This window comes from Uranotaenia lowii, chromosome 2 (genome assembly GCF_029784155.1).
Source record: "Uranotaenia lowii strain MFRU-FL chromosome 2, ASM2978415v1, whole genome shotgun sequence".
Lineage (NCBI taxonomy): Eukaryota > Metazoa > Arthropoda > Insecta > Diptera > Culicidae > Uranotaenia > Uranotaenia lowii.
Window position 1 is genome coordinate 168,778,512 of NC_073692.1, and position 144,179 is coordinate 168,922,690.

The following is a 144,179-nucleotide window of genomic DNA, read 5'->3' on the forward strand; positions in this document are numbered from 1 at the left end:
ACAGACAGACAGACAGACAGACAGACAGACAGACAGACAGACAGACAGACAGACAGACAGACAGACAGACAGACAGACAGACAGACAGACAGACAGACAGACAGACAGACAGACAGACAGACAGACAGACAGACAGACAGACAGACAGACAGACAGACAGACAGACAGACAGACAGACAGACAGACAGACAGACAGACAGACAGACAGACAGACAGACAGACAGACAGACAGACAGACAGACAGACAGACAGACAGACAGACAGACAGACAGACAGACAGACAGACAGACAGACAGACAGACAGACAGACAGACAGACAGACAGACAGACAGACAGACAGACAGACAGACAGACAGACAGACAGACAGACAGACAGACAGACAGACAGACAGACAGACAGACAGACAGACAGACAGACAGACAGACAGACAGACAGACAGACAGACAGACAGACAGACAGACAGACAGACAGACAGACAGACAGACAGACAGACAGACAGACAGACAGACAGACAGACAGACAGACAGACAGACAGACAGACAGACAGACAGACAGACAGACAGACAGACAGACAGACAGACAGACAGACAGACAGACAGACAGACAGACAGACAGACAGACAGACAGACAGACAGACAGACAGACAGACAGACAGACAGACAGACAGACAGACAGACAGACAGACAGACAGACAGACAGACAGACAGACAGACAGACAGACAGACAGACAGACAGACAGACAGACAGACAGACAGACAGACAGACAGACAGACAGACAGACAGACAGACAGACAGACAGACAGACAGACAGACAGACAGACAGACAGACAGACAGACAGACAGACAGACAGACAGACAGACAGACAGACAGACAGACAGACAGACAGACAGACAGACAGACAGACAGACAGACAGACAGACAGACAGACAGACAGACAGACAGACAGACAGACAGACAGACAGACAGACAGACAGACAGACAGACAGACAGACAGACAGACAGACAGACAGACAGACAGACAGACAGACAGACAGACAGACAGACAGACAGACAGACAGACAGACAGACAGACAGACAGACAGACAGACAGACAGACAGACAGACAGACAGACAGACAGACAGACAGACAGACAGACAGACAGACAGACAGACAGACAGACAGACAGACAGACAGACAGACAGACAGACAGACAGACAGACAGACAGACAGACAGACAGACAGACAGACAGACAGACAGACAGACAGACAGACAGACAGACAGACAGACAGACAGACAGACAGACAGACAGACAGACAGACAGACAGACAGACAGACAGACAGACAGACAGACAGACAGACAGACAGACAGACAGACAGACAGACAGACAGACAGACAGACAGACAGACAGACAGACAGACAGACAGACAGACAGACAGACAGACAGACAGACAGACAGACAGACAGACAGACAGACAGACAGACAGACAGACAGACAGACAGACAGACAGACAGACAGACAGACAGACAGACAGACAGACAGACAGACAGACAGACAGACAGACAGACAGACAGACAGACAGACAGACAGACAGACAGACAGACAGACAGACAGACAGACAGACAGACAGACAGACAGACAGACAGACAGACAGACAGACAGACAGACAGACAGACAGACAGACAGACAGACAGACAGACAGACAGACAGACAGACAGACAGACAGACAGACAGACAGACAGACAGACAGACAGACAGACAGACAGACAGACAGACAGACAGACAGACAGACAGACAGACAGACAGACAGACAGACAGACAGACAGACAGACAGACAGACAGACAGACAGACAGACAGACAGACAGACAGACAGACAGACAGACAGACAGACAGACAGACAGACAGACAGACAGACAGACAGACAGACAGACAGACAGACAGACAGACAGACAGACAGACAGACAGACAGACAGACAGACAGACAGACAGACAGACAGACAGACAGACAGACAGACAGACAGACAGACAGACAGACAGACAGACAGACAGACAGACAGACAGACAGACAGACAGACAGACAGACAGACAGACAGACAGACAGACAGACAGACAGACAGACAGACAGACAGACAGACAGACAGACAGACAGACAGACAGACAGACAGACAGACAGACAGACAGACAGACAGACAGACAGACAGACAGACAGACAGACAGACAGACAGACAGACAGACAGACAGACAGACAGACAGACAGACAGACAGACAGACAGACAGACAGACAGACAGACAGACAGACAGACAGACAGACAGACAGACAGACAGACAGACAGACAGACAGACAGACAGACAGACAGACAGACAGACAGACAGACAGACAGACAGACAGACAGACAGACAGACAGACAGACAGACAGACAGACAGACAGACAGACAGACAGACAGACAGACAGACAGACAGACAGACAGACAGACAGACAGACAGACAGACAGACAGACAGACAGACAGACAGACAGACAGACAGACAGACAGACAGACAGACAGACAGACAGACAGACAGACAGACAGACAGACAGACAGACAGACAGACAGACAGACAGACAGACAGACAGACAGACAGACAGACAGACAGACAGACAGACAGACAGACAGACAGACAGACAGACAGACAGACAGACAGACAGACAGACAGACAGACAGACAGACAGACAGACAGACAGACAGACAGACAGACAGACAGACAGACAGACAGACAGACAGACAGACAGACAGACAGACAGACAGACAGACAGACAGACAGACAGACAGACAGACAGACAGACAGACAGACAGACAGACAGACAGACAGACAGACAGACAGACAGACAGACAGACAGACAGACAGACAGACAGACAGACAGACAGACAGACAGACAGACAGACAGACAGACAGACAGACAGACAGACAGACAGACAGACAGACAGACAGACAGACAGACAGACAGACAGACAGACAGACAGACAGACAGACAGACAGACAGACAGACAGACAGACAGACAGACAGACAGACAGACAGACAGACAGACAGACAGACAGACAGACAGACAGACAGACTGTCAAGTAAATCGGTTTAGTACTTTTCGAGTCTATTGGGAACAGACAGACAGGCAGAACATTATTTTTATATACATAGATTTTGTTCAATTGTAGGCAAAGGCAATGCTTTATCAATCAGTTCTTCATACATCACTTACTTAATTTCAAAAGTAATTTTCAGTATTCAAAGTAACTGATTCGGGGATATAGTTATCATGCAGTTACCAGTACTTATAATTGGCTGTGCATTTCCAAATTCGCTCTGTTTCGTTTCTTAAATTCATAAATTCCATTGAAAAAATCTGCCTTTTGAACTTATTACCTGACTAACATTTCCTTACAAGATCAACCATAAATGATAGACAACAAACGATTCATTTCCCATTCCAGTATATGTGGAAAGGTTCTCAACATCACTTTCTCACCTGCCGCGCAAATGCTAAGCGTAAAGTACTCGAGTGCGTAACCACACTATCTATCAAAACCCCAATCGGGCATATTTAAGTCTCCCAGTCGTCAAACGCTCGTTGATCGATATAGTTGAACGTGCTTTGTCGTTCTCCTCAAGTTTGAAAAGAATAAGCTGAATCGCGCCGGCCGGCTGCTGCTGCTGGGAGAGCTGGTTCATTTTATCTTGCGCGCGCTTGAAAGAGCTTGTGCTCACTGTCACCTGATTTGTTTTCTACCCTTTGTGTGGTACTAGATTGTTCGCTGCTTCTGGGAGCATTCTCTCTCCCGTTGGAGTGGGTCGCTGTTAGATCCTCGTTATTGAGGGTTACTAAACGTCCTACTGAGCTTAGTTACCTACATTAGTTTGTTGAGGACTATCTCAGAGCACCAACATTTCGGGGTAAACTTGGCGGGTTGTTGTCATACTACTTAATTTCGTTTGTGTTGTTGTTGTCGTTCATCAACTGCGACCGGGTGTGCGGCAAATTGCCAGAACGTGTGGAGATTCGTTTGTCTGCTGGGCGGGCGATGAAAGGTATCGCGGACTAGGATAACTGAAACCCTCGACAGTTGATCGTGAGCTGCAGGTGCGTACGGTTCGGTTTATCAGCAGGCAGGGATTGACTCCATTCTGGATTTTTTGGATCGGATCGTTTGGACCGAGCTCCAGGAACTTATGTGTTTTGTTCTGTCCTACCTCACATGGTGTCCTGTTTAATGAAAGTGTCCTCAAGTGCAAAAAAAGTTTGAAAAAAAAGTCACATAACACAACCGGGTATCGTTACAACAGAGAATCTATTTCGAGTGCACCCCCCAAAGTGACGTGTTCCCTAAAAGTGTAAACACACCACCAGGAATGCAACTGATTTGTTAGTGATTGCGCCAGAAAAGAGCCAGCAGGAATAATATCGTCATCAAGAAAGGGTTGATGCTGATCGTTGCTGATGTGCTGCGAATCAGCTGTGCAAACGCGGATTAAATAACTAAAAAGGTCTCTTGTCCCCCCGAATTCCCGAAGTGGCGAGCAAGTGTCAATATCAACATAATACAAAAAACGGAAAAGTGATTCATAAAACACTTAACACTGTTTGGCCTCCTCTAAATAATCCATTTAATCTGAATTATTATTGTATGTGGTTAAGCTGTCAACTTGAGCACCTTTGCTATAATTAGAGGTGGTTAAGCAGTTGGAATAGAACTTTTGATATAAGGTAAGTATCTAGATCTATTTATCAATGACCATGAAAGCAAATTTAAACAGAGAAAATTTTATCTAAAGTTCTGTTTGAGTGAAAGCAATCGAATAAGAGTTATGAATGTGAGCTAAGACTTGTATTTTGATGAGCTTTAAACTACTTGTGTGATTCTTTGCCCCAGCGTCGATATGCCGGTATTTCATAAAATTGAGCATTAGAATAAGTTTATCCCGGCGATTAAAATAAGAGGATTTATCTATTTTTCTTTTATTTGAATTAATGGTATACAGTCGAAGCAGGATAAGCGGGAGTCTAAAAGCGAGAAAGTTTCCGTAAAAAAAGTTTCTCGCTTATCCAGATATCCCCTGTATATTGAAAGATATAAATAAAAAAGCCACAAAAGTGTTGTAAACTTTACAAAAGATATTTTTTATTTATTTTTTATTTTTCATCTTGAAATTCATGAAATTCATAGAGATTTGTTAAACCTTACGTTTATTGATTAGTTTTCAGTTTCCTTTCGTTCAATTTCTGTCATTTTAATATTTTAAATTAAAGCTTGAGCTTGGGAATGATAATTTCTTCGATTTCCTTAGCTAAGCAAGGAAAAAAATTCACTAATTGAGGTTATTAGTCTTAAATATCATGTGGTACATGGCGCTTTCTCTCATTTTTACAGGTTCCCACTTAACCAGTTGTCGCTTATCCAGGTTTGACTGTACCTGTAGCATTTTGTACACAAAAAAAAACTTTTTATATAAGGCTGCAAAAAATATGAATTTCTCCTTTTGTCAACCCCTCCGAAATTTCCAAAAAACCCGAAGGAGGAAATAAATTAAGTTTTAAATATTTTATGGCAACTTCGGAAAATTTATCAAATATCCGAATGAACAAGAGCAAAAACCAAACTGTAGAAGATGAGAGTTTTATCACCTTTTGTAAGCTTGATTTTAATAAGGTTTTCGATAAAAATGTACTTGATATATGGGTTTTGTGCATTTTTGCTTTCATGCATGCATGCAAGCTTTCATGCTATTTATTCCAATTTATTAGTTTTTTGCATTATTTTTTATTAACCCCTTACCCCTTCTGATAAAGATTTGAAATCTAAAATAATCTCATAAATTGATATCAGCCAGCAGTCTTAAATAAAATTTAGTATCGGAGAGCAGATACACATTTTATGTTTAAAAGAATGATTAAGTTTAATAATATGCGGCATAAGTACATAGATCACCTGGGCAAAATTAAAAAATAAATGTAGTTTTTTTTTATTCCTTGAATTCAACATTGGAATACATAACATAAGTTCAAAATAAGAATTCAAATCAGAATTCAGTTGAATGATAAAAATTAAATAAAAATAAAACAGATTTATATAGCTTATAAATACAAATAAAAATACAGTGCACAGAACTTAGTTCAATCGTCTTGATTGATAAGAGTTCACAATCAGTCTATTATCTAAATGATGGTCTTTCTGGTTATTTGTTTGTTAGTAACAGCATATTCCCTAAGCCAAATGTAAAAATATTGTTAGCTACTTTTCAAACCTAATCATCTATTATTTTACTAAGAAAAGCAGAACCATGCTTCAAAACTCGTAAATCAAATGTTGGCGAATAGTTATCTTACTGAACAATAAAAGAATGTCATCATCTTTTTGTAATCAGATTTGAAATCTCTCTAAATCAAGCTTCGTACTTGAATTTAAAAAAAATAATTAAGATGAGTGATTGAATGATTGGAATGCTTAGTAAAATGTTCCGATATTGATACATGGCAGTTACAAAACAGTGAAATTTAGAATTCATTTCATAAGGTGTAGAAATATATTCTTTTCATCAACAATTCAATCTTAAATTTATCATAATTAGTTTGCAGTAAAAAAAAATGAAAAAAGTATGCTAAGCGTATGAAATTGTTATTCCTGATGTATATTTTACCATTTATTATTTAACATCTTTGTAAAATTTGTGTACCTACGCTTCTATGAAATTATGAAAAACTCTGAGAAAAATTCATCGAAAATAAATGTTACATTTTCTAGAAGGCCCTCGGAGAAATTTTTATCATTGAAATGTGTATGAGGTGCTATTTGCTAAGGGGCCTTCCTTAAGATTTAATCAATTTTGACTTTTTATAAATTTTTTGAGCAAAACTTAATCCGGTTCTGCGTCTCCATAAAGCAATTGAATATTGTCTGTCCAAGTGAGCTCCATGAGGGACCATCGAGTGAGTTGAAACTATTCAAACAACATGCTTTTAGAAACAAATGAGCAAGGTTTTTTTTTTACGAAATCCCATCCAATTAGTTATTAAAATTTGAGTAACTTCATCAATATGTAGCTATAACAAAGTAACAGGTTCATTTATGTTCTAGGACAGGACATATTCGATCATGCTCTATGTAAATACATGAAGCCTTCAGAGCCACATTCATGTGTTTTTTTTTTTCTTTTTTTTATGGGATTTTAACTCTACCGAAGGCATTCGTCCCTATTATGCAAAAATGATCGATATAGAGCAGGGGTGAGCAACCTTTTGAACCAACGGGCCAATTTAAATTTGAAATCTTATCGGCGGGCCGCACTTGAAATAACATTTTTTCAATAGTTAGCAAAGCTTCACGTCATTTTTTATAACTTCAAATTTTTGGCAAAACAAATCTGAAAAAGGAAAGATAACACGAATTTACGTGATTAAAACAGAAATTCACCATAACTTTTTAAATACCCTATATTGACAAGGTACATCACTAAATCTTTGTCATGTATAATTCTCTCAATTTTTTAATAGTACTTCTTCTCGAACATTACAACAACCTTTTTGTTAAAACCGAAGGTACTATTCGTCATCACTTTTATTTAAAAATCTTCTGGAGCTTACCATAGTGATAACTTTAAGAGTGTGAAAAACAATGTGTGAAAATCACCGTCTTCTTAGCGTTGAACGTTGAATCGCTAATAGACTTTCTGATTTGTTTTCCACAATAACAATTTGTCCTCAAAGCTTAGATTAAAACTCCGATTTTTTAATTAAAGTTCAGTATTGGATCATTGCATTGAGATGTTGAGCAAGGTTAATTAGGCAATTATCTTCAAAAATACATTCTTGATTCTAGAATTTTTGTACAGATTTTTATGATTTTTAATATTGTTCTTATATCATTGGGATAGGATTTCTAAAGCTATATTATGACTTTGGTAATATGAAATGCAAATGATTAGTGAAATAACTCAATCAATCAATTTTTGTTATAAATGTTCTGAAAAATTTCTTAAAAAATCATCACAGATAATCTCTTGGGTCGAATCACAGAATATCAGATATTTAATATTTCTATCAAAAACTAATCAAAATCAAAATTTTGTCGGTTACTTTGATGCCAGCTGATTCATGTTTATAAAAAGTCTAAAATCGCTCACTCAAGCTTTTAATATTATCAAATTTTCGTAATTTTCGTCATTATTCAGAAATAAACAAATTTTCACATGGTTTTATTTAAATTTTTTTTGCCAGTATTTGAATGCTAACAGAACAAGCTTTTTTGCCGAATTGGATGGAATAATATAAAAAAAAATCTGTTGAGCATATTTTTTATCATACAAATTTAGTTTTGCTTGAAAGTAAAATAATGATTCCACTAACGAACATTGAAATTCCTTTGATAATGGTTTTTGAATGCTCTTTCGACACTTTGTAATGGGTTTAGCTTTCCAAAGTGATAGGAGTTAAAAAACTAAGAAAAAATCAATCCTGAATACAAAACTCTGACCAATCTCGTACATATTGATCACCTTAAATTCAAATAACTTTGAAAATTCTTAAAAACTTCTCGATATTTTACTATAATTTGATTGTATAGCGTTACCATTTTATCATAATTTGTAAATCAATATGAAGAATCATGGCATCAAAAACTGTAATGTTTAGCATGAATAAAATGAAATGTCTCTTTCTTTTTTGAACGTCGATACGGTAAGTCTCTTTCTACCATGCAAAATGGTCTGTCCAAACGAACTCTAATATTTCGTTATGCCTATAAACAATTTTGTATGCATGCCTTGAACAGAACATAAAAGTGCTTAAAATTCCAGAAAAAAACTTAACAATCCGAATGATTATGGAGTTAATGCAGACAAGTGCATTTTTGATCAAGTCGTATACATTTTCCTAACGATCCATTGTAGAAAAAGTTAAGGCATAAAAATTTGAAAAAACCTTCGCGGGCCGCACAAAAGGGTCTTGCGGGCCACATGCGGCCCGCGGGCAGCGGGTTGCTCATCCCTGATATAGAGTTAATAATGGCAATCAAATCTTCATTATTCATACAGTATTTGGTTATTTTCTCAACATTTTTAAATTTAATTTAACGTACTTTTACGTTTCAAAGAAAAATAAAAAAATTTAAAAATATATGGAAAACGGCCAAACACAAGATCCTTAATGTGCTTTTTTTCGGATCTATTGTTTATGTACTTATACCCGTTTGGCTCTGAAAAATTTACATTCATATATGTAGTAGTTTAAGAGTGATATGAAGTGACAGATTCTTTATTTTCAAAGCAATTCACAGTGGGAAGATTTGAACCCAAATTAATCGAAGCCACAGGTTTGAATGCTCAAAATAGTACCCATTGTATTTTTTTTGCAGGAATTCAGATCTGTTGAATTTGAGATTTGACCGGATTTGACATATGAGTACAGAACAGTAGTGGCCTATTTAAACCAGAAAAAATAATCATTTCTTCGTAAAATGAATTTGACCCAGAAAATTAACAGAAATGTTTTTTGAAAACATTTTTATGTGATGCGGAAGGTGTATAAAAATTTAAGGAATTTTAAAGGAGTTATAACTTTAAACAAAAACGCTTTCCTTATCAATAAACTTTTTGAAAAATTTGATCCATTCAAGAACACGAAATTAATGCGACACCGAAAATGTCATGCAAATTATCTTATAATGTTTAGAATCAAACCAAAATTTTAGGGTAGTTTTATACATACATTTACTTCAAAAATCAAAAGAAAAATTAGTCGATGAAGTCGCTCGATGTCCTCCATCAAAATAGTTACAGTGTCATCCGGTACCAGTTTTTCAGTGTTTTTTCCATTTTATGTCTTTTTGCTCTACCGAAGTTCCCGCTATATTATTGCCCAGTACTGCTCCTCCGGGCACAGTTCCGGACGGTTTGACAGGTTCATGTCCTTTGGAACAAAATGGACAGAATTGGCCTCATACCACTCCAGGACAATTTTAGTTTAGTGACATGATACTGGCCAAGATAGCGGAGCTTCGTCGTGCTGCAGTAAGAACGAAAAAAGGCACTTCTCGAGGCACTCAGATTTGTAGATCTCGCCATTTACTGTGCCCTTTGTCACGAAAGGCTCACTCCTCAGTCCGCAAGAGCTTATGGCCTGCCAAACGAGATATTTGGGGGCGAATTTCTTTCTTCTTAAATTTGTCGTCCACATCGAACTTGATCTTGCCGGTGAAAAACTCCAACCCCGGAATTTGCTTAGAATCGGCTTTTATATACGTTTCGTCATCCATCACACAGCATCCATATTTTGTCAGCATCTTCTCGTAGAGCTTTCATGCCTGAATTTTAGCCGTCGATTGTAGTTGCTCATCGCGGTTCGGGAAGTTCTGTGCCTTGTATGTATGTAGTCCAGCTTCTTTCTTTGCATTTTGGACGTAGCTCTGCGACATGTCGATTTTTTTTAGCCAAATCATGGCTTGAGACGTTGGGATTTACTTAAATCATCCGCTTCACCTTTTCCTCCGCCTTTTTGTTCTCCGGTCCCGGTTTTCTTCCAGCTCCTTTGCCGTGGTTCAACGTCAACTGCTCCTGGAACTGCTTCAACACTCTGGAGACGGTTGAATGGTGAATGTTCAATATTTTTCCCAACTGTCGGTGCAACAGGTCAGAAAATTCCAGGTGTTTGAAAATAATTTGTTCTCTCGACTCGCGTTGGTTCACCTCCATTTTCGTTGAATCGAAAAATACGACTTCGAGTTTGACAGCATGTAAACAATACACATCAATGAGAAAATGTGCAAAATTTGGTGGATTTTTTCCCCTATGGTTAAAGAGTTATGTCCTGTTGAATGTGTCGCAATAATTTCGTGTTCGCCCTTTAGACATATGTACATCTTTTGATCAAGCTCAAATTTAAAGCGTAGTTGAGTGAGTCCATATGCTTCTAATTGATGATCAATTTTTAAAAATCGATCAATGTTCGAGTCAAATCTAAAAACTTTTTCATAGAACTATGGTTCTTTATAAGTAATTAAGTTAAGAAATTAGTAAGTAAGTAATTAAGTAAGTAAAGCTTAGTTCTTTTAGAAATGCGACAGTTACTAATCTGCGTATCTCGAAAACTATTCGTTAATTTTATGAAGTATTAATCACCGTAATTTGTATTTGTAGTTTTAATTTATTGGCCTAGCGGTGAAAAGTGATGTCCTTTTCAGTAGGGACATCTAAAGATTATGAGAATTTTTGTGATATGATATGATGCTTCTAAATAAATTCTACCCTCTCATTTTCAACATCTTTCATTTTCATCTAACCTTCTATCCACCTATATACAAAAATTTTCATAATCTTTAGATGTCCCTACTAAAAAGGATATCACTTTTCACCGCTAGGCCGATAAATTAAATCTACACTATTCGTTAATTTCACATTAAAATTAGTATTGTTTCTGGCTTTAAACCTGCGACTTAAAATTTATTGTAGTTTTGGATTCAAATAATCCCATTGTGCAAGCAAATCTTAATAAAACTCTGTGTCATGAGAAGCAATAGGCCAAAAATATCGAATGAATTTTGTATAGCTAGCTTAATCCAACCATGCATCTTACATTAAGCAAATGAATATTGTTGGTCCAACTGTAACTCCCTGGGGGACCATCGAGTGTGTTGATACTATTCGCACGGCATGCTTGTAGAAACAGATGCGCGAAGTTTTTTTTTTTTTGAAGGAAATCCCATCCAGTTAGTTAGATCTAATTAATTTCATCATTCTGTAACTATTACAAAGTAACAGGTTGTTTAAGACATATTCGCTCATGTTCTACGTTAAAATCATTAAGCCCTCAGAGCCAAAGTGCAAAAGTTATCTTTTTTTTGTGTATGAGATTTTAACTCTACAGATGATCGGTTTTAAGTAAATAATGTCAATCGAGTCTACATTATTCAAACCTATATTTTCCAAGCTTTTAGAGTAGACGGAAGAGCTGCCGAAATCGGGTGATGGTTTTGCTTTAGTGCAAGTGGGATGCAACCAAAATTTCACCCAACTTTTGACAGAGCTTACGGGTAAAGAAATAATAACTTTTGGGTTCCATCGCCCATGCTTATCTGGAAAAGTTGGAACTTTAAGATTTAGTAATAAAATACTAAATTGTAGTGTATTCCTAAGGTTCATTTATCAAATCAAAACAAAAAATTATTTACTTTCCATGCCTCTCAAACAGGTGTTACTGAAACCCTCACAGGATAGAGCAAAGTTCATACGACAGACCCAAACAGAACAGACGCAGAGCATTCCCCACGCTTTCGGTGGATGGTAGGCAGTCTTGTCTCAAGTTCAAGATCGACAACGTCGAACTACATCCAACCTGCATGAGTGCAACCAAACGAAACATTGTTGGTAAAGGGTTCTAGACAGAAGGGGGTGGCAGTGGTTAGATAGAATATTAAACTGTTCCGCGCTGCGTGTAGAGCTCAGAGCAGATAAAAAATCTCGATGCTAAATACCTACAGCTTCCCATTGCTCTCTGAGTAAACGATGTGATTGTTGAGTAATTCGGTTTCACAGTAGAGGATTAGATGGAACGAATTTATCTCGTCGTCCGTATACATAAATACATATGACTATGAATATGCTGTTTGCTACATTAATGTACAGAACGATGCTTATCATGCTGATGGAAAAAACGTATGTCACGTGACTTTTGAGCTACGCTTGTTTTCAAAAGTAAAATGCGTATTTTAACACTTGGAAAGTGTTACCTTGAGAAAAAAATATTGATATTACACTTCTATCAGTATTCCATCAAATAAACACCTCAAGTGCTACTACTTGCCGGGGGCTATCGGTAAATAGCCAGCAAATTTCTCAACAAACTTTACAACCCACACTTGAGCGAAAGGAAAAAAAATACCCATAAACACCCCTGCCAACCAGATGCGATTTGTATTCTTCTTGTTTGAAATCTTGCCCAGTTGCAAACATTGAAAGAATTTTATCGCCTTATCGTCACAGCTGGGCCGAGAGAAAGATCGCCCCATGGCGTCACATAGCCACTTAACATTTCTTGGAGTAAATCAGTTGAACAAGCTTTAAGGTGTTTTTGTGTGTTACCTGGCTTGCACCATGGGAAACTCTGAAGTACCTACTCTTCGGTGACTGATCGATGACCTTCCACAGTACGGGCCAAATGAAGTCTTCAACGGGTTGCAACATATATGTACACCTCCTCGTGGTCACGACTTGTCAATGAATTTGCGGACAAGGATTCCTTTAATGATGTGTCAATCAGCGATTCCTTACTCTCATCTCGAAAGGATGTCGTTAAATTGATAGTTTCTTTCATTCGTAAGAATATGGTTGTTTTACATCTCAATTTTAAAAAGCTGCACAAGATCATTGCAGTTGAACAAAAAAAAAAACGAAACTCACGCTTCGTTCTGCTGGCAATTATCATTATGATTGTTTCTGACATGGTGCTATTTAAGCAAAAGATTATTTTTGACACACCATCACCGGATCTCCTTCACCCTGGGACCAAAACTGTCCGGATGAATTTATGAGCCTTTAATGGGAATTTTTACCAAATAGACCATCTTTGGTAGGGCTAGAAAAGAACACACGAAAACGATTGACGTCAATCGAAGTGACAAAAGGATTCGAAAATGTCGTAAAGCAGTCTTCTACGTTCCTACGATCGCTCAGATAGGCGAAAACTAATTTTGAATTCATGCGAACTGGTTTGATATATTTGTGTTTACATTTTTAAAACCGCATTAATATTCTTATGCTATTTTTAAACGAACCAATTTCAAACGACCAGATTATTTTAACTGGTTTTGGTGACAAACAAACGGATGTTTTGCCTACCTTCTTCTATGATGGTTTCAAATGATTTGTGGATTATGTTTTCATCCCGTAAGGAAAGATCTCTCTTTCTTCGAGGCAAATGGAAAAGAGAATGAAATTGAACAAGATATTTGTAAGTTGTTGAATTTAGAAGTTCTAATCGTTTTCAATACATTTTGTGTTTGTTATCACAAATTGAAGCCCCTTAGTAAAGAATCTTGTAGAATATAAAAAACACTATGGTTTAAATCGATTATTAAAAGTTTTTGTATAGAAGATAAAAATTTCTCATGGAAGCGGAAAGTTTTACAATTGTTCATAAGTCTCGCTCTCATAAACAAAGCACAACACCAATAATAAAAATCCGTTTTGATTTTTTTATTAAGTAAAACATAAAACAACAAATTTAAAAAAAAAATCGAAACAATCAGTACAACTGAAAAAAATAATTGTGGGAAGTCGAATTGTCAAAAGTCTGATGAAGGCAATTTGACGAAAGCTGCAAATCATTCCTTTTACATTTGCAAAATAGGTGAGTCTAGTGAGTCTAATAGAATTTTTCTTTTTGCTTAACTTTCTTAATGGTTCCATATGTGTGTTTTTATTTTTCTCAATGGGAGAAGCGATCAAAAATAAAACTTCTGTAACACCTTTTATAAAAGTCTTTTTTTTACGAAAACTTTTTAATATTCTTATATCTATTCTATACAGTTAAGTTATCGTTCAAGTTTGTTCCATGAAATGTGTATAAATAGTCTTTGGAAATATCTGATTACATGAAAGGATTCCTTGAATATTAAAGATTCAAAGATAATAAAATTTTTTGTTACTGACTTGTAAATTTTTCCCTTTTCGGTGATTTGAACCACTGTGCGCCTGTCTGTCTGTCTGTTCACTATAGACTCGAAAACTACTGAATCGATTTACGTTAAACTTGACATTATTATGGTTTGAGACTCCTCCCTCTCACAGGAAGTAGGACGGGAGCCTCCCAATCAAAAGAAATAAGTGTTTGCATGACTCAAGAACCGATCAGGCAAATGGTACCAAATTTGGCGTTGGAGATTATTTGGGTAAGCGAAATACTTCTATCATTATTTTGAACCCCTTCCCCTTTTCCAGTAGGTAGAGAGGAAGGTTTTCACAGTTTTCTACATACTTTGGTATGAGATGGTATTAGGGTACGAGAAACGGTTAAATGATTATTTAGCACCCCTCTGTCATTTTAGTAGTTAGGTATAAAGAGGAGAGGGGGGCTCCTTTACATTTTCTGCATAAATGGGAAACTAATCGAGCAAATGGAACCAATGTTGGCATGGAAGGATATTTGGCTACAATATTATTTTTTGATGGTTATGTGGAACTCCGCCCTCCTTCCAATGGGGAAATAGGAGAGTGGAAGGGAGGCTTCTATACAACATTTTGTATGGCTGAAGAACAAATTCACTAAAGTAAACAACATGGAGAAAAACTACGGCATGAGAAACGGTTCTAAATGTTATTATTTAAGACACCACCCTTCTTCCAATGGAACAAAGGAGAATACAATTTTGTTGGCGTAACCTCAGAATTCATCAAGCGAATGAAATCAAATTTGGCATGGTAATGTATTTAGGTACAAGATGTATTTCTTAGATTTTCTTAAACTCTTCCAACGTTGATATGAAACGGTTTTTGGATATCAGAAAATGCTTGCTCCCTAGCTTCTTGATTTTATCAGATGAAGTGAAACAGATAAATGGTATGGTTTTCTATAATTTTTTTTTGCATCATTCGGCAATAATAAATATATTGTCTTACATTTTTTTTCCGGTTCAGATTGTTTTGAAAAAAGAATTTTCTTAGGATTTGAAAAAATGGTGGAGAAATCTTGGCCACCAACCCCAAAATCACAAACTAAAAAACAATGTTTTGACAAAATTTCTTTTATAGGATTTATGTTCGTTTGATCTTTTTATTTGACAAAAAAATCTTGACAGATAGGAAAAATGTATTTTAAGTTATAATTGTTATAACATCAAAATATTTGTATGTAGATGACCATAAGGGTATGCAAATTGGTTGCGTTTAAGTGATATATTGCTGCTCCATGAAAATTCTTTTTCCATGAAACTTGCTCTTTTTCATGAAAAAAAGAAAAACTAATTCTTCATGGAAAAGGAATGGAACAAAACTGGTCATCATAAGCATATGAGCAAATTTTGTAATGAACTTTTGGTTTCCCACAGATGTAATTTGAGGGTGCCTGGTTATTTATGTAAGCACATGTTTTTTGCTTGTTAAATAAATAAAATATATTATGCGTGTGATAGTTAACTGTACAAATAAATAAAATATATGATGAACTTAACTCGCCGGACTCTACAAAAATCAAGCAAAAAAACTTGAAACATATTTGCAGCAAAGTGCCAAATGACGTGTTAGGTTAATTAGTCTAATTTAAAGCTCAATCATTTATATTTTAACCTACAAATACTTTATAAATTATCATAACTCCGATTTGAAAACTACTCATCAGTTGAACTGTCCAGCATTCTTTTAAAAACAATCTCATTTTTACCAGATATTTTTAACATCTGAGAATCCTTATCTTAAGAATGTGCGTTTTTTAGGTTTAGTCATTAATACTTTAAACATTCTTTGACATGCAGGTTTGCAATTTTTCCGGAAATTCAAAGGCTAAATTTTAAGATTTTTGGAGAAATTCTTCAGAAGAATTACTCTAATAGATTTCTCACTAGGTTTTCTCAAACACACAACTATAAAACTTATTATAAGGATTAAGATTTTTGAGATGAGGATAAAATAAGTCAACCATTATTTTTCAAATAAAAATCCATGCTACTCATTTTGAAAAATGTGTTTCTTATTTCAAAGATGTATATTTCAAATTGAGCGTTTTCATTTCTATTGTTTGTGACTGAGATAACTCTAATTGTTGAAAGATTGAGAAATGATTGAGAAATACGGGACAAAGCTTCAAAATAATCAAAAACTTATGATTTCAGTAAAACATTTAAGATGTCTCCGTGTATTTTTCACTGTAGATAGCTTTATGCTTTGATTTTCGTTTATTCCAAATTTTCTTGACATATCCAGGCATGCCCATAAACAAAATAAGTAATTCGAGAAAAGTAAAGTCTAACCCGGATGGTCACATATTTTTAAAATTTTCCCGATTTTACTCGGGTTTATTCAGATTTTTTGCTAAATCAAATAGAAAAAATTAAATGTCTTTTTTATATATTTTTTAATTTTGTGTAACAAAACCTATTTTTTAAAGTTGGTTCGATTTGAACACAGCTGCTGTAATTCGTTGAAAAATTTCAAATAATTTTATTTCTTTTTGCTCTTGTATGTTTGTGAATAAGGCCTAGTTGCTGTTCAAATTTTCTATTTTTTTAACAAGTTTTTGAAAAAAATCTTTTAGACCCGGCCGTGAGGATACATGTCGTGTTTTGTCCTAGATTCAACAGGAACCCAATTAGTTTTGTGATAAACGTCCTAGAAGCGACAAATCATCTGATGTCCTTTCAGCTAATGGTGAAATTTTGAAAATCAAAGAGAACTCTACTTAAAAAAGACCTGATACATCTGGTGGGGAGTAATCGACTCAAAAACATGAGGGCCATTAAGACGGCAGAAATAGAAGATTTCTATTAGAAATAGAAGTAGAAATAGAAGTATTTCTATTGAAATCTCAACAGGATATTCGACCGAATATTCGGCCGAATAGTTGAAAAGGTCAATATTCGGTATTCGGCCGTTCGCCGAACACCACTATTCGGTACATCTTTACTGAAAACTATTGGTTATATCTAGATATTGCTCCAATATAATCTTTTATGCATGTATTTACAGTCCAAAACTTTGAATAACGTTTTAGAACGGGTAAGGGAACCTGGTTCGATTTTTTAACTAATTGATTATTTTTCACACCTAAATGGTGCTTCTGAATCATCATTAAAAATTTTGTTTATAACGGTTTACAGAATATCAATTAGAAACTAAAGTTTTTTTTCGCTGCCATGCAACTAACAATTCAAGGGCTGATTCACGCCCCATATCAATCAACCAGCATCCAATATGTCTTACCTATAATGAAGCGTTTTCCGTTCTAGTTGATTGATACCTGTAACATTTTCATTTCATGGTACCGTTGAAAAATGACGAAACAATAGACCCCGAACGAGAAAACGAACTTATTTTTTTCGAATTACGCAGCTTACAGACAAGAATGAACTTAAAAATGTTGACACTGTTTCTTTCGTTATCTTTGACCGAAATTAGGCAATGGCCCGATTGATGCTGGAGATAAACTACTGAGAATGGGTTTTGTTGTGTTTTTTATTCATGTCTACAGACCGATTTGGATCGTAGAAAAAAGTCATAACGTACTACCTAGTTCTAGGCAGCGGGGAAGCGATTTGTTCAAGTGTTTTTGTTATAAAGAAATTTATCCGATTATAATGATAAGGTTTCGCTTCCGATGGGAACAAACCGCTGACGTCAGGTGGGAGTTAATTATTATTTGCTTAAAATAAAACAAGTATATTTGCATAGTGATGTTAACAAGTTGAACTGAGTAAATGCACTTGTGAAAAAAAAAAACAGTTTACTGTCTTGTAATATTAGCAATTTGTTGTTTGTGTGAAGTTTTTTCTCTCGATATGTTCCATTATGGAAGTCATTTTTAATTTCTAATCAAAGTTATAAGTGTATCGTACTGGGCAGTGATTGCTACATAGCAATTCATTATTGTTTGCTTCTATACTTTTTACAAATAACTTTTGTTCTACAAAGACTTCATAAATGAGAAAAAACTTGACATTTTTTTTTTCGAAAATCGCATAAGCACAGGGTCTAAGGAAATTTACTTTCTGTACTTTTTTGGTTGTAGATTTAACACATTTCAACCAATCTTTCCTGAATTTTGAAACAGAACTGTGGTTGCTCTTTGACCCAATTGCCAATCTTTGATTTTAGATCGAAAACACATTGACGAGGATTTATGAGGCCAGCAGAGTGATCATTTTTCGACAAATAGGTCCATTTACAGTTTTCTCATGTTTTAAAGTTTCTCTTAGCTGTTTCTTTTGACAATTGCTAGTCACACAGTTTTCAGTTACAAGGATTGATAGATTTACTTAATTTTAATCATTCTACGAAATTGTTCGATACGGTATTATGACTATTTTAATTTACCACGTCTGACGGCAGACTTGGGTACTGGAGGGTAAACAAAACCGATTGAGTTTAATAGCTCATTTGCTTTATGAGTTTTTTCTCTCCAATTTAAAAAAAAAACAGTTTGTAAGGTGGATCATAAACGAATTTTTACGAAAATTAAATAATTTTATTGTTGCATAGAATCAAAAACAGTTGTGCATTTGACAGAAATGACAATTCCATGTTCGGCTAAGACTACGCCATAGTTATTATTCTTACATTGAGTATTTCTCATTGCCATTACTGAACCTCATTAAACGGAATTCGGAAGTCATTAAATAGTTCTCATTGATTTTTAATTCCTAGGCAGATGAGTTTCCACACTGGAAATGAAATATGGAAAAACAAAATGATACAAAATCCAAATTGAGTACCTGCTTATAAATTTTTGAACTTAGTTAATAAGCTTTTAAAGATGTCTAGAAACGTTGATAGTGTTTTTGTTTCTAAAAATAGAGAATAATAAAATATGAGGTATCTTTGAACGAACACTCAATTCGATCCAAGCTTGCATCTCGTCTAAATATTAAATTATCAATGTATGAACACTATTGCGTGGTGCTTATAAAATTAGTTTTTCGTTTGCTAAAATTATACGTTTCAAACCAAGGTTACCTTCCCCCATTTCTTCATTTGTATACACATTTTTTAGCACTACTTAAACCACAAAACTTGAGATCCCGTGATTTGAATGACTATAATTATTGGCAAGAACTGGGATTTACTAGCAAATTTTTGCATAATGATTTCAAGCAAAAAGTATCTTGATGTCAGGGCTAACCAGTGTAACGACATTGAGCAAGCTAACGAACATGATAGGCGACACTCACATACAACTTAGATTATTTGAATTTTATTGAGGGACGCACAGAATAATTTTTATTTCTAATGAAATTTGACTTTCTCGATAAGCTTATCTAAAAAGATTAATTTATGGAATCTCTGAGAAAAATTAAGTTAGTCGATACTAAATTGTATTTCAGGCTCCCAATTAGCTTGGCCCAAAAATAGGAGTTAGTTACGGAATCGAAATCTTGGGGCCAAAATTGTTCCTTTGCCCGCTAGAAGGTCCCATGCCAAATTTTCAGCTCATTTTGTTCACTCTAAGAGATTGCTGAACGAGCTTCAAGTTTGTTCGTAAATTTGACACAGTTTTCTCTAAACCCTGGTTTACAGTTCGAGTGAAAATGAACGGATAAAAAACTTTATTTTATCAAAAACTCAAAATCGCGTCACAATTAGCATTTGTAACATGGTGGAATCGATGGAAAAAGTTTGAAAAATGAAATTCCAGCCGGACTTGTTCATATAAACCTTCTAGAACTGTTTTTATTTTGATTTCCCCGATTTTGACCGCGGAAATTTAATTTTGGCAGGGGAGTCGGAATAAAAACAGTTTTATCAGGTTTTAAGAAACGAGTCCGGCTGAATTTTCATCCTTCTATCATTGCTTATCGATTCCACTTTATTTCAAAACTTAGTTTTATCGTGTTGTTGAGTGATTGGCGAAATAAAATTTCTGAGGATTATTTTCAAGTGAAGTGTAAATGGGCCTGAAGTAGCCAAACTGCAAAATCCACTTTTTTGGCTTTAACTTTTATGCACATGTGTCGGTTGCTTTACAAATTTGGTTTCCATGATGTACCCTTAATAGCCTTTTTTGTCGTAGCTCATATCATCCGACGGTCTTCATAAAAAATGTATGACACAAAACGTGAGGAAAAACGCCTTGAATTTGCATTGCAACATGTCAGCAGTGTTGTAATCGTTTTTCAAACTTCCAAGAAAATCTATTTAGGTTACGATCCAGCCAAAGGCTGAGAGTCTCTATGACCAAGAGAAAACATAGGTAAATTTAGCTCAAAAGCGAGCACAATTTGAGGAAACTTTTTGAGCCAAACCGTAGTTTGCTTTATTTGTCCACTTTATTGCGAAAATCCGGACATACCGTCAACTGGGGCAACATGCAACAATTTTCAATTTCATTGGCTCCTAAAAACTTTATGTTCACAGTTAATCATACCTTTTATGCATTAAAAGTTTCAAGGTTGACGGGACATCAAATTGGCGTAGTCAGAAAAATTATTGGTTTCTTCAGTTATTTTTAATTTTCTAAAAACATGCGATTTTCATCCTCCTCAGAAAATGGGGTAACTTGCAACAAACTATATTTTTGATAAGAAATTTTATGAAAACGTATGATTGATAAGTTTTCGATGAATTCAAGATTATTACGCATGAAAACACCATTTGCAGTGATTTTTTGTTTTGTGGAAACTTATTTTCTCATTTTTTCTGAAAATTAGGGTGCTGCATACATTTAGGGGTAAAACAATAGTACTAAAAATTGAAAAAGCCGAAATCATTAAAAAAAATGTTTGGATGAAAGAAATTTCAGTGTTGACAAACGCGTGATGCAAAACAATCATATTCCAGCATTTGGATATGAAATTTACAAGGTGTTTCTTTGATTTGCATTTTGTTGCATTTTACCCCACACTGCTAATTGAATTATAAAAATATTTATTTAAAAAAATTGAGTGATTTTTCGAAAATTATTTTTACATCAATAGTGTTGGTATAGGATGAGGAAACCAGTATAAAGTTTGTAGGTGATATTATTAAGCCAATCCTTCATACTGGTAATAGTTTTTTACGGCATCGAAAAATGTTAAAAATTGTACATTTATTGTTCGATTTTTTTTAATTTTAGAGGAAAATCAAAAATTTTAAAAAACCATCTCAGGATGCTACAAATTATGTCATCGTCATGTTGTAATCATTAAAAGATATCTTTATCTCATTACATTAAATTAAAAATTGAATCAGTGTGGTGTTATCTAAATGTTGCATCCAACCCCGCTGTTGCATGATGCCCCGTTTGACGGTATCCGATAAAATCTAGCGAATCTGGAATCTCTACCCTACAATAAACAAAACGTTACATTTCCTTATTAATTGAAAAAGCGAATCAAGCCAAATAACGATTTGCATATGAAATATTTTCTCCGCATTTAAAAAAAATAAAGCTTACAGGCGACTAAAATAACTAAGTTAAAGCTTTTATGACGACCAACATAACCTTTGCATTTCAAACAAAACACAGTAATTATCAGTTTTTGAATTAAAATTCCCAGTACGGAATAGGTTGGATAATGAAAATCATCTCACATTTTTACTAGGTACAAACGTCTTGCACATAATTGCATTAATTTCAAACTATATTATTACCAGATTCATGTTTACTGAAACTAACTTTGAAATTAATTTTGATAAATAATCAAAAAAAAAACTTTGGTGTTTCAATTCGAACAACCGACAATTTTGAGTTCTTTATTCAAATTTTTTACGCATCACGATTTTTGTATTGGTGTTTTGAAAATATGAACTTAAAAAAAGATTCAACTTTGGCTCTGATTGTAGCTTTGATTCCCAAATATGTATTTGAATTTCATTTGTTAATATTTGTATCTCAAAATTTTGATTTGAGACTACGATTTTAATTTGAGACCCTGAATTGTGATTCCAAAAAAACCCGATTTTTGTTATTTTCAATTTTACTATTAAACTATCACTTTTTTAAATTTTTGATTCTGTGTCTGAAATGATAAAGCGACTTTTCAATTTTCATGAGGGAATTATTTGTTCTGCTTTTGATGAAGAATACTCCAAGCGATCAATGATGAAATTAAAAACGTTTTAATATCTATTGTTGATTTTTTTCTGAACTGAAATATACTAATCTCACTTCAAATTCCTTTGTATGTTTGATTTAATACGATTCCTCTGGGACCTCATATGAGAAAAAATGGATTCCTAGAGTCCCTCGAGAAAAATTGTCCCGACTCCTCCTGAGTGCTCAATCTGGCCCTGCCAAAAAGTGAACAAAAAGAGTTCCGCTAGAAAATTTTGTTTCAAATATTCCATACAAACTTGGTTTTCATTGAACGACCCGTTATAGTTAACCAAACGAGCTAAAATTTTACAAGAGGCCTTCTGGCAGACCAATAAACGATTTCTTTTCCGAAGGGTTTGATTGCTGATTTGTTTTTTTCAATCCTTTTGCAGAACAGCATGAAAAAAAGCTTGATTTAAAAAAATTGTTTTTTTTACAAAGTCATGTTTTTCTTTTAGTGTTGATGGTCAAACAATCAGCACATTTTTTTCAAAAACTTTATCTCTTATTAAAATGTCTAAAACTACCACTGTTTAAATAAACAGTCCTATAAATTTTTTTTAGAGTTAATCGAACTCACAAACGTTGGATCTCAATGGAACTTGTTGTTACCGTAAAACGGGGTAACTTTGATCAGCTTAGAATATTTCAACGTTACCCTTTATGTCACGTGCGGCGGCAGTTGTAGTTTTTTTTTATTATTGACCGGTTTTTTTTTATTTACCGATAATTGAAAACATTGATCCTTTGAACTTAATCGTTTCATCATCAATCGTCCATTTAAACAGAGATCATACGAGTAAAATGATATTTTCCATTATTGGTCAAACGTCAATGGTGTCTTGAAAAATGTTTGAGATTAATTTGTATATCAATAATTTTGACACTTAAGTTTTTTTCAATATTTTAAACCAATCAAAATTTTATTCTATCGCCTTGTCACAAATTATTAATGGGCCATCAAACTTACCTTGCAATCGGTTGCTTTTTATTATGCTCATGAGTTCCTCATTAACGGGGCCTTACAGGTTAAAGCTAATAATTATTACCGACGCATCGTTGACATTTGACGGTATCTCGTTGTCGCTAAGCAGTTTAATTCAATGTCGATTAGACACCTACTGATTAACTTCCACACACCGCAGCTCGATGTGGTTAACCTCATGAGAACGCGTGTCAAATTGCACTGAACCGGGGTGTCACGTGGTGGTTGCTCGGCCGGAGATCAATCGGAGATGATGTCCGACAGTTGGATTCGTGGTCAGAATAATAATTTCTTCCTCTGGTCGAGGTGTTTAATGCAATTGTACTTTTCCTTTCTGTCAACTCTTGAACCAGCTGCGCAAACCAGATGATGTCAGTCGATGGTTGCGCCAATTTGGGTGGCGCTAAATTGATATGTAAATATTGATCAGAAAACACTCGTGTGGAAGATTTTGACATGAAACAGAACAACAAATCTTCCCATTGACAGTGCAAAGTGTTGAACCAGCTGGAAATTCCTGGAGTCTAAGTTGAAGTACCCTCAAAATAAACTCCAGTGAAACCCGCGTTTGCTGTTGTCTCAAAGAGTTGCTTGCCGGTGTCTGGTTTTGTAGATCAACCGGTATGATGGCCTTTATGTTGTGGGAATTCCCGCACTTGGGCGGAATGTCGTATTTGTAAACAACGACGCCACCATACTTGCTACTTGTATGATGCTTTTATGTCAAATACTTAAATTACCGTACGCAGCTTTGCGCGTGTAATTAATCTACTTGATCGTAAATTATTCCGAACGACAAACTTTGAATGAATAAACTACAGAGCAGATTAACTGGCTCATACCTTTATTATCTGATATTTAATTTTATTTGGTCGCAATGATCTTATTTCTTAATAAACCTTTTTGAGCAAATTTTTTTTTTGATTGGGGTACCTAAATGGGGTGTTAAGCTAATTACACCGCTAATTTTTTGAATGCAAATATATTTTCTCAATAAATTTTTGATAAACTAGCCGGTAAGCAAACTCTAACAACCAGGTAGAAAATAGTAAATGTCAGCACTCTTGCTGGACTTATTTATCCTGGTGGAGCTTGTATATTCGCTAGTTTACCAAAAAATTAGGAGAGAAAACAAATTTGCTAACAAAAAAATAGTGATCTAAAAGTGTTTTCGAAAAAAATGCAACACTTTGTTTTGTGAAGAACTTTTAAATACATGGATGGAAATTGATGGAATGAAGCTACCTAGTAATGAAATGTGACAATCTGTCAAGTGGTTTTCGAGATAGCGTTCAATACAGAAGCTTTTCGACAATTTAACTGGAAATAGCTGGAAATCAATTAATCGACCAAACTTCATTTGGTAAAAGCCCTAGAGGTTCTAACAGTGAACTAAAATTTGAATAGAAGTGAAAATTATTGATTCCATGATGTTAGGGGAATGTCAAGTTATCCTGACTGGTTCATCTAGCTTACTAATAAACAGGCTTGACTTCATTTCTAGAAAGTAGAAAAGCTGCTCACCAGTAAAATAAACAAAATACGATGATCAAACCGTACACAAAATATTTGAACCGCTAGTTGGGAGATATTTAGAAAAAAAATCGTAATGAACAGCAAAACGAACTCTTTAGCGAACCCCTTGGAGGTTCCCAGCTAGAAATTTTTTGTTGACAAAACTTGCCTGTATTTTAAGGAATTAAACAGGGAAAAAATTGGAAAAATGTCAAGTACTTGAGGACGTTGACGATCTTTGGAAGCTGCAAATCAGTCAGTATATCATAACGGTGTCAATCGATGAATGGGTTAATATACAACGAAAACTGCCCCCAAATGCGACCGTTTTCCGCACTTCAATAAGCCCGGCAAAGTTTATACTCTGTTTTGGTTGAATCTGGAATCGTGCCATTACGCAGAAACTGTGGTGGAGTGATAGAACGTCAAATATATTGTTTTTGTGCCAAAGAAGGGCAGCCGATTAAATTTGTCATAACGTCGACCATATCCCAAATTTTGTCAAGTAACTGTTGTAATTCAGCTGGATTTGAACATATTTCTATGAAATTGAGTGATTCAGAATCTTATCATTATTTTGAAAGAATATCTTTACATTTTTTAAAGGTTCCTCATAAAATTATAATGTTTTTTTTTTATTGTGACGTGAATTCACTCATTTGTGACTGTTTTGTTCGCTTCTTAAAGCAAACCCATTGAATACAAACAAATTCTGTTTTTCTACACAATAGGACAGTATTTGTTGGCTTCAAAACGTACTATAGAAAATTGCAAAAAAAACAATCCATGTATCTGAAATAATTAGTACTGTAGTACTGTAGTATAGTAGTATTAGAAAAATTAGTACTGATTATAACGACAAAACCAAACTGGCCAATATTTAAATTAATCAATCGTGGTAAAAATATTGTCGCTCGAGATATATCTTGTTGAAATTTATTACAGAACTGTATTTTTGTGAAGCATCGCAACGCTTATATAATTACTTCACTAGAACCGGTATGAAATGTCCTTCCTGATCAATAAAATTTATTTTCGTTAATCGTACTTAAAATCCGGTGCAAAGTTGAATTCAAGCTTCATAAAATCTGAGAAATAGTAAATGATCTAAAATATTAAAAAAAAACAGCTACCTTTGAAAATTCGTCAAAAAATTCTGTGTTTCATATTTTAAAAATCTATTGATGCCAATAAACTTTTCGAAAGGTATCTATTGAAACAAAACTATTTCTACGGTTTGTTGAGTAAAAAGTACGGTTTTGTACACCACTTATGTACATTTTTTGTGGTCATGAATCAATCATGATTTTAAAAAATTTCAAAAAATAAACCGTTATGTGCAAAGCATAGCTGCTAACTTTAGCTTTCTTGGACACGAAGTTACATTTTTAGCATTTCGTAGCTGATCTACAGTCTGTTTTGCGAAACATGTTTTTCGGATTTTTCTTCTTAGATTTTGAAAAACAAAAAATTGTTGACAGTTGAAGTGATGAAGCTGAATATCGTCTGAAAAAATATTTGAGTTACATCACAAGGTTTCTAAAACGGTTAACTTGGTACAAATGAGTTGAGAAACAAGAGAGATGTAGCGATTTTAATCCAGGATTGTCAAATTGACACTCAAGGTCTGATTAGAAAGTTTTTTGTCTGAGATTTCAGGGTGCGTCCAGAACAAAAATAAATATGCAAAAATGAAGATTTCATAAATTCATCGATGGTCCTAGAAGATTTTTGATTATTTGGAAACGACTATTTAAAAAAAATACAAGCCGCCAAACATCCAATAGTGTCATATTGATACTCAAGAACGGATTAGGATTGAGATATTGTTGCCGCCATCAGCTGCTGTCTACATACCATCAAAAACTTAAGTCGAGTAACTTGGATAGTAAAAATTAAAGCCACATGCAATTCACTTGATGGCGAAAAACGTTTACAAAAGAGTCATACTTGAAAGCATAATTTTTCTTTTCAATTTACGAGATATTCTATTCAAATTTGGTTTTGAACACATAGCCAACATGAATAAAAAACAAAAAATAGCATGCACTGGTATCCTCTTATAAAATGATAAATAAATGTATTTCATAAATTTTTCTTATGAAGCATATGACTTTTAAAGGTAAAATGCCTTTTCAAAAGAATATATTGCGTTTCATAAGATAACCAATACCGTCAACTTGGGTAATATTCAACACTTTGAATAGTTAATAGCCTTCAAAAATTTACTATGCATCAAAGAAGTAAAGATGACGAGAATAGATAAATTTTAATTTCAACAATAATAATAAATGTTTTACACCTTACTCAGAGGTAACTTGTTACCAACTTTATTTGCAAAAAACAAAAATTAGAAGAAATCAATGACTTCAAAAAGCTAGCTAAAGGTGGAAGAAATTATTTTATCATCATTTTAATAACTATGTTAGAATAGGCCCGTTCGAAACACCCGGGAAATTCGAAATTTTGCTCAAAATGATAACAATACCAAAAATAAACTATAAAAATGGAAATGGATGTCAAACATCATTTCCTCACTCATGGTTATCAGACAAATTCAAAAAATAATAAATTTTACTGATAAAATAAATAAAAATTTCAAAAACAAATTACAATGATAGTTTCAAATCAATGATATTTTCGATAAGTCATTTATAATTTTTAAAATTATGTTTTTTGATATTAAATTCTAAATAATTTCTTAGAAGTCTAGTTCTAAAATTATAATAAGCGAACTTAAAAATATTTCGATAAATATTAATAGTTTGACTTTAAACTTCGGTAAATTTATTTAAAAATTGTTAAAAAAAAACTACCACCTTCTTTTCCCCATTTAAGAAGGATTTCTTTCAATTAATACGTCCAACCTTTATAAAAACTTATTCCTCACGTGAGCTTTCATTACGTCGTATGAAACATCTTAAGAATTCACAGAAAACTGCTGGAAAAGTTATCAAAACAACTTTAAATTTGTTTTCCACATATAGAATCTGTTGTTCAGGCTTGAAATATTCTAAATGGAAAGTAGTTGCGACTAGCTTATGTCAGTTTTTTGTATTTTTTTTCGTAATAAAACTGTTTGTTTACATTTTGTTTCAAACGACGTAATAAAAGTTCACACGAGATTTATAGAATTGAATTGATAACTCAAGAGAGAAGCATCTTGGTGCTTATGTTTTGATGATTGATTTGATAGATTTTAGCGTCGAATCTTTTGGCAAATTTGTAGTATCACGTCTAGTTTCGATGATATAGAGTTTAACAATGAATCAGTTTTGAATGGAATAAATCATTGCTCAGTGATTGACTATAATACTTACATTTTAAAAAAATTTGATTTATTTAAAAAAATGATTTTGTTTATTATATTTCATTAAATTAAAAAATGATGCATGGTTGAAGAAAGAAAAATTTTACAGCTTTTTAAAATTTGGAAAAATATCATAAGGTACAAGTATTTTTATCATAACTGCAGACAGTTGAAAAAAATTGATTTCATTTTACAAAACTACTAAAACCTGCAACGATAAGATTTCGAATTCGATTCGTAAATTGAAGAAAAGTAAACAAATCGAGAACTTTTTTCGCAGAAATCAAAATTTCTTGAAGACTTGAGGAAAATTTATAATTGATTTAAAACTTTCATTTTAAAATGTTATGTTTTATTTTAAAGTTTTATCAAAAAAGGGTCAAAACTTTAATAAATAATTTTAACCTATTTTCAAAAGTAATTTCAAAAACAAAGGAACCAAATTTAGTCAAAATTACGTTTTAAATTCATTGCACCTCTTAAAAATGTAAATTTTGTTTAATTTTTCTAAACTTTTTGGTTGTTTTACTGCCAGAAATAGGGATACAAATTTTGGAAGTGATCCATCCAGTTCTGAATAAGCGCAACGAGTTTTCATTTTGTATGGCAATTTTTTTGGGAAAACTAAATTTTTCATTCAAAAATCGCCTGAGATGTACTGAAAGCTTGAAAAAATATAACTTTGGATGAAAATTATTCCTTGACTCTTGCTATACAATTCATGTGAACAACGTACAAACCTAACTTGAACCACAGAAAAGATATTCAATGTTATACAAAAATTTTGTTATCAAAACTTTTTTTTTAATTTTAGTTTTTTTGGCTGCTTGTTTGAAAGCTGTGTAACCTAAGGATGAGAATAAAAAATCTCAAAAAAACACCTTTGAAAAGCAAGGGAATTAATAGATCTAACCCCAAGCAGTTCTCAAAAATTCAAGAAGTTTGGCTTTGAATCATTTTTCAAAATCTTATGAGCAGTATTTATTGAAAGTTGAAGATTTTACCTAGCCAATATTGGTGCAACTTTAGGAAATATATTATTTCGGTATTATAGGTAAGAAATGTAATTTTCAAGTACCAGCAAATAAAAATTAATCTTTTATCTACATCAACACAGTTTTCTGTGTAAACATCAATCTTTGTTCATTGAAATGTCAGACTATTGATCAATGGTTACCCCTGCCTGTTTTTAGAAGCTTTCTCGGTACATATATACCTACATTTACAACTGGTTCATCTGTCATCAGTCTAAGCTTCAAAACACGCTGCTCATTCGGAATCACACTTTATCTGTCGCCAATCATTTACGGCGATACGGAAACCGACAGGGGGTGTTTCCCCCCATATTGAATTGAACCAAAAAAAAACCGCCCCAAACAATGCAATGTCAAACGCGGTGTGGTTGGCTTAAATTATAATGTAGAAGCTACTTCATACCTTCCGCCCATCATCATCATCATATGGTGCTCTGAATGACAATGCATGACGTCAGAACTTATTGTGGTTTCATTAATAGATGCCAGCCTCTGGCAGAATTCATAGACAGAGACATTTCTGTGTATTGGCGCTTTTGTTCGACAAGCTTCCGATATCACCCATCAAACATTTATGAAGGTACTAGCAGGCCCGGTAAACTTCGTCTTACCATGTTCTTTTTTTATGGGATGGGAGTTTAACACTGAGTTCCCTAGTCCAATCTTATCATGTTCAACTTGGCGTTCATTTTCCATGTTTCCTAGTTTTTTTTTACATTTCTCTCCTTTCCCTTTACTCGAATCGTCCGGCTTAATTCTATCAAAATAAAAACCTAAGAATTTTAACTCAATTCTACGCGTCTTTTAAAATCCACTTTTTGTTACTTGTTCCATAAATAACTGTATGTTGATAATATGTATGTTTCATTTGTTGTATTCCATTCAGAAGATTTCTTCCGTTTTGTTCGAGTTCGCATTACGGTTTAAACCGAAATAAAAGTTTCTATTTAATTGGAATATATTGCGTATGACTCTTTTTTAAAATATAATTTTGAATATCGGGACAATTTTTGGAGTATTTGCCGAATATTTTGCCTAACGCAGCGCTTTCATCTCCCAGTTAGCTTTAGATTTAGAGCTGAAGAAACAAAAAACATAAGAAAAGATTTTTACTAAACATTTTCAAACAGCTTTTTATTCACCATCCTCATGCTTCGAAGCAGTTTGAATTAAAATCCATTTTTTCACCAAAATCATGTTCAAAAAAGTTTCGCCTGATACTAAACTTATAGACTTTACACATTTCATTTTTAAGTGTTCCCAAACAGCACTTGTCATGACATTAAATCTGTCTATTTTGTAAACACAAATTCCTTTTTTTTTTTATTTATTCAAGCAAAAAATGCAAATTAATTCCTTTGGACTTTAACCCAATGATCCAAAGAAACGATTGGTTTTGAAAAACGGAAAAAATATGTTTAAATATGTTTACCCATTATTTTAAAGATTCTAATTGAAGCATTGCGATGTTCTGATTTCAAAATTTCCTGAACATTGTTGGTGATGATTTGCGATTTCATTTAGGATTATGTAATATTTTTAAAACTTTATAAAATTTTATTGAAAAGCAGATTTTTTAAAATGAATTAGATCGAATAGAAATAATCTGTTCAGGCTTCGTTGGTTTCATCAGTTCATTTTGTTTCCTGGAAATTATCATATAAACAAAACCTTAATAAAAATTAGGTGTCTTTTTAACTGTAAATCTTAATTTTCAAAAATGAAACACCGGGGCAAATGCAAACGTATATCACCACAGTTCAACTTTCATATTGTCTAAAAAAAATATTAGTTGTGTTGACAAAAAGAAATATCGGAGCATACATTTGTCCCATTTATTGGGGCAAGTGAAAACACATAGGTCTTTTTCAGATGCGTCTGTGAAAAGACTTTAAAATGAATTTAATACTTGTTCTTGTTTGTCTATTTTATCAACTTTCATTGATATATCCTAAGTTTTTCTCCGCAATAAATTAACTTCACTGAATGCTGTTCAACCAAAAGACCTTGGTTTACAAAGACCTTTTTAATAATTTTGAATATCCGCTTCAGATTCAACACTCGGGATGTGTGTAAACAAACAGTTAACGTGCAAACAGTTTTTTGGTGAATGATTTTAAAAAAAAGTTGAGTTTTTTAAATCATATTGTTTTTTTGGGCCCAACAATTTTTAGACGAAGAAATAATGTATACATTTTTCGTAAAAGTTAAAAGTTTGCACTTGCTCTAGCCTACTTTCTTAATCGAAAATTCTTCCGGAAAATGCATATCCTAACTTTTTGTTATTAAAAAGTAAATTATTTTAATGATAACTTCAACTTACGTTTGCAGAAAATCAAAAAGTTCATTCGGCCTTTAAAAACTTCATTCCTATCTAATCTATTTCAAAGGACAGACTCTTGTTCAGTTAATGTGTCTAGCGTTCTAGGCGTATTGGATCATACGAAATTGAATGTAAAGCTTCCCAATTTCTTTCGCAAAGTGTCATAACATTTTTTTATATGTATCATTACCAAATTCATATTTTTCGGACATCAATTTACTACTTAAATTAACACGAATTAAAAATGGTTTTAATATTTGAAATCGTTTATATGTTTTTGATTCGATCGATAAAATATCAATCCGTGTCTCATTTAGGCGTCATTTATAACCATGTGCTGTGTACAATAAGCATGGGAAAAAACCCATCTAGGTTGCATATCGCCCCCACGTGCATAAGAAATATAGGTACTTGGTTGAGAATCAGGCGCCTAATTTTTAAATTTTTCCAGCGATCAATGAACAGTATGCTTTGGTTACTATTATCTTGCAACGACGTTTGCTCGCGACGCCTCGCCTATGGAGACGAATAACAAACCCCTCAAAGAAAAGAAAATATCTAAAATTGTATGCCTGATTTTTCAATTTCAAATTTTTGCAAAACATAATTAATATGTTTTATTCGATAGACAAAATGTCGATCTGAGTCACGTCTAGGCGTCATTCATACCCATGTGCTATATAAATGAGCTAGGAATCTAGAAGAAAAAAAAATCACATCAAGGCTTCATATCGCCACCACTTGCATTGAAAATATGCTTGGTTGAGAAATACGCGCCAAAATATTCCCACTGATCAGTATGCTATGCCATGGTTACTATCTTCTAACGACGTTTGCTCGCGACGCCTCGACCTTGGAGACGAAAAACAAACCGCCCAAAGGAAAAAAAATCTCAAAAAAAATGGAAGCCATGACTTTTATTTTATTCAAAGAACTACAAATTTAATTATTACGGACAACTGATACGACTTTGTGTTGTTTTTATTCGATATAAACCGATTCGCATGGCTACAGAATATTCTAAAAATAATTGTATTCGAATCGTTTGGGTTATTTCGGAGGAGTAGTACTACAAACACCGTTACAAGAGAATTTTATATAATAGATAACGCAGGAACAACAGAATTGTTCAAACAAATATACCAGATAAAAAGATTGTATTAAACTTACCAAAATAGCATATAGCTTCAAAAGTGGAGGCGATATATCTACAATGACAAGATTCCAACGATTCAATTTTCCAACAAAAAGCAAAATAAACGAAAAAAAAATTTCCTCGACCGAGATTTGAACCCCAGTCCTCCGAGTTCGCAGTCCGGTATCTTACCACGTTGCCAACTGGTCAGTTGATATGTTCTACGCTATAGCTCTATAGGTGAGATTTTCTTTTTACGAACCGGTCAAAGGAAGAAACCGGAGAGAGTGTCAATTGAAGGACCGCCCATTTATCGTAAATCAGTTTACTCAAATCGTAAGTGTCGAATGAGCATATTCTCAACTTTTTGGAAACATATTTACGAATGGATTAAACTGCTATCCGATTCAATTTTTTTGGGCAAAGCTTGTCGTAAATGAATGATAGAAAAACACTCAATACCAACGTGTTTACGATAGTTATTGAAAATGTCTTAATATTCGATTTGGGTTATCATTTCTATTACGATTTCATGTTAGCTGGGCAATATAAACAAACAATATATTTTTTTTTTCAAACCGGTATTTTGCAACCTTATGATGTTAACAGTTACTAAATGCCGCCATCACCCGCGCCGGCTGCACTCTATAGTAGGTGAAGTTGAAGGACGGCTCGAATGAAGCTGTTATACATAGTGCAGAATACTAATTGAGACGCCTACCCTATCCGGTTCGGATTTGACTGGTTAATCCGGATTGGGAACGCCTTTGGATTAGAAAAGTGAAAGTAATAGAATGAGTTATATAAGGTTTATAAATGCGAAATCTTATGCATAAAATATCTTATTTTCTCAATTTTTTTAAAAATATTTTTAATTTACTGATTTAACTTCTGGTAAAAAAAATAAAAATCAATTGAGCTTAAGATTGAACATTTTTATTTTATTTTTTTACAATTCGTTTATTTGTAATGTCTCAAACCATTTAGTTTTTCGGAGCCAGGAGACCATTATTTTTTTAAACATCTTTTTATTTTTGTTTCGTTTTAAAAATTTAGGAAAATAACGATAGACTTAATATGATAGATTTAAAAGCAAAAGTAAAGTAGAATTAGTTTGGTAGTTTTCCCTGACTCTAAGTATTATAATCGCCAGTTACTGGTTAGCTTACAGCATGTCCAAAGACAAAATAAAAACAACGGAAAGCAGTTCAAGGTATTCAACGCCTGTTTCGCAAATATGAACGTACCTAATATCCAAAACGAATCGCTAACTGAAAAGTTGAAACAAATCTGCGCCAACAGCTTCAATTTGTTTTGATTAACATAGTGCTAAAAGTGTGTTAACGTTCTACATATGTACATATATTCGCAGGGTTATGAATCATGGAAACTTTTAGCTATGAATCAACGGAAGACGATTGACAAAAGATTTAAATTTTTGAATCAGGCTTAGAAACTTTCCTATGATATTAGCTTATGACATTAACTTTATACCTTCTTAAATTAAAAATTTTTCCACTGATTACAGTAAACAGAAGTGAATTCAAACGATAGTAATGCACCGGGAAGACACACGCAACTCAGAAATCGCCAGACTCATTATCCAATTGAAGAAATTGCAGTCTTCCTGGAGCACTTGAACTCTACCAAAACATTGAACGAGTGAGTGGGTTTGGATTTGTACACCTATTTAGATATTTCGAACCATTTCTCAGCAGCAGTTAAATTGTTTTCATTTTTCAATCGAGCAGCTGTCTGATTTCTGATTTGCTGGTCCAGCATGAGGTCGTCAATGTTACATGAATGCCAAATCTGACAGCAGCAGCTGATTGATTTTTTCTTGAGTGTGCGCCAGTTGAACTAAATTCTAACAGATCCAACCTTGGTTCACTTATCTCTAGGGCAGCGTTTTAATGCTATGCTATAGGCTAAGTGGAATATCAGCTATCGAGTTGTCAAATTGGAGTCTGTTTGTTTTCGTACGCTGAAACAAGGTGAGACTCTTTTTCATGAATTTTGTTTATGTTAATACTATTTTTTTTTTATTTTCCTCTATATTCTAGCAACCAGACATCAAGTCAAGGGTGAGTTTTTATTGGAAAATGGATTTATTAGATTCATCAAAGGTATTAATCAAATCTCTATTTCAGGTGACGGATGATTATCACATTGGCACAAAGCTGCCACCCCGGAGGCGGTGTTGGTATATTGACAAAACATATATCTCTGCTAATTCATTTAATTCATAATAAAAAAAATGGAAGAAAACAAATGTTGTTTATTACTTATCATGTGCACAGCCAGTTTCCATATTTAAATTTGAATTGAAATATAAATTTGATACAAAATACAGCCGAATGCATTGATAGAAATAGCTGGTTTCCACACAGTAAATTTTTGCCTCGATTTCCAGCAAAAAAAATTGCTGGAAACGTTCAGCAATCCAAAATTTTGCTGGAAACCAGCAATCGGTTTTCCAATTGCTGGATTTTTCAGCATTCTGTTGTAGTCTTGTCATTTTTGCTGGAAAATCAGCTATCGATGTTCAAATTGCTGGACTTTCCAGCAATTGATCTAGTTTGCTGGAAAATCAGCAATCGAGTTGTCAAGTTGGAGTCTGTTTGTTTTCGTACGCTGGAGCAAGGTGAGACTCTATTTTACGAATTTTGGTCGGATTAATATAATTATTTTTATTTTCCTCTATATTCTAGCAACCAGGCATCAAGACAAGGGTAAGTTTTTATTGGACAGGTAGATATTCCATAAAAGATACTAATCAAAAAAAATTTTTACAGGTGGCGGATGATCAACACCTTGGCACAAAGGCCACCCCAGAGTCGATGATAGAAAATTGTAAAAAATTGTGTTTTTCGAGATAAATAAATCCCTTATTGAAAAATGGGAGAAAATAATTGTTTTATTGCTAATTATATGCACAGCCAATATTCTCAATTAAATTTTTAATTGAAATATAAATTTGATACTAAATACGAAAGAAATAGCTGGTTTCCAGCAATCTGGATTGCTGATTTTCCAGCAATTTGAATTGCTGGAAACCAGCATTAACGTTTGCTGTTTTTTCCAGCAATTTAAATTGCTGGAAATTTTGCTGGAAAGTCAGCGGGACAAAAACCAGCAAAATTTTGCTGGTTTCCAGCGAAAAAAAATTTGCTGTGCAGCAATCTGGATTGCTGATTTCAAGCAATCTGAATTGCTGGAAACCAGCATTGATGTTTGCTGATTTTTCCAGCAATCGATATTGCTGGAAATTTTGCTGGAAAGTCAGCGGGACAAAAACCAGCAAAATTTTGCTGGTTTCCAGCAAAAAAAAAATTGCTGTGTACACTGTTTTCAGTTCTCATTGTCGTTATTGTCTGGACAGCTAACGCAGATGTCGAAACTGTCGACTAGGGTCTTCCAACTTCTTGCGACTCTCTGTAAAAGGGTCTCCAATAGGCGATGGAAGCGCTGCCGAATTTGGGTGATGGTTTTGCAGTAGTGCAAGGGGCGTGCAGCCAAAATTTCACCCAACTTTTGACAGATCTTACGAGTTTTTCTTAAGGAGAGAAAGAATAACTTTTTGATTCCATCGTCAAAGACGATGGTCGGACCCATGCTGAATCTAGCATGGTGGTCTCACTTTGGCAAAAAGTAGACGAGGGTTGGATGCAGCGGTGTGGGGCGGAAATGCAGCCGAAATTTGACAGCTGGATGTTGACTGGCTGAGATGCCAGGTACTCTGATTTTTGTAAAACACGGAGTTTTTCCAATCATCAAGATATTGCTAGGACAAATATTTTGCTTTGATTTTTGCAAAAAATAAAACCATAGAAGCGAAAAAATTCTCCCGGCTGAGTTCCGGGCTGGTAAGCAAAGCTGGAAGACGTAAGGCCAATAGACGACGCACTATGGAGAAAGACGCACTATGGAGAAAGTGGTGGCCAAAAATCGATTCCCTTGATTCCCAAAATTTCAGCTGTCTGTGATGAAAACTCATTGCGCCACAGACATAAGACTTAGCAAAACTGTGAAAATTGTAGAAAAAATGCATTTCAAACAAATGCAATTTTCTCAGCGAATAAGGCTGGAACAAATATAAATTTCTTCTTTTGTCACCCCCCCCCCCCTTCGAAATTTCCAAAATCCTGAAGGGGGGAATAAATAAATTTTGAAATATTTTTGGTAAATTTCAAATAAAAATTCAAATATCCGAAAGATTACAAGACTAAGAACCAAATTTTGGAAGATGGAAATGAATTCACATTTTGTATTCTTGATTTAATTGAATTTTTCGATAAAAAAAACACATGATTTATAAGTTTTATGGAATAATATACTATGCAATTTGGTTGCATACAAGCTTTCGTGCAATTTATTCCAATTTATTTGTTTTCCGCATTATTTTTTATTGTCCCCCCCCTCGCGATGTTCCAACTCCGAGTGACAAAAGAAGGATTTGAAATTTGTTCCGGCCTAATTGTCCAATTTTTTAATTTAACACACCGTTGGAAAGGTAATTGTCTGAACTTAAAAATGGGTTTGATTTTAAGGTTATACGGTTAATTTAAATAAGCAACAAATGGGTAATTATTGGAAAAAAAAATGTATTTTTTGGCCTAAGTTGGACTTAATCTAACAAGCAGAGCCGAATTGTCTCAAGAGACCACCACCACAGTATGATATTGATCTTGCTAAAGAAGAACGAATATTAAAAAAGTTGAAGAAAGTAGCACAACATTTTTAAAATGCGTGGCAAAAGGCTCACCGCAAACCAGAATGTTTTGAGAAATACCATAAGGGTTGACTCGACGGTCATTTGGAACTTGCAGAGTACATCGTAGAAACACCTTCAACGTCAACTGGCTGCGGACGTCCACAAAAACAATTTGATGACCTTAGTGATAGAAGTAAGCGAAGGAAAACCGTTGAAATGTTTGGCGGTAATGTTGACACTATTGAAAAGGCTCTTTAAGCAACAAGCAAAAATGCATATAGCCATGACAATTCAAATATGGTGAATTTGATTGACCATATTCTCAAAAATCGTGGAAGTGCATCTAAAATGTTTACGACTATCAAAGATTCACATGGAATGATGTCACTTGAATAAGCATTCGAATATTTTTCAGACTGCGATTTTACTAAATATACTAAATACTAAATGATCCTTTCGATTAGTTTGAATGATTTAGGCCGGAACAAATTTCATATCCTTCTTATGTCACTCGGAGTTGGGACATCGCAAGGGGGGGACAATAAAAAATAATACGAAAAACAAATAAATTGGAATAAATTGCACGGAAGCTTGTATGGAACAAAATTTCATTTTATATTGTTGCACAAAACCTATAAATCAAGTAATTTTTATCGAATAATTCAATGGAATCGAGAAAACAAAAGGTGAAACAACTCCCATCTTCTTAAATTTAATTTTTAGTCTTGTAAACTTTCAGATATTGGAATTTTTTATTGGAATTTACATAAATTACTTCAAACTTTATTTATTTCCCCCTTCGGGTTTTTGGAAATTTCGAAGGGGGGGGGGGGGGGGGGGTGACAAAAGAAGAAATTGATATTTGTTCCAGCCTTATTGGTACGGAAAAAAAAATTTACAGGAGGGGGAGTTAGGTAAGTTTGTGTGGGGCAAGGGGAGGAGGTTTCGTAGACAAATAATTCTTAATCAAAATACCTGATTGGTAAAACAATACTCTTATACAACATATTTAAAAAAATTGTGGTGATGGGGGGGGGGAGGTTTAGATCTGGGCTAGGAGGGGGGGCATGAATACGCATACGTATCAAATGAATAGCCCCTAGTCTAATTGCACTGAATTATAGTGTTCGGCATTCTGAACAACCTGCCGAAGAAACAGACTCTATAGCACTTAAATTCATAACAATATACTACTATATGTGATGAGATCTAGAACTAACAGGCAATCCATATACCACGTGAACAATTTTTGAGCTATTTTAGACTTCTTTTTCCCTCCGTGGAAGATCATCCATACGAATTCCCAAAATGGCCATGGACCATTAAAATTTGTCAAGCATCTGAATCTGCACGTGGTATATGGATGGCCTCTTACCTGATGTTGTCAAATGATAGTATTCGACATTCTGAGCAACTTTGCCGAAGACCGTCTGTTGCCTCGCTGCTCCAGAAGATCCAATCGAGTAATCCGGATCTGATGGGTATCATTTGGGAAAACCAGATGGAGGTTTTGGCCCTTTTGAACGAGGGAACCGAAGAGCTGAAAGGTGGTGGAGGGTACGGCGTCAGCGGTGGCAGTGTCGTAGCGCATGATGTAGCCTCGACTGCCGCTTCGATGGTGAACACTCTGAGTCTGACCTTGATGCCATCGATCCGACAAGCAACATCCGGTTTAGGATTATGGTTGTTTGGTCCACCCTTAAAAGATGCGGAGTTTATTGTAATTTATGATACAGTAAATCGAATTCATTGAATTCTCAAATCATTTCTTAATTTCCGGAAGTCTAGTTTGAATAAAATAAAATAAACTAAACTCAATTTGATTTAAAATCTTTTGATCTTTGATCTACGTCATGCACAGACATACAAAGACTTTTTTTCCAAATTTCTGATTTTGTATCTCAAACACCTGGTATCTCTGGACCCCCTTTTTCGTAAACACTTCAGTCAGCTGTCAAAACTTTTTTCAATATGACTGAACGTACGATTTGGCATTTGAGACCACCATACTAGATTTATCATGGCCGGACCAAAACAGACCTGGACACCCTAGAGCTTATAATAACCTGTTCTGTTCTAGAAGCTGAGGCACCGACCAAGCTCCGACTAAAATAGCTAAATAAGAAATGATCTTCAGAGAAAAATTCAGCAAAAATATAAAATTAGCTTAGAAAGCCTTAAAAGTATCTGGGAACAATGAAGCAAATTTACAAAGCAATGTAATAATATTGTTTATTCATTTCTATCAAGTACAAAATGGATTTTTGAGTTTAGTGAAGGAATTTCGAGCATTTGTATCAAAATAAAACTTGTTATCATGAATGACTGAAGTTTTTTTTGTTTCTATGAAAATCACAACAAATTTAACTAACTTTTAAAAAGCCTTGCAACGTTAATGTTAAGGTAGCGTCGTGCGGGGTGACTCTGAGCGTGGTAAGTTACTATGGCTCAAAATGAAAAATGTTTGTTTTTGAAATATCTTCGAGTTATCGTTTTCAATTTTTAAAATTGTTGTCTCAAGAATAGTCTGTTTAAATTCTTAAAATTGCCTAAATTCAGTGTCATAATGATAAACAAACTACATTACAAAAATATGTCATGTGTAAACTAACACCAGCAAAATTCTCCTAATAATTAAGACCGGCAAAACCAGAATCAGTTCTTCTTCTACAAATTGATTGAATATGTTGAGAGTTATTCTTATTTTTGGGAGCAATGTCAAACATGTACACCCATAGATGAGGTTTCAAAAATCCAATGCAAACTTTTTGTCGATTTGCAATTTCTCAGATTTTCTTGCACTTAAAATAAACATTGCACTGGATTTTGAGTATATTCACGCAATATTTTCGCACTAAATGTATATTCGCCAGAAAGCCAATTTCATACCAATCTCTATTCTAGTGGTGTAATTACATAAGTGCTGTGATACTTTACATAAATATGAAAAATAAAAATATGAAATACTGTCTGAACATTCACCAGTCAGCGCATAAAAATTTGCAAATTGACAAAGAAACTCGAAAAACAGCTACTTTTGAAAACTCGTCAAAAATTCTGTGTTTCTTATTGTAAAAATCTATTATATATTTAAACTTTTCAATCCTCTGTTCAAAATTTATCTGGTGTGACTTAAACGGTTTAACATAAAGTACGGTTTTCATACCACTTTTTACATTTTTTTTATAGTCATGATTTAAAAAAATCAAAAAATATATCTTTGTGTGCAACGTTTAGTTTCTTTTCTAACTTCAGCTTTCTTGGACACTTATTGAGTTTTTTTAGCACTCCTTAGCTGATCTACAGTCTTTTTTTCCAAGCATGTTTTTTATGTTTTATTTTTTTATCTTAGACTTTGAATAACGGAAAACTTAAGTATTGTAGCTGAATATTGTCTGATAGGCATATTTGAGTTGCATTACAAGGTTCCAAAACTATAAAGATTTTAAAAATGGGTTGTGAATCAAGAGATTTATAGGGGTTTTAAGCGAGAGTGTCAAATTGACACTTAAGGCGTGATAAGGAAGTTATTTTTTCCTGGGCTTCAAGGGTGTGTCCATAAAATAGTTTAGGTGCAAAATTAAAGCTTCAAAAATTCATTGAGGGTCCCTCAAGTATTTTTTTTTATTTGGATACACCCGAATAAAGTTACAAGCCGCCGAACTTCCAATAGTGTCATATTGACACTCAACAACGGATTAGAACGATGACGTATTTCCCTTTTGTGGTGACAGTTCGCAGTTCCTGTTTACAAAATAGGAAGTGTGGCGAAACTTAAACTCAGTTCAAGAATACCACAAAACCAAATCTCATTTTGTGAACTAAACAAAGCGCATTTTTGGTTTCTTAAATGTTTTCTCAACTGGAATGAACAGAAGGTTGAAAATATTCTTGAAGAATTCGAAAAGATGGTTTGAGTATTGAAATGTTTCAAATTTTTTCCAATCATTTTTCTTCTGAACTGATCTACCCACTGTAAAGCAAATCTACTCACACTGTCGTCACACTTACACTGCAATGCTTGGTAGATAAGAATGAGTAGATTTATCGGAATATTCATTGAGAAATGAGTAATTCTCGGTTAGGGCGCGAGAATAGAATAGTGACATAATAGCTATCGCTCATGTAATGAGTACTATTCTAGTGACTAGACCAACAAATCTGAATAAATATAACTCTATTCCACCGCTGAAACTTGCGTTAAATACCTCATTTCAACAAGAAGATTTTAATCAAATGGAAACATTGATATTTCTCATAGTATGAGTCAAATCGTTCTACATCAAAACCGAAATTGTCAAATTGTTAAACAATCAAAGACTTTGTTGAATGATGTTAGAAATAGTTTCACCTAGTTAAAATCTTATCTATTGAAATTTATTGAAATAGAAGGGTTTATTTTTTAAGCGATGTATCCCTTTTTTACGCGCTGATAAAAAAAACAAATATTGACGTGAAAAGTTTAAATGATGATATCAACCATTCAATGGAATTAAAAAAAGTTCAAAGGTTAAGCTACTCATATATAAATTCTTTACATTATTGGTTCAATAATCTCACTTGCTTTATTCGAAATTGACAAGCACGATAATAAAAACTTTTTATATCCCCAGTTCTCAATCATTTTACGAGCCTTCCGATTTTAGACAAAACTTCGAAGCCAACGACCAATATGATGCTGTTGCATGCAGTATCCGAAAGATTGTCCCGCCCAATTTACTATTCCCAGATTCGCTAATACCCTACAATACGATACCACGGCGTCAGTCCAAATACGCTTTCGAAAATCTTTTGCGTCATTGCCTGAAAAAGAATTGCGAAAGCGGCTGGGCCATCAGAAGCAACAAAAAAAGCCCGCAAAATCAGAATTAAAGGGTAAATTATGGGCAGCGGATCGGAAAATAACACATCAGCGTCAAGAAACAAAGAAAAGCGCCCCGAAAACCCGAAAGTTCAACCTGATGATTGGTAATAATTTTTTTGACCACCCCATTCTCTGTTCTGCGGCGTCATCAAACTGGTTTGCATGTTCATAAATTGGGTTTTTTTCGGCGTTACTTGTTGTAGATAGGATGGGGAGATGAGAAAAATCTGGTTCGGTGGATTGCTTCTGGTTTCTCATGGAACTGGTGCGGCGCGTCTTCTTTCATTCCAGTAGTCCAGTGAGATGCAGCAGGAAGAAAATGGCACGGAATGGCAAGAACCCGGTAGTCGTCAGCCATTGAGTAGATGAAAACGACAACAGGATCACAATGGAATATCAGCGCCCGATCAGCGTAGTTTTTTTTTGCTGGACGGTTGCATGTTCTGAAGCTATACATTCGTCTGGAGGCTCGACTCATCAAGGGCAGCAATTGATGGAGACCCGAGCAAAGAAAATGTTACTTCAGAATATATAAGATTTCCCTTTAAAAGGTTCTACAATTACCCAATCCCAAGAAATAATTTCAGTTTTATTAGATTCTGCAAAAGTGCTTAAAATTTCTGCTAGGTATTACTTAGTTATAAGTTTCATAACTCACCCTCAATTCAAAATGAAACATATGGTAATTTGACGGATTATATATATTTTTTAAGGTGCATAAAAATATAAAAATTTCTTCAGAGACCTTTAATGATTTCTTGAGAATTATTATTAAGAGTAATTTTTTTTTGGAACGGCCTTTGAAAGCCTACACACATAATGAATTCTATTTAAAATGTTAATTTGACAATCCTGGCCGAAACCGCTATGGCGACATCCATAAATTACGTAACGCAAAAAGTGCACTTTTTTTGACCCCGTCCCCCCCGTATGTCACAAATCGTAACGTTTCGACGTACCCCCCTATGAAAATTACGTAACGGTGATAATTATCCACCCCCCCCCCCCTCCATCTTCTCATGTTTTTAAATACCGATTTTCGGATAATTTCTTCAAAATTATTTCATATTTTAATATTTGATTATTTTTGGTTCTATTATATGATGACACAAAACCTTTCCCAAGTGTTTGAAACATGAGATACATCAATTATTTGAAAACTAGACTTTTTAAACTTCTTGCATTCAAACTGCAATATCTCACGTACGACCAAACGCTTTGCTCTACAGAATGGTCACTGAGAGATCCTTGAAAACTAAAACTTAAACTTCTCCAGTTTTCAAAAATTCTCTAATTGGGGATCAACTCGAGAAAACAATTTCAATTCCTGGACCGAAAACTTCGATTTTTATTGAATCTTTACGATGTATGAAAAAACGATGCAAAAAATTCCCGTTGATGGTCAAAATAACAAGAGAATTTGGATGAATGGATCATTTAAACTTTGAAATAAGAGTTCATGAGTCTCTGGTTTGGATCTCAATACAAGTTTGGATAAAAAATCGATAGATAAGATTTTTTGTACATATAGTCGTTCAAAATTCAACAAAATCAAACCCGCTTATATTCTGATTTCTACCATATAAGTTTTAATACTTGACTCATGTTTGCTGCATTTTTATAAATTCTCAGTGAATTTTCAACAAAAGATGTTTTGTCGTTTTTGACATATTACAATTTGAATGAAAAAAGTCGAACAGTTTAATTTCAGTTGGATTACTCTACGTCATTTCCTAAAAATTTGAACCCAAACAACAAAATGTTAGAATAACGAAGCGTCAATTTCCGAAAAAAAAAACATTTTTGCAAAAACTTTTATCGCTCGCAAAAAAAAACTCGAATAGATGAGCTGAACCAGTCTAATGTGCATTACACGCATCGACGTGGCGTTGCTTTGTGTCGATATCCTTCGCCAGGGTTCCCACATGCATAAGAATACACATGTTGACAAAACGCAAGAGTGATTCTGCCTCTCTTCAAATGTCTTACTATTCAGTCTCATTGCGTAAAAAAACATATAGTACTACTAAAAAAGGTTGATGTTCTTTAAATATATGCAGTTACTGTGTAAATTTGTGCCATGTAATTTGTGAAAAATGTCTGTTTAAATGTTATAAAATCTTATTTTACAGACAAATCCTGGATCATGGCAGCCCAGTCCGTTGGAGAGTGTGTTGGTACAAAATACATTTGCAGGGTGGATTCAATTTTTAAGGTCTAATATTGTGCTGCCTGCAATTGCCTTAGCCAAACAATGGTACCTAGCTACAAAAACGCTACCTTGCGATTTCTTGGCAAGTCCATTTTATTGCGACTTAGATCTCTTTCGAAATTTGCAGTTATCCTGCACGGTTGATCCGTGCAAAGTAAATAATCGCATTTGTATGAACAAATTTCAAATCTATCCCTCATGAAGGAGGAATAGTTTGAGACAATTTCGGTAGAATTGAATAGAAGATATAATACTTCGCTGCCTGCATATGCATTAGCCAAGCAATGGTAGACCTGTTTACAATAAAGCTATCCTAGTTTCATGGCTTATTGCGACTGGTTACTTGAGAGAACTTCCGCTGTTATCCTGCGCGGTTGATCCGTTCGATGTAAGCTGATGCTAATTGCATGAACCGCAACCGCAAAATTTTAAATGTATTTCTGAAGAGGGTGGAATAAATTGAGACAATTCCGGTCTCCTTGTACGACGGAATTAGGGACCTGGTACGACAATGGAGGAACTTGAATGAGAAAAATAGATCATAAATTGACTCAAAAGTACGTAATGGATTGATCTATTTCCTACATAGTTTCATAAAACAGTATTCGAAATATAGTTCAATGAATAAATATCAGTTTAAAATCAACATGGAAGGCAATTCTATTGAATTAATGAAAACAGCTTCCTTAAGCCGTTGTCTTGGGTACATTTACCCTAAGTAATATCTATCCAAGTCGCTTCTTAGTACTGATTGATGATATGTACTCGCTGACAAAATAAAATGATTGTCTTATTACGAGTTGCTCTGTGCTTGTTAGCTGATGATCTACCTAGTTTAATTTATTTTGTTCAAGGAGCATAACTTGTTATGCAAAACATACTTCACTTAGTACTTACAAATTCGTCGGAATAACCAAAATTGCATTTTTAATATCAATAGAGAAAAAATTGTAAAATTTCCGTCTTATGGTTGCATTGAGTTCTTGGGGGAAAATGTACATAATATTCGGTTTCAGGCTGATTTTGGTTTGCTTATCATTCTGCAAAAATAGCATAACATCAAAATAGCTGCGATTAAACTGAAATTTTGGAGGAAAAAATCGTAACGTAACGATGAGCATACCTCCCCCCTCCCCTAGGTCACAATTTGTAACTCTCGAGCTTACTCCCTCCCCCCCTAGGAGCGTTACGTAATTAATGGATGCCCCCTATAGGTATCTCTCTTATTTCTCATTTAATTTGAACAAAATAAAAAGCATTAAAATTATAATTTATTCTGGCGAGACATAAAAAATGTTAAAACTTATTCAAAATGTAGATTTTAAGCTGAAGAACAATTTATTAGAAGACATACAGAAGTTTTGGACCAAGCATAAAAAGTTGTAGACCTTTTTGTTTATATTTTTAAATACATACCTTCACAATGGGGAAATATAAGAAGTCAAAAATTAAACAAAAGTTGCAAGTTTGTTTCCTAAGTTTTACTTATATTTTGACTTCAAACAACTTTGTCCTGAAATAAGAGAATCTTGAAAATTAAATATTCTTAAATGTATGAAGTGTATCAAAAAACAACTATATTTAACTAAAAATTCTAACTAAATTACCTACCGTAATCCGGGGTAATATTGATCACTTTTTTCAATATTTTTCGATTTTTTTTTCTGTTTAGGGAAATGTGGCATGTTTCATATTTTTAAAACCAGTACTGGACTCATATGAACATAAATCATGGTTGTCGGATTTTATTAGACTACTTTAAATTTGATTTAAAAAGCGATTTCTTCGCTGTTCCGAAATTGATGCTTTGGGGTTACATTGATCAGTTTCCATTTTGACGGTTTTAACGAGTTTTTCTTGATCATAAAGGACACAAAACACCTTCATAAATGTTTATGAATTCTAATTTATCAATTCTACCTTGCTTTTTAACGTTTTCTTCAAAAAAAAATTATAATCGAAAAAAACAGTTATGCTGCATACATCCAGGGGCAAAAATTATAATAATTGCCAAATAGTTTTAGCTTCAAAATACAAATGAAATTTTACATTCACACATTCCCCTAGGCCCTCCCACTAATTTCATTTTCATTTTTGCTTCAAAGTTAATAATTTGATAGGATTCCTATCCATTTGTTTAATATGGGCTTACTCTTGGAAAATGTCCTTGCTTTATAAATATCAAAAATTTATCATTAAATGAATATAAAAATAACACTATAACTGTACATATACAAAGAATAAAAGTTGTTCTTTCACATTCAACCACCCGTTTGCTTCTAAATACATTTTGGTATCATCAGGAGAGCTATTTGTTTGCGAGCCTTGGAAAAAATAGATATTTTAAAATTTTGAAATTACATTTTTACTAACAGAAAACAATTTCAAATACAAACCTAATTCAGTATATTTGATACTCAATTAATAAGCTTTCAAACGTAGAAAACAGTTTTCAAAAATTCGAACTATAGACTAAATTATTGATGATAATGTGTAAAAATTTATTGATGGTCAAAGTTACCCCGGTGATCAAAGTTACCTCGTTTTACGGTACTCATTTAATTGGCCGACTAAAGGCTTACTGCGGCATTAAAATATTTTATACAAGCTGGAGCCATAGTTTTCAGAATAAAGAAACCTCTCTCAAATGTCTAGTTTTCGAACAATTGATAGTTTAATTGTTAAATAGTTGAGCTGGTTGGTTTTGCTCTTTTGCGTTTTTTTTCTATTTGTATATTTTGTAAGAATTATGTCTATTTTTAACTGAATGAATTTAGAACCTGTTCGTGTTATGATGTTTACAACTATCTTTTACAATAACATTGAGTCGTTTATAACTATATCTGTAGTCTTTTCCAAAATTTTTGCTTTTCTTAAGAGGCAGATCCAAAAGGAAATATATAAAAAGAAATTTAAAAATTATGTAAAACTAGCTGACCCGGTAAACTTCGTTTTACCTTTTACTTGATAAATCGTTAGAAAATGTTTCACTCCATCTACACATCTATAACTTCTTCGTGCTCGTGAATTAGTTTTCATGAAAATTTGTCTCAAAGTTGTTCGAGTTGTGTCCCATTTCTAGTTAATGTTGTACCATCTCTGTCCCGAAAAACCCTCGGATACCAAATTTCACTTCATTCCGACCGTGCGTTTATTCGTGACGGTGTTGCAAAGAAAACGCCTCCATTTTTATATTTAAGATTGTCGCTTGTTAATATAAAAGAAATCCTGTTGATGTTTTCACTTTTATTGATTTTTTCGTTCATCTTTAAAAATTTGAAGCTTTCTAATCATAATTTGGCCTTTCATTCCAACTGTGTTTGTGGATCGAACATTATCATCCAATAACAGTTTCAAGACAGTCAGGGCCCAAATACTGGATGAAGTATCCAAGAGTAGCTTTATTGTTGTTTTTGGTAAAGCCTAAACAGTTTTTGATTTCAGAATTTCAGTTTTCAATTTAATTATACAAGTTTGAGCTACCACTTGCTATGTTATGACCAACACTGTAATATTGTTAAATATTTTGTAGTTAAATGTCAATTTTTACTTTAAATACTTATTTAAACCATATTATTCAATATCGAGCAACGCTGTAGAACTGAAGTTTTTAAATTAAAAGGTCAACGAATACCCTTAAATTCAAAAAAAAAAATTGAAGATGCCAAATAATTTAGAAAAATGGTAAAATAGTTCCCGGAATTATTGTTTTGATGTTTTGCTGTGTAATGTAAAAACTTACTTGAAACTTGTTACTTCTACGTTTACGTCATAAAGTTTGTTTTGTTCTGCTGTGTTGCCAGATTTAATTATGATTTTTTTTGAGTTTATTCACTTTTTCCATACAAATTTCAAGGTCATTGAGGGTCGCCTTAGAGTTATCCGAATGAGCTAATACTTTGACAGGATTATTTTATCATTGATAGGATCCAGGCAAAGGAGTGGGATCTAGATTTTAAGAAAGATTGAAAATAAGGGCCACCCTCACGTAAATATATTAAAATGGATTTAGGTCTCTATGTCTGTACGCCATTGTCGTGATTTTACGAATTTCAATTCAGAGATTGACTTGAACACGTCTGTCGCTCACAGGAATAGATCAATGACCGACTTGGTTTTGTGTGCCTGGTGTTGCCAAAATAACAAATGTTGCCATAGAAATTAATTTAATTTTATATACATTCAGTGATGTCGAATACGACAATTTTCAATTTGATTTATCACCTGCATTTCCTTTATCTCATCTCAACATTCCATCTCACCTCTATCCTCAATCATTTATCATCTAGACTAGAATAACTACATTCCATTCTAAGCCAAACCTGTTACTTATTTTTCCAAATCTCCTTCCTCTTAATTCTACAATCTATTCTAAGCACAGCCTTTTCAAATCTATATGATTTTATTTATTTTCTGCATATTCTTCATCTCATCTCTTAGAAATCTGCGTTTCTGAAACCAATCATTTTTTCCACCGGAAGGCCAAGTCAAAACAATCAGCAGCAGTAGCCTTAAAATCTGCACTTCTAAAGCCAACCCGTCTTTTTCCACCGTAAGGCCAAACCAAAACAATCAGCAGCAGCAGCCATAAAAATCTGGACTTATAAAGCCAATCCGTCTTTTTCCACCGGAAGGCCAAATCATAACAAACAATCAGCAGCAGCAGCAGCCTTAACAATCTGCGCTTCTGTCTTTTCCTCCTGAAGGAAAAATCAAAACAAACAACCAGCAGCAGCAGCAGCCTTAAAAATCTGCCCTTCTAAAGCCAATCCGCCTTTTCCACTGGAAGACCAAATCATATCAAGCAATCAGCAGCAGCAGCCTTAAAAATCTGCGTTTCTTAAGTCAATCTGTCTTTTTCCACTGGAAGGCCAAGTCAAAACAATCAGCAGCAGCAGCAGAAAATCTGCGCTTCTAAAGCCAAAACAGCTTTTTCCACTGAAAGGCCAACCCAAAACAATCAGCAGCATCAGCCTATAAAATCTGCGCTTCTAAAGCCAATCCGTCTTTTTCGACCGGAAGGCCAAATCAAAATAATCAGTGGCAGTAGCCTTAAAAATCTGCACTTCTAAAGCCAATCTGTCTTTTTCCACCGGATGGCCAAACCAAATCAATCAACAGAAGCAGCCTTCAAAATTTGCGCTTTTAAAGGCAATCCGTCTTTCCCACTGGAAAGCCAAACCAAAACAATCAGCAGCAGCAGCCTTAAAAATCTGCGCTTCTAAAGCCAACCCGCTTCTTCCACCGGAAGGCCAGATCAAAACAATCAGCAGCAGCAGCAAAATTCAAATATAAAATTATTAAGACTTTTAAAACGATTAAAATAAACAAAACTTTCCATTCGGGTTTCACGCTGCCTGTAGTAAGTAGTAATGACCGCAGGCGCTAGCTACCGACGACGACAGCAAAACCGAACCGAAAGAAGACATCTTTTGAATGAACAACGAACTGGGAGAAGGTCGGCTCGAAACCCTTTTAAAAAGTGGCGTCCTTGCCGTGGCCAGTGATCGGGGTGGCAGGACAATTCCTGAACCCTCCGGTACCCGATCACTTCACCGAACCTTGCGTCGATCTTCTTTTATGCACCTTCTTGCGTTCGTGATGGTCGTAAGGAATTCCTTTTTTTGGTTAATGAAAACCTGTTTTTTCCGCGTCGATTGGACATATTTCTTCTTTGCACGGATGCTGATCTACCTCATGATTGATGATGAAAAAACCTGGTGAAGAAAAGAGGAGGAGGAAGAGGACTCGTAATTTAGTTTCAACGGCGTAGTTTGCATAAATTGACAGCTCTGTCAAACAGATAATAGTTATTGATGGCAATAAAAGCGACTGATATGGATTTTAATTGCTGGAAAAGGAATTGTCAATTTTTAGCAACAAAATTTTTTATCACTTTAACATTCATCGTATCTATATTATCTCCTAGTATACCTAAGAAAAGGCAAGATCTCATTGACATTAAAATTTCTACCTGGTAACCTACTGATAGCATCAATGAATCAATTATATAGTTGACATGTTTGTTTTGGTTTTTTGAGATCAAACTGGTTATCTACTGCACGTATTTGGTGCTCTTAATTTCGATACTGATAATGAACATATTTTCAATAAACACACCTTCTTGGCGTTTTAAAATCGAACAATATATTGGTAGTTGCATAGCAATTAATCTGTTATTGCCTTGTTTTCATTTCTTTTTCATTATCGATAATTATTCGACTTTTTTTCTATCATTTCAGAACCACACAAAATCACAATGACAGTCGATAAAGGTCACAGTAATACAGCATTTGTGGGAGATGACGATATTCACAGGTAAGTGTAAAGTGCATTCAAATAAAAGAAGTTTATTGAATCTTACAATCATTTACTTTTACATTTTTGTCTGAATTCCTTTTCTGAAATTCTGAATTCAAAAATAACTATCACTTTTGTGTTTTATGTCGAATATTTTATAACTTTCCGAATAAAATCAATTATTTCATGTTTTATCGATTTTTTTAAACTTTGAAATAACAGTCAATATAAAATTTAGTCGAATGAGTTAAACTTACTTGTTCATATTTATTTGTTTTTATTTCCTTAAAATTTACACGAGAGTGTTAAAATCCCAGAAAAAACAAAACATATAATAGGTACTTAAAATTTAACAAGAGTTTTTTGTTGAGATAGAGTGATCTATAAACTTTATTTTAAATTAAAATTTTGGCCAACCTACGCTAATATTTTAGGCGAATTGCAACCAATGTCTAAACTTCTTATTTCTAATCTATCCTACCCAGCTAACATGAAATCGTAATAGAAATGATAATCTAAATCAACTTTAAAGACATTTTCAATAACCATCGTAAGCAAGTTGGTATTGAGTAATTTTCTATCATTCATTTACGACAAGTTTTGCCCGAAAAAGTTGAATCGGATAGCAGTTTAGTCAATCCATAAATATGTCTCCAGAAAAGTGAACTGATTTACGATAAATGGGCTGTCCTTGGTCAAAGATTTTTTTTTTCGTTTTACTCAAATACTTAAAATCGTTTATATTGCTTTTTGTGGGGAAATCGAATCGTTGGAATCTTATCATTGTAGATGCCATTGTATGCTATTTTGGTAAGTTTAATACTATCTTTTCATCTGGTATATGTTGTTTGTGTACTTACAGTGAGCGGCACAAATAACAACCCACTCATCATTTAATTCTTAAAATGCCGATGTTTTCAGTGTTTCTGAATCTTTTGTGATTTTAAAGAGTTTGTTGGAAAGCTGGTTACTTCAAGATCATTTAAATTTTTTTTAGCTAAGGATGGCTAAACAATTTGATTGGGTCATGTAAAACAAAAGAGAGCTTCTGCTTTACATGCTTTTCGATTAGTGCCATTATTTTTCTTGAAATATGTATTTGTCCTCCAGTCCCGTTTTTGCGTGGATTCTTCCAGGTTCTCGCTCAAAATGTCGATTTTATCATCAACAATCGCATCACTGTTGATCCGCCTAAAAAAATGGGGATGATGATGATAAAATCGATATTTTGAGTGAGAAGCTGGAAGAATCCATGCTAAAACAGGACAGAAGGACATATACATTCTTTAGAAGAATAATGACCCAAACCATTGTTCTGTTACAATCGTTTGACCATCCCTAGCTCCAAAATAAATTCTATTGAGAGTTTGTGGACGTATTTCAACAAAAAAGTAAACAAAAATGATGTTTAGGATGAAAAAAAACTTTTTTACCCTTATAAGGCCTGGCTGGACTCCCCTACCACAGGATAATGTATGTAGGAAAGTTTTAAAATCTATGAGAAAATTGTATGATAAAAATATCACAACATGACAAAAAATATGAAGCACGCTTATCAAATTCAACCGCATAAGAGCCACGCACACAACTGGGAAAAGATTGTTCATCTTTGATTTCTTTTTCAAATCCCAATTTTGTCCAGATAGTTCCTGGTTATCATTGGTTATCTTCTTCCGAAATTTCAACAATTTCTTTTTTTGCATATTTCACTTCTTTTATTCCGATAGGGCAGGAAATCATTAATTTTTTAACGACTCATTCAATTGTAAATACTGATAAAAAGATTTTTTTTCAACATCAGTATTCGTTTTCCTCGTTATCATATGATTAATATCAAGATGATTTAATATTTCTTACTGCTGGTTAACATATTGATACATCATGAACATTTAATAAGTCTTTTTAAGCTTGTTTGAAGTCAATCATAGATACGTTATTCTTTGATCAAAGTATAATTACATTAAAAATTTATTTGAGTTGGAACCGATAAATTTAAGATTTGAATTCGTTTCAGGTTTGAAGCCGGTACGTTTTCACTACGACAATTGGTTTTCCTCCTCCAATCGTAAAGACTTGGGGTTTACTACACAAACCTCTCCTCTTGAAGACTCGAGGCCTGACCTCTCCTTTAAGGACTCAAAGATCGATCTCTTATCTCCAGGATTCGAGGTTTTCCATCCGTCGTGTGCCGATCGAAAGCAGCTTATCCTAGTCTCGCGCCTGTCATAGCACACGCGCGGGACTTACGAACGCAGCGTGCCCACGGAATCCGCTATGCAGAAAATGTTGTATTATCTTTGTAGCTTCAAACCGTGGGGTCAGATGCACTTCACTCTACAGCCCCCTGTTGAGGGAGCATTCTACTTCGACAGTTGTCCGGTCTTTTTTAATCCCTTTGGCTTGCAACCCTAGGATTTCTGCCCGTGCCGTATGCCAGATCGACGACCATGTGCTCACATTCGGGACATTGAACGCTACGACTCAGATGCTTCCCGACAGTGACGACATCCTACACCGACTCAAGAGGCTCGCCCGACATCCACTTCTACCTGGGAGTATCTCCCGACAGTGGTTTAACTCCTTCCCACGAGGTCCACTACGAGAAAAGTACTCTTATCCTCGTAGTTTCCCCCTTAGGAAGCGGCTCTGCTAGGATATCCCCCGGCGTTGGGATATCCTACATACGTTCGTGGCGCACCCCTGACCTCCGCTACGCAGAAGATGATGCCTTATCTTTGTAGCTTCGATCAAGGGATCGGACGCATACTACTCAGATGCTCCCCGTCGATGGAGTCACCGTTCGCGGACTGCCGTTAATTCCAGCTCCTCTGCAGGGCAGTCATAATCCGAGTGAACCCATCGCTGACCACATGGCAAGTGTTGGAATCTATACACATCCTCTGCACGACGTTGTCTGCTGTCGTTTTGAACCCGCAGGCGGCAAATATGTTGGTACGTACCGCCGCAACCTCGTACAGGCAAACACCACATGTTCGGGTGTTTCTTCTACGTCACCACAATCTGGGTAATATGGCGAAGCCACATGATCAAACCGGTAATGGTACTTCATGAAGCATCCATGACTAGTCAGTAATTGCGTCACATGGATGTCCACTTCACCGTGTCTTCTTCCGATCCAGCTCCCGATGTCGGGATCAGATGATAGGTCCACCTTCCTCTCGCTGAGCTGTACCACAGCTGCTGCCATTTGGACAACGAGTCCTCGTCGGCAAGATCTCGAACGTTGGGCGTGTCTTTGTTGTCGTAGCAATAGACATCCTCCTCTAGCAAAACCGAGATGGGTATGACGCCCACCACTACGCAGGGGGCTTTGGACGACATGGTCCGGTATCCGCTGATAACCCGCAGGTTCATCAGCCGCTGACCGCTGCTAAGTCGCTGCAAGTTACATTGCCTTCCCAGGGCCTGCTTCCAGGCCGCTGCTCCGTACCGTAAGATTGATGTGGCCATTCTTACCAGTATCCTCCTTTTACTACTGCGGATTGCCGAGGAGTTCGGCATCAACCGTGTGAGTGCGGCCGTGGCCATTGCCGCTCTCTTGCAGACGTAGTCGACATGACTGGTGTAGCTGAGTCTGTCATCAATCATCCCTCTTAGGTACTTGATTGCGCGTTTTACACGACGTCGCGCGGTCCAACTGCAATGGTATCTGTTTGGGGTGAGATCAGGTTGGTGATTAGCACCATCTCGGTTTTGTGGTGGGATAGACGCAGGCATTTTGAGTGCATTCAGCTTTCCGCAAATCCTACGAGTTCAGCTCCCAAGGGGAGACTCGTTCGTATGTGATGTTCCACAGAACCGGGCCGAGTATTGACCCCTGTGGAACACCCGCTGAAACCTCTTGTGTTCGTAAACCTGCACTGGTGATATACTGCAGTTGCCGATTGTCGTAATTAACTTTCCACAAGTCTAGTCAGATATTCCTGGATCCTCATTTGGATGAGCGACAATGAAATCGCTGTCCAACTAACGCTGTTGAAGGCATTCTTCACGTCCAAAGTGATCACCGCGTAAAAGCGGAGCCCTCTCCTCTTTGTGACAGAGTGGATGGCATCTACACTGCTGCGTCCTCTCAGAAATCAACCGTTTCTCCTAGAGTCCGCCCTAACTTTCAGTGTACCTCTGGAGTCGGTTCTGAATCACCTTCTCCAGAACCTTACCCGCTGTATCATTAGATAGATCGGCCGGTACGCCGATGGGCCTCCTGGAGGCTTACCCTGTTTTGGCAGAAAGACGAGTTTCTGCCGCTTCCACGTGTCGGGGAACAGCGTATCGCTGCAACGATGTCCGGAACATTTCGAGGAATTCCCTGATCGCGGCCTTCACTGCGACGTTCGGAATGCCGTCCGGTCCGGGGCCGGGGGCCTTGGGGGTCTCGCGTTCTTCCACCGTTATCCTCTCTTCAGCGCTGGTGTCCCAGTCGTACGGGACTGTTGACCAGTGGGTAACAACATGCTATGGGAACAGCTCATTGATGATGACTTTCAATTTTTCGGGCACGTTTAAGGTGGCGCACCCCCACTTGTAGTTTTGCCCATGACTATCCGATAGGCATCGCCTCATGAACAGACATTAGCGTCATGGCAAACTGTTTGAAACGTGCCCTCTTGCTTGCATTGATGGCCTAGCGGAGCGCCGATCTCGCGCTCGCTCCGTTGTCTCTTCTAGGGTCCTTGCGTTCTGCTTCCTGCGTCTTGCCCTATGGCTCTGTCCACCAGTGTGGACGGGTGGCCTAGTGTCTTTACACTTAGCCCTTCTCGTCATACCCTCGTAGAACTCTCGTCAGTTCTTCCGCGGACAGGTTGTCCAAGTTCCTCTCCCAGTGCAACACTTCGACAAAGACGTTCTGGTCGAACTGTGATGTCTTCCATAGGCGTTCCCATGTCCTAGACTCACGTCTTCTTGAGAAGACTTAAAAGCTATTCTCTAGGTCACGGTCGGCAGCATTGTTTATGAATTTTCCAGTTCAGCATCAAACATTATATGGACGACCCATTTCCTTTGCGATCCTCCTGTTAAAAAGTGGAAAAGTCTCGGAAATCAATATCGCTGGCTGCCAAATTTTTTCCCTTGCGATTTTTTTTGGCAGTTGGTTGATTAGTTCTTGAGTTATGCATATAAAAATTGTCTAGGAGCTCCCCCCCCCCCCCCCCCCCCCAAATCAATCAAAAGAGAGGAAGGTTAATATGTAATTTCAAAAACATTTTCCGTACCCAAGTTCCCTCCATGCCAAATTTGGTTCGATTTGCTCGATAAGCTCTTGAGTTATGCTGAAAAACTTGTATTGGAGCCTTCTCACAAACCATCATAACCACATAAAATTTGGTTTTATATTTGCTTGGTTATTGTTCGCGTGATGAAAACAATTTTCTTTGAATTAAAATTCGCACCACTTGTGCTTAGCTTAGCTTAGCTTAGCTTGATTAACTACTCACATCCACCTTGAATCGTAAAACCCGAAATGCATGGTTAAAGAAAATATATGCATGACTTGTTCAAAACTCAAATTATGATAACTATCACTTCGAATTCCACGATCGCTGGCGTGGTTCAGTAGAACAAGTTCTACATCGCCAATGGTTGCTACTCCGTGATTGACCGAGGCCATCAATTTTATTCAGAGGTCAAATGAATGATGCTTGGGATTAACAGCTCATTCACACTGCACAAAACTGATGCTCTCTCTTTTAATGTCAAGAACGGCGCCGGCCACGTCCTAGTAGTCAATGGATAGATTAGAAAAAAGAGAAAAGGATGAAAGATCTATTTTGTGCTTTAGGACCGAGGTTACCTCTGCATCCTAGCAAAATAATTTTGTTTGGGAGAGGGGTTCAAGGAATTGGTTAGGAGACACTTTTGACTAGTGTTGTGGTGAACAATAAATATTATTTTCCTGACTCATAAGTTTCTATAGAAGCAGACATGAGTATGTTAGGTTAAATGGTGATAAAAAAATATCGACTATTACCAAGTGTAAACATAAATTTTGTAAAAATATTTCTTTTATATAGTCGCGTAATCCAATGGCATATCAAGTTAACGGTTAACCGATTTTTTATTTGAGCTGTCTATGAAAACCCTAATTTGAATTGCAACAAGTTAAGCAATGATGAATGAACATGAAAATTCGATCATTCTTAGTTACAGACTGATAATCTCTGTTTTCGATAGAATCGTTAGGTATAATAACTATTTATAATGGAGACGTTCTTTATCTACCTAATAAATGAACTCTATCCATAGCGCTAGTGATATAAACATCAACAAAGATACAATGGAATTAATATATAATATTTAAACAACTTTGTTATATAAATGAATTAATTCTTCTGTCTATCATTCAAAATTTTACTCCAATAACAACTTTCATCAATCTAGTCGAAACAAACAGCTACTAAATCTAGAAAAAAATTTAAAAACAATTGTTTACAGAGGGCTTTTTTCATGAAAAATTTCAAGCATAGCTTTTCTAGCTTTCATAATGCCAGTTTACGACAAATACAATAACATAAAAAAAAATTCATGAAAATTTAAAAAAATAATACCATCGCTATTGTACAATAAAGCCTAAAAATGAGCTTAATTCTTTTTAAAATCTCATTGAATATTTCATCAAAATAGATGCATGTATGTATGTTAATCGGAACGACAGATTTAAATTTAGAATTCATTTTATCCCTAAAAGGAAAGTTCGATTTTCGTGTCAGAATTCCTTCATTTGGCGGAAATTGGAAGCCGAAAGCATTATAACACTACCAATTTTCTTTGAATTAAAATTCGCACCACTTGTGGTTTAAAAACTTTTCTTAGCCTTAGGGGCTCCAACATGCCAAGTTTTACGCAAACTTCTAAAGAATATGAGCGGAATAATACACATTGTGCGAGTTGAACATTTGAAATGAGTTGTAGAACGTTTCGAATGCCTGAAAAGTTTTCAATGGTTTAAATACTTGGTTGCAGTATGGCATACGGTTACTCCGAAATCGATATATTTTGACCTTGTCCCGCGACGATAAATGCAGGTTATTATCTGAAACTTCTCAAGGCGCTGTAATGTAGGATCAGAGAACTAAAATTTTATTTGTTTGTTCGGGTTTGTTTCGTTTCTGTGCCCGTGATAAAAAAAAGAAGGACACATGGTTAATCAGGAGTAAAAGGGTTCACCAAATGGGGTTTTCCTAAAATTTCAAACACTTAAGAAAAATTCAGTTTTTATAACACGATGTTTATCGAATGAAATTCAACCTCATCTTGAACAACGAAATCAATTCTGTTCTGATACTACTTTTTTTTTAAATTCCAGCAAAAAATCACACCATGGCACCAAGAACCTGGGAGCCAACAGTTACGTTATGGAAATACAGGACAAGAAACCGGGCCTAGAGGTGGACTACAATCCGTACGAACATCGGCACGTGGAACATCCGACGACCAACAACGAGACGTTGATCCATCTGCTTAAGGGATCGCTGGGAACGGGAATTCTGGCGATGCCAAATGCCTTCCACCATGCCGGATGGCTGGTGGGTTCCGTTGGAACATTTTTGATTGGGATCCTCTGTACCTACTGCATTCACCTGTTGATTAAGGCTGAATACGAATTGTGTCGGCGGAAAAAAGTTCCCAGCTTAAACTATCCAGCGGTAACGCAGACGGCCCTTTTGGAAGGTCCGGATGCTCTGAAACCATTTGCCAATGTTATAATGTAAGTCTTACTAACATTCTCAAAGCAACATGATTCTTATCTCCTCAAGTCAAAAATAACAACAAAATATCTTCCGACAGCCACATCATCAACGTTTTTCTGCTGATTTACCAGCTTGGCACCTGTTGTGTGTATGTGGTTTTCGTGGCATCCAACATCAAGGCTATTTCGGATAACTACACCGAAACTGAAACCGACGTGCGATTGTTTATGCTGATCATCCTGCTGCCATTGATCTTGATCAACTGGGTTAGTATGAACTTTACATGAGTTGTCTGTATCACACAACGCTTTAGAAGAGTCAAATTCAGAAATGGAAATTTTAACATAATCACAGTTTTTGATCTCAAATTGAAAAAAAGTACTTGGTCAAAAGTCTATCGGACTTAAACAGGTTAAAAAGTATCTCATTCAGAGTCAGACGTTGATGAAATTGCGGATTTCAGCTCGAGTGCATTTTACGATTATTGATGAGCACTCACTTTCAGCAGCTCCATGTTAATCCCGAAAAAGAAACAGACAGCTTCGCTAAATACCGCCGAAAGAAAAGTGAATCGAAATCGAGGAATTTTCCTCTGGTTTTTCGCCCATCCCGTAATATTGCTTGCTCGATTGAGATTTACGTCTTTATTCGGTTCTATTTATACTAAAAACAAACCTCGCTTTTCTCGTTTGCCCCCTTCCCGGGGGCGCTTTTCTCCTTCCCATATTCTAATAGGTGAGGAACCTCAAGTTTTTGGCACCATTCTCGACGCTGGCCAATGCAATCACGCTCGTTTCGTTCGCCATCATCCTCTACTACATCTTCCGCGATCCGATTTCCTTCGAGGGCCGGGAAGCATTTGGTAACATCGCCGAGTATCCGCTGTTCTTCGGAACGGTACTCTTTGCGCTGGAAGCCATTGGTGTGGTAAGTTGGTTTTTGTAAAGAAATCGTAGACCGAGATAAAAATTTTATCTTTGAATTTTAGATCCTGCCATTGGAAAATGAAATGAAAACTCCGAAGAAGTTCGGAGGAAACTTCGGGGTGCTGAACAAAGCTATGGTGCTCATCGTGACGCTGTACATCGGAATGGGACTGTTCGGGTACCTGAACTACGGAGCAGAATCGGCTGGTTCGATCACGCTCAATTTACCAAAGGATGAAATGTAAGTTTTTAATTCTTTGATAAACTATTTTTATTTTATTAATACCATCATAGTTCTAAAGAAAACAAAAAGTCTAAGAATGCCGCACTAAAAAAATCGCACAATGTATTGGTAGCTCACAGTTGATCCATCGAACGTTTTTTTAAGCATTCTATCCGGCAATCTTCACAATATTGCAATGACGCAGGTACACCTGTCCGTTTCTTTTTGTACGTTTCGCGTACTTTGTAATTATTTGGGTTGCGTTTACTTTAGATTTCACCCGCGTAAAAGCAAGCTCTTTTACTAGTTTTTTCACGAGATTTTACGAACTCCTTCATCCAAGGCATGCTTTCTGCTCCTCTTTTTTTTTTTTTTTTTTTTTTTGTTTCGATTATAGTCGTTTTACCATCTTTATATGGCATTCGCGACTTTATCAACGTTGCAGTTGGCGGATCGTTATTGAAAAACTTATCCGGTACAACTGTGTTCGATGTTTACTCTTGGGCTCGAACTCACGGACATTTCTGCTCCTCTAGATTCATAGGACGAAAACAAAATCAATTAGATTAATAGAATAGTAGAGTATAGTGAGGCTTATTTGATAGTGTGGAATTCAGATCGTCTCATGTCTCGAGTCTCATGTTCCATGTCTCAGGTCTCATGTCTCATGTCTCAGGTATCATGTATCATGTCTCAGGTCTCATGTCTCATGTCTCATGTCTCAGGTCACATGTCTTATGTCTCAGGTCTCATGTCTTAGGTCTCATGTCTTAGGTCTCATGTCTTAGGTCTTATGTCTCATCTCTCATGTCTCATGTCTCATGTCTCAAGTCTCGAGTCTCATGTCTCCTGTCTCAGATCTCGAGTCTCATATTTCAGGTCTCAAATCTCAGGTCTCATGTCTCAGGTCTCAGGTCTCAGGTCTCAAGTCTCAGGTCTCAGGACTCAGATCTCATGTATCACGTTCTTAGTCTCAGAGCTAAGATTTTCCCAACTACAAAAAGATTCTAAGTTTCTTAGAATATTTTCTCTCAAAAACCGCGTTAATTCGAAAATCCGCGTAAAAAAAACGTGTTAATTCGAAAATCCGCGTAAAAAAAACCGCGTTAATTCGAAAATCCGCGTAAAAAAACCGTATAAAAAAACCGCGTAAAAAAAACCTCAGTGTACTTTCTTACTTACTTACTTACTTACTTAATGGCCCCGCGTCAATTCTCCGGCGCATAGGGCCGTGGTAAAAGACCTCCATTGTTGACGATCCGGACCCAGCGTCTTCACTTGGCCCATTCAAGACTCTCGGCGACAGTTTGGATTTCGGCGGCTAAGCTTCACCGCCACGAATTTCTGGGTCTGCCCCTTCTTCGTTCTCATCTCTTCGCAGCGTGTGCCCTATCCATCTCCACTTACGTTCCCGATTCTCGATTTCTAGCTCTCTTTGATGACACCGTAGTTCCTCATTTGAGATCCAGTTGCCAGGCCACAAAACGCGGATGATATTCCACAAGCAGCGGTTTACAAATGCTTGCTGTTTTCTCGACGTTACCGCATATGTGCACCAAGTTTCGCACCCGTACAACAATACGGATTTGACGTTTGAATTGAAGGTTCGGATTTTCGTTCGTAGAAAGATCTCTATCTGGCTACCAAGATACTGGAAGCCATCTACTTTCTAAACTTTCTGCTGATCTGGCCGATCTACCACGAAATTGGAAGGATTTACTGTGATGATTCCCATCGACTTGGTCTTTCCGACATTGATATTGAGACCTGCTGCATTGGAGCTTTCAGTGAGGTCTTCGAGTTTGCTCCGCATGTCTTGATGTTTTTGGGTGGTCGACCCTTTTTACGGATTGCATTCCAAGGCACGGCGAGCTCTGGGTCCATTGGTACAATTGGTGACTCATGATACTATGTACCCCTACACCATAATGTCCACCTTATCATCAACACGGAAGGCGAAAGTTTTTCGGTTTTCGGAAAGGGAGATCTACGGTGGACGCTATCCGAATGTTGACAGAGTACGCGAAGCACGCATATAAAAAGAAGCGGACAGGTGTTCGTCACCGCACCATTGTGACAATCGACGTTAAGAATGCCTTCAAGAATTCCAGCTGGGAAGCTATTGCCAAAGCGCTTCGCAGGATGCATGTTCCCAATACCCTCTGCAAGATAATAGGAAGCTTCTTCGAAAATCGAGTCCTGACGTACGAAAACGAAACTGGGTTTCGATCTACTGCCCTAACAGCGGGTGTTCCACAGGGTTCCATACTCGGATCTGTGCTTTGGAATGCGATGTATAATGAGATGTTAACGCTGAAACTACCAGCAGGCGTGCAGATAGTCGGTTTGCTGACGATATCGTGCTCATGATCACCGGCGAAACAATCGAAGAGGTAAAAGACCTTGCAACGGTGTCCGTAGAAAGGGTTGGCATCTGGATGGAGGGAGTTAAGCTTCAGATTGCCCACCATAAAACCGAAGTGCTGCTCGTGACCAATTAAAGAATTGTGCCGCACATGGAGATAACTGTTGGAGGGCACACGACATCTTCGAACCAGCAGCTGAAATACCTTGGAGCAATGGTCGAAAATTGCTTAAGTTTTGGTACGCATGTCAAATACTGTTGTGAATGTGCATCGAAAGTCATAGATTCATTGGCCTGGATTATGCCGATGGCCTGGATTACGCCACGTAGCACTGTCGAAACTACGACACGGAGGAGCGGCCTGGAGCTCTGCGATAGAGGTAGAGCGCAACAGATCCTAATTACGGAGCACACATCGGCTGATAGCCATGCGAGTTTCCTGTGCATACAGGACCAGGTCAGCAGACGCAGCTTTTGTAATCGCGGGCATAACTCTGGCGGAGGATATGGAATGTTACAAAGCAAGAGCTATTAGAGGAGTGCGTAAAATTCAACGAACAGCGTCAATGCTCAAGTGGCAGGAGCAATGGGACTCATCGAACAACGCAAGATGGACAAATAGGCTAATCCCGCGATTTTCAGACTGGGTAAATTGGAAGTATGGAGAGGTCGACTTCTACCTGACGCAGTTTCTTTCGGACCATGGGTGCTTTAAGCAATACCTTCATCGGTTTAAGCTTACCAGATTGCCTTATTGCTCGGAATGCGTAGATACGGAGGAATCGGCAGAACATGCTATCTATGTCTGCCCCAGGTTCATTTCAAGGCGTCAACAACTTCAAAATTTAATCGCTGAAAACATTGTGAGTGAAATGTGTCGCGACGAACAGTCGTGGCGTGCTATAGTCGACGAAATCTCGCAAAACATGCGCGATCTGATAAGAATCAGGAAAGATGAAGAACGGAGAGAGCGAGATCGTCAACCAGATTACGAGCTAATGGAAAGTTATTTTATTTTTTTATTTACATAGTATTCCGTCTTACGACATAACTTGACGAACATAATTCCTAAAATTCACTCGGTCCATGGCAACCGTTCTCCAATTTCTCGGGCACCCCACGTTCGCCAGATCACGCTCCACTTGGTCTAACCACCTCGCTCGTTGCGCCCCCGCTCGTCTTGTTCCTACCGGATTCATAGCGAACACCTGTTTTGCAGGACAGTCGTCCGGCATTCTCGCAACATGTCCCGCCCAGCGTATCCGGCCAGCTTTCACCACCTTCTGGATACTGGGTACGCCGTAGAGTCGCGCGAGCTCGTGGTTCATCCTTCGCCTCCACATTCCGTTCTCCTGTACGCCGCCAAAGATGGTTCTTAACACTCGTCGCTCGAATACTCCGAGTGTACGCAGGTCCTCCTCGAGCAATATCCATGTCTCGTGCCCGTAGAGAACAACCGGTCTAATAAGCGTCGTATACAGGTTACACTTTGTGCGAGGGCTAAGTCTTCTCGACCGCAGTTGCTTGTGGAGTCCATAGTAGGCACGACTTCCGCTGATAATTCGCCTCCGGATCTCACGGCTGGTGTCATTGTCTGCGGTCACCAGTGAGCCGAGATAGACAAAGTCTTCGACTATCTCTAGCTCGTCGCCGTCGATCGTGACCTTGTTATTACTGGACAAGCGGGTTCGGTCGGTCTCGGATCCGCAGGCCAGCATGTACTTCGTCTTGGACGTATTAATCATCAACCCAATCCTTCCTGCTTCGCGTTTCAGTTTGCGGTAGATCTCCTCCACCGCCGCAGATGATCTGCCGACTATATCAATGTCATCGGCAAAGCAGATAAGTTGACTGGATCTGTTGAAAATCGTGCCCCGCATTTCGCCCACCGCTCGTCGAATAACACCTTCTAGCGCCACGTTGAACATCATGCAGGATAGACCATCACCTTGTCGAAGCCCCCTGCGCGATTCGAATGAACTCGACAATTCACCCGAGATCCGCACACAGCACTGCGTTCCATCCATCGTCGCCTTGATCAGTCTGATCAGCTTCCCGGAAAAGCCGTTCTCGTCCATGATTTTCCATAGCTCGTTACGGTCGATCGTGTCGTATGCGGCTTTGAAGTCGATGAATAGATGGTGCGTAGGGACTTGGTGTTCACGGCATTTTTGGAGGATTTGCCGTAATGTGAATATCTGGTCCGTCGTAGACCGTCCCTCCATAAAGCCGGCCTGATGACTTTCCACGAATCTGTTTGCTTGTGGCGTTAGGCGGCGGAGTAGGATTCGGGACAGCACTTTGTAGGCGGCATTGAGGACAGTGATCGCTCGGTAGTTCTCACAGTCCAATTTGTCGCCCTTCTTGTAGATGGGGCATATTACCCCCTCCTTCCACTCCTCGCTAATGGAAAGTTTTGGGCCTCGTATGACACTACAATTCAAAAACATCGCGATCTTAAGGCGCGGTATAACCCTAATCTGGACTCATACGTGTGGTGGGACTTAAAAGATCTCACGTACTCAGCTACGATCTTTCCTGCAGCAAAAGGAAGCGGAGATACCATTCGGGGTGGTCGTGACGGGATTCTAGCATGGTAGTTTCTCAATCGGCCATGCCTTGGTGGTTAGAAATCCTGCGGGAGTGGATGCTGTGACAGGCGCGAGTTACCTATCCGGTACACGTTTCGAGGTCCCGGGGTAGTGGATGCTGTGACGGGCGTGAGTTACTATGAAAGCGTTACCTTACTGCCACACGCCTCGGGGTCTTCCGTACCAGTCTGAAGTTGGCGATAGAGGATAGGTGAAAGATGATAAAGTAGAAAGACCAAAATTGAGAGTCTCAATTTGAGACAAAGGATAAGGGTGAGATATATAAGTGCATGCCTACCCCTTGAGGTAGTATCATAGGTTGAAATCAAGAGGCACATCTGGCACACGAAGCACAAGAAGGTTTTAGTGGGATGAACCCACACACGGCAGCACACACCCGGCTGGTATGGTTTGAAGTCAAATTTCTATCTTGTAAAAAAAAAATAAAGTCCACCTGGGGTCTCTGGCTATAATTCCCATCCGGACATGTAACGAAGGCTGTACCCAAAATAGGAGACTATACTCGCGCAAAGCGTTAAACGGCAAAACCCATTTTTCCTACTACTCCAGCAAAGTTCTCCCCCTCTACTGTCATGATTCGCGACTCACGGGTTGTCAATCCGTTCGCCGCTACTCGTGACTCGAGACCCATATTCGGCCTCTTGTCACAATTTGAGGCTTAAGGACCAGCGCCTCTCCTCGTGACTAGAGACCCTCTTATGCTCATCCCTCTTGACCCAATTCGAGACGAGAACAACTCGCCTCTCCTCGAGTCTGGAGACCCTCAGCATTCTCCCTAACTTGTTCTCCGTCTTGACTCTTCAATACTCAGTCTGAGGCCCATCCACTGGGCGCTACATGTTTACGGCTAAAGGCCTTCTGCCCGTCGCAAGTCAGTCATATCCGCAAATCGGGGCTAGGACCACCCGAAGCGCGAATTCGATCAACACCCGCTCGAACACTTGGTCGCACCGCATATCGCGGTCGGGACTACCCGTTACGCGTGGTGACCCCTCCCTGTTGCGACTGTGCACTGGTACCAAGGCACCCAGTCGCACCACGTTTGTGCCACGCTCGGAACGCAGCTCGTCGCCGGGCTGGCTTCCAAGTGGAACGTGTAGTTCTCGAGTCTGCAGACACGTTTCCACTCTGCACCACGGGGAGGTGGAACTTCTTCGCAGAGCACCTGGTCGAAGCCTCGGGGATTATCGGGTGTCTAGTCCGGCTAATCAGAATTCTATCGAGTTCAGCAAACATTCTTTCCGGAGTCCCGGTAACTCCGGAAAGAATGTTAGACCAGGTGCTCTGCGAAGTAGTTCAACATCCACCGGACTCGACAATGGTGTGGTCAACGCTTTCAAATATGGGAAGCAGAACTGTACGAAGGAATAGTGTTTTTGACTGAATGTGAGTCGGATGCTGTTAATGACGCCGATTTTTGGCTGTGATTTGGGATGGAACGAATGGCTTCCATTTTGTTTGTTCGCTTGAGTTTCTAGCAAAAGATGTGAAACAGAGACAGTGCGTTTGGCGAAAAGACTTGTTTTGTGGAATAGAATTATAAAAAAAAACCTGTTTATTTTTGGGATTCGTATCTGCATATGAAGGATTCTGAATGGCCGTTAAAGTGAAGAAAAAGTCTTGCTTCGAGTGACAGAGTGAAAAAAACCTTGAGTGGTCTTTGTAGGCTCTGAGCGGCCTTTTCCCGGCTCTAATTGGCCGTTGAATAAAAAAAAGTCTTGCTTCGAGTGGCAGATTGACATATCTCGAGTGGTTTTGTAAGCTCTGAGCGGCCTTTTCCCGGCTCTGAATGGCCGTTGGATTCAAAGAAAAATCTTGCTTCGAGTGGCAGAGTTGCAGACCTCGAGTCGTGTCGTAGACTCTGAGCGGACTTTTCCAGGGTCTGAGTGGCAGTTCGATTAAAAGACAAGTCTTGTTTCTAGTGGCAGACTGAGAGATATTGAGTGGTCTTGAAGGCTCTGAGCGATATTTTCCTGGCTCTGAGTGGCCGTTGGATTAATAAAAAGTCTTGCTTTGAGTAGCATAGTGAGAGATTTCGAGTTGTTTTGTAGACTATGATCGGTATTCTTCCGGCACTGAGGCCGATGGATTAAAATAAAATCTTTTCGAGTGGCAGACTTACAGACCTAGAAAGGTCATTGTAGGCTCTGAGGGGCCTCTTTTTCTGGTTCTGAATACCCTGGCTCCAAGTGGTCATTGGAGTAGGAAAAGTCTTGCTTCAAGTGGCAGACTGACTTACTTAGAGTGGTCATTTCAAGCTCTGAGTGGCCTTTTCCTGACTAAGATTGGCCGTTTGAATCTTGTTTTGGGTGGCGGACTGACAAAAAAAATCTTGAGAGACTTTTTTGACCTCGTGTGATCTTTTAGGCTTTGAGTCTTCCATCGAGTGGGTCGACAATTCAAATTAACATTTCGTATTACGAGGCTTGAATTTGATGTTCAAGTTGTTTAAATTGGAATTGCAGTGGAATATCGGTGTAACAGACGGACGTGCTGTAGTTTTATTCTCGGAACAATGGATTGTCCAAGGTTACTCCGGAAAGAATATTTGCTGAACTAGATAGAATTCTGATCCGCCGGACTCGACATTGGGTTTGGACGCTCAAAGCCTCTTTTGGTTCCTGGGTCTCAGGGCGTATGTTAAGCTTGGGTTAGCTTTCGGATGGGTCGATTCCTGAGTGAAATATAAGAAAACGCCTTTTTTGTTGTAATATAAGAAAACGCCTGAAATATAAGAAAACGTCTTTTTTGGTGTATTCAGCGACTTCATTGGCAAGATAGAAAGCACTCGCGGGTCCAAATGAAAGCAAGGCAATCGGCTAACTCAGTCGATCGTCCTGGTCGTCAGGCACCGCGAGTTGTATCAAAGGAATCGGACGTGTCGTTATTTTAATCGAAGTATCGTATATCCTCGAAACTGCGATCAGTGCAGAAGGAGTAGTGCTGGTCACATTGCTGCCAGTTTCGCGAAATATAGTAAGAAACTTATAAGCATGGGTGCAGGGTAACGTCAGGGGTAGTCCGGGTTTCCGGCCACTGCACTGGTGCAGCTATCGCCATCGTCGTATGTGCTGCTGAAGTTGTCAAAGTAGCGTCGTGGCGATGTATGCGTTCTTGCACGCAGTAAGATATGGGCAGATGGAGCTTAATCATGGCCATTCGGACCAGAAAGATCCCACCATTATCGGGGGATGTTTATGCAGAGTGCGTCCGATCCTACGAGTGAATAAATTCCAAAATTTTCATTAACTCCAGCAGTTTCCATATCTGGAAAAATATCTAAAAGGAATTCTTCTAATAGAAAACCAAAAAAAAAAACAGGAATACTTACCTGCTTGTTAAACTTTTGCAAATCCTCACATTTGTTCGAACGAATAGAAATTTAAATTATTTCAATCTCATTTTTCTTTTTAGTTTGGCCCAGTGCGTCAAGGGAATGCTTGCCTTTGCCATTTACATTACCCACGGTTTGGCCTGTTACGTGGCGATTGACATCACCTGGAACGACTACATGAAGAAGCGATTCGGAGAGTCTCCTCGTAGCATCATCTGGGAGTACCTGATGCGCACCGTGCTGGTTCTGGTCACATGTAGGTTTAATTTTTTGTCATTGAAAAAAATATCTTTCAATAATTTTTTTTTTTTTATTTCTAGTCCTCTTGGCCGTTGCCATCCCCAATTTGGAACTCTTTATTTCGCTTTTCGGAGCACTGTGTCTGTCAGCTCTTGGAATCGCCTTCCCTGCTCTCATCCAAACCTGTACCTATTGGCATGAGCGACAGGGCTTCCAGAAGGTCTGGATGGTCACCAAGAACTCGATCATTGGGGTTATTGCCATCTTCGGTCTGGTCGTGGGAACCAGCACCAGCCTGAAAGAAATCATCCACACTTTCGGAGACCATGACGATTAGATGATAGATAGATTCGAGTAGTTCCTCTCTGTGTGTCAATTTTATCACACAGAAACTAGAAAAGTTGTAAAACCAATCGAACAAGCCAAGTGATATCCTCCATAAAGACAGGTAAAACACGCAAAACGCGATCAACTGTGAAAAACCATTATCTTTAAACCGCTAACGAGTATTAAGAAACCGATAAGTTATCGCCTTAAAGCCCAGATTGAGAACGTTCATTGTGAATCAGACAGAAGATTCGGCTGAAAGACTGACGAAAAAAATCTCTTTTTTTCAGTCAGAAAACTAGCATTCCGGAGTGATTTTAAATTTTATTATTACTGTAAACATGTAAGATTTATAAGTAACGTCATCATGATCACGAACAAGATAGCAAGCCCAGTTTTTTTTATTGGAAAAAATAGTTACGAATTATTTTATCGTCCCATGTGCCAATATGTATTGTGTATCATTATTGTCTTACCTCTCAGTTCAAAAAACGATCGAGAACTGAGATTATTTTAAATTTGTGTAAACATTTCCACTTTAGTTTAAACCCGAAATTAGAACATTTCGAAGACAATGTGTACATTATGTTGAATTTTAACCATAAGCAGTGTTTTCGAATAGTGTAGCATTGTTTTAAGTTTAGCTCAAAGGTTGTTAATATGCAATAAAGTTGTATCAAATGAATTGATGTGTTTTAATGTTTCATCTGATCTTTTTATCTGTGACATCCATCTCCAGGAAATGTGTTGCCGATTTTGATAATTGAATAAACTGAAATGTAACTATGATTAAAATTTAATTTCAAGATGCTGTAACATCAACATTTCCACGATTCAGCATCAAATCGTAAAAAAAAATTATCACGATTCGGCATCAGTGATTGAATTTTCTCTTATGTTCTTTTTAAAGAGTTGTCCAAAAGGAACACGTGTGAGCAGGAAAACATAATAGAAACATCGGACAATTTCAGTCTTGTTCTTTTCCCAACAATTGGCAGCCCTGATCGTGGATTGCATAGTGCGCATACTCACCACCACCCCATGCCATGCACCCGAAACGCCTGAACGTAGACATCCACGTGACAGTGAGTTAGCGTTCGTACATATTCACCTTCGTTGAATAGAGCGTGAGGACGCCGATAGAAGCATCAGTGAGAAAACGGAGAAAGTGAGCAGCCCGAGTAGTGGTTCGAATTCACGTGGTCGCCCTTTTATGTTTACGTAGGCCTAGTACGTAGGTGGCTCACGTGCTCTGGAAAACGTTGAAAACATATAGCATAAGTTTCAATTTAGTTCATGACAAATTGATTTCAATTTGAAGCCACCCTTAAAAATACTCTGCATTAAAATTCACGTTTTTCACCGCTCATCATAATTTAGATTTTCTCGCGTGTCAGTTTCAATTACCACAACTTATTTATGAATGTTTCTATTCAGAGAGGATTTGTGCATTCTTAACACATTAAGAATCATTGAGAAATCTAAGCCAAAAAATGCCAAAATTCGGCTTTCTATATTTTGGAAAACACTTGACTAAATTCTACAAATTTGAGTTTCGGAAAGTGTTGTTATTCAATTCTGTTGAACAAAATTTCTTTAATAAGTTTATAAGAATCGAGTTATTCTTCTGAGTGTTTTTGGATCGCAATGTTTTAAGACGACTATACATAATTTTATGATTTCCAATCCTTCTACAGTTTACATTCCTGCTGCAAACCACAGTCTTCTTAATCTACTTTCGAATTCGAAAACTTTACATTTAATGTTTCCAAGTATACTGTGAATATTTTTATTTATAAACTTGCGGAGTTGTTTTCCATTCCTCCGAAACATTGTATAGTGTTTACGAAAAAATTTGAGACAAAATTACACGAAAGGGCTGAATAATATGTTTCAAACTATGTGATATTACACTCTTATCAAACTCAAACTATATGTAAATTTAAAAAAACCAATGATATTAATGTAAATTAGGATACTGAAATCGATAATTTTAAAAATTTTGAAGCTAATTCAAAAATATACAAACAAATTTGCACAGGTATAAAATTGCCTTTCAGAATAAGTAGGGGAAAGTGTTGTGGGTTATATGCGCATACAGCCGATTGACGATATGACTGGAGATTCAACATATCTAATCAGTGTAGTTTGAGGGTAATACTCTTTTGACCCATGGCATGAAAAAATGTAATTATTGAATAAAGTCAAAAAAATTTAAAAATTCAAACCATATTTTTGTCAGTTTTGTTAAAATATATTGAACTTTAATTATCGGGCATACAGAACCTGTAAACAAAAATGTTAATAGTTTATCTTTCTTATTCATCTGGAAATCTGAAATTCAACAAGTTGAAGCCTTTGGCAAAGTTGTAAATTATAAGATATTGGAATAAGAGACAGTTTTGTATGCCCATATCAGGAAGGTTAGATGCCTATATCAAGAAAAAATAGATAAGTCTTTAAAAAATTTAAGTTTTCATCATTGAAACATTAAATCTACGCTGAATGCGCATTAGTGTATTGTGAGCCTACATGGTTGAATAATTCTACTGAATCAAATTAATCGCAAATGTTCTTCAATTCAACCACCATACCGTAGTTGAATTAAAGGGAATCTTTCGAATAATTTGATTCAGTAAAATTAGAATTTTTCATAGATCGAAATTTATTCATTTGTTATTTATTAATAGTGGTTTTCGCCTATTTTTTGTTTTTAGTCAATGTTACATTTTAATTCCGAATCTCAATGTGAAGCGAAAAATCTCGAATTTTTATATCCTGCCCGAAAGATTTGCAAGCTAAGTATCAGTTTTATGTTATTTTATTATTTTTTTTATATATTTGCCTTATTTTGAATCCGATCAAAAATTTTATAAACTTACAGTGATAGATAATAACTAATACTTTTGTAATCTACTGTATCGGGGATCAAATCAAGTTCCGGTATCTGAAAGGCAAAAATTTTCGAATGATTGCGGGATTGCTTTAGCTTTCTCTTAGACGTTTTTTTTTTTATTTTCCTGATAATTGCTCTTGAACTGGGCTTCATATGAGGTAAAGGCGGGCCCTAGGCAGAGATGACTAATGATTAATTATTGTTTATTGTAGCATAGTCGAACAAATTTAGAAACTGAAAAATTAATCTATTTTATTTGTTTAGTTTCTGGAAGTAATCTTATCTTTTCAGGCGTTGTCATTATCGAAATTTCATTTTGTTATCGTGATAGTCAAATCACATCGATTTCTACCAAAATGTTTAGGATGATTCAGGATCATTGATTTCCAAGATCTTAAATATCTACACGAAAATAAATTTTTGAGGAAAACGGTTAAAAACAGACGAAAACAAGGTATCAGACCGTTTATTAAACTGAAATAGGTAGATCATAGAATGTATTGGGATAGATGAACAGCTTAATTTCAACAGCAATCGAATTCTGCAATCAAATAATTAAAATATTTTCTATTCTGAATACAGTCAAGCAAGTTTGATCAGCAAGTTTGAATAAGTATTGCATGCAGTTTGTTGAATCGTTCATATGGACACCCGATTGAAATTTAATAATATACAGGCTTTTTTTTGTTGTATTACCCTATGGCTTTTTTACGCGGTATGAAATCAGTCGGTAACGTATAACACTAGAATATATTCGCTCAAAAACGTGTTGATTCGCGTAAGCCGAGTGAAAGAACCGTACCTATGGCAAAAAAGGGTGTTAGACAAACTGAGCAAAATCAAAATACGTAAACGAAAACCTTACTGTATATTAAACTTTACCTAAAATTTTCTTATACTATAAAACTAATACTGGATCGTAATAATGCTAATAGAGTAGAATAATTTTAATTGTTTGTAAAAATGAACCTAATTTTTTTTTCTCTTTTTTCGAATTTCATAGCGTTTGGTAATGCTCTTGAAAAATATTTATACAATTTTTTATGGCATCATTTAAAACGCAAATTCCTAATCAATATTTCAAACCAAATGGTAAATTATCTTTGCAGAGAGGAATCAGAGAAAGTTGATTGATTAATTTGGTATATACTTAAAATTTTAGTTTTCCAGGAAGTCTTAAAACAGTTTTAAAATAAATGCGAATTTCCTAGCTTTTTGGAAAAATATGTTGAAAATAGTTACTATCCTACTTAATTTAAATTTTAAACATTGTAGCTGACAGTTGAAAATGACAATATAATCGAAAAAAGCAAAAAATACATTTGCTACACAGGTATTTTATAAAAATGCTGAAATAAAGGATTTTTTTTCAAATAAAAATTTATCAAATAAGTAAGAAACTTGTGAACAGATAATAGTTTAAAAAATTTAGTTTTCATTAACTTATTTCTTTTATCATGTGATCATGATAATCATCAGATCTAAAAATAGCGTTAGAATTTGTTTTTTTATTAAATAGAGAAAAAACCAAAAACATCAAAAGTTTGTAGCTCTGGTAAAAGAAATAAGATGATGCCTTTCAGAAAGATACAGCTTACGGTTTGATTGATTGAAAATGTATTCTCTGAATGTATATTTTATCATAAAAAAAATAGTTAACGAGTCTTAACATTAACATTAACGAATCTTTTAATTTTTGTTTGCCAAAACCTTTTTTGGTTCAAGACAGTATCAATAAAAGTTTCAGTAGAAATAATCTTCTGAAATTTCAATAGGAAACAAAGGCTACTGAAGTATATGAAGCATGCTGAGGGTACTAAATGTTTTTTTTTATAATATATTTACTACTATGTTCTTCACGAACAATAAAATGAAAAGTTAGTTTAAGTATCGTAGAGAATAAGATCAAGCCATCATAATTTCGAAACTCAAATCATCTGCATCTGATGATCCACTTAAATTTATCAAAAATTGTTTTGGGTTTTAGTAAATTTAGATAAATTTTATTTAAGGCAGGGAGTTAATTATGCGAAAACTTGTAATGGTAATTAAATGTTATTTATGTAGTTATTGAAAAATCATCTGAATTGAAGAGTTTCAATACGAAATTACAGGAGCTTAGGAGAATAGGATTTTAACCCAAATTGCATAACACTAGTCAAAAGTGTTCCCTGATCATATCCTTTTACCCAATCCAAACAAAAAATTTATTTGCTAGGATGCAGAGGTAACCTCGGTCCTAAAGCGTGAATTATTATTCTTTCAATCCTTTTTCTCAATTTTCCTTCTATCCATTGACTACTAGGACGTGGCCGGCGCCGTTATTGATGTGTAAAGAGAGAGCATAAGTTTTGTTCATTGTGGATGTGCTGTCAATCCCAGATACCATTCATTTGACCTTTGGACAAAATTGATGGCCTCGGTCAATCACGGAGTAGCAACCATTGGCGATGTGGAATTCGTTCTACTGAGCCACGCTTGCGATCATTGAATTTGAAATGCGCTTGTTTTTTTATCGGTTAAAAAATTAATTTAAAGCTTGATGAAGCTTAAAAGGAACTATTGATTTAGTATATTTTTCATGTTGCATTTCAGGTTCAATGATTTAAGGTGGATATGAGTAGTCAATCAAGCACAGCTAAGCTAAGCTAATGTTACATTTTAATTCCGAATCTAAATTTTTTATTATAAGCCTGAATAAAAATTCTTAGTTCCTAATTTAAAACCGATTTCTGAATCTAATTTTCAAACAAAAATCCCCTTAATAAATCAACCAAAAAGGGCATTCTATAACAGAATCCCTAACCAGAAATCAATAGTTTGAATTTCGAATCTTTAATTTTGTATATGAATTCTTCTTTCTTCAACTATTTATTCGTAATTCAACAAGTTAACCTAAATTGAAATTTCGAATGATGAATTCTTATTTTTGAATTCTGGGTCACTTTTATGGAACTTCTTAAAGATTCAACTTTGCATAAGAATTAAGAGTTAAAATTTTAAATCCAAATCTTTGATATGTTTTGTTGTTTTAAATAATTATTATTTTTATTTATTTTCTTTTTGTTTTTTTTTTGTTTCGATTATTGTCGTTTTACCATCTTTATGGCATTCGCGACTTTTATTTTTATTTATTTATTTTAGTTTCAAATGCAAAACCAAGATTTGAATTAGGATTTTGTCCCAATGATGAACCGAACTGAATATCAAGAACAGTAAACAAGAAATACTTAGGTATTCACTTGGATAGTACTCTTTCGTGGAATTGCCATATAAAAAACCTAGAAAAAAGAATTTCTCCTCTTTGCGGTGTCCTCTGGAGGCTACGACGTTTTGTGCCTCAACATGTCTTGTTGAAATTCTATTACGCTTTTATCCATTCAATTTTACACTACCTTATCTCAGTTTGGGGTCGAGCATCTCAATCACATTTACAAAAGCTGCAATCCTTGCAAAACAGATGTCTAAAAAATATTTACAACCTCCCTATTTTACATCCAACCAAACTTGTTTACTCCTCCAGTGCTCATAACATCTTACCATTAGTAGACCTTTGTGACTTCCAAACTATCATGTATGTTTTTGACAATATGCACTCATCAAATACCATCCAAAATATCAACTTTAGAGCTGCAATAAGAACACACAATACTCGTCATTTAAATTATTTACAACGCTGTCGGTCATTAACAACTTTAGGACAGAAAAGAATTTCTTTCATCGGACCAACCAAATATAATAACTTACCCAATAATCTGAAAGAAACAAATCGTCGATCCATATTCAAAAACAAACTGCTTCAAATGTTTAAAGAAAAAATAAGTCGTTAAACGAGTCGAACAAAGCTAGCTTTAAGTGTAAAGATTTATAATTTTGTAGCGTTAATTTTTTATAATTTTTTACTTGAAGTGTTAGTTTTTTTTTTAATTTAGTATAGTTTTATTGTATAATTAGTTTAACTTTGTTTCAACATGAATCTCTTCAAAGGAAACTTTTTCCATTGAGATTCATAGTCTAAATTAGTGTAAATAATATTAAAAAAAAAAAAAAAAAAAAAAAAAAAAAAAAAAAAAAAAAAAAAAAAAAAAAAAAAAAAAAATAGATTCCACAATCCGATCAAAGGCAACAAATTTTGATTTTATAAAAAAAAAAAATGGAACCAGAACATCGGAAATTATTCAAACCTACCAGATATTTTTCGCACTTATCCGGATTGAGCAAAGCAAGGCTATTTCATCTAAAAACCTAGCAAAATCTGCGCATTCGATTTCAAAGTTCACAATTTAATATCTGGGCAATATTCAGGCAAATCTACAATTAAAATCAACAGCAAAAAGCTCCAAAAATTTTTTTTTATAGAAACAATGCAGCCAGTTTATTTACATAATACATAATTTTGAACATTAAATTTTAATTTTTATTATATTTTGCCAAGGAAGTTGAAACATTCGAGCAAAATCCGGGCAATCCCTCTCACTTAGTGAGTCAAATCTTATTGGAAATTCGATTTTTGAGACTAAGGACTAGATCGAAATTTATTCATTTATTATTTATTAATAGTGGTTTTCGCCTATTTTTTGTTTTCACCCAAAATTCTTGCACGAACTTCTTTTATGAATAACTTTTGATAGCGTTTTTCGAGTACAGTATTTAAATATCTATCGAAAAGCGAGAAATTTTTTGAAAAACTGTAGTAGAATCACTGATAAGGTAGAACTGTGAACTTAGGATAAGATTTCGAGGTTTTGGCCTTAGTTCTGAGTCGAGATTGTTACTCTAGATTCACTTCTAAATAAGAATAATTTGAAATGTACGACCATATCATTTCGCATCCGTGTTCTATTTTACCAGAATCAACTCAGCTGTCTTTAGAACCAGTATAAGGATTGGTCCAAAACGGATTTTGACCCAATTTGACGCAGTTCTAGACTGTTTGGCAGTTAATGGAACACCACTTGGGGTCGTCTGTATTTTCACTGGATTTTATCCTATTTTGTTGGTCCAATTCTAGTAAAGTTAAAACCCAAGAATAAACCACGAATATAGGTGCTCTTATATTTTTTAATGAAAGAAAGCTCCCCTTACAAAATGAGCTTAAAATGGGACATAACTCGAACAAGCTTTGCTTCTCTGGTAAAAATAATAGATCAATACATGACTGAAAAAAGCGGGCAAAGATAAAATATGGATTTTATGATAAAGTAAGAGTATTTCTGGTAATCAACGTTAATTTTTTTTAATATTTTCACATTAAATTTCATATCAACACCTTCATTTCCTCTTAGAAAATAATTTTTTTAAATACACACGTTTGTTACTGCCCGGATTCTAAATGATCATAGCATTATACCTCAGTCCATCACCGTAGGAACGGAGGGTGTTTTGGGGGTTAACCCCCCCCCCCTCCCCCCCATGAAGGTCCAAAAATTGTCAAGCAAAATTTTCTTCGCTAAACTCAAAATTTTAAATTCATAATAAAATTTTGATGAACGACTTAAGTTAATCAAGAGTAACAATCTAGACTCAGAACTAGGACCGAAATCTCGAAATCTTATCTCAGGTCTACAATTCTACTATAAATTTTAAAAAATATTCTCACTTGTAAGAAACTTAAAGACTGTACTCTAAAAACGCTATCAAAAGTTATTCACAAAACAAGTTGGTACATGAATTTTGTTTACAGTCCTAAGTCTCCAATATCGAATTTTCAATAAGGTAAGAAATACTAAGGTTGCCTGATTGCCCGGATTTTGCCCGAATGTTTTTACTGACTTGCAAAATCAAAGTTAAATTCAAATTGCATGATCGTAATTTTGTATTTTGCGTTCAGAACCAATTTTTTTAACAAAGTTTATCCAAATAAACTGGTTGATGTGTTTCGATGAAAACAAACTACTTTTCGAGTTGTTTTTTTTTTTAATTTTAATTGAAGAATTCCAAAATTTGCCTGGATATTGCCCAGATTTTTGGTTGTTAGCTTTGAAATCGAATGCCCGGATTTTGCAAGGTTTTTAGATAAAAAGTCCAGATTTTCTTTGCCCGGATAAGTGCGGAAAAATATCTGGTGTGCTTAGGTTTAAATAATGTTCTGGTTCCAATTTTTTTTCATAAATCTTAATTTGTTGCCGGTGACCGGATTGAGGAATTTGTAACCAGTTAATAATTCTGACCCGTATCCTGGTTTTGCTCATAAAACTAAAATAAGATACATTTTCTAAACTCATCATTCCGGAGTATTAAAACAAATATTTAAAATAACATACCATTTTTTAAATTTGGATTTGAAATTTTTACTCTTAATTTTAAGTTCCATAATGGTTTTTTTGTTTCGATTGTAGTCAATTTACCATCTTTATGGCATTCGCGACTTTATCAACGTTGCAGTTGGCGGATCGTTATTGAAAAACTTATCCAGTACAACTGTGTTCGATATTTACTCTTGGGCTCGAACTCACGGACATCGGCTCAGAAAGCAACAGACTTGCCAACTGAGCTATATCACAAGCCCTTCCAAAATGGTGATCCAGTAATGAAATATCAGAGTTTCATCATTCGGAATTTTCATATATGAAAATTGATATAGAAAATCAAAGAATCAAAATTCGAAAAAGAGATTTCTGGTTAAAAATTCTGTCTGTTCTGTTCATAATTATTGGGAATTTTTGTTCGGACTTTATATTCAGAAATCTATTTTATGGGATAGGAATTCAAAAATTGTGTTCAGGTTCAAAATATAGAATTCAGGTTCAGAATATAAATTCGTACCAAGAACGAAAGAAATTTTCTTGAAAAATCTATGTTAAAATTTTTCACAGGATTTCAATCATGAAATAAATTATTAATGAAAATTTTTTGTTGATAAATTAACTTGTTCTTCATCTTCGGGTTCAGGAAATATATTTTATTGGTTTATTGTTTAACATTATTTATTTTGTAGATCCTTAAAAAAAATTAACTATAATATGAATATATCGAGTTTAAAAGAATGAATTATAAATCTGATTTGAACCTCGAGCATTTTTTTTTAATTTAAATAAGGCCTTCTTGATCTCTCATTCATTTCTTAAGGCTTCAAAAAACCCTAACAAGGCTTCAAAACCCCTAGGTCTTATTTTCGTAAGTAATGTTTTGGAATGAATAAAGCTTAGTTCTTTTAGAAATAGGACAGTTACGAATGCGTGTATCTAAAACCGTTCGTTTGATCTAAATACTTTATATGAAGGAAATGAAGGTAATTTTATGATAATTCATGAAAAAAAATTAAAAAAAAAAAATTATGGTTTTTTGCAATTTTGTTAATTAATTTACCGTCCTTATACGTGAGAAGTGATCTCCTTTTTTGTAAGATCATTTTGAAGTTATGAAATTTTATAGACGGATAGAAAGTTAGATGAAATGAAAGATGGTGAAAATGACCAGGAAGAAATTATTTAGAAGCATTATCTTCACATACCAAATTTTCATCCAGCACGGGCCAACTACTTTCTGTAAAAATTCATAAATGGACATCAGTTTTTGACGATAAGGACGATTAAGTAACAAACATAAATTACGGTGACTTATTTCTACAATGTTTTTTTTATATTTGATTATTTTCAAGCTTTCTTCAATCTAGATTATGAAACTTGAAAGTATCAATAAGAACTGAAATTTTCAGATTTGTAGTATGCTAAATATAGATATCCTAACAAATGCTGAGAAAGCCTCTATGAACCCGAAACTCATGGTTACTTATGTTGCTTACATGGCGAGACAATCTGAAAAACCATGAACTAGTATAATTATTGGATTTTACTGAACGAAATGTTTCCCTTATCTACTTCTAATAAAAACTGAGATGTAGTAAAATCCATTCTTTAAAAGATGGAAACCAAGCAATTTTTCAATGCTCGTTTTCAAAAAAAAAATGGAACACTGAACACTGGATTATATCTTCGGAGGATCTTTTTCAGATGGTTATATTTCAAACACTTTTTAATAACAATTTTCTCGAAATAAGACAATTTTAATCGTGTCAAGGACCTATTTCCTTAACCTTTCCCCTATATCATAATAAAAATCAATGTCGTTTTAATGACCTGGAGACAGGGCCGTAGGAAGAACCGACTCATGGGGGGGGTTTTGGTGACTTATTTTTATCTATGATTTATTGCCCAATACTGCACGAAAACAAAAAAAAAACAAATTAGGTGTGTGACTATATGATTATTTATTTTTAAGTACTCTGATATTAAAAATTTTTGTATTAAAAAAAAAAAAGTAGGAAATAATTATCATTAGATTTTCGGATCAAATTTGCTTGATGAAAAACCTGATCCTAACGGTGTGTTCGTAAATTGATTTTATCTATTGAAGTGTTTTTTCGTATCGATGCTGGCGTTCGTAAATTTAATAATGAAACCTCATTCTACTAAATTTAACACAACACTGACCCTTACTCAAATATATGAAATTAGCAAAATTTTGACTATTGGTTTCTGAAACATAAAATGTCGAATTTTGGGCGTCCTTAATATGTTAATAAGGTAAGAATGTTTTTTTAACAGCAAATATTTTTCATAAAGAAGAATCAATTCCATAATGAAAATCGTGTGGATGATTTTTAAAATGAAATTAGGGGTTTTCGGATAAAACAAATAACTTAAAATGAACCTTTTATTTGTGATTTTCAGCTGAACTGTGCTTAGAAAATAATTTTGATTGAAAATTTGAAATCTCGAAATTGAATTGACTAGCAATCTTAACACATTAAGTACCGCGAAGAAATCTATGACGAGAAACACCGAAATTCAGCATTCTATATCTCAAAAACCGTTGGATTAAATTTTACAAATTTAGCATTTTTAAGTTACGGTAAATCTTGTTTTCAGTTTTTTCAAAAAACAAAAATTGCAATTAAATTCAGTCCATTTGAGCTTTACTTCAAAGTGTAAAAAGCACACTTTTGCAAGTGAAAAAACGAGATATCTCGTATTTAGTCCGCCATGTGATAAATTCATGATCTATGGAATTCCTCAATAATTTATGTTGAATGTAAAATTTATTTACCAACTGGTTTTTTTCTGAATTTTTAACCTGCATTCCGAATCTTAATTCTGAACCTGAATTCAAAAATTGCAAAATTTGAATCTGTATCCGAATTTCCATACGATTTCTGAAATGTACAAAAAATTCGATTTTCCAAATCTAATTCCAGATCAGAATTTTATGAGCCTAGTTTTTGAGCTCTCATTCAAGAATCTATAATTTATATTCTGTAGTTTAGGTTTAATCTATATTTTTGTGAATCAGCATTAAAATATTAATTTGCAATGATCTGAATCTGATTTTTTAATTTTGGATTGCCATTTTGAAGCTTTAAATGTTTGAATTTTATGTATGAATCAAGTTTAAGAACTTCGAATTTAAATATTTCTCTTTTTTCATATTCGGAAAACTATTATCAAAATAGTGAAAATGCATATAATCTCGAAAAGCGTGATTCAAATTTGATGTGAAATGCAAAACCAAATTTGAACCAGAATTTCAAAGCAGCTTTTATTTCTAACTTCTTATGATTATCAAACTGAAAATCCATAATTCTAAACTGGATACAGAATCCGAAATACGAAAATAGGAATACAATTTTGGTTATGGGAATTATGGAATCAGAACCTACGAAATGGGTTTAATTTAATTTAAAATTTAATATTCAGACCTGAATTTATATGAACAAGTAAGAAAATTTTGAAAAAGTGGGATGGATTTTTGAGGTCTCGGCATTAGTTTTTATTCGAGATTGATAATCTTGATTCACCTTACTCTATTATTATAATTTGGTTCTGAATTTAAAATTTGGTGTGAAGAGTAGAATACCTCGCATGCTTTTTTGGATCCTCATGGGGGGGGTTTAACCCCCAAAACCCCCCCCGTTCCTACGGCCATGCCTGGAGATATACTTTTATTACAAGAATTTTTTTCAGTGTTTCAAATGTCTGTCGGATTAGACCAGAGACATTCAAGTAGTGTTGCCGTACCATTACTACCTATAAAAAAGCAATCATTTCTTCGGGAAAATGAGTCTGAGCAAACAAATTTTTCAACAAAAAGATTTTTGGCAAACATTTGAATGTGGTGTGAAAGTTTCACAAAGATTGATGAAAATTAAAAAAACTAACATACATTACATATAATCCAACAGTTATAAAGAATGCTATGTCAATAGATGAACTTTTTCAAAAGGATGGTTCTTATACAAAATTGCATGTCTTTTGCATATATTAATCGATTGATTTTAAATTTTAAGCATTTTGGAAAGCCTTTTTTTAAAGCATTGATTTGATCATTTCGAAAAAAAAATTGATGATCAATCAAGTGAGAAATCGAACAATAAATTAAAGAAAAAAATAAATCGTTCAAAAAGATTTTTCTTGTCATAGAACCATTTAGTTTGTTTCATGGAATTACATTGACTTCAAGTTTTATGAAGAATAAAGAATAGATAACGTTTCACAAAAAACCTTTCGGGCAAATCCAACAGCAGATTACACATGTAATAAGTATTATGTATTTCATTCAAATAAATCAGTTACAAAAAAAATGTATTATTTTAGGTTTTCAAACCTGCGGTTTCACTTTTCTTTGTTGATTTGGGTTAAAACTGTCAATTAACATGAATGTAGCTTCTCGACAGAACAATCACGACAAAACCATAAGGAAGATCTGGAACAACCGTAGAAGGAAACAAAATCCAAAAGAAATCAACAAGCTTTCCGATTTCATCCAGATTTGGAATACAAATCGGTCAAACGAAGGTTGGAAAACACCAATTTACAGTCTTCATTAGTCATCTTACTTGAGTTTAACATAGATTTTTTGGATGGTTTTCTTTAAAACGTACACAACAATCGTTTGAAAAGCAAATCCAACGTAGTTATGCATCAAGTTAAATCCAAGCAGAATCTTGAAACGCCTCTGCTTGCTAATGAGAGAATCATAAGGGTCAGTTTGCTACTAACAACAACATTGGTGAGTATGGGGGGATGATTTCGGCAATGGGGTGGACCATTTTCTTTCACCATTTTCTTTCACCATTTTCGTCCGATAGAAGCCGATGGGGAGCAGCGAGCCTGAGATGAGTGAGTGGCGGCGGACGGATATGGCTAGGTTTTTGTTAGTTTTTCGACTATGTGAGAGCAAGATTCGGAAGTACCCCAGTTGCATCTAAGCAGCCCATCGAAGTGCATGTGACAGTTGCTGCAGCTTCTTGCTTTCGAAAGTGTCCGGCGGGCGGTCATCAGTGTGATAGTTCAAGTTCATCCGTGTCTGGTTTTGGTGCGAAATAACTGTTGCTCGGTGCCAAGTGTGCTCGAAAGTTGTCGAACAGTGTGACAGGTGTTTTTTACCAGTGATTAAAAGGGTGGAAAATAACAAGGCAAACAACCTACCATCCGGAAGAAGTGAGCATAATTCAGGAATTTTAAAATCAATTCTGATTATGTAATTTAGGATACTTGATTGCTGCACACAACCCCAACTGTAAGCTTCTAGGTAAGTTAACATCAGGCAGTTTACATCCAGCTTATTTTCCTACAATATTGTATTACAAAGTTGTCAACGAGAATCCATCTTACAGAAAGAAAAAAAAATGTTGTAAATCTAAAAATAAAGCCCAAAACTTCCGGGAGCTGCTAACCGTAGGGGGATGAAAGCCTCCCCCTAGGGAGAATGTTTTCACTTGTTTTCATCCCTTACTCACCATTCATATACGCTCGCTCACTTATCCACCCACATACAAGTTCACGACCATTTTTTGTTGTTTTTGGGTGAGCATCGCGACTTCAAAGTTGGGACATCACTGACATCGCCGACATTGCGACGCGATGCACTTTTGCCACTTTGCACTTTGTTCTAGATTTTCGTTTTTTTTTTGCTTTCTATCAATGAGATTGGTGGTTATATGCATTGTGTACATACGTTAAGTGTTTTGTAAGGGTTATTCGGGTGGATAACGATCCGTGTAATCTATAGATTGGTTTTCGTTGAAGGATGTTCAGCACGGAATGTACTCCTGGAAGCAAAATATTTTAATTCGTCGTAATTTGATTTAAACTACCGGTACCTACTACTGAATTTGGAAAATTGGTCAAATTTTAATTTTTCTTAAAGTTTTTTGAGGGACTTATTCGTTCTCGAAGAACAATGTAACATTTTTTTTACTGATTTTCCAGACTATGGAAGTTACTACTACTACTTTTTTTTTCAAATTTACTTACTTTCGAATACTCTTTTCAAACTTGTTTCCATTTGTTGGATAAATTCTCAAGTAATACAAAAAATTGTACGGAACTATTTTCCCATCTCTTAACCCCCACTACTTGATGGTGAAAAGGGTTTTTTTTAATAACCATAGAATCATTCCTCGTATTTTTATACTTTCCCCTGCAAAATTTGTTTAAATTTATTTGATGAGCTATTGAATTTGTCTCACCTCTCTTCTCTTTCCATCCCGTGAGGAGAACCAAATCATCAAGAACTCATCATCTTGAATTTAAATATTCTTCCCAATTTGTTACTATTTGCTAGCAATCGAGTTATTAAAAAAAAATTATAAGAGCACCCCTTCCCCCTCCCTATCGAATCAGTGAAAGGAGGTAGAAGCTTTAAACATAGAAATTTTTTTACTCAAATACCCTTTGCTATTAAAATTTGAATAATAAGTTCTCGAGTGATCCAAAAATATTGTATGAAAACCTCCCTCCTCTATCCCGTCTTTCCGTTGGAGAGAGTGAGGGGTCTTAAAACATACAAAATATCATTTCTCGTACTTGAATATACTTCCCTATTAAATTTTGTTTTTTTTTTTTTGTTCGATTAGTTCTCGAGTAATGCATAAAACTGTAAGGGAGACCCTTTTTCCACATCTTATCCCCCACTGTAAGGACAGAAAGGCCTCAAACATTGGAGAAACTTGACTGGTAACCTTATACCTTGCGATGTATTTCGATGTAATTTATGCTTTCACGAGAATACATCCATTTTTTTAGGAAGCTTGAACAGATTTGGCCCTAAATTTTTTTCTTCAAAAGTTGAAACCTTTTTTTTAATCTTTCCTATCCCCTATCTAATGAAAATCTTTGTTGGAGATTATCCCACTTTTTAAGATGGATAATCTTCTTGTACATCGATTTGTTTTAATTTTATTTATTTTGAAATTTTTAAAACGACTTCGGAACTTTGTTAAACCATGATAAAAACTTACTTTGCATGTTTTCAATTGTATGTGTGTATTTTTTCGCTTTTATAATTTTGCTCACTAATAGTTTTTCGAAGTTATCGAAAACAGATCATCTGTGAACCGAAGCTACCAACTCATTTTTTTCTATTCTTGGGCACAAACATCCAATTAATTATTTTGAAGAATAATCAATTTGAATTCTAAGATATAATTTGTTTGAATTTACAGTACTAAACATTTTTAAAATAAATAACTCAAAAGTTAGAAATTGGCCAATGAAATTGAATTGTATAAAACTCAAAACCTCAGATTTCATAATCTTATCAATTTTCTAATCCCCCGTTTAAATTCCTCGAAGGCTATTGAAGCTCTGAAATCGCAGCCTTGGCTTATAACTCGGAATCTAATTAATTTTTTCTTCCTCTAAAAGAATTTCCAAAAATATGAAAATGGTTGGCTTTTAAAAGCTGGAATTTATAGAAATCGGTTCATCAGTTTTTCAGCACTCAGTCCAAATAGTTATTCAGCAGAAGAAGTCAATTAATTGTTCACTGTTCAGTTCACTGTTTGTTTTTGTAGACCCTCAAAGCCCCCCAGCAGCGGTAAAGAGCACTTTGAAAGCCACTACAATTTAAGTCAATATATTCCTAACAGGTTTGTAGTATTTTTCAATCCAACATGTAGGCTCATTATTGCATCCAAATATCTCGTACCGATACCACGTGCTTTAAACAGTAGAAGGAAAAAACATCCGCCAAAATTTCCCCTTTCAAATTTTCAATACTTAGCAAGCTTTGATTTGCTATCCAGTAGACGTGAACTCTGGATGTTCGTTTCAAATGCCCGGCCCATGGTGATGATGAAAATAACCCCGCCAAAGGAAACGAAAATTGCTTGACAAAATGGGTGCCATGACTTTTGGTTCGTGGGAATAAAAACAAAAGTTGTATGGGAGCCCCTCCTCCCTTAAGTCGGACCGGTTTGTATCTATTATAGAAACCATCTCCGGCCCCAAAAACCCTCAGATGCCAAGTTTCACGATGATCGGTTCAGTAGTTTCCGAGTCTATTAGGATATATTGACAGTTTTACACGAACACCACCTTAGCAGGAGGCCTCAGCCCTAACCTCAAACCATGGGAGAACAGAATCAATTTTTGAGAAGGGCGCACGATAAACGCGATTTTGCGGTACTAATATCGACAAATTCGCCCTGTGGAAATGCGACACACAGATGCTCGTGTTTTGATTTTTTTGGGTGGTCAGGGCTGCCAAGTGCATTGATATTTGGAAAATGATTATATTTTAAATTGAATTTTTATTGAAAAACGTTTTCATGAGTACTGAGAATTTGCAACTTTTCCCTAGAATTCTATTAGAATATGTAATTAAACGCAACATTTATCTGAACTGAATAACAACTGTCTGTATCGCACACTTAAACGATGTAGCGAATTATGTGAAAATGTTATAAATAATCAGAGCATGCAGGCTATTATTTTCATAGTCAACATCAACGTGGCTTTTATTAATTTACTTTTTTTTGTAATAGTGAATCAATTCAGAAATATTATAATTAGTTTAAAAAAAACAAATACTGATTTTAGTAACGCGCCTAGCATCACTGCTGAGGCCGTCAGCTCATCAAAGTTTGAGGTTATGGCTGAGGCCATTTTTTCGCCAATACTGGCGCTCGTATATACCCTTATAGGGAACAGACAGACAGACACACATTCATTTTTATATATATTCCATACCAAGTGACCATGAAAATGCAACGACCCTCTTCGATTTCGCTCAAAATCATTAGGGTGACTAATCATAATGTAAATAAGAAAAATCCAAAGTTTTGGGGGAATCGGACCACCCTCCCTCAAATGGCAGCCCCCCTTTTTGAAAATTTGCCAATTTTAGCCAAAAAAGCTGTTTTTGTTTTTTAATATCTCAAAAACGGTAGAAGCCACAAATACGATAAGACCATTTCTATAAAGAATATATTATAAGCTATCAAATGAGTTGATAGAAAATTTTCGGCAGTGTTGCCAAACTAGATAATTTTGCATTTTAATACTTAAATTGCGATTATCTCAAAATGCCCCCACTTTTATTTTTCATTTGATGGTGCCAATGGATTTAGCGTGAAATTTTACATAAGATTCACTTATTTACTCAAAACAATATGAGCCGTTTCGGAGATATCAAGTTTTTAAAATGGGAAGTTCGTGAAATTTCACCGTTACGCCAATACACCTTATAAATACGCCTCCGAAAGGATGGATCTGCTTCCGCATATAGGTACTACAGGGTTCGGCAATTGAACTGCTACATTGCTTCAACAGTAATTATCTCGTTGCACGCGAAACAGTATTGAACGACCCCTCGTAGCTTTGTTTACATAGTCTTAGCTATCATTGCACAGTGGTGCAGAACATCAATTTAGCTGTACGAAATTAATAGCGCCCAGGGATGAAGAGATAGACGTTTGATGTTTTCAGCAACATTGTTTAATTTTACATGGAGCATATTCTAGCATCAAAATTTATGCCGAGGGGTCCACCGATAGCGAGATAAAAATGCTATCTTTTTTATTTTTCAAATAAGGGCTTTGATGTCTTCGACAAAGTTGTTTATCTGATCAAAGTACATAAGTTTGTTGAATATGTCCTATCACATCACGAAGTTACAGTACAGTCAAAGTAAAAAAAAATTCCTTGAAAAAGCAGTTTTTTAAACCTGACACAAATATTGAATAAAATGGTTCGCTGTCTTCGAAACAAAGTTGTACCAAGTCACGATATACAATTGTCTCATATATAATAATGGTTTTAGAAGTTGCTGAAGCCCTGAAGAAAACATTTGGTGTATTTTATTGGCAATTTTGGAAGGCTCGTCCATCGAAAAGTGCACATTTTCACAATATCCCCTTTTTTGTGATCATTGTTGAGGATAAGCGAAACCATTTCCATTTGAAATTAGCGGGGGAATCGGTGGACCCCTCGGCAAAAATTTTGATGCTAGAATATGCTCCATGTAAAGTTAAACAATGTTGCTGAAGACATCAAACGTCTATCTCTTCATCCCTGGGCGCTATTAATTTCGTACAGCTAAATTGATGTTCTGCACCACTGTGCAATGATAGCTAGGACTATGTAAACAAAGCTACGAGGGGTCGTTCAATACTGTTTCGCGTGCAACGAGATAATTACTGTTGAAGCAATGTAGCAGTTCAATTGCCGGACCCTGTAGTACCAATATGCGGAAGCAGATCCATCCTTTCGGAGGCGTATTTATTAGATGTATTGGCGTAACGGTGAAATTTCACGAACTTCCTATCTTAAAAACTTGATATCTCCGAAACGGCTCATATTGTTTTGAGTGAATAAGTGAATCTTATGTAAAATTTCACGCTGAATCCATTGGCACCATCAAATGAAAAATAAAAGTGGGGGCATTTTGAGATAATCGCAATTTAAGTATTAAAATGCAAAATCCTCTAGTTTGGCAACACTGCCGAAAATTTTCTATCAACTCATTTGATAGCTTATAATATATTCTTTATAGAGATGGTCTTATCGTATTTGTGGCTTCTACCGTTTTTGAGATATTAAAAAAAAACAGTTTTTTTGGCTAAAATTGTCAAATTTTCAAAAAGGGGGGGGCTGCCATTTGAGGGAGGGTGGTCCGATTCCCCAAAACTTTGGATTTTTCTTATTTACATTATGATAAGTCACCCTACTGATCTTGAGCGAAATCGAAGAGGGTGCGTTGCCCCTATTTCTCAACCAAGCATAGCACGTGGTGGCGATATGAAGCCTAGATGTGTTTTTTTTTCTTATTGATTCTTAGCTCATTTTACCGGTCGAATAAAAACCATGTTTAACGATTTTCAAAATTAAAACTATTCTCATTTCATGTTATTTAAAGCTGCAATTGTTGTCTTAAAAATATGAAATTAATACTGATGCATACAAAATAATGGTATGACTGTTTGCGGACGTTTGAAAAAAAAAAAGAAAGTGGGAAGATTTTCATACAGTTGTATAATTCAATACGCCTAAGGTTTGTTTTGATTCATATCGATAACAGAAAAAAGAATACATAGGATGTTTTCGATAGAAAAAGATCGAAACATTTTTTGAACATGTCCTTAACTGAAGATGTATCAAGCGCCAACAACAAAATTAGATGAAAATGAACAGACACTAAACTGAACAAAAGCCTGTCCTTCATAATAGAGGAATGATGTATTAAGAGGGCCGAATTTAGAGAACGTTTTGATTTTTTTGCAGTTATAATTGAAAGGACCTGCATAAAGTGAAAGGACCTGCGTACACTCGGAGTATTCGAGCGACGAGTGTTAAGAACCATCTTTGGTGGCGTACAGGAGAACGGAGTGTGGAGGCGAAGGATGAACCACGAGCTCACGCGACTCTACGGCGAACCCAGTATCCAGAAGGTGGTGAAGGCTGGTCGGATACGCTGGGCGGGACATGTTGCGAGAATGCCGGATGACTGTCCTGCAAAACAGGTGTTCGCCACGAATCCGGTAGGAACAAGACGAGCAGGGGCGCAACGAGCAAGGTGGTTAGACCAAGTGGAGCGTGATCTGGCGAACGTGGGGTGCCCGAGAAATTGGAGAACGGTTGCCATGGACCGAGTGAATTTTAGGAATTATGTTCGTCAAGTTATGTCGTGAGACGGAATACTATGTAAATAAAAATAAAAATAAAAGTGAAAGTTATCAATAAAATCATCCAACTTTTCATAACAAAAAGTGAGGATATGCATTCTTTGGAAGAATTTTCAGTTGATAAGGTACCCTAGAGCACATTGTGTTGGTGTTATACATATTTTGGCTACATAGAAAAGACTTTTGATCAGCTTTTTTTGAATTTATTTTTCATTGAAATTCCAGGGGAAGCAGATTTTTTTTGATAAATTTTAATATGACCTTAAAGTGTTGACAATGTGTTGAACTCCTTTCATTTCAAATGTCATAACGAATGGTGGAATAAGTTCAAACACGCCTTTGAGTCATGAATCATCTACTTTTTATGAACTTCCTCCCCAAAATGATTCAGCATTAAGTGAAAGAGTCCCGTGTGTTGAATCTGAAGTGTATATTCAAAAATTTTAGATGTCTTTGTAAATGAAGGTCTTTTGCTTTAAACAGCATTCAGTGGAAGTGAAGTGTCAAACATTAACTTATACTGCAGAAAATTTTCAGGTATATCAATGAATATGTTCAAAAAAGCATTGTGTTTTCATTTGCCTAAACAAACGGGACAAATGTCAAAATTTTTGCACATTTTACTTTCAACAAGAGTTTGTTTAGAACTGGCTGGCATGGCATCACTTCAAGTTGTAATGTGTCATGTCTACAAGTTTAACAATTTTAATATGATTTTAACCAAAGAAGGTTTTAGGATACGAGATATGTTTCTAGGATTGCATAGCAGTGTAAAGAAGGGAGGGACATAGGGAGTCCGCGTTGCATAGCTTGAAAACTTATTAACCAATCAAGGCTTCGATACAAGTTTGTTTGCATAAATAATTTGAGACCCTCCCTTTTTTCCGGGAGGAGTCGGAAAGAAAAAGATAAGTCTTTATTCATATCAAATTTGGCATAATATCAAATCTAATCAGACAAATAAAGCGAAATGTTGCCTAAATTAGATACTAAGAATGATTTTAACGTACACAGCAAAAAGTATTTCCTGTAAAATTACGCAAATGTCCTGTAACAAAAAGGAGCAGGACATTTACCGTAATTTTACAGGTCGAAAAACAAATTACATGACATTAAATTTTCAGTGTACAACTTTTTTACAGGACTTTTGCTGTAATAATAAATGAATCTTCGTTAACTTTCAAGGAAAACAATTGAAAATTACTGGTTTTGTTAATTACAGGTTGATTTATTTTAAAGTTTGCAGTTTCAGTGACACGTAATAGTCAAAAAAAATTTCTGTGTAGTTCGTGAGCACTTCTTGCATTGGAAGTGGGAAAGGGCTGGAAGTCCATATCATTAAAACAGGGGTGAGCAACCCGCGGCCCGCGGGCCGCATGTGGCCCGCGAGACCCTTTTGTGCGGCCCGCGTAGCTTTTTTTCAAATTTGTATGCCTTACCTTTTTTTCAACAATGGATTGTTAGGAAAATGCAAATGCCTTGATCAAAATATGCCCTTATCTGCATTTTGGGTTTTTTTTAAATCAGGATACATTTTTCCTAATTATTTAACGCCTACCACCTTGGAAAGCAAAATCAATTAAAGTGAGGAAGAGCAGCTAAAGCTACACATGATCACAGGAATTTCGAAGTCCGTTAGTGAAGTCATTATTTTCCTCTCAAGCTAAAATAAAGTTGAATGATAAAAAGTTTGCTCAGCAGATAATTTTCTATCTAATTCGGTAAAAAGGCTTGTTCTGTTAGCATTCAAATACTGGCAAAAAAATTCAAATCGAAACCTTGGGAAATATTATTTATTGCTGAATAATGACGAAAAAACGAATGTTTAATAATAAAGCCTGGGTGAACGATTTTAGATTTTATATTAACATAAATCAGCCGGCTTTAAAGTCGCCGCCTAAAATTATTATTTCTTGATAAAAACAAGAGATATCTGAAATTCTGTGATTTAACCCAAAAGTTATTTGACGATTATCAGTGATGTTTTTTTTTCAGAAATTTGATAGAAAATTTATAACAAACATCGATAAATTGGGTTGTTTCACTCATAATTTAGCTTTTAAAATCCTATCCCAATGATATCAAAATAAGATTAGAAATTATGAAAATCTGGATAAAAATTCTAGAATTTTTAAGATAGTGGCTTACAAATATGTGAAATTGAAAATTTTTCTGTGATTTCTATACAACCTTGCTCAACATCTCAATGCAATGATCCAATATAGAACTTCGATTTAAAAAACGAGGTTCTTATCGTTTGTTGGAAAAAAATCTAGGCGTTGAGGACAAGTTTTAATTATGGAAAAACAAAACACAGAAAGTCAATAAGCAATTCAACGTCCAACGCCAAGAAGACGGTGATTGACTATTGAAAAATTGAGAGATAGTTAAAGTTTTATTAATGACACTTTACCATCCTTGTGGCATTCGTGTTGAGAGATAGTAAAAATGACAAAGATTTAGTGATGTACCTTTTCAATATCGGGTATTTAGCTAGTCGTGTTAATTTTCTGTTTTTAAACTCGTAAATTCGGTTAATCTTTCCTTTTTCAGATTTGTTTTCGCCAAAAATTTGTAGTTATAAAAACTGACGTGAAGTTCTGCTAATTATTTAAAAAAGCCCGCCGACAAGATTTCAAATTTAAATTGGCCCGTTGGTTCAAAAGGTTGCTCACCCCTGCATTAAAACATACATTTTAACATAATAATACACTCTATGAAGGTTATTGAAACAGAGTAAAAGCTTCAGATAGATCTTGAAAATCAAATTTAGAGATCAATTTTAAGAAAGTATTATTTGATCATCTTTGTACTGAAATTCGTAACTGTAGCTGCAGCTCTCTTTCATACGAGTTTGCTTCTAGGTTATAGTGAAATTAGATTTAAAATTCTGCCTTAAAAATAAAAGTTAATTTCAATTATTTTAACAAATTCAATTTATTTTTGGAAGGTGTAGCAAAGCACACGGGGTCAGCTAGTATAGATATAGATTTTCCAGAAAAAACACTCTATTTAAAAAAATTGTTGGTTTTTCACTTATAACACACTTATAACTTTTTTACCCAACAAGATACGAAGTTACAGTCTTCTACAAAGTTGTTCATCATCATTGAAATGAAAGTCTCTTAAAATAAAAAAACAGTTGTTCATCGGAAAATTGACATTAAATTGGCATCAAAACCATCAGCAGGCTCGGTTCGACAGAAGATACAAAACAAAATCAAAACAAACAAAACTTGAATTCTCCCACACAAATCTCAAAGTCTAAATTTACTCATGTAAACATTACTTAAAAAATATGCAAAAAAAATCGAAGCTTTTTAAATCCTAGGGTTTGAGGAATTCAAAAATGACCTCAGATCAATTCAGTCTAATGTGATAGACTGTAGCAATCATTAACATTAATTAAAACAACACTAACTTAATAAAAAAAATCTTATTTAATTTTTGGAATTTCGGCGAGTTGTGAAAATTCAAGGTAAAATATTTAGAAGGAACATGAAAGTATTATAGGTGGCAAAGTATTATTGCGCGGCAAAGAATCACGCAAGTAGTTCAAAAGCTGTTCACAAAACAAAAGCCCTGCTCACATTTTCAACAACTATTCAATTTCTTCTACCCAAAGCGCTCCAGCTTTGATCTTTCCACCTATAATACATTCATGTTCTTTCTAAATATTCTACCTTGAATTTTCACAACTCGCCGAAATGCCAAAATTTAAATAAGAATATATCCCAGCGGCGATTAAAATAAGATAACTTAATAAAAAAAGGAGATATTTTAAAGTTTAAAGTAGAAATGTACCGAATAGTGGTATTCGGCGAACGGCCGAATACCGATTATTGACCTTTTCAGCTATTTGGCCAAACGAATATTCGGTCGAATATTCGATTGAGTTTTTAATGAAAAATACTTATGCGATTATTTCAATGCTTCTATTTCTACTATATTAATGCCCCTCATGTTTTCAGTCGACTATTTTCAACTAGATGATATTATCGGATGATGGTATTACAAGATATTTTTTTAAATTAGAAAAGGTCAACATTCAAGTATATTTTAAAATTTTTGAAAAATCGTTATTGAACACAGAATCTAAAAATTCTAAAGAGGAATTTGAGGTTTTTTATTTGATTTAGCAAATAATCATAATAAAACCGAGCGAAACTCGGGAAGTTTTAAACAATATCTGAAAATCCCGGCCATATTTGACTTATCTGCATTCTTCACTGGATTTATGGGCAAGCCTGAATATATCCAGAAAATCTGGAATAAACTAAAATCAAAGTATAAAGCGATACCGTTCAGCATTCTCCTGTACAATCTACAGTGAAAGATACGCGGATACACCTTAGATGTTTTGCTGAAACCATAAGTTTTAAATGATTGTGTAGCTTTTACAACATTTCTTTTGGATATTTCATAAATTATCCAAAATTATTTGAAAAATTTTCAAGTCTGTAGTAGATATTCGACCTATTCGGCCAATTCGGCCGACTACTTAGCTCAACTATTCGGTGAGCCGGATATTCGGCTTAACGGTTTTTCGGCGGAATTTGGCGCCGAATATTCGGCCGATCGAATATTCGGTACATCTCTAGTTTAAAGGAATAGATTCATGGTATTTTCATTATGAGATTTCAATGTATGCCTGATATATCGAGGAAACTATGCATAAAGTGAAGCAAAAATCAAATTTATCTATCTATAGATATATAAAAATGAATTTCTGTCTGTCTGTTCCCTATAGACTTGCAAACAACTGAAACGATTTGCGTAGGTTGATGCTCCTGAGGCCAGGGAAGGTTTCTATAGAAGTTTGGGACCCCTCTCTCTCTCTCGATGGAAAGGGGGAGGGGGTCTTTCAATTTCAAGTAACTAGTCTCCATAACTCGAGATCTGATTATTTGGTCCCCCTCCTTTTTTTAAAGGGAAGATAGGAAGGGGTGAAGGGAGCTCTCTTACAATTTTTTACATAACTTGAACTAATCTAGCAAATGGAACCAAATTTGTCATGTAAGGGTATTTGAATACAAGGAATGTTTCTATGGTTATTTGAGATTCCTCCCTTCTTCCAGCAGGGAGGATGGAAAAAAGGGGTAGCTTCCATACAATTTTTATACTTTACTTGTTTTATGAACCAGAATGACCTAAGCTGTTAAACGGTCGTTAAATAAAATAAATAAAATAAACTTGTTTTATGAATAATAATTGCTCACCCCTCCGTCCAATGGAGACATAAAAAAGGGAAATGGGACTCCGTTACACGATTTTGCTTAACTCCACTTACCAACTACCCAAACACAGTTAGAATTAGTTCTCAATTTATGTTGACAAAGCCAGCAAATATTTAGAATCAAGTATGGCATGGAAAGGTATTGCATATTTGTATTGCAATTCGAAACTCCAGCTGCATTTCTTAGTCTATAGTGATTGCTTCTGATTTATATTGTAATTTGAATTTAAATAATGCTCACAAGACAATCAACTTTTGAATAATTAAAAAAAAGTTATATTCTTCCCTGATTAAATTATTGCTAAACTCATTAAAAAAAAGTCATGCATTGAAGGGTTAAAGTCTCTTCTGTTGGGCTTTTGTAATTGTTCGTTTCGAAATATCTTATGCTCAGTTCTAATACTGGAGATCATTTGATTTGAGTAAGAACTTGAAAAGAAGAAATTTAAACATTTTGGAAGTATTTTTTTTTATTTAGTAAAATCTACATTTGATATCGATTGTTGAAGTTATTCCCAATCACAATTGAATAAATCACACGCTGCCCTAGTAATTGTCATGCTCTACATTCATATGACTTGCGGTAAATAATGTAAATTGCTTATATTACCTATTCAATACAGCAAACGGATCCCAGCGCTTTGGACAAATAAATACGTCTAGGAAAATAGTCTCGTTGGACATGAGCCTGCACTGTTTAGTGGGTCAGTGATATATTGGACCCGGTGAGAAAACAGTTTGTGTAGACAGGGCCAATTGATAAGAACGACACCCGCACAAATAAAAACATGACATTCCGTTGCAGCAAGAAGGATGAGGGAGTCTTTATTATGAAATCAATTGAAACCGTCTGAAGGAATCTTCCACGTTACCTTTGAACGCGTGGATTGTTACGAGAGTCAACTTGGTGCTTCAATTGGATCTTGTTAAATGCTTTGATATGTTTGACACGGTTCTCTGGGATCTTTTTCTCAAACAAAATTTTTAGAACGAAAGATGGTAATGAGGTAAACAGGTAATGAAAGTGCAACATTTGACCGAAAATTTCTAAACAACAAGAATACCTGTAAAAATTCAACATGGTATATAGAACACAGAACATAGGACTTAGGCCATAGAACAAAGAACATAGAAATTAGAACATAGAACATAGAACATATAACAGAGAACAAAGAACAAAAAAAAAAAAGAACGAAGAACATTGAACATGCAACATACAGCGTAGAACGAAGATAACAAATTCTTTTATAAGTAGAATCTTCATAAGCTGTGGATAATGTTCTTTTTCTGTCTCCAAGTAAAATCGTTTCAAAATAAACAAATTCTATGTTCTAGGTGTACCTCGTGAAGTAATCCACGTTCAATGTCACAAATTTCTGCCTAGTCAAGTGTCACGAGTAGCGTGATTAATTTAACTTGGGATTGCGCGCAAATTTCTCTCATGTTTAGCTATCGTGCACGCCAACAGCAGCATCCATCCCCCCAGTAAAAGGGGCAGGTCCACATTCTGGCTTTGCAAAACCATTGCAATACAAATTTCTCTTCTAATACATCATCGACCGACCGATTCTCAGTTCGTAGTTCAGCAGCCAACTCGAGCGGACGTGCGCTGTTTGCTCGATCGCGCGCAAATTGCAAGTTGATCTCCAAGAGATTGACGTCTTCGGGCGGAAGTGCTCCACGGTTTTAAATTTTGGACATCGTGGTTTAGTGAATTTTTTCCCTAATTTTGTAAGATCCACAGATTTCCCACCGTTTTATTAATCGGCAAAAAGTAAACATTACAACAGGCAAGTAACATTCCAGGAGATGTGTGGGTGTTTCTATTAGGTTGATGTGCTGGTGATTTGATTTAAAATGCTATAACCCATTCCCGCAACCTGAACAACGCTAACGTCAACAAATTTGTTCGGCACTTTACGAGCCAGCTAGCAAACGTTTGGGAAGGAAGGATAGATTAAGCAATTCCGCGATGACGGTTTATTGAGATGAATGAATTGATGGGTATAATCTGTAACAAGCGGGAACGTTTTTCGGCAGATGATGGAATGCAATTTATGTCATGTTGATGGCGTTGATTGTGTGGCAGTTTTTTGGCATATTTACTTAAACGGTGTGAAAACAAACCAGTTGCGAGGGGATTTTCTTGGAACCGTACCAAATTGTTGTGTCGGGAAAAGCATATCAACGAATGAGTGCAGCAGATTATGGGACTTGCTTTTGCTGCCCTAGATATAAGTTTTTAAACAGAACCTCCTGTGAAAATAAACAAACGACGTACTTCTATTTTTGTCAGATTTCTATTTTTAAACTAAGAGCTAGTTATGAATTTGGATAGAAAACAGAAAAATAACTTCAAGGTCGTAATGACGACATTTTTAGTATGTTCATGTTTCCCAATAATACTGAAAAACTTAAATACAAATTTAAAAAATGAAGCATTATATTAGTGCATTAGGTCCCTCTTCATCTTAAAAGGAAAAGGATTTCATATTGGATACTGAGCGAAACTGAAGTGTACCACTCTGTTTCCTGTTTTGAAATGGTTGATTGGCAATCGTCAACATTGTTTTAAACAATTTTTTTAAAATTGTTCAACCGATAACTCAAGCACAAATTAACTTTTTTCTAGAACCTATTGGCGTTAAAGGTGGTTAAAGCACAAAAATATGAAAAAGGTGCGAAACAAAAATGGTATCACCAGGCCCGTGCGAAGGACCCGTCAATGGAGGGGGAAGCGGGGCTGTGGTTTTCGAAATTCAAATTTAGCCAGAAAATAATAAGAATCAGTAAATGGGTAGGCATAACAGTGGAACGTTATCCAAACATAAGGGGAAATTGTGCCTTAATCATTTTCTTACTCATAATTATCACACAAGCTCAAAAAATAATAAATTTAAGTGATAAAATAAACCAAATAGCCAATAATTTCGAAGCAGAAATAAATATTTCCAAAACACAGATTTAGAAAAACAAAAGTTATTTTAAAATAATTGTCAGATCAGGTAAAAAGTAAACCATGATTCATTGTCAGGAAAATTATTACAATTGTTATTTATTATTCAACTTAATAAACATTTCCTTTCTTCATTTTCAAGAAAAGCGATGATTGAAAAATTCCCCTGTAGTGTTTTTAATAAGAAAAAAAATTGTGATTGACATGTGAAGGAATTGTTTTTCGATAAAAACTTGTTACCATTATAAAATCTTATTTAAAAAATTTGATTAATAACTCAATGGAGAAGCATTTTTGTGCTCATGATTTATTTATTGATTTGGTAGATTTTAGCATCCTGAACTTGAATATTTTGTCAAATTTGGACTGTCATATTTAGTGTTGATGATATGAAGTTTTGAAATGTGTCGGTTTTAAGTTAAATCAATCAATGATTACTGATTAACTATCAAACCTACATTTAAGAAAAATCTAATTCTGATTTTGTTTATTATACTTCATTAAATGTAGAAATAATAATATGAAGATTATGATTCATGATTTTAAAAAGTAAAATTCAACAGTTTCTTACAAATTTGGAAAAATATCATTAGTAACAAGTATTTTTAACATTAATGCAGAAAGCTTTATAAACTTGATTTCATTTATCAAATTTGTTGAAACCTGCAAAACGATTAGATTTATACTTAAAAAATATCTAAAATTCAATTCGATTTGAAACTTCTTGAAATATTCGTTAAGTGAGGGAAAATAAACAAATAGAAAACTTCTGTAACTTCATTCACACAACTCAAAATAACTTGAAGTCTTGAGGAAAGTTGATAATTGATTTAAATTTATGTTATGTTTCGTCCTAAAAGTGCAGAACTTTCAAATAATTTAAATCTTTTTTCAAAAGTTATATCAATAACAAAAATGGATATTAAGATTCAGCACACAAGAATTAATCTAAATTACCTTTTAAAATTATTGCACCTTTAATAATTGCAAATTTTGAGGCCTTAAGTACATTTTCGTAGGTGATGGAAAGAATTAAAGAAACATGAGCTATCAAAGAACGAAAGAACATAAGCCGTAAATATCGTGAATTTTTCGAAAAAGATACAACGGCTTACCGGCAGGACTTGAACCTGCAATCTCCGCTGCAATACAACGGCGTGTTAACTAATTTCACCACGGTGAACGTGATGAAACCGGCGAACACGAGCAAAACGAGCACCATGGTGAAATTGGCTAACGCGCCGTTGTACTGAAGCGGAGATTTCAGGTTCAAGTCCTGCCGGTGAGCCGTTGTATCTTTTTCGAAAAATTCATGATATTTACGGCTTATGTTCTTTCGTTCTTTGATAGCTCATGTTTCTTTAATTCTTTCCATCACCTATGAAAATGTGAATATTTTTATTGTACCAAACAATTTCATAACATCAGTATTGATTGGGCCTTAAATAATTTGCCAAAACTTTTCTAAATTTTATGCTTAACATTGAGAAAAACATGAAACAAATATTAATGCAGCCTGAAACTGGTTTCTTGAAGAATATTTCATATCAGCACAACATTTGTTATGGCATAACCAATTTTTTTAATCAAAATTTTTAGAAATAAAGTAGATTTAAGATTTGTTTTGAAATTCAAATGGTTTGATTCAAACTCTGTTTCGAGATTAGGTATACCGTCAACTGGGGCAACATGCAACAATTTTCAACTTCAATGGCTTCTAAAAAACTTAAGTTCACAATTAATCCTACCCCTTATGCATCAAAAGTTTTAAGGATGCTGGGGTATCAAATTGGCGTAGTTAGAAAAATTATAGGTTTTTTCAGTTATTTTTAATTTTCTAAAAACATGCGATTTTCACCCTCCTTAGAAAATGGGGTAACTTGCAACAAACTTTGTTTTTAATGAAAAATCTTATGAACACGTACAAAAATTTATAGTTTTTAATATATTAGCGATGCCTTAAAGATCATTACGCATGACAACACCAATTGCAGTAGTTTTTGGGTCTGTAATAACTAATTTTCACATTTTTCCTGAAAATGAAGATGCTGCATACATTTAGGGGTTAAATAATACTACGAAAAATTCTAAATGCTGAAATCATTAAAAAAAATGTTTGGATGAATGAAATTTCAATGCTTACAAACGCGTGATGCAAAACATTCATATTTCAACACATGGAAACAAGATTTACAAGGTATTTCTTTGATTTGCATTTTGTTGCATTTAACCCCAGACACCTAACGGAATTTTAAAAATATTTATTTAAAAAAAATTGGGTGATTGTTCGAAAAATATTTTTCCACCAACAATGTTGGTATAACATGAGGAAACCAGTAAAAAGTTTGTAGGTAATATTATCAAGCCAATCTGTCATACTGGGTAAAGTTTTTTTCGGCATCAAAAAATGTTATTGCTCGATTTTTCAAATTTTACATAAAAATGAAAAACTTAAGAAAACTAGCTTAAAATGTGAGAAATTATGTCATCATCATTTTGTGATCATTAAAAGATAACTTTATAACAATACATTAAATTAAAAATTGATTTAATGTAGTGTTATATAAATGTTGCATCGAACCCCGCTGTTGCATGATGCCCCGTTTGACGGTACTTCTTTATAAAAACCCCATTCTAAAGACGTGGTAGAGTTTTTGTACGTCAAGTTTAGATTGTTTAAACAAAATGATTTTTTAAACAAAAAAGAGAGAATTTATTAGTTTCATTTCGTGAACGTCACATAAAGTCGTTAAATTATTTGTCTCAAGCCTAGGGTGGCTTAAGATTTAATTCCGCCGAAGGCGAGCCAAATTTCTGACTTGCATGTTCTTGTTTTAAACACGTTTTAAGATCAAAAAATTTCCCGATACTACGGCGAAAATTTTACTTGGAAAAAATCTTCATGGGGGAGGAAATTTTGATCATCCATATCTTTGTAAATCTTTCAATAAAGCTTGAAGAAAAACATTTGCCTGTATTTCAGTTATTCATTATTGAATTCAAGATTTTTTTTTATAGAAATGTAGCGTTTTCTTCATTATTTTGAGAAAACATACGGATAAAATTATTCGTCATGATTTCGAAGGAATTCTAGAAATTTTCCTGTAACATGGCTAATTAGGCGGCGCTAACATTCATTGTCCATCGTTTTAGCTTAGTACGGTTTAGCATCGTTTTACCTATCTTAATCCACCGGGTTTTCAACAAATTGATGGCTTTGAAAATAGGGTGGAACTGGGGGCAGCTGATTGGGTTAAGGTTTTTCGGTACAAACTGAGCCCCTTTTTCTACATACCATTCTTGAACGACTTTGCTGTAGTGACGACATGCCGATCCTGGCCAAAACATTACAAGATGGTCCTGGGATCGAATGAACGGCCAAATTTGTTTTTGGAGACGCTCATTTTGGTATTGTTCCGATGTTATTATTATTATTATAATTTTGTTTTATTTATGTAACTTAAGATTACAATCATTTAAAATGTTACAATGTGGTGGATGATTGTTGTTGTTTTTAAACTTATATGCAAATCGTTCCATTTTCGCAAATCTAATCTAAATCATGTTGTTTTACTTCATATATACTTCAAGCAGACTTCTTTTAAACTCTGATTTCTTGTTGATAAGTTTTAAATTAGTTAGGAGACTATTCCAATTCCAATTAGAGGAGCTATGCGGAGGGATGAGTATATTTCCGGTGCGAGAATTTCTTAGCGGAGTGAGCATGTCAGATGTCATTGTCTGAATTGAAACGAAAACTTTCATTTCTTTTCCACAGCTGCAAATGCCCTGCCAAATCATAAATTTTCGTGCTTGTCGGCAAAAACAAATTTAAATTTTGCTGGAACATCCTCCCGAGCCGTAAGTAAAATTCTTAAACTTGGATTTGCCCGGCGTCAGCCTTTACATAGTTTTCATCGTCCATCAGAGGACATCCGTCGAACTTGGCCAGCACCTGTTCGTATAGCTTTTGAGCACGGATTTCGGTCACACTATTCTGCTTTATGGTCCGATTTGGTTGTTTGCTAGCTCGATATAACTTGATTCCTTCCCAGAGTCAAATTCTGCTCACGGTACTATGGAAGCATTAAATTTTCTGGTGAAGTCACAGTCCGACAGATTGGAATTCCTCTTAATCGTCTTCAAAATCTTACCACGCAGTTTCCGGTCGACAGTTCCAATCCGACGATTGGCGTGAGGTTTCCGAATCGTTGCCAATGTTAAATGGGTTTTCCAATTAACTGTGCACAATCGAATAGATAACAGTAATTTGATGTAATTTCTATGATTCATCCAGGTTTTTAAGTGATTTTAGGAGATTTATTCTAGCACTCACTAATTTCCCGTCTGTCCGGAAAAAAACCTACTTTATCAAAATGTTTTTTATCTTCTTAACGACGCTGTTATACATTGACTTGCGTACAAATCTGTGCTAAAACTAAGCTCTTCAGACCCCAGGGCTTGGGAATTCATAAATGACCCCAAATCTACCCAGTCTGATATGACGATTTGAAAAATAATTCAATTACAAAATTCCGGCAAAGAATCATAGGGATTTGATCAATGATCTACAATCTGAATCATATTATTATTTGAGCATTAACTAGTTCGTCGTACCGAAGAGCCCCAAATCTGACTCTGTCGAAGCTTGCAAGGATCCGCTGTCTGCATTAGACTAAACCGATCTCGTTGCCAAAACGTGACAACCGGCATGCATTTGAATGAAGGTGTGCTCTTATTTTCAGTGACTGCCAAGGTTAAGGCAGCCAAATATCGTTCTACCTTACCTACATTGTCATGGCTGTTTAATTAGAGATTGATTTGCCATTCACCAAATAAGGACTAGCCGGTCCAAACCAGATGGAATTTGCTTGTATTTAGGTACGTATACATAATAATACAGAAGGAGAGGAAAATTTGGACGGCCGTTTAATCACTCGATTGCATTTGAGAATTATGTAAGTTTGAAATTACACCTATCGTGCAATTATTTGATTTGGGAAATTCAACCCATTTGATAAGGAATGAAAGATTATTATAGAGATCTTCAATAATTTAATTTTAATACTGAGCTCTATTCAGAATCAAAGACAATTCCAATCGATTGGTTCCAATGGATCTGAAAAGTTTTTCAAATCAATTGCACGCGACATCAATTGAACACAATTCCAAAGGGCTGGATTCATTCCTGAATAGTTATTTACCCACTAATCAGCAGCAGCACAGGCGCCTGCCACCGGAGGTCATATTGATGAGTGAATCAGTTTCTGCATTGTGTGATGGTTACACAGATAAATCTAGAAGAATGTCTACCAAATGAAGGATTCGTTAGGTTTACATGTTTTGGAATGAACAGGAGGCGCTCTGAAAACTTAAATGCAAATGCATGTAGGCCGGATATCGTTTAAACCTCTAAATCCCATAAACTAGTTAAGCTTGAGTACATCAGCCGTTTTTTACTATTGCAAATTGTGTAGCAATAGTCTATAGCAATTAGTTGATTCTGCCAACATTTTGGCACAAGATATTTGTCATCGCCGATATTCACCGTATGTTTCTACTCACCCATGGGATATTGGTGATTAGTCACGTGCTAATTTTTTGTCGCTTGTAGAGCTTCGTTTTATCGGACAAAAGGAACGATCTTCAATATTTTTCTTTCCAATAAATAAGGATTTATAGGTAGATGAAGCAATAAGGCCTTAGAATTCAACTTAAATTTTTCATAATACAGGATGTCCCACACATGCATCATAGAATAAGGATGTAAAAATAACCAGATTAACCGAATCTGATTGAAATTTAAGGAATGACAGACAGACAGACAGACAGACAGACAGACAGACAGACAGACAGACAGACAGACAGACAGACAGACAGACAGACAGACAGACAGACAGACAGACAGACAGACAGACAGACAGACAGACAGACAGACAGACAGACAGACAGACAGACAGACAGACAGACAGACAGACAGACAGACAGACAGACAGACAGACAGACAGACAGACAGACAGACAGACAGACAGACAGACAGACAGACAGACAGACAGACAGACAGACAGACAGACAGACAGACAGACAGACAGACAGACAGACAGACAGACAGACAGACAGACAGACAGACAGACAGACAGACAGACAGACAGACAGACAGACAGACAGACAGACAGACAGACAGACAGACAGACAGACAGACAGACAGACAGACAGACAGACAGACAGACAGACAGACAGACAGACAGACAGACAGACAGACAGACAGACAGACAGACAGACAGACAGACAGACAGACAGACAGACAGACAGACAGACAGACAGACAGACAGACAGACAGACAGACAGACAGACAGACAGACAGACAGACAGACAGACAGACAGACAGACAGACAGACAGACAGACAGACAGACAGACAGACAGACAGACAGACAGACAGACAGACAGACAGACAGACAGACAGACAGACAGACAGACAGACAGACAGACAGACAGACAGACAGACAGACAGACAGACAGACAGACAGACAGACAGACAGACAGACAGACAGACAGACAGACAGACAGACAGACAGACAGACAGACAGACAGACAGACAGACAGACAGACAGACAGACAGACAGACAGACAGACAGACAGACAGACAGACAGACAGACAGACAGACAGACAGACAGACAGACAGACAGACAGACAGACAGACAGACAGACAGACAGACAGACAGACAGACAGACAGACAGACAGACAGACAGACAGACAGACAGACAGACAGACAGACAGACAGACAGACAGACAGACAGACAGACAGACAGACAGACAGACAGACAGACAGACAGACAGACAGACAGACAGACAGACAGACAGACAGACAGACAGACAGACAGACAGACAGACAGACAGACAGACAGACAGACAGACAGACAGACAGACAGACAGACAGACAGACAGACAGACAGACAGACAGACAGACAGACAGACAGACAGACAGACAGACAGACAGACAGACAGACAGACAGACAGACAGACAGACAGACAGACAGACAGACAGACAGACAGACAGACAGACAGACAGACAGACAGACAGACAGACAGACAGACAGACAGACAGACAGACAGACAGACAGACAGACAGACAGACAGACAGACAGACAGACAGACAGACAGACAGACAGACAGACAGACAGACAGACAGACAGACAGACAGACAGACAGACAGACAGACAGACAGACAGACAGACAGACAGACAGACAGACAGACAGACAGACAGACAGACAGACAGACAGACAGACAGACAGACAGACAGACAGACAGACAGACAGACAGACAGACAGACAGACAGACAGACAGACAGACAGACAGACAGACAGACAGACAGACAGACAGACAGACAGACAGACAGACAGACAGACAGACAGACAGACAGACAGACAGACAGACAGACAGACAGACAGACAGACAGACAGACAGACAGACAGACAGACAGACAGACAGACAGACAGACAGACAGACAGACAGACAGACAGACAGACAGACAGACAGACAGACAGACAGACAGACAGACAGACAGACAGACAGACAGACAGACAGACAGACAGACAGACAGACAGACAGACAGACAGACAGACAGACAGACAGACAGACAGACAGACAGACAGACAGACAGACAGACAGACAGACAGACAGACAGACAGACAGACAGACAGACAGACAGACAGACAGACAGACAGACAGACAGACAGACAGACAGACAGACAGACAGACAGACAGACAGACAGACAGACAGACAGACAGACAGACAGACAGACAGACAGACAGACAGACAGACAGACAGACAGACAGACAGACAGACAGACAGACAGACAGACAGACAGACAGACAGACAGACAGACAGACAGACAGACAGACAGACAGACAGACAGACAGACAGACAGACAGACAGACAGACAGACAGACAGACAGACAGACAGACAGACAGACAGACAGACAGACAGACAGACAGACAGACAGACAGACAGACAGACAGACAGACAGACAGACAGACAGACAGACAGACAGACAGACAGACAGACAGACAGACAGACAGACAGACAGACAGACAGACAGACAGACAGACAGACAGACAGACAGACAGACAGACAGACAGACAGACAGACAGACAGACAGACAGACAGACAGACAGACAGACAGACAGACAGACAGACAGACAGACAGACAGACAGACAGACAGACAGACAGACAGACAGACAGACAGACAGACAGACAGACAGACAGACAGACAGACAGACAGACAGACAGACAGACAGACAGACAGACAGACAGACAGACAGACAGACAGACAGACAGACAGACAGACAGACAGACAGACAGACAGACAGACAGACAGACAGACAGACAGACAGACAGACAGACAGACAGACAGACAGACAGACAGACAGACAGACAGACAGACAGACAGACAGACAGACAGACAGACAGACAGACAGACAGACAGACAGACAGACAGACAGACAGACAGACAGACAGACAGACAGACAGACAGACAGACAGACAGACAGACAGACAGACAGACAGACAGACAGACAGACAGACAGACAGACAGACAGACAGACAGACAGACAGACAGACAGACAGACAGACAGACAGACAGACAGACAGACAGACAGACAGACAGACAGACAGACAGACAGACAGACAGACAGACAGACAGACAGACAGACAGACAGACAGACAGACAGACAGACAGACAGACAGACAGACAGACAGACAGACAGACAGACAGACAGACAGACAGACAGACAGACAGACAGACAGACAGACAGACAGACAGACAGACAGACAGACAGACAGACAGACAGACAGACAGACAGACAGACAGACAGACAGACAGACAGACAGACAGACAGACAGACAGACAGACAGACAGACAGACAGACAGACAGACAGACAGACAGACAGACAGACAGACAGACAGACAGACAGACAGACAGACAGACAGACAGACAGACAGACAGACAGACAGACAGACAGACAGACAGACAGACAGACAGACAGACAGACAGACAGACAGACAGACAGACAGACAGACAGACAGACAGACAGACAGACAGACAGACAGACAGACAGACAGACAGACAGACAGACAGACAGACAGACAGACAGACAGACAGACAGACAGACAGACAGACAGACAGACAGACAGACAGACAGACAGACAGACAGACAGACAGACAGACAGACAGACAGACAGACAGACAGACAGACAGACAGACAGACAGACAGACAGACAGACAGACAGACAGACAGACAGACAGACAGACAGACAGACAGACAGACAGACAGACAGACAGACAGACAGACAGACAGACAGACAGACAGACAGACAGACAGACAGACAGACAGACAGACAGACAGACAGACAGACAGACAGACAGACAGACAGACAGACAGACAGACAGACAGACAGACAGACAGACAGACAGACAGACAGACAGACAGACAGACAGACAGACAGACAGACAGACAGACAGACAGACAGACAGACAGACAGACAGACAGACAGACAGACAGACAGACAGACAGACAGACAGACAGACAGACAGACAGACAGACAGACAGACAGACAGACAGACAGACAGACAGACAGACAGACAGACAGACAGACAGACAGACAGACAGACAGACAGACAGACAGACAGACAGACAGACAGACAGACAGACAGACAGACAGACAGACAGACAGACAGACAGACAGACAGACAGACAGACAGACAGACAGACAGACAGACAGACAGACAGACAGACAGACAGACAGACAGACAGACAGACAGACAGACAGACAGACAGACAGACAGACAGACAGACAGACAGACAGACAGACAGACAGACAGACAGACAGACAGACAGACAGACAGACAGACAGACAGACAGACAGACAGACAGACAGACAGACAGACAGACAGACAGACAGACAGACAGACAGACAGACAGACAGACAGACAGACAGACAGACAGACAGACAGACAGACAGACAGACAGACAGACAGACAGACAGACAGACAGACAGACAGACAGACAGACAGACAGACAGACAGACAGACAGACAGACAGACAGACAGACAGACAGACAGACAGACAGACAGACAGACAGACAGACAGACAGACAGACAGACAGACAGACAGACAGACAGACAGACAGACAGACAGACAGACAGACAGACAGACAGACAGACAGATAGTCTTTTTTTGCAAGTATTTTGATTTTAAAGTAGGTAATTATTAAGACAAATTTGATAAATTAAATAAAAAATATCCTGAATTGTGATTTTTATCAAGGATTAAACCGTGAATAGCTCTTCACACGATGATACAAACAAAATGCTTTGTTCAGCAAAGTTTAAGTGCACAAAAATCCGCATCTTTTATTGGCATTGGTTTTCAAAATATTTTACGCTTGGTACACATTTTGGTCAGCTGAATACAAAATTTTTGGACCAAAAAAATTTTTTTCTTGGAAATAGCTTGCTGGTTTTACATTTTGATGCAAATTTGGTTCATTTTTCAATTTTTACGTTTAGTACTTAACTCAAACAAAATAAAATTGTTAAAATATAAAATATATAAATTATATGAAAATTTTTGGACCCAGAATTTATTTAAAATCAAATCTTTTAAAAGCGGACTTTTTTCAAAGATCGCGCTTGCGGAACCTTTAAACATGTTACTGATAGAATAGCAGCGGCTAGACCAGCCAAGGCAAGGCACTCTAAGAGTACGGAACCTCAGGGCCGGCTGGCTACTGGGTAACCAAGGACTTTACGGATAAAATACAGAAATCGGAAATTTCATGTTTCTATGTTATTTTTATTTATGTTTTTATGTGGCGTGTTGTCTGTGTGTATAAAACAATGTTCTGTCTGTAATGTGGCGTGTAAAAGAGCTCACTAACCGTGGGTTTGCTGCAGGTGCTGTTGCGTCGCGACGTCGTGGCTCCGGAAATCCAGTTTTGGAAGCAGGGGGGCCGTTGATGTATTCGTATCAACGGGGTGCCGAAACGGTCGGCGCCAGCGGGCGTTGCTAGCCTCAGTTTTTGTAGGCGTCTTCCTTCATTGGCGTTTAATCGGCCTGCCCACGAGAGTGCCCCGTATCTGGACAGGCCGAGAAGGGAAGTCCTCCTTGGGAGTTAGGGCTCCTCAGAACCCGAGGACGATGATGATGGTCTCTTACGTTTAGGCGCGAGACCACTAAGGGTCTGCGGGTCGATCCGTGTAGCAGTAGAACACTTATCTCTCTGGTGAAATCCTTGGATGTTCACGAACACTGTAAGGGAACCGACTTAACTCACGGACGCCTGGTTTAGAAGAGCGCGATTTTTACGGAAGCAAGCTTCCTTTTCGCCTTCCATTTTCTCTTTTTCTTTCTTCCTCTGCCTCCTCTGTTAATTGACAGCAGCCAGCAGTAAAATGTAGCCTACTGTGGTGCTATCTTGTTGTGAGACTGGACAAGGAACATGAATTTTCTAGAGCTAAATATACAAAACTACATTTTTTTTTTTGTTTCGATTATAGTCGTTTTACCATCTATATGGCATTCGCGACTTTATCAACGTTGCAGTTGGCGGATCGTTATTGAAAAACTTATCCGGTACAACTGTGTTCGATGTTTACTCTTGGGCTCGAACTCACGTACATCGGCTCAGAAGGCAACTGACTTGCCAACTGAGCTATATCACAAGCCCTAAGACTACAAAATGAAAACGAAAATCAAACGATTTGTAACCAACCGGTTACAAACATGATTTTTTTTAGTCAGCCTCATACAAAAGTTTGTTATGCCTATCCTAATCTACCATTTGGAGGGTGAGCCCCCAGATTCCCAGAGGTTATGCAATTTTGGGACACCCTACTGCGCACTCTCTTCATATTTTTACAAGCTGCCATTTTTCTCTCAGTTGATATTTTTTCATGAAATTTTCACACAATCTAGTTCAACTAGCCAACTAACGTTTTACAAAATTTAAAGTCTGTACGATGATTGAAAACAAAGATACAGCTGTTCCCATAAAAAAGGAAAATTTGGAATTGCTTCACTAAATGTGCTGTATCTTTAACAATTTTCATTGAAAAATCTTGAAATTTGGTCCAAAGATGTAAAAATGTTTAGTATAGTACCAGGCCAAGTTTCGTCAAAATCGATTGACGTGACCAAACATGGTGCCGCATAGAAAATGATGTTCATTATCGCCCAACAGACAATTTCATTCTTTATTGGACGGATCTTTGTATGGAAAACATCGTAATCCATGTATTCTTGGTAATTTCTTTCACAAAATCAAAATTTATCACATAGAATGTTGATAATTGACAAAAACTTCATTCGTGCTTTGTTTAGGAATAGAAAATGTTTCAACAGTATTGAAAATAAGAAGAACAGAGTTTCAGATATGACCTGCTAAATATACTGATAAACAAATTTGTTCCACAATTAAAGCGAGCATTCTATTCGCTCTTGTGTTTAAATACCATTTCTGTTGGAACAATATCTATTTCTAAATAAAGCAGGAATGAAGTTCCTATTAATTCACAAGATTTTTTGTGGTAAATTTTGATTTTGTGAAAGAAAAAACCAAGAAAACATTGATCACGATGTTTTCCATACAAACATCCGTCCAATAAATAATGAAATCATCTGTTGGGCGATAATGAACCTCATTTTCTACCCGGCACCCTTTTTGATCCCGTCGATCGATTTTAACGAAACTTGACCTGGTACTAGACCAAACATTTTTACATCTTTAGACCGAATTTCAAGATTTTCAATGAAAAGTGTCAAAGATACAGCACATTTAGTGAAACAATTCCAAATTTCTCTTTTTAACGAGAATAGCTATATCTTTGTTTTCAGTCATCGTAAAGACTTCAAACTTTGTAGAGCGTTAGTTGGATAGTTGAACTAGATTGTGTGAAAATTTCATGAAAAAATATCCACCAAAAGAGAAATGGCAGCATGTCAAAGTTGGGAGTGAGTGCGCAGCTTCACGCGATTTCATTCTTTTTTTAACGCAACTGTAGTTAAATACAGTGATTTCAGTAGTTCATGAAGTCCCTGGAGATGAATAATGAAAATCACTCTTCCAGCGTTATGTTATTGTGCAGAAGTAATACTTTTGGTTTTTCAGTTCGCTTTAAATTTTTTTTTTTTTTTTTAATTAGAATTTATTTTTCTCTTTTGAAGGCTCAGCTGCCTGATGGCCTAAGGAGCCGAGTGTCTTTTGTGGAGGGAAAAAGCCCATTTGAGTGTGGCTCAAGTCAAACAGTTCGGAAACTGGATAGAACCCTTCTCAAATGGGCGCAAAAACCTCGAATAACGTTATAAATCTTGGTGGTTATCTTTACATTTCATTTTGAAGTATGAATGTTGGTACGTTCATTAGAGATCTTCGTAGTTCTGACCAAAGGGCTCGTCTGACCTCTGCCTGGAGGATCCTTGGGCTGGTGTTCTATGGTGGTTGAAGTCATCTTCATAGCTGCGCACCTTGGTGATAGAGTTGAATAACCTAGTACGAGCGTTAGCTCATAGCAAGGGAAGAGAAGTATATGGAGAATGTAAGTATAAGGAATAGGGATCAGGTACAAAGATAGTTTTTAATAAAGATGTTTCTACTTCGATACTATAATTGAATATTACTAGTTTTAATAAATTCATATAAGATTTTTAAATAGTATAGATCTTGCTTTGCCAATATGTCTCGAATGAGTGTCTGTGTTCGTCCGCTTTGTCGAAGTGAGGATATCAGTTTCGGTCTTGTGTCGTTATGTTGTGGACATGACCACACTATGTGATCAATATCGTCGTATCCCGTTTTACACCCGCATAGATTTGTGTCTGACATGTTTATCCTATAGTGGTGAGCGTTCGATTTGTAGTGATTTGCCATTAGACGGGATATCACCCGAATGAAGTCTCGTGTCAAGTCCAGTCCTTTGAACCACGGTTTAGTGTTAACCTTAGGTAAAATTGTATAGAGTAGTCTTCCTTTGTCGCTATTGTTCCATTGATTCTGCCATTCTGAAAGGGTCAGTTGTTTAGCTAGTTGAAAATACTCGTGATACGCAATGGGTCTGTCGATTACTTCCCCTTCGATAGCACCCTTTTTGGCCAGCCCATCAGCCTTTTCATTCCCAGGAATGCTACAATGTGATGGTACCCACACAAAAGAAATCCCGTACGCTCTTGACCCTAGTAAAGTTAGCTGTTTTCGAATTTCTTTGAGGAAATACGTGTGTTGACCTTTGTGTCTGAAGCATTTCACAGCTTCCATTGAGCTAAGACTATCAGTAAAAATGTAATAGGTGTTTGTTGGGAGTCTTTCGATGAGTTGAAGAGCTTGATTAATTGCCGCCAATTCTGCCACAAATACTGTTGAAGGGTTGTTCAGTTTGAAGAATTCCGTGTATGAACCATGTACGATACCAAATCCTGTACCTCCATGGATGCTGGATCCATCAGTGTATATCTGCTGGTGGGTGTCTATCTGGCCGTATTTATTGGCGAACAAAGCTGGTATCACTTTAGATCTCATAACACATGGGATGTTGCGTATTTCTTCTTTCATTGTAAGGTCGAACGTAACGTGATCGCATCTCATGTCGATGTTGACAAGTTGAGAAGAGAGATCAACAGGTTTTACGTCCTGCTCTTTGAAAAGAAGGTAGGTTCGCAGATACTTCGACCGAGGGTTCAACTGGAGCATTTGTTCAAAATTATTTATTATATGCGGATTCTTGATTTCTGAGCGGATGAGGAATCTTAATGAAAGTTCTAAAAATCTACATTTTAAAGGAAGCACTCCAGCTAGAATTTCGAGACTCTTTGTGTGTGTAGAATGCATGCTACCCATCGCTATTCGGAGGCATCGATACTGAATTCTTTCTAGTTTGATAAGGTGAGTGTCAGCGGATTCCTTGAAGCAAAAACTGCCGTATTCCAATACTGATAATATAGTGGTTCTGAACAAGCATATTAAGGATTCTGGGTGTGCTCCCCACCATGAACCAGTGATTGTTCTAAGGAAGTTAATCCTGGGTTGGCACTTTTGCTTCAAATATTCAATCTGACGTTTCCATTTACATTTTGAATCAAAGAAAACCCCCAAGTATTTGTGACAAAGAACTTGTGAGACCCTTTTCCCCATGAGTGTCAAATCCAACGATGATGGATTGTGTTTTCTAGAAAACACTAGAAGCCTCGTTTTTTCCGGTGAGAATTCAGTGCCTAATTGGTTCGCCCAAGTGATTAAGCTGTCTAATGTATTCTGCAGTGGAATTTGTAGGTTGTTGGATCCAGTGATTGAAACCACGGCATCGTCTGCCAGCTGCAATAACCTACATGAACCTTTGAGACAATCGTCGATGTCGCTTACGTAGATGTTGTATAGGATGGGGCTCAGACATGATCCTTGAGGGATGCCCATAAAGCTGACCCGTTGTATCGTAGTCGAGCCATAGTTGAAGTGCATATGCTTTTCCCACAGTAGATTGGAGAGGAAGTTGTTGAGCATGGGTGAAAAACCTTTCTGATGCAGCTTGTTAGAAAGCACAACCAGAGAAACATTGTCAAAGGTACCTTTGATGTCCAAAAAGACTGAGGCCATCTCTTGTTTACTTTCGAATGCAATTTGAGCCTGAGATGATAGTAGTCCAAGACAATCCATTGTTCCTCTACCCCTGCGGAAACCGAATTGAGTGGTTGAAAGTAGTTGTCTGCTCTCTGCCCATCCATCCAAACGATTTAGTATCATTTTTTCGAAGAGCTTCCTCAAGCAGGAAAGCATAGCTATTGGTCTAAAAGAGTTAGGATCCACAGCTGGTTTCCCGTGTTTCTGAACTGCGATTACTCGTACCTGACGCCATTCCTGAGGAACATAATTAAGCATTAGAAGTTTGTTGAATAAGCTTAACAGGCGCTTTTTGACTGGATCAGGTAAGTTTTTAAGCAACGTGAATTTGATGCCGTCTAGCCCTGGGGCACTGTTGTTACAGGAGAGTAGCGCAATGGAAAATTCCATCATGGTGAAAGATATTTCGTCCGGGTTTTCATCGGAAGAAAATCTGATCAGTTCCGGAGAGACCGAATCAGGACATATGCTTTTGGCGAAATGATGTACCCACCTCTCGGAATGTTCGACGTCCTCGTTCGGTGGTACGTGGTTTCGCAACCTTCTAGCAGTATTCCAAAGCGTAGTCATGGCCGTATCTTTCGATAAACCTTCCACAAAGCGCCTCCAGTAACCAAGTTTCTTGTTGGCACAAATACGTTTAAGCCGGAGTTCTAATGCTTGGTATCGGTTTAAGTCAATAATAGAGCCATGTTTGCGGAATGTTCTGAAGGCCTCAGTTTTTAATCTGTAGAAGTCGGTGCACTCCCTATCCCACCAAGGCGCAGAAGGCAGTCTTTTTGAAGAGCGAAGAGGTGTTGTATTTTGCGCTTCAATTGCACTCTCACGAATAGATGATACGAGGAACCTGTATTCCTCCTGAGGGGCTAATTCTTCTGCTGCTTCCATTCGCCTCAAAATACCATCCTTGTATTTATTCCAATTAATGTTGAGAGTTAAATCGATAGTTATTTCATTTGGATTGTCTCGAAGAAGTTCTTTATGAATCTCGATCAAGATCGGGAGATGGTCACTACCATGTGGATCCTGCAAAACCCTCCAGGAGCAATCCAAAGCTAGGGAAGTTGAACAGAGAGATAGATCTATTCTACTCGCCTTATTCGGTGGCTTAGGTATCCTCGTAGCTTCGCCGGTATTTAGTATTGTCATGTAATACAAGTCACAAAGATCGTAAATTAACGCAGCCCTGGCATCATCCTTAGGCTCACCCCATTCGATTCCATGGGAATTGAAATCCCCAAGAATTAATCTAGGTTCAGGTAGAACCTCGGTGATATTAGCGAGTTGGTGTCCAGTTATCTTAGCGCTGGGCTTGATGTATATTGATGCAATGCTTAAGTCTTTATCCTTGATACGCGCCTGACATGCGACGACTTCGATGCCCTGACTATTTGGAAGTTGTATTCTACTGAAAATATGTTGTCGTTTAATTCCTAACAAAACCCCACCATACGAATCATTTCTGTCTAATCTTATGATATTATATCCACGAATGGAGATTTTCGATTGATCTGAGAGCCACGTTTCCGACAGAGTAAACACATCGCAATCTACCTCACTTATCAGCTGTTTGAAGGAGTCAATATGGGCCATCAAACTCCTGCAATTCCACTGTAATAGTTTTATATTATTTGCTAATTTCTTAAACCTAGGCATTTATGTTAATTAACTCAGCAATTAGGGGTTACTTAACAGCGATTCTTGTGCAAATGTTTTGCACAACGGGGAGCAGGCGTTTGATGAACCCGCAGATAGGCTCTGGAAGGTCAAAAAACTGAATGATCATGTCTATTAAAGATGAGAGAGTGATAATTTCGTTTGAGGATGAGGGGATGCTTGAAGGGACAGATTGTACAATCGGAGGTGTTCGGGGAGGCAGATGGGAAGGGAGATTTTTTTGGAATTTGGGAATAGTATCGGGGAACGCTCTGTCGTATGCCGGGTCGTTGGAATGTGGGAGGAATGTTTGTTTAGGAAACCCGCTTGCTTCTTCGACAAATCCATTCCAGTTAATGCGCTTTGAAGAGCCAGCCTTAGATGGTTTTTTCCTTTTTGGGGCCTGATGGACCCCCAATTGCGTGTAATTTTCTTCTGGACTATCTTCTTCGACGTCGGAATCATCCGATAAGATTGCATAGCGGTTGTGCTGTGCACTTTTGACGATGTCTGCGAATGATTTGTTTGAGCGCTTTATTAAACTCCTTTTGAGTTTAATAGATCGTTCCTGGTATTTAGGACATTCCTTCAAAGCGTGTCGGCTTCCTCCACAATGAAGACATATATCCATTACAGATTCGCAATTTTCTTCCTTATGGTGTCCCCCGCATTTCGGGCACATGCTCCTATTGCTGCAATGAGTAACTGTGTGCCCTAGTTGTTGGCAGTTCGAACAGCTCATAATCTTAGGTCGAAATAGGCGCACCGGCAAGCGTAGTTTGCCAATCAGTATGTAGTCCGGTAAAGCTGAACCCTTGAAAGTGAGACGGAATGAGTTTGAAGGATTGAACTTTTTCGTTTCTCCCTCCTCGACCATTGATCCCATTTGACGATACTCAATAATGTCGACAGCAGGGAGTCCCGATTGTTTGAAGAATCCTTTAACTCCTTTCAGATCATCCAGCTCTAGCGAGTCTTCGGAAACCACGCCGTCGATTTCCACAGCGTGGGCTGGTATCCAAACCCGGTACTCCAGAGAAAACAATTTGTCCCTTGCCATCTCATTTGCCTCCTTAGCATTGTTGAGAACGACAACGATCTTGCTGTTGTTGACTCTCCGTATACTTTCCATTCCTGTATAGCGTTTTTCCAAGTCCTTCGCAATTTTCACACGGTTCAGTTTTTTTTCTCCTTTTGGGCGGAAGTAAACGACAAAGTGTTTACCGCCCTCGTTAGGATATTGTCGGATACGGGGAGGTTCTTTCGTACCGGCGTCACCTGAAGAAGAAACTATTTTTCTCGAAGGAAGGTCCAACTCAATGTGATGAAGGATTTTCCGATTCGTTTTGGGGATAGCTCCCGTAAAACTCGGATCTTTGGATAAAACTTCTCCTACAGGAGGGGTAGTGGGGGGAAAATCATCGCTGATTCTATTTCTCTTCCGATTTCCCGGGGAGAAATGATCAGATAAAGAACAGACCGAGTCGCACTCCAAACTAGAATCATCATCAAAAACAGTCGGGGTGGTAACCTGGGGACCCATTTCCCCAGGTTCCTTGATAGATTGATACATTTCTGGCCAACCAGCGAATAAATTCGCCAGGTTAGCCAGTACAATTTAAAATCAAAAACGGAAGAAAAGCGTGATAAAAGAAGTCGAAGTAGAAAGCAACTGAGGAAAAAAAAAACGTTTTACTTACGTTTGCCGCTTCTTCCCGTATAAATCCAGCTGGTTCTCCTCTTCTTCCCGCTTCCTCGGCGACCCTGGTCCCGTGGCCAGGAGGATCCCTCCGTCGGATTCCCGATTATTTCGGACCAATTAAAGAAAAGCTGAAAAAAGATCGAAAAAACAAATAAGTAAGAGCCGATAAACTGAAGCCATTCACTCGCGCCAAAAACACCGCAAAACAAAACAACGTCCGTCGCGCTCGAAAGCTAGAGGCCGAATGAGTTCGCTTTAAATTGTCTTTCATGAATTTTGTATTCTCTAACAAGTCTTTAAGCTTTGTGAACACACACTGTAAATGTTCAAATTTTGTGAGGATTTATCATCCAGATCGTGAACTCCTCAAAAATTCGGCTTTTCTGTGAAATCTGAAGATTGCCTTCGTATATTTGAAATATGATTTGATATATTTTTCTTTTCATTGTTCACCTAATTGGATATTGTTAAACCTATTTAAAGAGAATAAATTTTTTTTTACTCAACAGAGTTTCCAAAAAGCTGCTGGTGCAGCTGAATAATTTGCCAAAATGACCGGAAAAGATGCTGTCAAGGAAAGTGATGTCATTTTGGACCAAAATTATGATCCACATCACCATCGAACCCGCAAACATCCAACAACGTAAGGCCCATCGCATTTTATTTTAAACAATTTAGCATTCATCAATCATTTTTAATTTTCAGAAACTTCGAAACACTTGTACACATCCTTAAAGGATCCCTCGGAACCGGTATCCTGGCTATGCCGCAGGCTTTCGATAACTCCGGCTATGTTTCCGGTCTGATAAATACCGTTCTGATCGGGATTCTGTGTACCTACTGTTTACATCTGCTGGTGCAGGCTCAGTATACCCTCTGCAAACGTCACCGGGTGCCGATGATGACCTATCCGATTTCGATGAAGGTCGCACTGGAAGAGGGACCCCAAGCTTTGCGAAGATTTTCCTCGTGTGCGATGTAAGAATATCATTCTTATGAAGCCACAATTTAAATTTTCTAAACATATTTCTTCTCACTTTCAGAGTGGTTGTTGATGGATTTTTGATAGTCTACCAATTGGGCATTTGCTGCGTGTATATAGTGTTTGTGGCCACTAATGTTAAGCAGGTTTGATCTTTAATTTTTAAGATGCCAGATGAAAAAACTCAAATTTTTTTATAGCTTGTGGATATCTACTACCCGATGGATGTCAAAATTCATTGTTTGATATTGTTGGTTCCACTTATCGCTATCAACATGATCAGAAATCTTAAGATATTGGCCCCGTTCTCGACTTTTGCGAACGTGCTTACTTTCATTGGTGAGTACGAAAATGCTTCTGGTGATGAATCAGTTGGCAACTAAACAAGAATTAATTTATTATAGGTCTTGGAATGACGCTGTACTACATCATCGATGGTATCCCTTCGCCTTCAGAGCGAGAAATGGTGGCCGACATAGGACGGTTTCCACTTTTCTTTGGAACTGTCCTGTTTGCACTGGAAGCCGTTGGAGTGGTAAGCTAAAGAATCCTAACTTAATCCAATTTTTAGGAAAATTTGTTATATCCGATTTCCCATGCTATCTAGATTATAGCACTGGAAAACAATATGGAAACCCCTAAATCGTTCGGAGGCTATTGCGGTGTCCTCAACATTGGCATGACGGTCATCGTGTTTCTGTATGCTCTTGTCGGATTCTTGGGATACATCAAGTACGGTCCTGAATCGCTGGGAAGCATTACCTTGAACCTACCTCCGAATGAGATGTATGTATTTTAGAGTTTATGTCCTTCTTTTGGAGATTCAATAATTTCAAGCCTTTTCGCAGAATGTCGCAAAGTATCCGGATCCTGTTCGCTATTGCCATCTTCATATCCTACGGACTGCAGTGCTACGTGCCGGTTGAAATTATCTGGAATACCTATCTGGTTGACCGGTACAAAGATTCAGCGCACAAAACTAGCTATGAGATGTTGGTACGGATTACCCTGGTTATCATCACTTGTAAGTATTTAAGCTAAAAATTGTTAAATCGTAAAATTCTATATGATTTCATCCCTAATATTTTTAATTTTTTTTGTTCTGATGAAGATGAGCAATCAACCAAAATCCTTCAAACTCAAAGAACCAAACCCAAGTAAAAATTTTAGCTTTATTATGGTCAGCACAACTCCGTTAGAGCTATGGCATTTTTTTTTTTTGTAAATTCTTTATTTGAAATGGCTCCTACCTTTAGGCTTTAAGGAGCCTAACACGTTTTTTTTGATTAAAATTGTGTGCTTATATCTAGTTCACTTTTTGAAGAAAAGAAAGAAGTAGATAGGGAAATATGAAAATAAAAAGAATTATAGACGAAGATCAATAGCTTTTAGGAAAAGGTACCGTAAACTGGGGGAACTTTGATCACTTTTTTCATTCATTTTTGAATATTTTGGAAGGGGTTGCATTTTCGTAAAACCTAAAAGCTTTAAAACCCTTACTGAGGTGAGGAGTATTAAAAATTATCATTGATTGCAGCTAATTCAAACGACATCGGTGATTATAATTAAATGTTTGTTACGAAACCAGATTTCAAGTTTCGGGGTAAGTTTGATCGCTCTGGTTTTTACGTATCTGAACATCTTCAAATTTATTGTTTTGATGCCATTAAGCACAGAAAGCTTAAAACATCGATAACAGTATTTTTTTGTTTGGACTCAATTGAATTTTTCAACGTTTTCTTTCAAAAACAAATATATTCGAAAGATGGACAATGTTTCTGCATACACAAATATATTCGAAAGATGGACAATGTTTCTGCATACATTCAGGGGCAAAAATTATAAACATTCCTCAATTTTTATTGGCTTCAAAAACAAATAAAATTTTACCTTCATGCAATTCCTTAAGTCCTCGTACTGTTCCCATGTTCTTTTTTTTCTTCAAATTTAACAATTTGAAAGGGTTTGTAGCCATTTTTTTAAACAGGCTTTTTCATGGAAAACGACCATTTTTTTTAATATCCAAAAATCATCATCAAATGACCATAAAAATAACACTTAAACTTAACCTAAACCAAGAAAAGAGTTGAACTTTCACATTAAACAGCCCATTTGCTTCCTACATGCTTAAATTTGATCAGGAGAGATGTTTGTTTGTGAGCCTTCAAAAAACCAGATATTTTAAGATTTTAAAATTATTTTTTTAGTAACATAAACAATCTTTTAATAAAAACCAAATTAAGCTCATTTGTAACTCAATCTACAGGCTTTCAAACGTAGTAAACAGTTTTCAGGTATTTTAACTTTATACTTAGTTAATGATGATTATCTGCAAAAATTTCATGTCGATCAAAGTTACCCCGCAGATCAAAGTTCCCCCAGTTTACGGTATATTTCGAACATGTAGTCCAAGTCTATCGCAGTCATCACAGCTATGGCATTAATGTTCATAAAAAGCTTAAGCGCATTCTATACATCACCAGAACTCTGGCTATGGCTGATCTAGAAACGTCAACATGACCAATTTTTTAAACTTGACAGTTACAAACGTGTGTATTTTAAAAACTTTTCATTTGATCGAAAAACTTTCTATAAAGGAAATGAAGGTGTTAGTATGACATTTAATGTAAAAATATATAAAAAAAATTATCGATGATTTCAAGAAATACTCTTACTTTTTCTTGAAATTCCTTTTTTTTCCTTTGCACACTTTTTTAAGTCATGTATTGATCTATTGTTTCTACCCCAGAAGCAAAACCTTTGCAAAATTATGATATTTCACACAAACTCACCTTAAAAAGGCAATTGTAATCTGGCTGGAACCTTTTCATGAGAAGGCATCTCGAAAAGTAGGGTCTCTTAAATCCGGTTTTAACATAAATTTTTTTTGTACATCAGAACACATCTGTCATATTGCGTACAAATCGGTTGCACAGATTGCGATCTATTGAACTGCTCACTATTAGTTATTTAGTCTACAAGTCCGGCATTACTTTTTGCCTGCCAGAAATGGATTTATTGCATTATTTGAGGGGTCTGCATTCAGTTATCTTCAATAACCATAGACTTTTTACCATATTTAAGCTCAAGGGTTCCACTTTGATGCTTGGTTTGAACTTCGTGAGGATCCTAGAGTGGCTCCTTATAAATCTTAACCATTTGGTTCAGAAAAAAAAATCAGAAAAAATCAACAATTCATGAGTTTTCAAGTCGGCAATAAAGAATTTCGAGGCGCAAAATGTGCAAAAGGCGCAAATTTGGGCAAAATTGATTTTATCATGTCTTTTCGCATTGTAAATACCTCAAACAGACGTTAACTTAAAAATCTGGCAAAGATAGACAAGATAGTTCTTTTTCTAACCCACACAACGCTGCTAAAATTTTGCATATCCGATCTCTATTAATGTAGCTTTCAACGAAATTAAGTGCCGGATTCTAAATGATCATTGCTTTAATCTGGTAAAAAATGCTATGTTTTTCCTATATTATTAGTATCTTTTCTTCAGGTAAAATTCTTATGAAATAGTATCTTGAAACAAATCTTAAGAATTAAGAATTTTTTAAGAAATATTTTGTATTATGAGAAAAAGTACAATTAAAAATGTTTTACAAAAATCAGTTTTTTTCAATAAACATAATTATTAAACATGACGTACCCCCCATTGCAAACATAGTGGAACTGATTGAGAACAGTCCTGAAAATTTTTTTTTACAAATACATTGTGAATCCATTAACATGGCGTCATTTCGTGCCCTTCGATTTTCAAACCAAATTGGCGTTAGTCAATTCAGTGCTTAATAGCTATATAATGATTTAAAAAAAAAAAAATGGCAATTTAGTTTTAAAACGGTTTTATAAGAGCAATATAAATAGCTAAAATTTGGCGTTTCTCTCACAAGCCAATCAATTACACGAGCAGGTTGAGTTTTTCATTCCTGAGTTGATAATCATTAGTACAATAAATGAGGACAGATTTTTTAAATGAAATAAATAAGGGATTGGTTGTGAATGTCCAGTGGAATGATATCATGAGTTGAAGTCTAATTTCATAGTCTGACGTTATCTTGAAATCTAAGATGGCGAATTCCGCTTAACTTCAATATGTTGTAAATTACTTTGAGTTACATGAAACCCTCACAATATTGGTAAAGGTTGAAAGAGATAAACTAGAAGAAGTCAAATTTTGCTGTTTGACGGATGCAATAAAGGATTTCAAGATGGCGTCAGAAAGCGAAATTAGCATTCAACTCGTTTAGCCCTTTCAACTTAAACCCATATTATGGTGTATTTCAAGCGATCATCAATAATATACAGGTTCGAAAAGAAGGGCCGAAGCTGCCATCTTGGATTTCAAAATAGCGTCAGAATTCCAAATTCGACTTCTTCTTCGACTTCTCCTTTCACCCAATACGAAAATTTTGAGGGTTTCATATGATTTCCAGCGATTTACATCATTTCTAACTTAAGTGTATGCTGCCAATTCGCCTTCTTCTTGTTTAGTCCTTTACCAGGTACTATCGGCTTCTGAGAAATTTTTGGGACAAAACACTAGCGCCAAAATAATATTGTTGAATAAGACTTTAACCATAAATTCGAAAATTTCAACAGCATGCTTTGGAGTTTTTGTTTACACCAAAATCGATGAAAGCTCCATAATTCATTTTTTCGTGTGGGAGTGATTCGAGTTTCGATAAAATCTCTCAGCAACGTTCCGGACTTTAGCGCTTCCCGGGAAAAGAATTATCTGGGCTTCCTGACGTTCGATCTAAATAGATTATTGAATTGGAGTGTCAAGCAGCTATTCTTGTGCCTGACGGCCGAATACCAGACGGAACAGAACGAACTCAATCGCTTTGCAGGACTTCAAGAACATGATCACCGAGAACTACTTCTGGGACGATAACAATGGTTTGAAGTGAGTTTCGAACTTTTAAAAGATTTTTGGTTTTCAATCTGAAAATTTGATTTTGTTTTCCAGGGGCAACGAAACGAAGACATCCCCTTATCATCAACTGGGAAAAACCTCGACCTTATGATGGACTGCAACCTAAATTGGACACGACATGTAAACGATGTTGTTTCAAAAGTGTTTGGTACTCTCAGAACGTTCCGGCGTTTCTCCTCAGTACTTTCTCAACCCACTCGATTGAAGCTGGTACAAGCTGTCGTAGTCCCCATCTTGACATATTGCGACATCGTTTACTATCCTGGCATGTCTATTGCGTATATTTAGAGCATTCAAATCTGCTATTCGGTTTGTTTTCCATCTGAACCGTCTCGAAACTACACTACCTGTGCGCAAGGCAATTCTCGGACATGAACTAGGTGCAAACTATGATCGGATAGCATCTTTCATGAGTCAGGCCTACCACCAAACTCTACCAGAGTACATTCAACAACATCTGCAACAAGGACGACACGAACGGACCCGCTGCTTCATCGTACCACAACATGTAACATCTGGCGGAAAGAGTCTGCTGGTGTACGGTACTTCGTGCTGGAATAGAACTCCACTGGACGTGAAAAGCAAAACATCTTTAGCTAGCTTCAAAAACGCCTACAAACTAAAATTAGAATAACTTAACTATACCTTGTTTGAAATGTGAAATCTTTGTTCAGTTTATTTCTTAACAGTTGTTCAGAAATGTAACACTTTGTTTCGAATGTACTTAAAATTTCATTGCATGGGCTAAATGGCTATGTTCAGTTGAAAGGAGAAAATGTTCGAAATAAAACGAAACTTGAAATTATTTGATTTCAATTTTCCCCAGAATCTGCCCTATTGACAAACTCAGTGTTCACCGATGCCTTGCTTGAACGGACAGCCGAAAGTAATCCTTTCCATTCAACGAACTAGGCAAAAAGAGAAAAAACCTGAGCCAAAGTTTCTTTTCGCAAAAATCTTGTTTTGGTAAAGTAACGTTTATTTTTTTATGATTACGTAGTTTTGTTGGTCACAAGAAAAACTTGCTTGTTTTTCAACTTGCATGCAAGTTTAAAGCTTGAAGACTTTTTCGCTTGGTGGCAGCACCGTAAACAAACGCATCGATGTCCCAGACTACTTATTCGAAAATTTATGCAGCCGGGTATCTTGATAGAATATAATATCTTTGCCTTTACCCAATACCCGTATTATGGAGGTTCAAGTGATTTTCAGTAATAAACAGCTTTGAATAGAAAAGATATCAACATGGTGTCAGATAGCGAAATTTGACTTGTATTCGTTGAGCTCTTTAACAAAATGTGAAGTATACCTAATTGCACTTTTCATTGAATCATAGTATTTTAATACTATTGCGAAGCCACCATCTTGGATATCAAGACAGCGCCAGATTGCAAAATTTAGACTTTCTAACCCTTTCAACTAATACCCAAATTCCGAGGGTTTCTTGCGATGCTCAGTCATTTACAGCATTTTCAAGTTGAGCGTATATCGCCATTTTTTATTATAATGTTTTATTTACAGCTTTGAAAAGACAAGCGGAAGTCGCCATCTTGGATTAATGATGGCTTCAAGCAACAAAATTTGGGATTTTAAACCAGGTAGATTTTTTTTGCTACTAGTTGGGCTCCTCACTCAATACTCACATTGTAAAGTTATTAATACCACTTCCGGTTATTTGTGATGATGTGAAATTTTCGTAGGGAGCTTCAATTTCTGCTGTCCGCTTGCTTTAAAATAAGACAGTTTTGGTAAAAATCTGGTCATCCATGCACAGTGGTCAAAAATGCGAAAAACTTGATCGTTGCTTATAACTTTTTTTACTTAACATTTAAGATAATTGATGTCTTCGGAGAAGTTTGTCAATAAAATCAGCTCTATAATAAAAAATTGTGATTTTTCTGATTAATTCCCCTACAAGTGAGATAAAATTTCTAACTTTCCTGTTATAGGTTTTATCTCTTTGATGTCTTCGACAAACTTGTTCAAAATAAAATGTTCTACAGGGCGTGAAAAAGCTATTTTCGGTAATATTTTAAACACAACTCTGTAGTATCACATTTTACAAACTTGAAATGTTCAACAAAGTGGTGTATTTTATTAAAAAAAACAGCTTTGTGCAACATTTTATTAAACTTAAAATTAACTGAAAAAAGTTATTATTTATGACCTGATTTTTAGAGGTTAAGTTTCTTATTTAGCCGACAGCTCGGAGAATAATTATTTAAGAAACTTGACATCTGAAACAAAGTTGTAGAAAATTTTATTTTGAACAAGATTGCCGAAGACATCAAAGAGATAAAACCTATAACAGGAAAGTTAGAAATTTTATCTCACTTGTTGGGGAATTAATCAGAAAAATAATATTTTTTTTATTAAATAGCTGGTTTCATTGACAAACTTCTCCGAAGACATCAATAAGCTAAAATGTTAACTAAAAAAGTTATAAGCAACGATCACGTTTTTCGCATTTTTGACCACTGTGCCATGATCCAAATGATCGTGTGAATTCTTTTAGTTTCTTTGAATAGGAATAAAGAACACGGGTTTTAGAATTTTGAAATGGAAAATGCAACGCTTTTATTTGCAGAGAAAGAATCTTATTTTGGTTATTCTGAAATATTTCCGCCCCCTGCGAAAAATTTCAGTACATTGACCACTGGAGGAAAATTCTCTGGCTTCAACTTCAATCAAGACTCCAAAGCCATCAAAGCAGTGAGAGAGGTAACTCTAATTGAACTTAAATATGATTGAATTTGTCATTTGTCTTAAAACTTTTTTTACATTTTGAACCGTGAAATTTGTTTTTCCCGTGCAGCTTTTTGCCTACCTGGAACCTCTATCAGATCTTTTTTTAAACAGTCAGATCTGTGCTAGAAAAAGTTTGTTCACTAAACCTAAATAGATTGTTCGGAATACTTGAATGCTTAGCAATCACAAGAAATATTTTTATTTCGTTTTTACAGAAAAAAATAAAGAAAAAAAGTCAATAATATTTAAGTTGATTTTTTTTGTACAACTATGGCATACGAGAAGATAATTTTTGAAGAAAATATCAAGACTGAAAAGTCAATAATTTTCTTGCACTATCAATATGTACTTCATACTATATACCTATACTTCGTCAGTGTTGCTAGATTGAGATTGCCAGATTGCCCAGTTTCATCCGAGTTTGCCCGGATATTTTAAGCAAAATTTGGGGCCAGACCCGGTTTCCCGGATTTCATTGAAAAATGCACAGATTTTTTTCGGTTTTACTGACTTCATTTGGCAAATACTACCAAAAATAAACAAATTGTGTTGTGTTATTTTTTTTATTTATTTATTTATGCATACAAAAAGATATTTTTTGAGAAAGTTTAATAGAATTAATCATGAACGGGTTTTTGGAAGCCTTTAATTCGATTTAAAATCTTTCGATGATTTTTGATGAAAACATTTTTTTTTCAAATTCTTTTCTTGATTTTAGTTGAGAAAATCCTGGATTTTGAAAAAATTTGACTGGATATGCCCGCATTTTTGGTCGTCAATTTTTAAATCAAATGCCCGTATTTTGCCAGGTTTTTATGTAAAATTGCTCAGATTTCTCCGGACGGATACGTGCTGAAAAAAATTCTGGCAACCTTATGCTATATTCTTTTGATGAAAAAAATAAACAATCTGTTTGAGACGTCACAACTTTCTTTTCTCTCTGTTCTGAAGGTGATGAGATCTTCATTAATTTAAAAATAGAGGATATTCCTAGGAGCTCCAAATGTGTTTTTGTGCGTCAAATGAAATGATAGTATTCAAGAAAAACCATAAAATGTCACTTCTTTAGACCAAAATGTGGCAATTTTTCATACCAAACTTTGAATCTCAATCAATTTGTCACATCCCACTAAAAAAAATTACACAGTTCAGACTACTCGCTTGAATTTGCTTTGTTGTGCAATTTTTTAAATTTTATTCATCACAAGTTTGCTGTTCTTTCTAAATTAATTCATAGATAATTTTAACCAAAGAGTTCGATTTGAAATTTGGGAATAATAAGAAGGCATCGTTTACATGTTTCTTTCTTTTCTTCCCTCTCTATTAACGTTACACATTTGTAACAAATATACTATCCACAAGCTTCATATGCAATAACAAGATGTTAAACCCTCTCCCCACTTAAACGTGTAACGTAGTCATCTGAGTCTAAACTGTAGTATTTTCAAAGTGAAGAATGCAACATACAATATTTTATGGTAATTTTGAAGCACTTGAAATGTCTTCAAATTCTCTGGCAGACAAATTATATATTTTTTAACAAAACTGTCGTTTGGTTTTCGAATTATAACTAAGTAATTGTTGATAATTTTAATATTACACTAAAATATCTTTTTCAGAGTTAGTATTTTTTGCAAAAAAATTCCAGTACTTATTTAATGAGGAGATATATTTAACAGTTCCTTTAATATGAAGTGTTTATCAAACTTATCCACATAACTGACCTTAATAAGATTATTTCTATTTATTTGTGCATCAAAAAAAGAAAACAGGTTAGCTGGAGACAATGCTGATAAAGGTCGAAGCAGCTATTACGTTGAATCCGAATGTTTTTAACAAATCTTGCAACATTGAGCAGAATGTTATAAGCTCTGTTATAATATACACAAATAGACTTAAAACTAAAAGAAATTTTGATTATGGATTGTATTTAATCGCCAGTATTTATAAAGATTTTTTTTTGTTTAATTTTTGTTTTAATTGAGATGACAATTTTAGACTTTTTTCAGTGACGAAAACTCACCGTAAAAAGTTAATAAATGGAAACCATATCTATAAGGAATTATTTTTGAACAACAGTTTTTTTATATAGTAATCTAAATCCTAAACATGGTGATAGATGTGCAAGCCATTTTTTCCTTAAAAATGTCGATAGTATAATCAAGAAATGGTGGTTCTGTTTTTGAAGATATCCATTTTTTTATGTCAATTCCATTACAAATATGGTTTCCATTTTCATCCTGGCACTGGGTGTAAAATGTATATTTGAATCTGTAATGCCTTAGTTGATAAATAAGTTTGTCTCAAATTGAAAAAAAAAATTCAAAAAAAAATCTTTTTAAAACTATAACAAATAAAATTTAAATTTGAAATTCAAGACTTTTTGTTCTAACTTGGAAAGCACTGATTTAGTTATTTCCATCGCAAAGAGTCAACTTCCCATGTTGCCTGATTTTTTTAACTTTAAATATTTCTACAAGTAACTATCAATTGTAATGTATAAGTACAAGTTTGAACAACTTGCTTTTAAATGAAAAGACTTTCATAAACAAAATAAATAGATAGCAAATAATTTACAGAATTATCACACGACGTATTATAGGACACGACATTTAACGTTCCTACAAACGGAAATAAAACATTGAAAATTACCTTTTCTGACGATATCTTTCGGGCTGTTGCCCATCTACAAACCGGTCGACAAAAAAGGTAATTTTTAATCCTTTTTTTACGTTTGTAGGAAAACGTTGTCCTTTAATACGCCGTGTGTTAATTGTGTAGTGAAATTCATATGTTGGCACAAAATCATTTCCTTTTAGATTGTTTTTTTTTTTACTTATTTCACAACAAAATTCTTTGCAGTCTGAAACATTCTCAAAAGATCATGTATGATACTCGGTGCTAGATCATCATTTTTAGGTTTGAACACATTTAATTTCGATTTTTTTTCCTTTTTTCTATACCTTCGAAAAAAATCGTTTCTTCCTTGCTAAACATCTTTCAATCTTTCTATTTTGTAGTCCTCCTTGCGATAGCCATCCCTAGGCTCGGTCTTTTCATCTCACTTTTTGGAGCGTTCTGTCTGTCGGCATTGGGAATCGCCTTTCCGGCCATTATGGACATCTGCGTCCGGTGGCCCAACGATATGGGCCCGGCCAAGCTACACCTTTGGAAGAACCTGATACTCATCATCCTTGGCATCGTCGGTCTGCTGTCCGGCACTTACACCAGCGTTCGAGATATCATCATTAGTTTCCAATAGATGCAACTAAAAAAAGAATAAGTAGAAATCGGGCTTAAAGTTTATGCGCTTAAGTGCCATTTCACTGCAAATTAGTGAGAAGCAATTTTATCGCGGAATTGTACGGACCATATACCGAATGTATTTAGAGGTCTCTAAAGGGGTACTTTCAGTGCCAATGGATTGTCAACGTGCTCGTGTAGATAGGACTATAGGGCTTAGGATGAAAAAATACTCAAATTGAAATAAGCTAACAGTAGAAAACAGTAGAATAGTTTTGCTATACAAAATATTGGCAAGACACAATGTGTTTTAGAACTCAAATAATACGGGATTTCATATCGAAATTAAGCATAATCAAAAGCGCTACAGCTGCTGAAGAAAACGTTGATAGCATCGACTATAGGCGGTCTAATTATGTGCTAATCTGTCGATAGAAAGTAGAATTCATCAATTTCACTGACTATGGGTTTTTAAATGACCTTTATGAAAGTATTTTTTTTTTTTGAATCTTTATTTTAAACTGTTTGAATTGCCTTTAAATCCAGGTAAAACACAGCTCAACAAAAATAGTAATCAAATTAGTTTTATTTTAACAATTGTTTCAAATCTGTATGTTTACGTAAGGTAAAAATTAATTATTTCAGTACAACTAGTTCAAATCTAGCACACGTATGAATGCAATGCTTAATTGAAGCTCTAGCGTTATCCAAAGTTTTGTTTTAAAATTAATATCAAATTTGGTATATTCAACAATTATCATTTGAATTTAACAAAATACCTACATATATTTCAAAGTTCATTTGTTCTAGTAAAACAATTTTTTTTTTACTAAAATGAACAAAAACTCAAATTTTAAAAAGACGCCTCCTTCACAAAATCAGCAAACCTGCGCTATAATTATAATGTTAATTTGAGCCAAATGTTCTTGTTTGGAAACTTTTTAAATGATGACAGACATATCAAAAGGACACCGATAATGTCAAAATCTCATGTGACTTTTTTTGACGATGTTTTTTTTTCGATAATGTCTTTGAGATTGTTTTTAAACAATACAATTCAGCAACATTGCTTTACAGTACACACGCTTTTGTTATAATTTGACTACCACATGCTAGATTAATGACTTGTATCATGCCAAAACCACCTAAAACTAAATTTAGAATAAACTGTAAAACAACACTTGTAGGGTTTTGTTGAAAGAAAAAGATCCCATTTACTAGTCTATCCATGCTTGGCAAAAGTCATCGTCATGAGGCGTGAAGCTGTGACTGTGAAGCCTCTTGGTCCGTCAAACTCAATTGACTGTTCCTTAACGACCAGTCACTTCGTTTGCCAGTCATTCATGCCCCATTCATTTGAAGCTAAAATAATAACCTAGTCAAGCAATCGCATTCAAGCGACCGATGACGAAAACGAAACGCATTTATTATTATTGTTGCTCCTGCCAGCAAGCTCGTTTTCAGTTTTTTATTGCTATTGTTGCTCTCTGCCAGCAAGTCGTTCAATTAGTTGTACACGGACAGAAAAAACAACCCACTCTAGGTACTTTTGACGTAAATCGTCACTTCAGTGCAGGAACTTACTAGTAGGTTAAAGCACAACAACCTAAAAGTAGGTAGTTGTGCTTTAAGGTCCCAGTGGGTGAAAATGATGTACTTTGTTAATTTATGGGAAAAATTTTAAAATTTGCAAAATTCATGCTTTTATGCTTTTAGACGTGGAATTCAGATACTTTAAGGGTAAAAGGTTGTTTTATGAGGAGTCATCAAATAATACATTTATTTCCATTTTTTTTTCGTACATGGTCATATTTTTTTAATACTTTTTCACTTCCTTTTCGATAAGCAGCTCCGAATTTGTTGATTCGAAGTAAGTCGGATCGTGACTGAAGGATCGTTCGAACAAGTTCCTTACATTCATCACAACTGTCAGTTCCTGTAACAAAAAAGAACAAATCCGGTAAGTCGTAAAATTGACTGGTGGACATGGAACATCAAGTAAATGAAATAGTAAATCAAATTAACTTACCTTGAATCATGAATGGATTTAATAAAGTTGATCGAGGATTTCTCACGATTCGGATCATGACAAACGATTACTCTGCTCCAATTCAGAACCGTTATGCAGCTACGGCGTTGAATATTTAGTCCCCTTGAGATTTTCCCGCTGAGCTGATGATTGGCCTTCAATCTTCGCCCTCCCATCCGTACAAATCCATTCGCCGGTCTCATCGGGTCTTTTTGGTTGGCTGAAAAATAAACATCTATAAGTGAACTTCCTAAGAAAAAAACAATATAAAAATTCACCCAATGTCGATGAGAGGAATCCTTCTTATGATTGCGGGAACTACTGGGAGGAATACCGATGCCGCTTCCGATCATCTCATCCTGATCGATACATGAAATTCATATTGCCATTTTCTGAAGGAGTCATGCTGTTGCAGCTTTTGTCGATCCCCGCAGGAATTAACAGATACCGGAAAGGCTCCTGCATTGAGGCATGTAACTTTAGCTGGCTGCTGGGGCTGTCGTTGGCAAGACTGGGAGAAGGATCCGGTTGCATCATTCAGAATTCCTGGTGGCGGATTTTTCTGCAGCATCTACAAAAAAAGGAAATTCAATGATGATGTGTTTTAAATTTATAGAAAAATAAAATGCTTACTGTACTTGTCTTCAAACCTCGGATTCAGCGGATAAGATTTTGTAATCGCTAAGCTGTGACCTAAACTTTCACTTCTGCCAGACGCGTCTATTCAATAGAAGAAAATGGCGGACAATATAGAGGAAAAAATGGTACCTAGTGAGTGGGTACTTTGATAAAAAGCCTCAAGTAGATTAAAACTACCCACCCAAAACTACTTACTTTGGGCTTAATGTGAATCAACCCAGTAGTGAGTAGGCAAGTGGGTAGTTTTGTTTTGTCCGTGTAGGAGCTTCGCCAGTCGATGATGGAGAAATGTTGATTGTTATCGTGCTTTATCCATCATGCGAGCAGGGTTGCCAACTATTTTTCAGAAAAGTCTGGAAGATTTTTAAAAATTGTCTGGAAATTTTTGCAAATGTCTGGACACCTAAGTTTTGGAGGTGGCGACCTTTTTTTTTGGTCCCCAGATCTCAATGTTACAATAGTATTTTTCTGTCACTATATCAGTAACGTGCTCTGTCTGAGTCTCAATTTTACATACATCCTCAAAGCATTTGCCAAGGTTTCGAACCCTTATTTAATTCATAGTTCATAGGTTCTACTAATCATTTCCTCAGGGTGGCCACTCGAAATCCATTTTGGATTTTCCGCATTTTTCCCGACTTTTTCCCGCATGTTAACATGAAATTCCCGATTTTGTAAAACAGGAAAACAAAACAAAAATCCGAATATTTATTTTTGTAACCACGTACCTAGACCTAGATTTCTAAGATTTGCCTTTGTTTTTATATTTTTTTCAAAAATCGTCCTGAATTGCCCGACCATGTAGAAACGTGTGATGGAAAGTATGGTATTTTTAAGTTAAAAATCATCCTTCTTTGAAACTACTATTTTGAAGATATTTCGCTCAAATTCGACCTTCATATAATTCAATATCAAATAAGCAATTTCAAATTGCTTAGCACCTGCTTTGACATGTTTTGTTCCAGATTTCACAGGATCCAAACATCTTTGGTAACCAACGCCCTAGCAGCGACAAGTCATCTGATGTCCTTTCAATTCTTTGAGACATTTTGAATATCAGAGAAACCCCTACCTGAAAAAGACCTCGTAATACATCATATGGTAATATCATCTGATTGGAAATGATCGATTCAAAACATGAGGGGTATTACAATGGAACAAATATAAGGAAAATGAAATAATCGCTCTTGGTTTTATAATTAAAAACTCTTTGGAGTATTCGACCGAATATTCGACGAAAATTTAAAAGGTCAATATTCGGTATTTGGCTGTTGGCCGAGTACAATTTTTTTCGTCCATCATGCTTCCTCTCTATGAGCGTCGGATAGAAGCTTCAATTGTTTCGCCTTCTCGGCCGCCTCTCGCTTCCGATTTGCAATAGTTTCTATAACAGATTGTTTTCCTTTTTTTTTTTTGTTTTAATAGGACTCGACATCTCTCGAGTGAGTATAACGAGCATACTGGATTAACGATTTCGTTAGGTTATTCCCGTTGTTCAATGAAGCAAGTTAAAACATAGTCAAACCGATCCAACACGGTAGGAGGATCCATTTCGACCTGGTAGAAATCGGTCGAAGCCAATCGGAAAGAGATTGATGATCAACTGTGAATCAATTTTTACTTGTTTCGCCTTTTTCGTTCAAACTTCATAGAACAGACTTTCACCGAGCCAAAAATTCCCGACTTTTCGGGAGAAATTCCCGGCTTTTTTCTGCATTTTCCCGGTGGATTCCAAATCCCGTCTTTTTCTCGCATTTTCCGAATGGGTGGCCACCCCGTTTCCTGCCATATTACACCATGACAAAATTGAATTTTCATAGAATCTTAGAACAATTTATGTCCAAACACAAAAGTCTGGAATTGTCTGGAAGAAATGCCAAAAGTCTGGAAGTCTGGAAACCTAAAAAAATGTCTGGCAAAAGTCCAAAAAGTCTGGAAGATCCAGACAAAATCTGGAAGGTTGACATCACTGCATGCGAGTAGTGAGGCTCCGTCAATTGAGAACAGTGCCAGTCGTTTGATGAAACAAAACTAGTCGGGTCAAGCGTGACGGGCGAAATTTACCATCACTGAGTCTATCTATAGCCTGTTCCGATAGTTACAAATATACTATAAAATAAGCGTCATAACAAAAATCGTGAAGTGTTCAAAGAAATTTTGGCTGCGTACTGTTGTTTACATACAAAAGTAGGCTGCGTTATTTTTTGTAGTTTTTCGCGAAGAAATCTGAAAACGCGTGCCCTTACTCTCGAGCAAAACAAACGGATTGTGCACAAATGGGGCACTGTGAGTGGTCTTCCCAGGAATGATGTTATACAGTGCGCGAAATAAGAATAGCACCACTATGTATTTTGCTTGTTAAAATATGAATGATTGAAAATTACGAAAATTTTCTTCCACAGTTTGTTCTGAATTGCTTAACGGATAAATCAAGCATAAGTTTACTTTTTTTGGACGTAGCAATTGGCGTTGAGGACCAAAAATGTGAAAAAGGGGTGCGAAATAAGAATAGCACCACTTGAGTTTTTCAACAAAAACAAGATTATTTTTCAAAATTTATTGTGTAAAAGTGAATAATAAGGATACTACGAATTATTTGAATAGATAACTGCATTTTAGGAGTTTTCCAGAATTCCAAAGGTTTTCAAAGGTATCAAAAGGGGGTTTTAAGAGATGCTCCTCTAGCGTTAAGGAATTTGATATTTGAGCTATAAAATTTTATCAAGATGCTTGATTTCTTCATTAACATTAATAAGTATGATGCAAAATGATGAAACATAGATTTGAGGCTGAGTTTGAATCCAAAAAACCGGTTGGAGTTTAAAAATACTAATGTTTTTTAATAGTCAATCACTATTTCTCTAGTTTTAAGTCATAGATGGCAGCACTATCTTGCCATTTAACCAAATTCATGCCCATCTTCGAATATCTGGGATTAATTATGGAGTGCTGGATGATTTTGGTCAAGAAATAAGTATTTGGTACCGTGTGAACGCTTTGGAAATTCTAAGATCACTAAATCCAAAAAAAAATTAGAATTGCATCAATGTCACTAAAAGTGAATTTTATGGACCGATTATCAGAATAAAGTTATACTTTGCGATGGAGCTGGATGGACCAGACGGCTAGCAGTATTATTGGTATGATTTGCAATTGAATCGGAAGTTGAGATGAGCAGGAATTTTGGCGGATGTACATTTTTGTGCTGGTGATTCTTTTGCAAATCCAGAAAAGCTTTCTGCAGCGTGAACTTCCACAAAACTGTGATGCGAAAATACCACAAAATGATGAATATGGGCTTAAATAAACCTGTAAAATCAATATTGAGACTAAATTTGGTTTTAACTGCAAGATAGTGCTGCCATCTACGACTTGAAACTGGAAAAAAGTGTGGTTTACTGAACAAAATCAAAGTTTTTGATTTCCAACCTATTTTTCTGATTCAAAATTAATCCCGAATGTTTGTTTCATCATTTCACGTCATTTAAATGAAGAAAGTACGTAGTTTGGTAAAGAATTACAGCTCAAATATCAAATTCCTTAACGCTAGAGGAGCATCTCTTAAAACTCCCTTTTGAAACTTTTGAAAACCTTTGGAATTCTGGAAAACTCCTTAAAATGCAGTTATCTATTCAAATAATTCGTAGAAGCATTATTATTCACTTTTACACAATAAATTTTGAAAAAACAATCTTGTTTTTGTTGAAAAACTCAAGTGGTGCTATACTTATTTCGCACCCCTTTTTCACATTTTTGGTCTTCAACGCCAATTGCTACGTCCAAAAAAAGTAAACTTATGCTTGATTTATCCGTTAAGCAATTCAGAACAAACTGTGGGAGAAAATTTTTGTACTTTTCAATCATTCATATTTTAACAAGCAAAACACACAGTGGTGCTATTCTTATTTCGCTCACTGTATAAATATGAACATAGCAGCCTGCGCACAACTTGCCTATGTAACTACTCATCGCCTTTCATAATCGCACTTCTCGTTGGCGTTGGGTCGACGCCATAGTCCTGATCCTGCCGTCACGATGACTGCAGCATTGACTTGTCGTCGCTCAGATTAGCTAGCAAGCCAACATTTGGTCCTTCGATCTGGATCATTCAGTCCAAAGTAGTAGTTGAACATTAAAAGTTGCATTAAAAGTAAAGCATACTGTTCAATTTTACTATGGAACAGAATCAATGAAGTTCTCCCACTTTTAAACCAAAAGTCCCTATGTACCATTAACAAGTGAGTTCTTTTTCATACTTAGATCAATGACAGCAATAAAGTGTCTAGAGAAATAAGTTGGTTAGATTTCGTCCAAGTTCTTCATTTCAAGAATTCAATAGTACTAAAAGTTTACTTTTACATACTCCGAAATGGATCTTAATTATGAAAGTTTACAGTTATATAATACAATTAATTCATTTAATTCAATAAATCTCTTTTTCCATTTCAGTCGTCACTGCGGTAGCAGTCCAGAAGCTCGGTCTGTTCATATCCTTGGTGGGAGCATTTGGTTTGTCCATGCTGGGTATAGTCTTTCCATCGCTCATGGACATTTGCGTGAAGTGGCCAACCAATCTGGGACCGGGAGGATTTCATCTCTGGAAAGATCTGTTACTGATACTGTTTGGCCTCTCGGGACTCATCACTGGAACCTACAAAAGCGTCATCGAAATTTTGCATAGCTATCGATTGCAGAAAGTATAAAGGATCTAAAGAAGAGTTGAGAACCCTGTATATCATGATGTAGTTTAAGATTTTTTAATGTTTTGTTCCAAAGGATTTATTTTGTTTAGCCTTTAAAATACAACACACTTTTAATATCGTTAAGTTTTATTTCCAATTTTATCTCGGATTTCGTTCCATTGCTACGAGGTTGTCTTGTCAGTTGTTTTGTTTTGTTTATCTTATAAATTGACATATTTCTTCGACAACAGTTGCATCCAAAGCTTTGTTCAATTAATTGCGTTAAGATTAATCGTTATCGTGCATGTACCAACTATAGTCTATCATAAATTATGCATAGGTTTAGAAAAACTTCAATTGGAACACTCACCCTAACTCGGCTCTACCTAACTAAGTTACAAGCATATGGCGCTTTTTCTTAACTACTCTCATATACATGCGGAAATCAGTGTTCTGTTTTCAATTCTATGGTTCTTATTATTCAAATGATAAATAAAATTCACGGGATTCATCTGATGGAAGTCAACTGATTTGTAATTAAGTTTAACATCCACTTAATATCACAACTAGTTTATCACAAAATGTACATGTTTTGTGTGTTTTCAATGTTTTAGTATCCACTTTTGTTTAACGCCAATCAACTCTTTGAACTAAACTGATAAGTCAAACTCAAAGTTTACCGTTTGTTAGAAAAATAAATTGCTCTCACCATTCCTCCAGAGGATTCGTTTTCTGTTTATACATATTACAACATAAAAATCATTCGACTTCTCGGTCAGGAGCCTTCAAAGCCTAGGGCTCAACAATATGAAACTCTCTTAACTTCACCCTAGTTTGATACTCTCGGTTCGTAGGAAGCATTCTAATTTGCTCTGCAGAAACCCGCTGTGTTACAAATTAAAACTTTTTCTTAAAACTTTTCACTTTTAAAGTTGGGCTTTTTCGGATTGAAGACTGCCCTCGTTGCTGCTGCTGTTGCTAGTCTCACTAGGGCTTCCAGTTCCGTTGCTCTTTTCGCTCGAGGATTGCAGTTCAAAGTCACAAAGCAGCGAAAAATGATCCGACGGGTACTGATAGCTGGGCGTTCGATCCGGACTAATTTCTTCGCCACTCGGGAACATGAGGCAGTTTTTGATCTGGAACAAGAAATGAGTGTTTATTAAGATTAGAACATATTTTGATTAAAATTACCAAAATCACTGAAACTCAAAAAATCATTTCAGAGAGTAGCTCAGAATAAAAAAGTTATGAGAATTTATGGAAAAAAAAACTGTGCTTTTATAACGCTTTATACAATTTTTGGCTTTTCATATCAATGTCACAATTGTTAGTTAAATAAAAACTACAGACAGTAAAAAGCTTATGTCGATTTCAGTTTCAGAAAAAAGAATTTAAAAAACTGAGTTTCAATCTATATTTCAATTTTAAAGAACTTCTGCATATGGTGTAAGAATCTGAAATCTTTATTGAAAGCCTGATTTGGAGAACAGAAACAAAAGTACGGAATCTGAGCCTTCATTTTAAAGGCTCATTTTCTGTCTTGTACTCTAAACTTATGAATTATTTTCGAGTCGCCTCAATTCTGGATCTGAGATATGGATATAAATCTTAAACAGAACTTCAATTTTCTTAAATGTTACCATGCAGTCGGTCTAAATTTTAAATTGAACCTTACTACCTTTTCTTTCTATTTTTTTTTTTTTGTCAATTTTGTTAAAATATACGAGATTTTTTATTTTATTTTCTATTTTCTCTTGTATCTATTTTATTTCAATCAATTTAACGGTAAAAAATTATACTGATATCAGAATTTAAGATGTTGTGTCGAGAGGGCTGAAGCTTTATATTTAGCTAGAATCTCTGAATCTCAGTGTGAGCTAAGAAGATGAAAATTTTCAACAAATTTAAGTTATAATTTTGTAAATGCGACTTGAGTTCTAAATCTGAATCAGAAACTTGAATCAGAAGCACTAAATTTACTGAACATATCAAACATATGATTCAGAAGATTCAACTTAAACTTTAGATATGAAGCTTTGCAAGCAATGTGATTTAAAAAAAATCCAGTTTTTTCAATATTATAAAATAAACTAATATTTTTATGTAGCTTTTGTGCGTTTTTCTGATTTGGTTGTTTATTTTTAAAGGTAGTATTTTTGCTCGTTCTTCATCATTAATCATAGTTGTGTAACTTTAAACGACTGTCATTTAGGTTCCGGTTTTTTTCTTTTGCCATTTCGGTTTGAACCTTTTTGATAATTCGATGTTTGATTTAAGTTGGAGTGATATATGAGTAAACTTAAATTAAATGTGATGTAGTTTTATGCGAGTTTATTTGATGTGCTATTTGTTTTTATTTCGGTGTCATTTGTGTGTTATTTGTATGTGATTTTAATGTGATATGATTTTAACATTTGAGTTTATTGAGCATTTTTTTAAATTTTTTCTAATTTTTGTTATTGATGTATTTTAGAAATCTTTGTATTTTAATTCTTTTTTTTTGCAAATATTTTTTAGTTCTGTACGTTTTTCTTCATATTTTCAATTCAATTATTTGTGGGTGTATGATTTTTTTTTTTAATTCGGGTAGTATATTTTTAAAGGTTGCCAGAATATTTCCAGCTCGCATCCGGACCAGACAAATCCGAGCTATTAAGAATCCGGAGAGTTGATTTCAAAATTTTTAACCCAACACCCAGGAAAAATCCGGGAATGTTATTCAAAAAAAAATTATATGTTCATAAAAACACATTAGAAGATTTTTAAATGTATTTTAGGCTTCTTTCAAATTGTTCATGTTTATTTAGACAAAACTTGTCCTAAAATTTTCATTTTTGGTCGCAAAAAAAAACCAGATTTGAGTTTAGGAACGTTTTGGCTAAATATCAAAAACTGGAAATAATTAAAAACTCATCATTTTTTGGTATATTTATATATTTTGTTTATTTATAATTTTATTATCATTTTTTTGTCATTTTTGATATTTTTCCTTCTCATATTTAATTTTTGTCCTTTTTATCGTTTTTGTCGTGTTTTGTCCTTTTTGTAATTACTTGTTAATATCTTCCCTGTAGTTTTTATAATTTTTTTTTCATTCTTTTCTTTATTGTAATCCTCTATAATTGCCACTGTTGTAGTTTTTTATTTTCCTTTTAATCTTTTGTTATCATATCAGTCATATTTGCCTTGTTTACTAATTTTGTCATTTTTATAATATTTATGTTTGCCAGTTTCGTTATTTTCGTCATTTTCATTAAATTTGTGATTTTTTTAGTCATCTCCTAGTTTTTTTTCTCAATTTTGTCATCTGTGTCAATTTTTTTGGGTGTGTACAGTAGACAGCTGCAAGCTTTGTATGAAAATTTCAAATTTATACATTTTTACACCTCCCATAAACTTCTTTTGGGTTTTTTTTAATGCCACAAATAGCAATAAATATTTTGGGAGCGATTTATTCAGTCCTCATTTAGCGCAACAAGCTATAGTTTTTTATGGAAATTTGTGTAGGAGAATAAAAAATTTTTCATTCAAAAATCGCCAGAAATGTACTGAAAGTTCGAAAAAATATATCTTAAGATTTAAAATATTCCTTGATTTTTGCAGTACACTTCATGTAAACAAACCTTAAACCTAACTTTTACCCCAGAAAAGATATTCGATGTTATGAATTTTTTTTTTTTCAAAATATATTATTTTTTAATATTAGCGTTTTTGACTGTTTAATTAAAAGCTGTTGAACCGTAGGATGAAAATAAAAAAATCGCAAAAAAAACTGCATTACAAAGCCAATTAATTTGTTGACTTACTTGATCTTGACAAAAGCATTTCTTGAAATTTTCAAAGTTCTAGCCAGCAAACCACGCCATTTATAAACAATTTTTATTGAATTCAGATTTTTTATTTTGAACTGGTTCGAACTTTTTCCATAAAAACTTAGCTTCTTCTCATGTTAGCAAAAAATGAATTGAATAGTATAATGAATATAATTTATTCATATACTATAATAATAATAATAGTGAAAACCAAAAATCGAAGTCGACTTCATTTCAAGCATATTTGAATTTTCTAGATGATAAAATACGTGATTTAAACGCGTTGGAATCAACCAAATCATCTCAAAATTTACACTGACGCTTGGTGACCCGAAAGATTCAAAAAATCATATGGAAGCAAAAAGTCATATTTTGCAGCGGCTTAGCGTACAGTTTGATTTCGCGATATGATTTTCTAATCCGTGTTTGAGACTCAAGCCTGAGATCTTATTGTGATGTTCTTGTCCGAAGTTCAAATTTGAAACCAGTTTTTTAAATCAATTTTAGAGGTGTGAGTCTGGTGTAAAAGTGTGCAATCAGCATCTGAGAACTGAGTCTCGTTCTTTAATTTGAACTAATTTGAAGCATTAATTTTGAAGATTTGATTCTAAAACCTGATGATGTGATTAAAAATCTAGGTTGTAGTTTGTGATTGCAAGCCAAAGCATCATTTGATAATTTTAAATTATGGGTCTATTTCTACGTCTAAAGCTTTGAACAAAACTGGAATATTATTTCTGTAATCTTAAATTCAAAGTCCGAAATTTGAGTCTAATTGAATTTATACTAACAAAAAACTTAATCAGCTTTCAAAATTTGAAATTTAGGATAAACATTTAAGAACCAACATTTTTTTTTTCGCTGACCAATTTCGCATTCTTCATTTTGAAACATTTTAAAACAGACTCATAGTTATATTCTTATATAATTTATGTTAAAATTTCTCCACATATAACTGATATCATGGCTGTAGGAAAGGAGTGCAGGTGGGGGGGAGGGGGTTGGGGGTTAAACCCCCCCCCCCCCATGAGGATCCAAAAAAGCAAGCGAGGTATTCTACTCTACCCTCCATATTTTAAATTCAGAATCAATTTATGCTAAGGTTTTTCAAGAGTAACAATAAAGACTAAAAATAAATGCCAAAACTTCAAAAACCCATCACAAGCTCAAAATTCTTTACACTGTTTTCGAAATTTTCTCACTTGTTCATAAAAATAATTCTGATCTAAATATCAAATTTTAAATTGAATAAAACTCATTTCGAAGGTTTTGATTCCAAAATTCCAATAATAAAATTGTATTTCAATTTCAATATTTCGGATTTGGTATCCAGTTCAAGATTTTTGATTTTCAGTTCGAATAAGAATAAGAAATTTGAAATGAAAAGCTGCTTTGAAGTACTGGTTTAAATTTTAGTTTGCATTTCATATCAAATTTAAATCATGTTTTTCGAGAACAAATGCATTTCAATATTTTGATAAAAGTATTCCGAATACAAAAAAAGGAAAAATTTGTATTATACTCAGATTCAAAGTTCTTAAACTGAAATTCTTCTGAAATGGCAATTAAAATTCAATAACCACATTCAGAATCGTAATTATATATTCATATTTGAATTCAGATCGACAATGCTGAATAAAAATCAATCATTTAAATAGTGAATTTTTATTTGAACCTGAAGTACACAGTTCAAACAATAGATTCATGAATAAGGGCTCTAATACTTGGGTTATAAAAATCTGATCTGGAATTAAGATTTGAAAATCTAATTTTTATTTTTTGTTCATTTTAGAAATCGTATAGAATTCAGCATGAAGGATCAAAATTCAGGGAAAGATTTAGCTTTTAAATAAATTTTACAATCGACATAAATTGTTAAAGAATTCAAGAGATCAAGAGATTAAGATTGCTTGTCAATTTAATTTCAAGATATCAAATTTTTATTCATTATTAGTTTTTAAAAACAATTCAGCTGAAAATCACATATAAAAAGAAGAATTTGAGTTAATTTTCTAGCTTTGTTTGAAGCAAATAACCCAAATTTTATTTAATAATATCATTCACAGGATTTTCATTATGGAAATGATTTTTTTGAAAAATATTTTCTGCTACAGAAACACGCATCTGATCTTCACCTAAAAAATCTGCACAAAATGCTATATTTTCTCGTTGTGTGGTTTAACATTATTACTTTATTAAAGATCGCAACAAAATTTAAGCCGCAAAAAAACTAAATTTGGCATATTACATTTTAAAAACACAAAATTATACTAGTTTAATATATTTCAATAACGGGTTATGCTGTGTTAAATTTCGAAGAATGAGGTTTCATTATTAGATTCATTATATTTGAATTCTGCTTTTTGATAGAGCATTCCAGCGGTAAACGAAATATCTCAAATTTGGTTCGCGATGTGTTAATATTGCAGTTTTTCTAAGGCCAAATTTCAAACTAAAATAAACGCTCATTAATTTGGTTCAAGTTTGCATCAAGCAAATTTGACTCGAAATTTTGTTATCTCTTTTTTTTTATTGGATTTACTAGCTGACCCGGTGTGCTTTGCTACACCTTTCAAAATCGAATGATATTTTCAGAATTTATTCAAATTTTTTATTGTTTTGTTTGCATTATTTGAAATCAAAATATAACATATTTCATAAGCAACCGCTATAAAATGAGAGTTTCGGATTGCTACACCAAAATAACTTAAACTAATATTCTGAATCTTCATTTGTGTTAAAGATCTGATAATTTTAATCTGTTTCTTTAAGCTTCGCCCTAAAAAAGGAGGGTTCCAAATAAATCTTACGCAAACAATCCAACTGATAAAATATGGTTGTTTTTGCTTGATATGTTCTGGTTTTTTGCTAAAAACTGATAAGAGAGACCACCCACACCTCCCCCCCCCCCCGTGGCCTTCCCTTCCCCCTGCTGAATGGGGATCGTGATCTTTAATAATCATACCCATTTTTATCGTTCCCAAAAATCTTCTTGTATCAAATATTGTTCCATTGGTTGATAATTTTTCAAGCTTTACAACAAAATTTGTATGGAACCCCTTCCTTTCTTCTCCTCTCAACACTGTGAAGCGTTAGGGTCTATCGTAGAAACATATCTCGTAACCAAGTACCTTTCTATGCCATTTTTGTTTCCATTTGTTGGCTTCGTTAGCATAAATTGAAAACTTATGCTATTAAAAAGTGTATTGGGCTCACCTCCCTCCTCCTATGTACATACTCACTGAAAGGAGGATGGTGTGTCAGCTCTGTTTGCTCTAATATTTCTCAAGATACCGTCAAACGGGGCATCATGCAACAGCGGGGTTGAATGCAACATTTATATAACACCACACAGATTCAATTTTTAATTTAATGTAATGAGATAAAGTTATCTTTTAATGATTACAAAATGATGATGACATAGTTTCTTGAATCCTAAGATAGTTTTTTTAAGTTTTTGATTTTCATATAAAATTTGAAAAATCGAACAATGAATGTACAATTTTTAACATTTTTCGATGCCGTAAAAAACTTTACCCAGTATGACGGATTGGCTTGATAATATCACCTACAAACTTTATACTGGTTTCCTCATCCTATACCAACATTGATCATGTGGAAATATTTTTCGAACAATCACTCCATTTTTTTAAATAAATATTTTTATAATTCAGTTACCCGTCTGGGGTAAAATGCAACAAAATGCAAATCGAAACTAAATCTCATAAATCGCGTTTCCATATGCTGGGATATGATTGTTTTGCATTATGCGTTAGTTAACATTAAAATTTCATCCATTCCTAGATTTATTTTCATGATTTGAGCTAATAGAATATTTTGTAGTATTTTTTACCCCTAAATGTATGCAGAAGATTAACACTTTTTTCTTAAAAACATTTTTGTCAGAAAAAATAAAAATTTTATTCGAACAAAACCAAAATATACTGCAATTGGTGCTTTATGCGCTATGACATCACAAATGTGTCAAAAACTATGAATTTTCAATCGTTTTCATTTGGTTTTTCATAAATTACAGAATTTGTTGCAACTTACCCCTTTTTCTTAGTAGGGTGAAAATCGCATGTTTTTGTAAATTTAAAAATAACTGGTGAAACCAATAATTTTTCTGACTACGTCAGTTTGATGACCCATCTACCTTAAAACTTTTGATGTACAAGAGGTATGATTATCTGTAAGCATAAAGATTTTAGAAGCCATTGA

General features: G+C 35.8%; 3 protein-coding genes across 12 annotated transcripts in view; 2 read left to right on the forward strand and 1 right to left on the reverse strand.

The window, feature by feature from the left end:
• The first annotated feature begins 3,697 nt into the window (after positions 1-3,697).
• LOC129747797 (proton-coupled amino acid transporter-like protein CG1139) lies at positions 3,698-69,537 on the forward strand. The gene is made up of 8 exons (XM_055742144.1): positions 3,698-4,721; positions 51,059-51,134; positions 58,441-58,842; positions 58,923-59,091; positions 59,561-59,752; positions 59,814-59,992; positions 68,366-68,541; positions 68,606-69,537. The coding sequence occupies exons 2-8, from the start codon at positions 51,076-51,078 to the stop codon at positions 68,860-68,862; spliced, it is 1,434 nt and encodes a 477-aa protein (XP_055598119.1). The 5' UTR covers positions 3,698-4,721; positions 51,059-51,075; the 3' UTR covers positions 68,863-69,537.
• A 13,387-nt stretch (positions 69,538-82,924) lies between these two features.
• LOC129748567 (proton-coupled amino acid transporter-like protein CG1139) lies at positions 82,925-136,182 on the forward strand. Of its 3 annotated transcripts, none has more exons than XM_055743226.1 (9): positions 82,925-83,277; positions 117,387-117,520; positions 117,583-117,855; positions 117,921-118,005; positions 118,060-118,198; positions 118,264-118,394; positions 118,467-118,645; positions 118,708-118,883; positions 135,914-136,182. In XM_055743226.1, the coding sequence occupies exons 2-9, from the start codon at positions 117,429-117,431 to the stop codon at positions 136,165-136,167; spliced, it is 1,329 nt and encodes a 442-aa protein (XP_055599201.1). In that variant the 5' UTR covers positions 82,925-83,277; positions 117,387-117,428; the 3' UTR covers positions 136,168-136,182. The 3 variants fall into 3 exon arrangements, with proteins under 3 accessions (XP_055599201.1, XP_055599200.1, XP_055599202.1); XM_055743225.1 differs by lacking the exon at positions 82,925-83,277 and adding an exon at positions 96,460-96,679; XM_055743227.1 differs by lacking the exons at positions 82,925-83,277; positions 135,914-136,182 and adding exons at positions 96,460-96,679; positions 128,574-129,983.
• A 93-nt stretch (positions 136,183-136,275) lies between these two features.
• LOC129748565 (nocturnin) overlaps positions 136,276-144,179 on the reverse strand; it is a 125,445-nt gene continuing 117,541 nt past the window's right edge. For all 8 annotated transcript variants that reach the window (XM_055743224.1, XM_055743221.1, XM_055743220.1 and 5 more), the window contains one exon: positions 136,276-137,282. In XM_055743224.1, the coding sequence (XP_055599199.1) occupies positions 137,073-137,282 (210 nt within the window). In that variant the 3' untranslated portion in view covers positions 136,276-137,072. The remainder of the gene's footprint in view (positions 137,283-144,179) is intronic.

Bases quoted from the DNA above. Each gene is read 5' to 3' on its own strand.
- LOC129748567 (XM_055743226.1), top strand. From the start codon at position 117,429: ATGACCGGAAAAGATGCTGTCAAGGAAAGTGATGTCATTTTGGACCAA. The intron at 117,856-117,920 runs GTAAGAATATCA...TCTCACTTTCAG, and splicing joins AGATTTTCCTCGTGTGCGAT to AGTGGTTGTTGATGGATTTT. The intron at 118,884-135,913 runs GTAAGTATTTAA...TTTCCATTTCAG, and splicing joins TACCCTGGTTATCATCACTT to TCGTCACTGCGGTAGCAGTC.
- LOC129747797 (XM_055742144.1), top strand. From the start codon at position 51,076: ATGACAGTCGATAAAGGTCACAGTAATACAGCATTTGTGGGAGATGAC. The intron at 59,092-59,560 runs GTTAGTATGAAC...ATATTCTAATAG, and splicing joins CATTGATCTTGATCAACTGG to GTGAGGAACCTCAAGTTTTT. The intron at 59,753-59,813 runs GTAAGTTGGTTT...TTTGAATTTTAG, and splicing joins CGCTGGAAGCCATTGGTGTG to ATCCTGCCATTGGAAAATGA.